This window comes from Ixodes scapularis, unplaced genomic scaffold (assembly GCF_016920785.2).
Source record: "Ixodes scapularis isolate PalLabHiFi unplaced genomic scaffold, ASM1692078v2 PGA_scaffold5__190_contigs__length_132052651, whole genome shotgun sequence".
Taxonomy (NCBI): Eukaryota; Metazoa; Arthropoda; class Arachnida; order Ixodida; family Ixodidae; genus Ixodes; species Ixodes scapularis.
This window is the reverse complement of record NW_024609880.1, coordinates 118,581,178-118,725,356: the sequence shown is the minus strand read 5'-3', so window position 1 is coordinate 118,725,356 and position 144,179 is coordinate 118,581,178. Positions and strand designations below refer to the sequence as shown.

General features: G+C 44.7%; 3 protein-coding genes and 1 long non-coding RNA gene across 5 annotated transcripts; all 4 read left to right on the top strand.

Moving 5' to 3' along the window:
* The first annotated feature begins 10,892 nt into the window (after positions 1–10,892).
* On the top strand, positions 10,893–22,972 carry LOC115315243. The gene is made up of 5 exons (XM_040214795.1): positions 10,893–11,036; positions 13,520–13,692; positions 17,480–17,550; positions 20,130–20,333; positions 22,698–22,972. Exons 1-5 carry the CDS (start codon positions 10,893–10,895, stop codon positions 22,970–22,972), a joined length of 867 nt encoding a protein of 288 aa, XP_040070729.1.
* Positions 22,973–55,640: 32,668 nt separating this feature from the next.
* LOC120843401 lies at positions 55,641–60,117 on the top strand. Of its 2 annotated transcripts, none has more exons than XR_005716167.2 (3): positions 55,641–55,711; positions 56,334–56,451; positions 59,330–60,117. It is a non-coding gene; the product is annotated as an uncharacterized LOC120843401 (long non-coding RNA). The 2 variants fall into 2 exon arrangements; XR_005716168.2 differs by having other exon boundaries at positions 56,334–56,455.
* A 13,775-nt stretch (positions 60,118–73,892) lies between these two features.
* LOC115330405 lies at positions 73,893–114,755 on the top strand (the record flags this gene model as incomplete). Its single annotated transcript, XM_040214776.1, has 6 exons — positions 73,893–74,075; positions 94,007–94,164; positions 105,638–105,717; positions 110,037–110,138; positions 110,229–110,390; positions 114,433–114,755. Coding segments are annotated over exons 1-6 (1,008 nt in total), but the record flags the coding sequence as incomplete, so codon positions are not given.
* Positions 114,756–129,772: 15,017 nt separating this feature from the next.
* LOC120843412 lies at positions 129,773–141,903 on the top strand. The gene is made up of 5 exons (XM_040214794.1): positions 129,773–129,916; positions 132,384–132,556; positions 136,371–136,441; positions 139,042–139,245; positions 141,617–141,903. The coding sequence occupies exons 1-5, from the start codon at positions 129,773–129,775 to the stop codon at positions 141,901–141,903; spliced, it is 879 nt and encodes a 292-aa protein (XP_040070728.1).
* Positions 141,904–144,179: the final 2,276 nt, after the last annotated feature.

Below are 144,179 nucleotides of genomic sequence, written 5' to 3'. Positions count from 1 at the left end.
TGCCCGACGGAACACGGACTTCGTCACGCCGCCCTCCACGACCGGAAGTCGTCCACATCGTGCGACTGAAGCCGTACTACGCTCGATAGGACTGCGGACCTTATGTGTTCCAAATGACTCTTTAGTTTACCGTTATTTTTATTTGTTTTGTTCTTGGATTGCATCGGGACGATGCACTTTTTAAAGGGGGGAGTACTGCCGCGCGCGCAGCTGGCCAAGCAGGCAGCGGGCGCGTGGCCTAACGGTTATCGCGCTTGCTTCCCACGCTGAAAGCCAGGGTTCGATTCCTGGCCGCGGAGGCGCATTTTTGTTGACACTGTAATGCAAGGTTCTGGTGAATTCGAGAACCGTCTTGCTGATTCGAGGTTAGAATGTTCCACGCGGCGAACCTTCTACGCCGAACGATCCAGAAACCCACGAGGGTACATAAGGGATTCCGCAAGGCGAGCGGAGTCAGTTTTCGCCCCAGCGTTCGACTCTGCTGTTACACCCACTTCGACGCCCGCGACGCTCTCTTATTATCTTTTGTACCCTTTCATTTTTGGCACAAGTTCGCCACATTAAACGTTTATTTATTCCTGCTTATTTCTTGTTTATTGGTCACCACCCGTGACAATATGGTGAGGAGTGGTTCCCTACACATCTTGGAAGACTGGCCCGTTCCGAAATTTGCAAGCTGAAATGACGTGCCACGTCACTGCCGCAACTCGGAACTAGCATGGGCCTTAAATCAGCAGCGGCAGTCGTCTACCCACGCACAGTCGTCTACCCACGCACAGAGAGCTGGTCAAATATTGAGTCCGCCGAAACCAGTGGCCGGAATGGTCTAATCCATTAAGCCGTCGCCCGGAATAGGCGAAGGTTGCGGGTTAAATCCCCGCTTTTGGCTCAATTCCCCTTATCTAGAAATATATATATATATATATATAAATAACTTAAACGGCGGAGCCAGGATCCTGGCTCCGCTGTTTATTTTGGCTTTCGGCGGGTCTCTAGAACTTTGATTCTTTGATTCATTGGAGTGGTTTCCTATATATCTATATATATATATATATATATATATATCTATATATATATATATATATATATATATATATATATATATATATATTTATATATATATATATATATATATATATATATATATATATATATATATATATATATATATATATATATTCACACAATATTTGCCCTCATGGAGTTGGTCGGAGAGGTCGCCAAAGAAGGTGAGCTACAGAAACGTTTCGAGCCTGGTGGGCTCTTCGTCAGTCTAAACAAGAACACTTCGTTCTCCTCTTCTTTCAATCAAAAAAAAAACGGCCGGAACAAAAGAAGTTAATTGGAAAAATGCTTACCTTTTAGCGGGTATCTACTCAAATAAATTCTCGCTTAAAAGTTTAACATATTCCGATAAAAAAGCAGCAAATAGTATGGATGTAATTAAATATAATGTTATTAACGCCATTCTTATAAAAAAAAACAGTTTTCGGGACATGTGGTTGGACATAAGCCAACTATACCTGGTGTCATGTGAAGCCCATGAGAGGCCCAATGTTAAGCGTATGCTCGTGTCGCATTGAACGATGAAGCGAGAAGAAAAAAAAAGGCATCAGTGCGGCACAGATTAGAAGATCTCAATTAAATGTCCATGAAAAAAGACGGCAATGACCCTTTCGAACTGTTAAGGCCCTTCGGTTCTAAAGTATTAAATTTATAAATAAACTCAGATTCTTTATTTTTTCGATCTCTGGTAGTTCGAAAGCCCCCCTGGAGTATAATAAAATTAAAATCAGAAACTCCGTTATATCCTGCGGAGTTTAAGTGACGAGAAACTGGTCCGGCAATGCGTTTACGTATGTGACTTTTATGTAGATTCCTGCGTTTTCTTATGCTTGTTTCAGTTTCTCCTATGTATTGAATTTGGAATTTTTTTTTACATTGAATCAAATAAATAACATTTTCCGAATTACAGTCAAATGTACCATTTATTTTCCAGTTAAAGTTATTTGCAGTGATACGAATAGAGTTAGCTGTAATTATGTCCACACATAAGCTGCACTGGTTATGATTGCATGTTATGCAACCAACAGGGACCAGGCTACGTCCGATGGAGTTTCGGGACTGTTTAAAAATATCTAATAAATTACGTGGTCTCTTAAACGCTATACCTGGTAGTCGAGGGATAACCGCCTTTAAAGCAGTGTCCATGTGTAAAATATCCATGTGTCGTCTAAGAATATTGTTTATGTTTGAAAGTTATGACTGGTAAAGTAAGATTAGTCGTAATTCATGGTTATTTCTTTTCGGCCGCTCTACTAAACACGCGTTCCGAGAGATCGCTCTACTTTTTGACATAGAATTATTTATTAGCGGTAAGGGGTATCCACGGTTAATGAAATCCTCTCCTCGCGCTCTAGCTTTTATGTCAAAATCCTTATCTTCTGAACATCAGCGTCTTAAACGTAGCATTTGACTGTATAGTATACTTTTTCTTTGTTTTGTATTGGATGACAAATTTTATAATGTAGAAATTGACGTCCATCTGTAGGTTTTTGATATAAGGTTGTTTTCAAACCATTTTCAGTAAGTCTTACCTTAATACCTAGAAACTCTATTTCTGTATCGGAGTATTTATACGAAAATTTAATATGTGGATTAAAATTGTTTGCAAATTTAATAAATTGAAAGAGCTTATCTTTCCCATTATTCCAAATTATAAATATGTCGTCTAAGAAACGTTTATAAAGAAGGGGTTTATGCGGGAAGGAGTAAAGTAGCCGCTCCTCTAATGACATCATATATATATTTGCATAGGCGGGAGAGAAGCGTGATCCCATTGCTGCGCCATGTATTTGTAAATAGTGCGCATTCATAAATGTGAAGTTATTAAGCTCTAAAGCTAAGTGCATAAAAATATCTAAGACGCTTTTACTGACAGTGAGGTCGTTTTCGTTAACAATGTTCAGAACTGCTTGGATACCTTCATCATGCGGTATATCAGTGTAAAGAGACACTACGTCCATTGAAACAGCAACGTACTATTAGCCCTAAAATCTATATGGATGTCATTAATCAAATTGAGAAAATGAGAGGTGTCTTTTACGTAGGACGGGGCACCGGCTGCAGTACTTTTAATTTGTTTGGCAATGAAGTCGGAAACGTTCTCTGTATTTGTACCTATTCCTGAAATAATTGGTATAACTGGGTGATTTTGCTTATGTACTTTCATTAACATGTAGAACTCTCCTGGAATTGGATTTTCTTGAATGAGATACCTAGAAATGTTTTTTTTTCTATTTTATTATTATTTACTGGGTATTTTAATTGGTTTGTCATTGTCTCTCGAAATCTAAGTGTTGGATCATAATCTAGTTTTTTATAGAACTTAGTGTCGCTCAGTTGTTTAATTGCTTCCGACACATAGTCGGCTGTGTTAACTATGCATATACCTCCCCCTTTGTCAGCCTGGGCTAGTATGATATCTCTGTTATCCGTGAGGTTTTTTAAGCATTGTCTATCCTTATAAGTTAAATTATTATTAAGTGGTCTGTCTTTTTTATACGCCGGTAAAACATCTTTCGGGATTGCCTCTACGTATTTTATGACATTAACATTTTGTTTATTCAAAGGTGGAATCCAATAGGATTTGTGTTTATATAAGGCTCTTGATAAGGAGCTCCTTTGAAAATAATCCCTTCTTGAGAACTATTTCTTCGTGTTTAGAAATTACATAGGAAGAATACTTGAATATTTCGGACTTTTCTCCACCCATATCTGTAGAATGTTCTAAGTTACATGTATTAGCATGCTGTGTTCTATTAATTAGGCGCCAAAAAAAGTTTTTCCATTTTTCTATTAGGGGCGAGAAAAAATCCAAGAGGACATTATCTCTAAGTGCCTTACGTCGTTTAGTATTAATTACTTCTCGCTCCTTTTTATTTATGTAATGCTGCAATTCTTTTAATATTATTAAGGGTAAACCAGGGGAAGTTTTTAAAATAGTATCGATCTGGGACTCTAAAGAACGAATATTTTCCATTGACTGCTGTATGGTAATGTCCAGTAAAGACATTCTAAAATTAAAATAGCACAATCCCATCTTTGTACATTTACATGGGACAACAGTATGGTTGGAGCTGTATATGTATTATAAAAACCTTTCGGAATATTTTTTGTGTGCGGCAGTTTTGCAAAAATAGTTTACGTGATTCAAATCGAATCAATTTATCGAAACAAACACGAAGATTAAAAAAGGGTTGGAAAAAACCCTGTGGGAGTCAATTTGAATCCGACGAACGTCGACGTTTACTTTGTGGAGCGCGTCGAAAACGACCCGCTAATGGATTTTTATTCCGTGCAGAGCCATCACTCACACTTTGCCGTGAAAGTTGCGGGAATGACTCCGGTGACGATAATAGAACAGAATCTGGAGATGTGCCCAAAGAAAGAGGAACACCCCCTGAAACCTGCCCACTATGTACCCTCCTCCATTGGGCAACATCTTCAAATTCAGGGGGCCAAGGTGTAAAGGAACACTTGCAAAGCAAGTGGGTACCTAAAAATTCTTTGAAATGGTTGGCCAATTCAGCTATACCCTCCCTACTTAGGTGTAACCCATCGAAAGACAAAAAACGATGAGGGGTCTCAAAAAAAGAACGGTGATTTAAAAATACTACATTTTCGTAAGTAAAAGAGAACTCCCTCAGAAAAAAAGTTTAATTCAAAGATTTTTTCGTTAATCTATCGTATGTAGCCTGATCCACGGGGCCTAAAACTATCCTCCAACTGGGGAGGAACGCTATAGATAATTACAGTCACGTCCGGTCGTTTTTGCCGAATGTGTAAAATAAGATTATTAAATAAAATGGCGCACTGGAAAGGCGGTAAACGGCAATAATCATTTGACCTTCAGACTTGCCTCGACGCGCGCATTGCTCCCAGGGGTTTACAAAAACAAATTCCACCTAGTATGAGAGACCTCTCCGAAAGCGATTAAAAAAAAAAAATGGCACGCGGTGCTTACAAATGCTTCTCTAGATTTAGTAAAAATAGTTAAAAATCACTGCCAGACAACTTCGACGAATGTTCAAAGGGTTGAAAGTAACTTGCTTCGCGCCAACGAACTTTCACTGCATGAAACCGCAGCACTGAAATCATTTGATAAAAAGGAACGTGGGATCATCAGGGAGGTAAAAAATAGTAATCTAGATAGGGATAATGTTAAATATCCCCCGACGACGATGAGTGGACCTGACATGCAGAATATCTCTCTTGATCGTAGCAACATAGTTAATTTATCCAGTGTAAAACTAACCCACGACGAAGAGTCGCTCCTCTCAAGGGATCTTAACTTCTGCCTGACCACGACAATTTCACGCTCCTCCAGGATCTCGATAATTTCGCACGAAGCCTTTGGCTTCAGGGATTCTTCTTTGAAAAGCCCCACCAAGGGCGCATCTCCTCTGCCTTCGACATCGTCCGGCTGGACTCCCGGTTCCAGCAGAGATAAACATCTAGACCTTGATATTCACGCGGTCCAAAAGGACATTGTGTCAGCTTATGAAAATCAGCAACCGCATCACTATAACCTGTAAACTGTAGGGGAGTAGAAAAACAGCAATGGCCAATGAGAATTCCTACTGAAACATTTTTGTTCGTCGTTTCTTTTAATTAATTCCTTAATTAATACTTTGGTGTCGTGTGTTTTCTCCCTCTATCTTTTTCTGTTTACCTTTCTCTCTCCTATTTTTATGATTTTCGCTTCCGTTCATTTCACAATGTAGCAAACCAGCACCAGGCGCTGGTTGACATCCTTGTTTGATAAATGCCTACCTCTTTCTCCAGTTTTGAATTCCACGGCAAATTTTTCCTTCAAACTAGAGCTACCGCAATTGGCACGAAAATGGCCCTGAACTTTGCAAATATATTTATGGGTGACCTATAATCGACTTTTCTCGCATCCTGTCGGCTCCAACCGACGTTCTACAGAAGGTATATTGATGACGTTTTTTTTATCTGGTCACACGCAGAAAATAAGCTTCTCAAGTTTATCGCAGATTTTAACTCCTCGCACCCTTCCATTTGCTTCACACACTTACTCGAAAGCTGACGTCAATTTCTTAGATGTTAGAGTAATAATTAAAAACACAACTATGGTCACTTAACTGTATCGAAAGCCCACGGACAGCCAGAAATATTTGCACTTCGACAGTTGTCATCCTCGACATTGCCGAACCAGTATTTCATACAGCCAGGGTCACGCGTTTAATTAAAAAATAGCGCAAGGACGACGGAGGGAAGAACAAGAGACAGTAGCCTTATCAGAAAAAAAAAAAAAAGCACAGTTTTACCTCAGCCTTCATCCCTGAAGATCCTTCCTACACATTATGTTGACACTGAATTATTTTTCTTATTTTTTTTCTTGTACTGTTTTTTTTTTCTTGAACTGTTTTCCTTTTTCTTTTCCTTTTTTTAATTCTTGTTTATAATTATTATTTTTTTGCTTCATAATATTTAGTATATAATTACAAAAAGCATCCTTCTGTTCCCTATACGATCTTTTTTATCTTCCTTCTCCTTTTTCTATCTCCTTTTTTGTCTTTGAAGTGCCTCACTTTTTTTCGTCTTCTTTTCTCTTGTAAATAAAACGCCAGTTGTCAGTTACCGCTCTTTCCTGTCTCTTGTTCTTCCCTCCGTCGTCCTTGCGCTATTTTTTAATTATGTTTACCCAACTAGCCCATCAGTTGATTTTATCACGGGTTTAAACATGTATGTTTTAGTAACGATGATTTTGACTCCAACACTAATCAACTACACGAGGTTCTAAAAGAACAGAAGTACCCAGAAAACATCCTAAATGACGCAATTTGTAAGGCGCGCGGCCTCGATCGCGACCTCTTGTTAGGTGACAGCGGTCCCCAGGTGGAAACAAGCCGACAGGCCAGCCTCGCACTGATATTCAGAGATAAGTCTCCGAATGCCACCGCCATATTAGGGACACATTCGAATAATTTACATAAAAGTGAACGCCTCGCAATAGTTATTACTACCGTCCCCCGTTTGGTGTACAGAAGCTCCCGCAATATTAAGGATTCCTTTGTTAGATCCACGACAACTGACACTGAGAGCACGGGAAGTCTGCAATCCGGAAAGTCGGGATGTGGGGTCTGCCCACACGTAACACCGAAAAACTCCATGAAAATTACAAACTCTAACTTCACCAACAAAATTTAGGGCAGCTTGAATTGCGACACCAGTAATTTAGTATACCTTTTACAATGCAGCACTTGCGGCGCACTGTACATGGGCCAGACAAAGAACCCTTTCCGATTGCGGTTTAATAATCGCAGGTCGCATAGAAAATCAAGCCCCACACTCCCCGTTTGAAAACATGAAAACATGTTAGCGATCAAGAACATTCATTCGATAAGCTACAAGTTACATTTTTACAGTTCGGTTTCAAAAGCAACCGAGGTCGCGAAACAAAAAGAACCGGACCTTATTCACAAGTTTAACACTGTTCATTCCGGGATCAATGAACATCCCGGCATTTTGCGTTCCATTCACGCGGTGAACGTATACGCTTCTCCTGTATTTGCGTGAGCGTACACGATTTATTTTATATAGGAGTCGTTCTAATATTTTTAACGGAAACGACAGCTAGTTACGTGTTTTCCCAATTTTTTTTTCTTTATCTTGGCCTTGACGGCGCATTTAGCATCTGCAGTTTTGTGGCTGCATCTCCGTTTTCGTTCAGTAAAGTTTTGCAATGTTGTACATTTTTTCTTTTTTCTGGCCAAGACTATTCCGGGGGCTTATCCTTCGGACTAGGCCACAGATAATCGGTTTTTGTGGCAATAACTGTGTCGAGTCTATCGTGTAGCTCTTGAAGGGGCCAGGTGTATTGATATAGCATAATCCCTTGAAATCAAGGGTCACGTGACGTAACCAAGGTGCGTCAATATTTCGTCAAATGTAACCAGTCTTGAAATAGGTCTGTCTCAGGCCGAAACGACGACGAACTTTACGAAGAATATGTTATAAAACTCCAACAACCGTCTCAAGTCTGTTTTATTGCCCTATATATCTGCACCGGTGGCCAGTCGAACTCTTCTGTAGTGGCCCATAGAGGTCGATACCGACTCGTTTGAAAGGCCTCTCGGAACAAGGCAGGGGCATCAACTGTTCATCTGATGCGTGTCGCGAAGGTCTGTGGTGTTGGCAAGGAACGCACCATTGCACACACTTGTTGGTCGTCCAATACATGTTGGGCAAGAAGTAACGGGACCCAAGGCGGGCGTAGGTCTTGTAAGTGCCCACGTGATCCACTGGAGGATGGTCATGGAAAGCCGCGAGAACGGTGTCTCGTAACTGTTCCGGGATTACAAGCAGGAGTCGGGCGCCGTCAGGGAGGTAACTTCGTTTGTAGAGGAGACCATCGTGGAGGTCAAAGTTGCATATCTTTCGGCAAAACTTAGAGTCTTGAACTGGGCTAGGGAGGCTACGAATTATCTTAGCGCTCCAAGGATTTTCTGTTTGGGCAGAGATGATATTTGTGTGTGTTAGGGAACTGACGCTAGGCAAATCGTCGTCGATGTCGTCGGTACGAGTACTCAGTGGAAGAGGGCAACGAGACAGTCCATCGGCATCCAGGTGTTTCTTGCCACTTTTGTGAACGATAGTGGGTCATAACTTGCAACAAACTTTAAAAAAAAGAACGGAGCATTCTGCGGCGGTGCAAACTACTATATGTTGTTAGCAAGCGTTTGGGAACATACGTAATATTTTATTATGCGCGAAGTTATTTAGTTAAGACTAAGTTGTTTTTTTTCGTTTAAGAGCCGAGGTGTGAATTGGAGAGTTGTGAAAAGCATTGAGGGGAAACACCTAATTGAACTGTTTCCTTCATCATACTCTATGCGCGCTTCTTCTGTTATTGACCTAAACAAGTGCCCGCAAAATATTTAAAAAAACAAAAAAAAAAAAAAACACGTGACAACGCGTTAGTGCCTGGCGGTTGCAGCGCTGTCAGACGAGCTCTGAAGGGGCGAAGTCCGCTGGTGCGCTGTCCGATGCAGGGCTTTGCTGCAGTAGGTTCTCGCGCCCGTGCTCCTCGAGTGGTAACTTTAGCGCACTACTACACTTCTCATGCGCTAAACGTCGTCCTGAAAATCACAAAGTTAGTGTTTTTTGATGAGGTTCAGCAAGTCTCTAATTGAAACCATATATGTCTATTTTCAATCATTAAAAAGTTAATTAGTCATGCTTCTGCTAATTAACAAACTAATAATAAGTATTGTGCCTTTTTTGACGTCCACCACCACAAGTAATGCGGTGCCGAGGGAATTACCTTTTTACCTCGAATACTCTAATCTCGGGAACTTTTTTCAGCCTTCGCTTAAGCATTCTGTATATATATATATACTCATTGTTTTTGCTCTTAAATGCGTTCCTTTAACGAAAATATTAAAACCTGCTGACAGGCTAGTTGGTTATGCATAACGCAAAAAAATACAGTGTAAGAAAGTGCTGTACAAGTTCTTCCAAGACAGGAACGAAAGTTCGTTTCTCGTTCCTTCTCAATCTTGGAACGAGTTCCCGTTACAAGTTACAATGGTTCGAAAGGAATTCGTTCCCGTTACATTTGCAAGATGGAACTTGTCGTGCAATTAATTGCACAACTACGTATTTAACTCAAGTACTGTGTGAGATAATGCGTAAATAAAATAAAGCAAACGAGGGAAAATATATGCACGTCGAACTACGTAACGAATTGTCACAAGCAAAAGTGTTAAGGCGAGTTGGTAAGGAAACATCTCAACGCCAGGTCACATTTCTTCCAGTTTTTTGTATTCGAAAACCATTCGGACACTGCCCAATACCTTGAAATCTGAGATTAAAGTTGACGATAATAATTTAAAAAAAAGGATTATAGTCAGTGACAAGTTAAGAGTGAAATAGAGGCGAGTTTCATTTCTGTCCACTTTACAAGAGCGAATGCTGGAGAAGAAGTAACCACCTCTCAGGCGTTCGCTCTGCTAATGTGGAAAAAGAAGGGAGGAGCTCCCACTTAACTCTCAACTTCTCACCGACAACAAATCTCCACTCTAAGTCCAAATAAATATTCAAATATATATATAAAAATATTCGTTCCTTCTGCAGCTTTTTTTTTTTCGAAATGTAATGAGTTCCCGTTCCACCGATGCAAGATGAAACGGCGGCGTTCCTCCCTTCCTCGCAAAAGGAATGTGCTCCAGGAGTGCCATTCCGTCAACACTGGTGCAGAACAGGAGGGCTCATGGGAGAAGACAGGACAATAAAGCATTCTTTTCTGGAATGAAGAAACTGCACATGGAAAGTTTTTAGCGATTCAAGCTCAACAAATATCAAAATCTCATTAAATTCGCCATTTCGTTGAACACCAATTACTTTATTGTGTGCCGCGATCGTATCGAAAGCCAGCCGTAACAACGGGCAGAAGAAATAGATCAGAGGCACGGAGCAGACGTAGTCGAAGCCTCACGTAGCCAATCGAGCCGAACGAATGGCGAGCAGACGATGAGAGAAGCGTCGGTTCGCAAGGCAATATGGGAATGAGTTATTTTTTAGGCGTTGCTGCTGCGCATGATGTCATGCCGGGTCCTAGGGTATTGAACATCCTTGCAAGCGGCGGATTCATTGCCTGGAAAAATGAAAAGAGGCACACCCACCGAATTCGAAAAAGAAGGTGGGAGAGCAGAGACTTTTTTAAGTGTACATAAGTGAGTCTTTCTTTTAACAACACAAAAAGAAAAGAAATTTCGATTCTTCTAAGAATTACGTAATCGGGGAAGCTATATAAAGCGAACACGTCTGCCCATATTGCCACTTCGTCTGAGAGGTCGTCAACGATGCTGTCCCTGAAACATTTGGTGTTCTGTCTAAGCGTTTCTGCGACATGCGCCGACGTAGAGTTTGAAAGTTGGAAGAAACCGGCAGACAACAATCCTGACCTGAACAAAGAAAACCTTGGCGCAATGCAGGATGCCTGGGAGGTAGGATTTATTTTCACCGGGAATATAAGTTATTGTAACGATATTACAGCCATCTGCCCGCTCATAAAGCGATTGCTGTTTCAGTAGAGATCCTTTCTATATTAGTGAGTAGAGGGCAGGCGGATGACCTTGTGAATACATGTACCCGAATAATGCCTCTGCTGAAACAAACCCAACTGCGTAGTGTAAGAATTGCTGATTGGCTTGAAATGTTATAACCGGAACCGTTAGTTACAATTTATTTTTAATGTTTATTTTTCACTAACGTCTTGTGTTATATTGGGGCGAAGTCTGAACCTTCCATGATGCGTAGATGTTTTTAACCTTTGGAAAGAAAGCATTTTTAGTTTATTGGCAGTGGCTTGAAATATTGGTTTCCCAGGTGGCACAAATTTCAAAGCATGATACAGTAAAATGTGCTGCCTATAATCAAAACCAGCTTAATTAAGGTAATACCAACGCTGCTATTTTTGTTACTTAATATCAATATTGCCTGTTTGTTAGTTTCTTCGAACATTTTTGTTTATTAATCTAATTTTTAAGCCCGAATTTTGTCTTTAGAGGAACACTGACAGGGTATTTATGCTCGCCGAGGTTTTTAGTTGTACGTGACATATGAGAGCGCTACAACCCAGAACGAAATTCGCGGCTCGAAATTCGGTTTCTTTCCACCCGAAAACCGCCGATAGACAACTGGCCGGTTTGAGTCACGCTCACTCTCTTTTCCGTGGTCACGGGCCGTTTTCTAAGGTTTCGACGCGACCACCAAATTTAATCAAAGTCGTGGGTCATTGAAGGCACACAGTCATTGTTAAAATATCAAAAAATATGAAACCCATATATTGTGGCTCCCAAAAAGCTGCAAATACGTTGATTGAAAAAAAAAAGTAGCACAGACAATCGGAAGCATTCTGTTTGTTCGCTACGTAATTATCAACATGGCGTCGTTTCGCGTATCGTGGGACCAGCGGATAGCAGCGGACAACGGGCGTGGGACCTCTACTTCAGAACTGTCGTTCACGGTACCGGCAAATTCCGTCTTCCTTCGAAAGAGAAATTTTGAATAGATCACAAGAACTGATATTCATCCCGTTGCAAGCCGATTGCACGAAGTTGTCGCCGAGCCGTCGTCCCTTCTCGTGGTTGAAGAAATCGCTCGCTCAAACGTCAAGCACGAAGTGCGTACTTCGAGTTGAATACGCACGCGTAGGGTTTCTTTACGATGTGCGAATGTGGCTTATGCGTGGTGCTGCCCGACTTTGAGCGGGGAGCATGTACTGAAAAGAAAACTTCCGACATACAGTCGACTGTCTGCATTATTACGCACGAAAGATCCTTCAGTAGCTCAGGCAATAAAGAAGAAAAAGAACCCTTCAGTAGCTCAGTAGAAAGAGGTCCGCTTCACACGCGGCGGGCCCGGGTTCCATGGTGTGGCTGCACTATTTTTTTTTCCTCAAGCATTTTGCGATGTTTACATTCCTTATATTACAATTATCACTGAAAAAAACAATTTTTGTGGACGATACGTCGCTGAACTAAATGGTATGCGATTCCATTTTTGATACCTGCGAACTCAATGTAGTCACTTTCCTCAAAATGCAAGGAGCATATGAATCGGGTAGCGTCCGCTTTCAGAGCTCCCCGTAACTCTTCTACAGGAATTGCAGCCAGCCATTGAATCCCGACCCGTTGATCTTTCGGAAAGATGTGCACTCTGCCGCACAATGCCACTTTCTGAACCAGGACATGTGATCAGGCAACTCTTCACGCAACATCTTGGGAGTATTCTTCTCGGAGCCGATCACAGGAATTCACCACGGCACGCGGGCACTCATTACTAATCGCCAACACTTAAATGTAGATCTTGAAGTGCAGAAAAGCGAGCGGAAAAAACGTAACTGCAAAAGAATCGCACGGCGAACGAACGCATTTCGTCTGCTACCTGAGGAAAAAAAAAACACGGTCGGGTGTAGGCACGTCACTTCCGCCATTCTATCCTCTCCACTTCTTCGTGCGGTGCGAGAGTTTCGGTTTCGGTTTCAAGCAGTTGCGTTTTTTGGCTTTATTAAACATATACGTGACTCTGTAGCAAAGTATTAATTGGGTGGTGTTCCGACACCATAATGAACCACCTGACAAAAAAGGAAAAAACATATTGGGGGGTGTCAGTGTCCCTTTAAAGCCTTTTAAGTACTTGTTTCTTACGTCAAGTCTACATTTGTCATTTTTATTCTTCTGCAGAATCAATGACGAGATTTTATTCGTAGACTGCATGGATGAGAGTGGAGTGTGCGTTTTCAATCTTCATCACAATTTATTACGAACGAAAAAAAAAAAAACTCGATAGTCCTCCTACGTTTAGCTTAGCTTTGTGTAGAAATGTCTTCACATTTTTGCTTTATCAATGCATACCCAGCTATACCTGAGGACAGCATTTAATTTGTGTAAAAATAATTTCAAGAAACATTAATATATATTTTCAGACAATCAAGTGGATGGAGAGTCAGAGCTATTATCTAGTTTATAGTAGCGGATTGGGGACAGAAGAACATTACGAAGGTATTAGTTGTCTTCACGTGCAAACAAGTGACCTCAATTACACATTGAAGAGCGCCAAATACACATCAAAATGGTACAACACATATTGTAAAACAATGTAAGTATGTTCATTGCTTCACAATGTCCCTACCATAAACGTTTTACTTAAAATATCCAACCAGTCCATTGAAGGGGTTATTTGCCTTTTCAAAAACCGATAAGTATCCAGAAGCTGGGGCTTAAAAATAGGATGCATGCAGAAGTACCGATAGCCCTCTCATAACTAAGATAAGATCCCAATTATAGGAGAATAGTCACATCGTCTGAGCACCGGATGTGCACTGGCGCGCACCATATATAAGTGTGCCATTGAAAGTATACATGGCAAAAAATACATTTCAACAATATTGTACAGGCTGCGAGAACAAGCAAATCTTTATTTTACGTTGAAAGATTAAAAAAACATGTAGCAGACATTGCTTATACAAATTGAAAAAAAAAAATGAGGCTTTCTCGCAACTCCAAAACTGTATGGAAGCTTTGCAAATTGAGCCTACTAAGGCTGACAAGATATGCTTTAACGAAATCTATATCAAATACGATCTTCGAGGCATTTTAAATATCTTGCGTGGTCTCTATTGAAGAAAGAATAAAAAGAATGCTGAAGGATGAATCGTACTAAATCATTTATCAGTAAGTTTATTACATTGGCCTGTTTTCGATTATTTCCTTTTTAGGGACCATGCACAGATATGAAATTGGTTCATGCTATCTTCAAGCGTGGCTTATGAATTACACAAATGTTGATACTGGGTTTCCAAAGCTCTTAAACAATAAATAATTCATGCATGTACACGTGGCGGGACAAACAGTGAGAGAACCTCTGGAGCACCACAAGCGCATGCCACGTACGTCCCAGCAATTTTCTTACCGCGTTCCACACGGTGGCATGTGGTTCCAAAACACCTCCGTTTGCCTTCAATCCCGTTCGGTGCACTCATAGAATTAATAGAAAACGTCGAAAAGACTAGGCGGTGTGGTGGAGTAGCATACCTGAAAGGGTAACTATAAGACTCAAACTTTGAAGCGCGACGCCATAAGAGATCTTGTCTTTTGGGCGGCTACGTAGCGATTGTCTCATCCGCTCAGTACGGTTAATTTTATCTACATATTTTCGAGATGATCTTGGTATGCTCTTCAATAACGCAATACATATACGACAATGGTCACTTTATTGTAACACCACAGTACGCGTGTGTATCGATTCTGTATCGGCGTATACAACGTAGAAGTTCGTCTGTTTCTTGCATACCTCGTACGTTTGCTTACTCCCGAAACGCGCACAAGTGCTTTTGTTTCTCCCCGACCTCAGGCAATGTTGCCTTTTGATTGGCATGCTCCTCCATTGTTCCGATGTGCCAGCGACGGAGTTTGGAACACACTTGCTCGCCGTATTACGTCAATATGCCTGACTTGGCACAAACGAAAGAAAACGCGTCCCCTTCCCCTCAAATATTGCGATTCCGCTGTTTAAACGCAAAAACAAAAACAACAACGCATTATTTGCCGATCTGTAGCCGGGTGTGGCAGATATGGGAGTGACGGTGTCCTGTCATTGGGAGCACACATAAGTCAACTAAACCAGCCCCCATCCGCTGCTAAAAGCGGCATCAGCCCCTTGGTGAACAGGCTCCTGTGTCGATCGCACGCCGCAATCTTCGGCGATACTATACCTTCAACATTGGGCAATGGCAGAGGGTGCGCTGGGTTCCCAACCCAACGGGAGACAAGGTGGTACTACAAGTGACGTCACTTTAAATACGAGGTGAGAGTTGAGGGGTACGGCGACCTTCGATTTGTTTCATTTTTTATTAAATAAAAACCAGCGCGCACAAGGTAAAAGCGTTTTGTGTTCTTCAAAACGCTTTTAGGACCAATTATCGCAGTTAACTGGTCAAATCCCCAATATCGTTGCGCTCCCTCTTTAAGGTGTATAATCCGCACATACTGAAAGTATGAATGTGACCATAATGATCAGGCAGCAGAAAAAAAAAAAGAAGAATTTGTTTCACTAAGGCAAGATTAAAATACGAAAAAAGACACCCACCGTTGTGTGTAAAAACCAAAAACGGCCATTTACTAAAAAGTTAAAAAAGACATAAGTTGCCGGCTCCCACGGGGAGCTGGTAAGAATTTACAAAAACGACCTCGCAAAATAATCATCCATATGTGAACCAGTCTTATTTGTCCTTTCTCAAATATAGCGCTTTCGCACACCTGGCACATTCATAGCACCAAGCATATACAAACCTTTTCGGGCCAAGAATTTTATGTTTGTAGCATAGTTTCCAAAAATAGTTTATTCGCTCAGATTCACGTGTCTGCGTCTAGTTTCTTTTGGGTGGTAATGAAGAAGAAGGACTGGGGTTGTGTGGATATTTGTACCGGGTGTAGTTGGTCAGCCATTTCAAAGTTGCGACGAGTCGCTCGCTGTAGATGAGAAATTTAGCCAGTGCAGTACAACCGCTAGCTTGGGGTCATTTAACGTGCATCACGCAGTAGTGATACACGACCGGACGCCGGTACGATGCTCATCCAGATCGAAATATGGGCCCGGCTGGGTATAGAACCCAGGATACAGGGCTCTGCAGCGCGAGCTTTCGATCCACGTGCTCCTAGCTGGTTTTCGCTGAACCACTTTCTTGTATTTATTACTCAAAAAAAGGGCAGTAGAAACAATCAATACACACTCTAACATAGTAACCCCTTATTTACATTCAATGTGTCTTGTGATGGTGACAGGGAAATACGAACAAAGAGGGCTATGGTAACATATCTCGAAGAGGGTCACATCTCTAAAAGTCGGGAAGATGAGCACATTTGTCAAGAAGGGTATAACATTCTGGGCGTTTCTTAAGGTGGTCGTACACATGACGTACATGCGATACAGTTTCTATGACATTGGACTTTGTGGACCGTGGAGGATCAGCATTTCTATGAATAATCCTTGTTTTCCGAAGGCCATGCAGACTCATCATTGTGAGCAGGTCATAAGGAAAAGTATCATTATGTTTTAAAGGCAAAAAACGTATGGTATATGCACTGATATTCAGATATTTCTTCAATGTCCTTTGTAGGACATCCCGAAACAAAGGCAGCCCCCGATCCCCCTTGGATGGTATTGTTTCGTTAAAAGACAGGGTTCTCTTTTTTTTAAATGAAGAACAATCTCGTGGTCAGGTTTACTTTAATCTCCCTACTGAAAGAGAAAAAAAAAAATTTAACTTGAGAATCCTTTCTTTTTTTCTTGCCGGTATTTGAAACACAGACGGAATTAAGCTTAAGCACTTTCGACAGGTTCAGTTCACATAATTTGAAAATGAGCAAACTGTTAAATAGTTTTTTTTTATTTCAATCTAGGCGTTTGTACCGAGAACGAGTGAAGTCTGTCGCAGATTGGTGAAATAATTTTGGCTAATCTGAAAGTACGGAAGCTGTAAAATGATAAATTGACGTTTACTTTTGGTTACTCTTTATATTTGCGATTTATGAATTTGAGATAGGGTAAATGCACGATGGCCAAAAACTTATGTTACTATGGCCTTAAAAAAAAGCGTGAAAGATAATCCCTAGTTAAAATTTAACAAACATCGTTATTTCCCAGAAAATTCATACCGAGCGTCCTACAAAGGCCGACGTACACTTCGCGCTTTACACTTTCGCACGCCTCCTCCATTCCTATATCCTCTCCACGTTCTACCTTGCTGCAACTTGGTTCCACTCACAGCTTAAGAGAGGGGAGCGCAAAGAGGATTATCTTCTTGCAGAAAATCGGGGTTGTACGTCGGATTTCAAGTTTAAACAAGATTTCTACACATAGTGATTTTTCCCATCTTGTGCCACAGGAAATCAGAAACAGAATTTGTTCAAGCTGTGAAACAAAAAGATTATAGCATTGAAAATAATATGCATCTGGGTACGTACCTTATAATTTTTTGCAGTAATAATTAACGCTAACATCGTCGTCGCACGATTTCTGCCAAGCGTTGTAAGCGAACCATTTGTCGCCGGGAGGCGCACTGTGAAAGCAGCAACTATTTATGAATTTATTAAGCACAGTTTAATTGCCAGGTTGTCAACGGGACATCTGTCGACTAACATTACTGGTCTTGAATTTTTACGTGGTCTCCATTGATTTATTTAACCCCTCACATAGGCTTCATGCTAAAGCTGCGTGCAAATATCTATTTTTTGTTTTATATTTGAGTACCGATTGCGGCTGTGGTTTTGGTGTGGTTTACTACAATGTCATGTTTGTTTGGATAACTTCTGTGGACGCAGGGGGCTAATATTAGCTTCAATATACGCCACCAAGCTATTTTGTATCCAACTTTTCGCGGTACACATAAACAGGTGTAAACCTACCAGGAATACGAGGTCGCTGATAATATGCAAGTGCCTCACATTACTAAAATGTTGACATTCAAACTATAATTCTGGTTTGCTCTGCAACATTTTGGTCCTCATGTGTACGAGCAAGTTGAAATTATTCAACGTATTTTTACCATATATGTTCTTTTTTTATTTTTCAAAATATGCGCATGTTCAGTTGTATACAACCGTTGAAATAGTTACCTTTTTTTCTTTTTTTTTAGATCGTACTTCCATATAATGTGAAATCATTATTCAAGGTTTTATATTAAACAATCAACAAAATGTGCGCTGTCTAATGTACCCTTCAAAGTTATCTCACACTAACTTGAAGCAACTAAATGTTCTCAGATTACCTAAACCATAGCCTCCTGTAAACTCACAAAGCCTGGCACTTCGATGGCGGAGCCATAGAGTGCCCGTTCGCAGATTTGAAGAGCGAGGATCTGGTAGCACACAGCATTTCTCGGGGAGTCTAGTATTCAGCGCACAGCTTTTGCAGCGGCGAGGACCCGGAACATGGTTTTCAAACCCGAAGAGAAAAGAAGCGGCAGCCCGAGGAATGCGAGAAGCACGAGCGGAGATTCCATCGCTCGAGACAAGTGTGTTTCGGCGGCTCGCCGCAGCGGGGCGCCCGGTACACGCCTTTTGTCTGCCGCTCTACTTTTTCACTTTTGGCGGCCGCGTCACGTGACAATTTGCGAGGTTTTGGACAGTATAAAGGAGGCTACGCCTAAACTTACAAGCTTTTTTTTTTTCTAATAACGTCGCAGCGCGGCAATATACAGCAATAATATGGCGGCTGTCAGCTGTTGAAGGGATCCGTGTAACCGTCTAAAATATTTCATTCGCGCGCGCTTGATGTGCGCGCAGCGGTGCTGGCATTGTTTTTAATACCAGTTCCTTTCAATCTTTTCATGTGGTCGCAAAAATTACGTATTGTGCTCGGTTTTTCTCTCCTGCTTTAAGACTCCCCCAATTCAAAGCCAAGGTCTAGTGCATGAGTAACCTTTGACAAACGCGGGCAAGCTGGCGCTCCTCCCTTAATTTGAGACCTGCCATGCTAGGCGTACGTTCAGCGAGAGCATGTTTCGAAACCGCGATCTCGTGTTACCGTGTAAGTTAAAGTGTAAGCGGATTATAGATTACTGCTTATTTCTTAAATACGTCTGGTAAATATTTAAATTCTTACGTAGTTTTTGTGTAACGTATGGGAAACAGAAAGTATATAATACTAAAACCTGGAATATACCATTAGAAATATGTCGGAGACAAAAGAAAAACGAGTGACAGTTCCTCGCAGTGGTATCAACTTCCAATGCCGGGGTATGAAGAAAATGCCCAAAAAAGAAGTTACGCCATTCATGACGGACAGAAGGTTACGCACAAAAGCTATATACAAATCCTTTTCCTTTCGTTTTTATTCGGGGCGTGAACGTGGAAGACTTCCGCCATCAACATCCACGAACCAGAAAGCTCAATGGCGTCTTCACCTGGCTACATTCTGGGCATTCGACGGCCTTAGTCGAAAGGCTTTGTTATACTCCAACGTTGTGCGGAGCGAAAGCAGCGTAGCGCAGGACTCAATATCTGCGACTAATAATTATTTGTGTGTACTGCGCTACGCCGCGCTTGCAACACTCGACATCAAATCATACCAGAGCCTTAAATGATTAGCGCAATACACAATTATCTTAAGTGCACCACAGCAGCACTAGTTGCCACCATTTTTTGGGCACGAAGCGAGGGATTTAATCCGAGTCTTTGCCGACCGCTGATGCAGCACTCGTCTCTAAGATGAGCTCAGTGCACGTGCTCAAACAACGGCGTGCTCAAATAGTTGACCCACCAGCTATTGGTGTGGACACTTTTAAAAGGGTTCTATTATCCGTGGCTACATACTCATTTCCTTTCTTCTTTACTTGTTTTGTCTAATTGCTGACGCCGTTTATTGTTGAATGCAATTATAGCTCTTTGTGGCCTTTTTTATAATTATTTTTCACTGTGTAACTTTGGGCGTTAACGCCACACGCCAATTCCTGACTCAAATCCGATCCGTGCGTATTGTGTCGAGCTCACAACGTACAATCAATTAAAAAAATATCTTCCATCCTTCCTTTCAAGGCCAGCCTAAGCGTAAAGCCACGTCACCAAATGGAAGCTGCAACGATCTCAAGTTCAACTTCCTCTGCGGACACTACGGCTGCAATATATATCATGCGGAATGTGGGCGAAGTCCCTTCACTGAATATTCAGAAAAATACGTGCTATTCAGCAATTCCTTTTGTCATATACTGAGATCACTACAAAGTCCAGCGGACTCTAAATGTGGGTATGATGAAATGATTTCTTTACAGTGGCAACTTATTAAGAACATTTTCTAGGCGAAAAATAAAATTAATTAAATTTGAATATATGCATGATATTCAACAACTTAGTTTAAAACAACGCGGCCAAAAACAAGGAGAAAGTATAGACAAGACAGATAACATCGCTGTCGTCTCTCTCTTTTTTCTTTGTCCTTGTTTTGTCGGGCTGTTTTAAACCAAGATGATCGTCAACCAACCAGCCTAAACATACCTTTTAACAAGATATTCAAAGTCGTTTCGATCTTAGTATCAACTCAAACACGTTTCTATTCACGTGCCGTCCAGAAACCGACAACTAAGCGTTCAAAGATTGCGAAAATCACCCAAAGGTCGAGACAAAATCATTTGAGCAAAGGGCGATATGTGTAAAAAGTTTACTGCGACTTAACACAAACATAGACATCACAAGAAGATAGACACGTGGGTTGTGCTGACGTCACATCGCATACTTTTGACCACCATGTAAGAGGAGGAGAGGTGAGCTGCTTTTGTATGAATTTTCAGTGACGGGTTGATCTATAATCCTCTCGGAGGAGAATAGCGACGTAGGGACAGAACGAGCGGGTTGGTATGGATAGTAAACTTGAGGAAGAAAGAAAGGTTTGTGTTTGTCCGTCCTTTCTCGTTTTCTTCCTCAAGTTTACTAAGAATAGCGACGTTTCTGCAAATCCGGGAGGCACAAAAGAGGATCCTGATAAGAGGGGAGCTCGCTCTTCCCCTCTTCTCAGGTGGTCATCGGAGCGCTCTTTGATTGACGTCACCTGCAACCCATATATACAAGAGGCCTCTGAGCAACTGCGCATGCTCAGAACGTGTTCCCCAGACCAGAAAACAAGAATCGCAGCGCGCAGACGGTGACTGTTTGAGGGATCTATAAACGTTTGCAAGTACGGCCTCTGAGCGGCCGCAATCTTGCTGCATCTGTGGGTATACTCTAATACTCTATGAGAGTCAAGCATTTCTGAGGCGTACGCACGGATTCCAGACTGGCGTAAAAAACAAAGTGTGTTTCATCCACAGTGGCCAGACTAGCTCTTGAAGCGCGGCTACTTACAAACGTCTATATGATGCGTCGTTGTCGGCGTAGCAGGCAGAACGGCACACTACCGTGGCGCTGACCCCATGCGGATACTTATATGGCTCCTTCCAAACTCATGCCAAGGTCTGGAGCGGTCCTTGTGAGATGAATGGTTGGTGAATATACTCAAGAATTCCACCAGGTCAGGTGAAGCGCAAACAAGTGTCGGGAGCTGAAATTGCATAGATGCAAGGACAACGCCCACTCAGCCACAAACCTGGCGAAGAATATCAGTCCTAACGCATGTGTAGCTACCACGTTCGCCCGATGCTAATTTTAAAAGATAATCTACTTATTTTTTTCCCACTAAAGTGGAAATAAAAGACGAAAATCAAGTACGAAATCAGTGTTGCAATCGGCCGGAGAACACTGTAGTTTATTAAATATGCAAATACATCTCCAGGTACGAATTTCACTGGTCATAAAGGTTGGAGATCGGAATTTGGCGCCACCCGACGGCAGCTGATATTCGAAGCTTCAGTCAAAATATAGGATATGAAAAATAAAACAGCCGATTGAAATAATGCAGTGAAAGACCCCTAATACAAGGGTACAAACAGTTTTGCTTGCAGAGACCGGTGGTCGAGTCGTGTGTACTTTCGCGTATTCTGATTTTAGTATATTATTACTACTTAGACAAAAGGCCACGGATGAAAAATTAGACTTTGTTTTTCCTGACGTTACATCTAACTTCTTATCTTCATTCTACTTGTAGAAAACCTATTCTAGTGCCGAAGTTAAAACCCCTTACTGCATGCTAATGGGGGACAGACGGCAGCCATTTTGCTCAATCTTTGTCTTAATTTTCATAGACATGTTAATATTGAAATTGGTCCTTAATAAACTCGTTCGGATTCTAAAAACCCGGAGAGCGGTGATATGGTGCAGCATTACAGATCACAAAAGCTCACAGCGATAGCCACACTGGTGAACATAAAGTTTAAAATCGCAGAAAAAACTATTGAAGTGCTTAGTGTGATATCTTTGAGAGCTTATTAAAACCATTATACTCGGTCTTTGAAACTTGAATCTCATTTTACTTTTGTTTTTCTGCAAAGTTAAAAAAAATACTCCCTCGTGTTCTTTTTTTTTTTCTTTATTCAACTTTTTAGTTTGGACAAGCTTATAATTATATTTTTGGCATGAAACCCCTTGTTTTTTGTTTGTTTTATGATAAGCGAACTGTTAGAAACTGAAATGCGTGTTTTTCCTTTTGCCTCAAAATATCGTTCTTTTTCTTTCCAGCTTGTGAATTCTGGTTGAGGGAAGATTTGTTAAAATATGTGACGATTCCCCAAGTCACTACAAGAGCACGAAGCGAAGAAAGTGAGGAAAAAGAGAAGGAAGTTGACAGTTCGAGCAAAACTACGTATATGTATAATTCCTTATTTAAGAAATTTCCGTCCAGCTGTCGATACGCATTTCTTCTCAACTGTGGATATCCGACATACCGAATTTATGACAAGGCAGATTGCGACAAGATAGATAAAACACAGAACGCCGCATCTGCAAGTCATTAGCACAATAATTTCAGCAAATACACTTCTCGTCTCTGTATCGGACATCGCGCTCAAGCCATCTTTCGAGTGTCTATTGATGTTGTCTTTTGTTGCTCCGTAAATGGGAACCAGTACAGTATCTGAGACAGTCATCTAAACACTGGGGATGACTTCGGACAAGTGACGAAAGCAGCAGGACTTTGTCCCATGTGATATCTCGAGAAGAAATCTTGCAGTCTGCAGTGCGGAAAAAAATACTAGTGGTAAAAAAGTCAACTTTAGCCAGGTGTAACTAAGATATAGTTGGTGTGTGTGGGTATTATATCAATAAAACTGGCCATAAAATCAGCATTTCTTTCAATAAACATTTGTGACTTCAAAATTGTTTCTGTGAATAAAACCGAGGGGCTTGAGTTTCTGCAGTGCTTGGCTACAGACTACGCCGAATTCCAATAGCATTGCATGTCTTCTTTGAAGGCTACATGCCGCTGATTAAAGGGACAATACAACGATTTTTGTAATTTGCGCGAATACCGCTAAGAACGGATACCCGACGTTAAACCCACGAAACACGTGTTTGTTTTACAGCCCCAACTCGCTGCCGGAACAATAGGCCAAGTGATCTGCAACCGACTATACGCCGCTAATGTTGATCATAGCCACGCGCTAGGGTTGGCAAAGCACTGGACACACGCTGAGTTCCAGACATCGATATGGTTCGGCTATTGTCGTCATTGAAGCGATTGGACATGGGCCACTACCCAAATGCTTATCGAGCTATCGATTATCACAAGCCCAAATTGAGTGCTCGCGCAATGCTCGGGTCCAATTTGCAGTCATGGGTAAGTTACTTTTAAAAAGTAATTCGTTACAGTTACAGTTACTTTCACAAAAAAGTAACGAAGTTACCGTTACAGTTACCGCAACAAAAAAGTAACTCGTTACAGTTACAGTTACTTTCAAAAAGTAACGACGTTACTTTTCAGTTACTTTTCTATAACACAAAAATTAAGGAAAAACTAATGTTTGAAAGAAAAAAATATAGACACGAATCAGTCGGGCTTTCACCATAGCGGTAAATTCAAACTTAATAATTTAGCTGGAAAATTAGTCAATATTTTGAAACGAATAAAGACAAAAATTGAACTGGATGTGTTTTCTCAGATTTGAACACGGACTTGTTGTCGGAGTACTCCTTGTTGCAAAGTTTGCATACTGCGGTCAAATAGTTAGCAACCAACTTTACCACAGAAAAATACTCTGTACGCCGGCCATGCTTGTTCTTTGTTCTGTTCTCATCAACATCCCTATCCTTGTAGCACTAGCACATTGCTGGCTCGTTGACGGTTGCGCTGTGTTCGTGGACTCCTTCGATATATTTCACTTCGTACCCGGCAAACCAGAAACAAACCCTGCGCAAACAACAGTAAATTTTGCCTCCACCGATGAAACCACGCCGGAGTAGTGGCGCAAATCAAAATACGAAACATGCGCAGTGCGGAGTAGTGGCGCTAGTCAAAATACGAAACATACGAAGTTCCCTCCGCGTGTATTGTTGTTTCACGGTTGATTCACCCGATTAAAATGCGTGCGCAGAAAAGAAAAAACCGCAACAGAGGTAGTGCTTCAATATACTAAGATGTAAGTGTTCAGTCACAAAGTACAAGCAAGTGCGTAAAGATAACTACATACTTCTTTTTTTTCCTTCATCAAATCTACACGTGGCTATATTCGGATAGTGACTCGCGAGAAAGAACGTATTCTCAAGTTTGTGCAAGGCCAACTGACACTCAAAATGACAGAACAGACACTTTGGAAAGTGCAAGGAATAGCTAGATTATACTCGTTTAATGATATATTATTCACAAAGAACTGAAAAGTAACGACAAAAGTAACTTCGTTACTTTCATCGTTACCTCAGAAAAAAGTAATAGAACTACAGTTACAAGTTACATTCTTAAAAAGTAACTCGTTACAGTTACAAGTTACCGAAAAAGTAACGAAATTACAGTAACGCGTTACTAGTAACGCGTTACTACCCAAGACTGCCAATTTGTGAGCCGCATTCAAATCTTGTCACTGGAGGGGGTACTGCAATCCCCCAATTACGACATCAAGTTTCGCGAAGGACAGATGCAATGAAAGCGCTCGCTTTTGTCCTTGAAATTACATTGCAACAAAGGATTTTCTTAGCTAGTGGCTTTGCGTGCGAGTATCCTTGAGTCCCGCCAGCGCCACTAAGCTCGTGGAAAACATTACAACTGAAATATCGTTGAACCACCCCTTTAAGTTGCGACGAAACTCATGAAGGGTAACCAAGCGTTAAATGGTCCGCCATTTTTATTCCACATAAGTGGTTATACTCATCAGATCCGCACTTCTGTTTACCGATACCCTCGTCAGACCACTTGTTCCTCTTGCATGGCGTTAAGACTCTGGCAATCGAAGGAGCTCCTTGTACAGCGGCCTGCCATGCACGCGATAGGGGGATAAAAGGTAACGTAATAAATATCGCGTCAAAATCTTCCCCTTGGCTCGTGCAATTAATACAAATTGTCGTCCTCTTGCCCGTTGTTTGAACGTAAGGCTCAAAATTCATAGTGTCCTAGGTTTGATTTCACTTGGGGGACACCCAGATTTTTTTTTTCAGTTTATTTATTCCCTGATTAGCTTCTCGTGTGCAAGCGTATTGTGTTGCATATCAAAATGGTTACGATGAAGCAACCCAAATATGGCTATCGCATTAAGTACTAAGAAAGCCAGTACCTATTTACAAAAACAACAACACGTTGTCTTTATGATTAGATGTAATTAAATGCAAAGGTGCAAGCGAGCAGAACAAGAATAACGAAAATAATCCCTGGAGAAGGGGAACAAGAGGGACAAAGGACAAACACAAATCTCCAAATACAGCTAGGTGACTGGTGCGCGCCCAAAGAAATCCGCCTGGTCCCGGGTTCGATACCCGGACCAGGTGGATTTTTTTCGTCACGCACCAGTCACCTAGCTGCGTTTGGAGATTTGTTTTTGTGCTTTGTTCCTCTTGTTCCCCTTCTCCGAGGATTATTTTCGACAGTCTTGTCCAGCTCTCTTGCAGCTTTGCATTTAAATGCATCGAATCATAACCTTAAATTACAAGCTTCACCATTGTTGGTGTTAGGCTGGTGGCAGGCTGGTGGCAGCTGTTAGAACCCGTTTGCTCTACTGACGTCTAACCCCTGTTCAGCTCAGTTGGTAGAGCGTTCCACTGAAAATAGAGATATCCCGGCTTCGATACCCGGAAAAATCATCTCGTACAGAAAAAGTGGTATATTTTAGCTTAAATCCGGCAGCCAAAATGCTTTTTTTTTTCTTTTTTTTTTGTATCTGGCAAACTTGACAATGATAGGCCTGTTTTCCTCTGGCTGATATCTGCCTAGGCGATGCGATCGTTCAAGATTTGACGTGTCTCAATGAATACCCAACTTCTGCGTGCAAAACTACTCGACCTTTACTATGGATTCACCTCAAGTCTTGGTTGAATTATCTGAGCACCCAAAAGAAACGTCGAATTTGATCTCCTAAGCCTATTTTCTTTGTCCTCACACTGCCTCTGAATAGTTGCCAGCTCGACAGAAATATCTGGTAAATATCTGAACTTCAGGGTGGAGTAGATGATTAAAATAAACAATCCTGATCAAGTACAGCAGAATGAACATAATGCGTTTTTCTGCAGCAGCTGCAGCAAAAAACAAAATGACAAAAGTTCCACATTGGACAAGGTGAATGTATTGCTCATGTCACTCAACGCCCACCAAGGAGCCAATCCTGAACAATAATACAGTACATAGACATCGTGCACATTAATGACGATGTATTGGAATTGTTAAATTGTAGCCGAGAGCCGCATAGATCCTGGAGCAATGCACTGGCTTGCTTAGTAGTTGTTAAATTGCTTTCCGCAACAAAAAGGAATTAAATATATTAAACATGGCGGCGCAACGATTTTTTTACTTTCAGCGTACACCGCTTAGATACAAACGTTCACGCTTTTAACCCACGCATCACGCGTTAGTTAAGACTTAGTTACTGAAAGCCACAGGCACCGAGTCTCGGAGCTCTGTTTTTTCTATCCTCTTTTTTTTCTTTTCTAAAGTTGCCATAGGACCCAAAACTTCGAGACCCGAGTACTGGAAGTTGCAAGTGCTGTCAGACGACTAGACACCGGTACTTCAAAACACAACTGCGTGCGAAACACGTAGATAACGTCCGCATAGTATGGCAGCACACCTGGAATCAGCAGTAACAGATAACTCCGAAGTGAATTTCACACACCAAATCGTGATTAAAAAGGGGACATCTTTTTGTCAACAGATATAGTCTAACGAAAAGAGAGTCAATGGGGAGAAGCAGGTGAGCTGGCGTTAGTTAATCATTTTGTGTAACAGCCAAGAATGAGGTGAGAAAAAAAAAAGGCTTTGTAAACAAAGAAAATGTCTCCAAGGAAACTTCTCAATCGAGGAAAAAAGAAACAGGGGGGGTTATTGGTTACACTGCTAACTAAAAGGCGTCTTAGTGATCGGCATTCGTGATTGGGCAAACGCTCACTATGATGTCTTTAGTGACTTTAACGGCGTTGTTTTAAGAACGCGATGATTCCAAGCTTCCATAGTGGTTTTCACACATACTATCGAGCTTAGTTGGCAACCGATAATAAATAGCCATGAATACCACTCGTGACATCACGATGAAGAAAGTTCTGCTCCTCACATCACGAACGAAAATCATTAGAGGGCACAACCGAAACTGCCTTGCGCTAACTGTCTGTCGAAGGAAAAAGAAAGCTTTTGTGTGAGTGCGGCTTTATTCATTTATAATGTTTATGGACTAATAAAATCAATCGATTGCATTACTTTGCCATTCGTGCCTCATCTAAGTTTAGCAGTTCTCTGATTGCTAACTTGGCAAACCTGAGAATAAAAATGTGCTCTTATTTGGAAGGGAAAGCTTGCCTGTCTTGTTTGTGTGCGATATATTACAATTTGTTGGTTTAATACGAGTCCTTCCTTTTGCACACCTATTTTTGCGCAGCGCAACATATGTACTAAAAAATATTTACTGACTAGAAAAGCCCGGGTTTTGCACAAGGATCTGGGCACCATTGACATAAATATGTCTGACAAAGATGCGCCTTGAAAGAACTGTTTCTTTTTTTTTTTTCAAGGGAAAGTGATTAAAGGACGGATAAACCTATATAGTTGTTTTAAAGTTTATTGTGGAGAAAACTCTGGGAAGTTCCATTGAAGAGCCACCAGAGAGTTCATCTTCCGGCTCCCCTTAGAGCGGAGCGTCGTGTTCAGAGGATCATATGAAGGTTATGCAGCTGCAGGCGTCAGCTGTCGCCCTGAATCGAGGTCGTGAAGGCGTTGGCGAAGTTCGAAGCTGTCTGTGCGAAGAGCGTCAACTTCCGCCCATGACGCAAGCAGGTCGTCCCGCCTCGCCGCCGGATTACCGCACTGAGCGGGAAACCAATACCCAGGCGCCGTAACATGCTTGCCTCCCATTTTTTTGTTTTTTTTACATTTTCTTGAAGTTTTGTTGCTGGGCGGGGTGTGAACTCCGAGCGTTGACCGTGCCGCTAAAGTGAGTTATCACAGCAGACATGAAAAAAATGAATAAATCGTCAATTCATTTTTGAAGAGCCACTGAGGTCAAAGCTGGGACCGGTTCGTCCAGGAACTAGCCTTGTGATGCAAGGTTGAGCCGTTTTTTCGCATCTAGCGCCGGTCCCGGGATGTTGAATAAAACAGTTTCTGCACTGGGCCGTTTCTTTAGCGCACTCAGTCATCGGGTCGTCGTGACGTCTTATTCGGAGAGGTTTCTTGTTTCTAGCCGAACTGGTGACATGTGCTAAAGGCCACAAGTTCTGACGGCAGGATGTCTACCAACGTATAAATCCTGGAATTGTCACGGAATTCAAATGCATCCGGAGAAGTGAGGGAATTGTCAGAAGAATCGTCCAAAAGTTGACAAGTTAGGGGAAATGTGCGATGGTGGACGGCACAGTGGCACGCAACGAAGCAGGTGGGTGTGGCGAGAATGAACTTTGTACTAAGTAACAGTTTCCCGACTCATAACGGGGCAGCGCCAGCCAACATCCGATTTGCCCGGTTAAACAAAAACAGTCCGAACAGGCGCTGCAACCCCATCCTCCGCATTTTTTTATTTTGTAATGATCAGGGAATTTAATAAAATTATTAAAGAAAAACCTTGGGAAAATCAGTGAATTTGAAGTATGTTACTTTATAGACGCCCTCTCTTATCATGCAGGCATATTTTGGCTAAAATCTAGAGTTACCTTGGCCTTCAAAGTTTTCAACGGCCCTCCGTCTTTCTACACCGACAAGTACTTTACTCACTATGCCTTGCGTGCAGCACCCTAAGTTAGTTATAAAGGGCTCAGAGATCTTTTTCTTCGTCAATGCCTTATAAAATACCCAGAGTTTGATTATCTGCACGTCTTGATAAGCCTCAAATTCTGAAATTTCATGGTTGCAGATAAGGTATTCATTTCCCCTATAATTCGCAAAATTCAGGGACAAGTGACGGGACCCAAACGTTAGTCGAGACGATGTTCGCGGTAGGTTCAATTCTAATTCGGTAGTTCTGTCAGCGAGATGATTTCCCACTCGGCCATTTGTGGGGCGGTAAATGTTTTTGCGCGTTAAATCTGAAATCTTGAAACGGCCGGCAAGCCTCAGTATCAAAGCGCGGCGCGTTAACGTAGCTGAGTCAGGTAAGATGAACGGCACAATGCTCCGGCGCTTGTGGCTTCTACGAGATACCGCCCAGCCCATCCAACGTGGGCGTGCATGAGATCCGCAGGCCTCACGTCACAGTCAGTGTCGTTGCCTTTGCTTTCCTCATTTAAGGGGTTCAATTGAACGTGGGCATTGTTTCACGTTCGTTTACCCGAGTGAAGGGTGTAGGTGCAGTTTGTTTTTCACTAATCTTCGAACACGATTTGGTCGAGGCGACAACACTGAAGGGGTTACAGACCCCAACAGTCGACTTATCGGCACATCTGAACTGCTGCTCGTTGCCGTAGGTATTAGGCTTCGAGAGGTCTATTTTCTTGGCTTGAAGCGAAGCTCACCGACCGGGTGTCGTTGGGCCGAGACAAAATTTCAAATCCCGAACGTTTTGTCCTGCATGGTCAAATTTGGTGCACCGGTAGACCTCCGTGTTTCGAAAAAGGTAAGAGTAAAGATTTTAACGAGGCGAATGACTGTTTAATGGAAAACAATGACCGAGATAAGAAATGACGACTTCAAAAACAATTTCCGTTCATACTTTTTTTTACAAAACTATTTTACCGCACTTTTTGCGAAACTTGCATTTGTTTCATCAACTGTAAGTCTTGTTTGCGGACGTTCTCTAACCCTAACGGTTGCGCGAAAGTTTCTGCACCATCAACAATACACTATGTACGAGCATAAACTGTATACTCAAACCCCAACCCACGGGCCGATTCCGGCCCGCGGACGTCTTCCGACTGGCGCGTAGCTGGCTGCAGTACTCCCAATGAAACTCTGCCCGCGGGCCGCGTAGAGCGGGCCCGCTGGTACCGGCACAAACATAAGCGCGCGTAAAGGAACTGCGCCCGACCAGGCATTAGCCGCGTAAACGAAATTACAAGAAAAACGAGATGAAACTTCCTACCATAAGGCCACGATGAGGGGAGGAGGAGGGAAGGGTAATGAGAAGAGGGTAGGCTCCTCCTCCCTCTCATTCTCCTCCTCCTCCCCTCATTCTTCGATATCCTTAGAATTGTTCATTTTCGGGTTTTATATTTTTTTTAAATTCGGGGGGTCAAAATCGGGTGCTATTTTTCAAGCTGATAATCGGGGAGAAATCCGGTTTATTGTGAACACATTCCGAAATTCGGGTTTCTTTCGGGTTAAATTTAGAAATGTGATCAATAATACATTCGTTTTTTGTTTTTGTTTTTTTTTCTATCGGGGCGTATTACGAGCTTCTTAACGCTGACGCGTTAAAATTAGGGGTCTGTTTGGTGCCGGTAATAGGGGGGAGATCAGGGTTCTCCAGCTCCGATTGCCGTCGGTCGCTTCAAAGGAAGCACCACCCACGGAATCCTCCTCTCCCTCAGGTGTCAACAAAAACCCCGACCGTTCGAGGGACAGTCGTCTTTGATCAGATATTTCGCTATGGAATAAACCTATTAAGTTTTCACGATCTGTTTACGCGACTGACTGGTTTGGACGTTGTTCGTGAGAAAAGTTGGCCGCCAGCGAGATGCCCATGACCCGAGAAACCCTGCTGGGCGTCGATACCTCAGCGATCGAACGGGGATAGGTAGTGCATTTCACAAGCTAAGTGCAGCAGGGCCGAAGCTACGTTGCGCGCCGCGGCGGTTTCACCTGCGCAGCGGGTGGACGGAAATGTTCCTCCGAGGCCCCAACGCCTCTTGTCGCTTTTCCTCAGCTGGCCTCCACAGTATGTCACGGTGAGGTAGGCGCGCTCGTTGGGCGGTTGGTTCAGAGTCGTGTAGCGTTCACACTGCTGCACGCAGCTTGCCAAATGAACTATAGGTCACTGCTGTCCCGAGGTAGGGTAGCTAGCGTGTGTGCACCGCAAACTCCGTGCGGCGTGAAAATAAATGGGTTGGTTATGTGGTTTTGGAATTCGGGGAGAAATCGGGTTTAACCCGATTCTTCTTAAACGCGTTCGGGGTGTAAAAATCGGCTAAAATCGGGTTGTACCCGAAAACGAACCACCCTAAATATCCTCCGAAAGGGGGGGGGGGGGGGGGGGGGGGGGATCACGTTGGGCGCGGGAACCTGGGGATTCACGTGACCTGAAGGGTCAGGCGACGTGGGGGGGTCACGGGATCTGGGGATCGCGTGACCTCAAGGGGAGGGTCACGTGACCTTGGGGGGTCACTTCACTTTGCGGTTACGCCGACGGCGACGCCGCCCAAGCCGCAAACGGGCCCCTAAGAGCTGCGCTCCAAAACGAGATAAAATTTCCTACCATAAGGCACGTCATCTCGTCATATTTTTAAGGGTGATTGGTACCCCGACATATGACTTCAAGATATTCTGACATTATCTCAACTTCTCCGGTGTAAAAACGGTTCAATCTTTCCAGGCATATTATGTTGTGCTTCTAGTCATACCAAGCAAAAAATGATGTAAAAATAGTGAGGCATCTTTACTTTATAAATATATGAAATTAATAGTTTTTTTACCTTATTTAAGGAACATTTAGAATATAGCTAGTGCTAATAAAGCAATGAAACTTCTCACACCTTCTATACAATATGGCATTTGACTGAACTAAAATAATAAAATTTAAATTTTTGTTCCTGCCTCGCGCAGATCCTCATCGATATATATCTCTTTTTTGTGGATCGCGCGGTGAAGGAGCATCTTGCTCGCTCGGGTAATGAATGTAAGATCTTCCGGTACGTTGACGACTATCTCGTTCTTTATCCTCTCCGAAACTCAGATATTTCCATCCTTCAGACATTCAAAACTAACGCCAGTGGCCTTGCCTTCAAAAGGGAAGACCCTACTTAGGAGGGCCTTCAATTCCTTGATCTTTGACTGACCCATTCATCTCACGGTCTATGCTGGCCTTTTCAACAGCGCTCCCAGAAACCTGAACTCCCCTTCCCTAGCCATTATTCAAAAACCGTTAAGTCCGGAATTGTTCAGTCTCTCCTTTCCTCCTCTTGCAAAAAGTCTTACGATCAAAAGATCAGAGGGAGCCTGTCGCTGCAGGCCACCGGCACCGGAGGGCGGGCTGCCGGTTGACCTCTTAGATAACATCAGCAAGAAACTCATCTTGCAGTCTAGGAGCCGCCCAAAGGAGGCCCCCTCCAGGACCCGGTCGGCCCGCCCTGCGTGCATCTCTTACTCCCACAACACGGCACACCAACTCTGCGCGCTTGCACATCGATTCGGCACCAGAGTTCTTTTCACATGCAAATTTAAATTCGGAGGCATGTGCAAGCAAGTCACAAGCCCAGAATCCGCACGCACATGCACAAAAAAAAACAAAAAAAACACGCGCAGTGCTTTCGGCCTTGCACAAGGGAGAAGGTGTATAGTATTCCTCTTGTGTGCGGAGCCGAGTACATCGGTCAGACGGGGCGCTGCGTGAATGACCATCTCCGGGAGCACGCCAAGATCTCGTCACCCTCTCCGGGCTCCTTCCATCCAGTCGTGGCTCACGCCAAAAACTGCCCCTCGTGCAACCCCGAGTTCTCGAAAGCCAAAATTTTTTGCGGGCACAAATCTAGATTCGGCAGGGAAATCCTTGAGTATCTACATATCAAATCTTCAGTCTCAAACCTGTCTAGCCCATCTCTTTCTCTTTCCGATCAAGAGATTCGCTTCCTGCGGGGCGAGAACGTTCCTCGAAAGACATAAAAAGTCTAAATTCTTGTATCTTCTTCTCCTCCTATTCTCCGCGCCTATTTCCCCCCTCTCCCCTCCCTTCCCCCAGAGGGCATCGCCGGCACATCTCCTCCATTTCTCGGCGCCTTTCTCCCCTCCTCCCTTCCTTCCCCAAGAGGGGAACGTCGGCACTCCGGGCTCCGGGTAACGGCGACGTGTCGATTGACACACAGCAGACAACTCCCCTCTCCCCTTCCACCGTGCACGCTTAGCTGCAGCCAGGGCCACATGGCTCACGCTTCTCTCACCCGCCATCCTCCCTATTTACGTCCCCGACGCCCGCCCTCGAACTTCAGGAGGCGAAGTCGAGCCAGTAAAGGTTTAGTTGAAAGTCGGGAGCCCTGCCTTGTCTGTTTGTCTTCAATGTCCCTCTTTCCTTTTCGTAAAATTAATTGTATATTTGTTGATATTTTCTAATTTTTCGGAATTTGAAAAAAACAAAAACCCAGGAAGGTATAAAAACATTGTGAAAGAACGATCGCTTAGTACACAACTTTAGGTTGGTGTCTAATTACTTAATAATACTCCCTATATTACACTAACATACAAACATTAAAGGAGGACAATTAAGTCCAAATAGGAGCTCCAAAAAGAGGGGACATTACGGTATTACTTATTTTTTATTAATCTTGAAGCTCCGGTATCAGCCACAGCACTTGTGTCCTTTGTTCTCATATAAGTAATAATTAAATTGCACCTGTTAAATTTTCAAAGCCGTCTTTTGTTGCGTTTATCTTAATAACAATATCTTCAGTTTATACAGAAGCGGCCTTATTGAGAGCCAGAAAAAGCAATGTGGGCAGCGGTGCCCGCAACTTTCGAAATAGTCAAAAGTTCAATCCACCTCATATGCTCAACATATATAAGAATTAGAAAAGTAACTTGTGTTGTTAATAGGAAATATATATATATATATATATATATATACATATATATATATATATATATATATATATATACATATATATATATATATATATATATATATATATATATATTTTTTTTTTTTTTTTTTTTTTTTAAGATGAGTTTTATGATGCTGTTAGGCGCTCGCCTCGTGGGCGACACAGGCCCGCGTTCGTCAACGAGGCATCAACGGTGTGAGACGCCTCCGCAAGGTCCTTCAACGGTCTCCTGAAAACAGGCTCAATTCAGTTGAAGTGTACGTTATCCTCACTTCTATGCATTCTATTTGCGTTAGGTAATGATACTGGCGTCTTTATTTTAAAGGGATACTGAACCTAACAATTTAGTGTCAATAATAAGTAGCGCGCGTTCTCTCCAAGAGTAGAAGCCGCCGGTGTGCGCGAGCACAAGCAACAGAATTGACGTCATTGCCCCCATTCGCGCTGAAAACGACAGTGAAATGTATGGGCTTCAGGCCGAAGGAGAATAGGAACCGGCTTTTCATCTCCGCAAGTGAAAGCAACGTGCTCGTTAGACCAATTGATCAATTACTTTTTACACCAGGCCCTACTGTGGAGATGAAAAGCTTCTCATCATTCTCATTTTCCCTGGAGCCCACAAATTTCAGTGTCATCTTAAGCGTGAATGGGGAACTATGATGTCAATTTTGTTGCGTGTGCTCGCGCACACCTGCGGCTGCTGGCTCGTGGAATGATCGTGCGCCAGTTATTATAGATACTGAAATTGCGACGGCGTAGGACCGGATGTGCTGCTGTGAAGCGGGTCCTAAGGCCTCGCAAGAGGCTTAAAAACTGGTCTTGTTTCATCCGGTCCTATTCCGCCGCAACTCTGTCAACGGGTCATCACTCTACTTCTGCCCAGACAACTGTCGACGAACGCAGGCCTGCATTGTCTGCTTCCCGAGTCTGGAAATGAATACAGCGCGTCGGCCTTCTCTGTCGTATGTCGAGATAAAAAAAAAACTATTAAGACTGAATAGGTATTTACCGGTGGAAAACGATAACAGTGACTGGCAACATAAGGCAGTTGCCATCGGGTTCGTTTAAGTTTATAAGCACAAATTTGCCCCCCTTCAAGCTTTAAGTTTTCTCAGTTGTTTATCGTCTGCCATTTTTCATCCGTGACAATATACATTCGCTGTTCTGTACTGCGTTAGAACTTGAGCTGTAAAATTACACGAAATCATGTTTTCACGAATATGATAACAGAGGTGTAAAATCTGTATTTTGTACAAGCGAATATGGCAAATCTAAGCTAAATCAAAACCATTTTATTCAAAATGAATATGCAAAAAGATAGCACTGCATAATTAGGGTTTGTAAACAAAGAAACAACAATATTTGATTCGCTTGAACATGCACAACCACATGAAAGTAAAGAAGAAAGATATTGGATTCTTGAATCTAATTATGTGTTTCTTTCAATCTTCAGGATTGCTTTGAATCGACAGGAAATATCGACCCTACCCGCAGCGATCTTAAAATCTAATCGAAGGTGTACGGTCGTTACGCGTGACCTTGTGAAAGTTTAAGGCATAGCTTCCTTTGTGCAAGATATTTGACAGCGATTTGTGCCTTGAAACGCGGTATTCGAGAAGCAATCGTTTAAATTTTGTAGAACACATCAAACAGTCATTTCGGTGAATGAAGGAGGACCTGTATTTTTATCAATTTCTCCGCCAAATTTAGCGGGTCAAATGAATTGGTGTACAGGTGACGTAACGTCAATTTTCCCGCTAAATTCAGTGGGGAAAATAAAATTATCCGTAGGTCTCGTAACGTTATGGTCACATGGCATCGCATTTCCCACTACATTTCGCGGGGAAACTGAATTAGTGTCTAGGTCACGTTACTGAAGTTTCCCCGCTAAATTTAGCGGGAAATGCCCGGACGAACGGACGGACAGTTAGGAAATTTCAGAATTGGGGATTTCGTTAAAAACCATTTTGTGCTATAAAATGATACTCCAATCTCTTTAATCTCCAACGTTCGGCGACGACTCAAACAATCGAGTGAGTGGGAGTTGTGTCTATAGACGTGTCAATCAGACGACGCCGTCATCCGCATTCCACTGCTGCACCTAAATCACGTCAAACCCAACAATGCTAAAATACCTCAGAAATTTTTATCCCCCCAGAATCAGTTGACGTGTGTGTTTACGCACGGCACTCGCAAACAGCAGAAGCGTTAGCATGTATCAGGCGCAGTGCCTTCGATCTCCAGCTGCCGTGCGCTAGTGAATCTTGAACACGGCTCTCATGGGTTCAATACCCGCTCTTCTAGCGCTTCTAGCCTTTGCTGCGCTGCAGCATAAGGTGAAACGGAGTATAGCACGGGTACCGCACTGGCTAGTCTTTCATCGCCAGCGGGGACACCTGCTGGGCCGATACTGCGTTTCAGCTGAAGTCCAGATGCAGCCGATGAGAAAAACGCGAGCATGTGGTTCTGAACAGCGCTTGCACTGCACGAGCGCGAGTGCTTGGCAGAGACGCCGAAAGCCCGGAGCTCGCTCTTGTAGCATCCGCTGCGCTCACACTGAAAGAGACAGTGAAATAAATAAAAGAAAGAAAAAGGTTTTTCTTTAGAGGGCAAAGATAAAACACTTATACATTCTTCTGTATTTTTTTTTTTTTCACAAAAAAAAAGACGATACTTTGCAATATTTAAGTTGTTAGACGATATTTCGGTGCAGGACAGGACACGACACGTGCGCACAGAACTGTGGCCCCGCCCATTAATGCTTGACAGAGTGTCGAGCCGAAATTTTTATCGGTTCGGTTTCGGTTAGGGGTTCACGGCTTTCGGTTCAGTTCCGGTTCAGTTCCGGGGAGCGAAAATAAGGTTCGAACCGGTTTCAACTGGTTCGTACCGGTTCGAATCGCTAAATTGAGAATATATATTGTGCGTACTTTTGGCAATAGGCACGATTTCTAAAGTGAAACGGTAACTGTATTGCTTTTCATTTTTCGTAGAATCCACTTTTAATTTCAAGGACCAAAAATACATCGCGGTATTTAATGTCAATGAAACGGGGAAATAAAAGCTAGATTACCCTATATGAATCAACAGCTTTTTTTCTTTTCTTTGCCGCAGTCGTATAAATTTTATCCGATCCGAAAAATTATCAGTTTAATAGGTCGCCTAAGATACCCATGATTATTACAACTTTACATCGCACTATTAAAAATCGAATCCTGTTGTGCTCTTGAACATAGGAATTAATTACAGTACATAAGGTCATGAAATGGGCACGTCCGCGCCAGATATAATCTGAAATCTGGTTTACAAAGTACATATCACAATATATATGATGACGACGCAACTGAGCTATAAGCAGTAATATTTTTGAAGTGCTAGGAATGCATTAGAATATACCCTTTCAGTGCATACCTTCTTTATAAACACTGAACGGCAATAACAACGCTTGCTTTCCGTACCAATATTGTTTGCACTCAGCACCGTGATGCAGGCGAATACTTCTGCAGAAAAGAATGACCTTCGTACTCAGATCTGATATGATTTAAAATGGCGCGTATCGAAATGAACATTTCGACATAGCTTGGCGTTTGAGTTTTTTTCTGGACAATATGCCGGTCAGTTCAATTTGCAAATAAGCATCAACCTTGTTTTTTTGTTAAATAAAGCAGTACTCGACATCGCAGCTACTTAACTGCTCACTCTCTGACGGCCGGCGTCCGGAATCGTCGTATTTTTGCCACGCGCCACTGTGTACTTTGTTTTCGTCCAGCCCACAGACACTAAAAGTTGTTTCCCATCACATAAAAGAGGCGACATACTTCTTTATCTTTGGGAAGTTGAATATGCGTTAGGAACTCTCAGATCACTTATAGACGTGCCTATCGAGGATAAAAACGCCGGTAAAGATTTTCAGAGCATATTTCGTATAATTTTGGGGGTGCATTTACTTACGATCTATATCTTTAAGGTGATCGGTCCTTTATTTATGTTGTCAAATCTTCAGGCAGTAATAAAATATTTTTTCTTAACAATAATAAATTTGACTGTACGAAGTTCGGATCCTCCCGTGTCGCTTGAGACCAACACGGGAGGAAGATACTCGAAGATACGCCACCTTTTGCGTCTGCAGAAATGTTTGTTTTTTCCCTGTTTGACAGTGTGAAACACCGTGTCGCTGGGTATGCCTCGAAGGACTGTGTGCTCACGTTATAGATCTGAACGTAAATACACAAAATGTGCAAGACGAGAGAAAATAATTGGTATTCTTCTAAATAATAATAATAATATCTTTATTATCTTTGACAAAATACAGGTGTAAGCGTGGTTGCCCACGAAAGCAAAGATGCTTGTATGTGGGACCAGGCAGCCAACAAAATACCGTGACACATTGAACACTGGAGAAACAAAACAAACAAACAACAATATTGTAGGAATTCGGGCAACGAATTCGCACTAAGCAATTATATAATTATTATTGCGCGAGCGTGAGGCACCATTCTCTTACATTTTTTTTTTACCGCACGAAAGGATGATAAGTTCAGCAAAAACTCTGGCAAACTGTTGAACATCGAAGGGACGTATTGTGATTTTAACATTTTCCATAATTTGTTTGTATCTTAGGAACCTTGAACCTATCCGTACTCCGCAAGTTTCTTTTTATTACCTCTTGTTTAAAAGTTATACTATAATAATTACTTGTTATTATCACATCTTTATGAAACTGATTAAATGACAATATCTAACGCGCGCATTTTTTCTGCAATGACCAGTAAGAAATATTGTTTACATTATATTTTATGATTCTATCAATTCCCTGTTTTTTGAACTCTGAACAAATCCCATATATCGTAATTCCATACCACATAACTGATTCGCCTAGAGATCTGAAAATAGTTCTCCGCAAGTTTACAGAACATGCACTTTTCAGCTTGTAAAGATAAGCCGATACCACCCGCATTCTCTTAATAATATATTCGATTTGTTGGTTCCAAAGGAGATGTTGGTCCAATATTAACCCCAAATATTTAACCGAGGAGTCATAAGGTAATGGTCTACACTTGCAAATGTGTTGACAATGATCATGAAGGTGAAGATATATGTTTGGCACTAGAGTAATTTGTTTATGGGGATTACGAAAACAGACTAATTTAGTTTTATTGACGTTCACAGAAATCAGATTACTTGAGAACCAGTTAACTAATACATCTCTAACGCTTTAAAGCAGCGGAACCACCTGGTTATGGTTGTCATGCGGTAGTATTAGAACAGTATCATCCGCGTACTGAAATATTCTAGATCGTAGTTGTAATAACCCTAGATCATACACATATATATTAAACGATAACGGACCTAGTGTGCTACCCTGTGGCACGCCGCAATCGACTCTGAGTTTTGTACTAGGGCTGCTTCCTATTTTAACCATCTGAAACCTGTTTGTAAAGTATTCAGTGAAGAATTTCTGCCACGGGCCCCTGAAACCATGCGTATTGAGTTTTGATAGGAGGAGTGCGTGATCAATTGTATCAAATGCCTTGGATAAGCCCAAAACAAGACAAGGGCTACTTTATTATTTTCAAGCGTTATATTAACACGGTCCGAGAAAACTTCAAGCAATGAAATTGTGTTCCTTTGTTGCCTAAAACCGTATTGCCCGTCGTTCAATAACGAAAATCTCTCACAGAAGCCATTCATACATATTTGTACCTATTTTTCGAGAATCCCTATTGAAAAAGGCCAATATGAACTCGGCTTATTGGAAATATTGTATTCCAATGAAGTTGATGGAAACCAATAAAAACTTATTGTTATCCGATTAACCCAATACGCACGACGGGAATTCATATCGGAGCACAATATCGCGATATAGTATACAGTTATTGGTATACAACAGGATATTGGAGCACAATATCCCGATAGAACTTGCGGTTATTGGTATACGACACGATATCGAAGCACAATATCCCGACAGAACTTACGGTTATTGGAATAGAATACGACACCGCGTGCATATTGGTGACCGACATGGACATACTGTGCGGCCACACGATATATAAATATCGGTCGTCGATCACAGGCCCAAAGGAGAATACAATATCGCGTGGATAAATGTCAGAACGAATTCGAAGTTACCAACATGAATTACGTCGGCATATACCGAGGAGTAAGAGGATACGTAACACAGTATTGATCGCCCGTGAAGCAACATGTGGATATCGGTACACCCACATATACGACATCGCGTGAATGATATCGTAGAACAGCAGGAGTTACCATACGGCAATACGGGAGAGAACGATATTGGGGGTGGATACACATCGAACAAAAACGTTCCGCGTTGCGATTCGCGAACACATTCACATTGATCGAAAGCGCAAGTGTACGTACGGCACACAGTACACACAGCCTCGAGCGCTTGAAATGCTAGACAACCACCAAACCATTCAGAATAACTAGCTGGGACACCCGCGACCTACCTTTCAATGAGAAATCCCAATAACGACGAGCTCATTGGAGTGATCGTTTTCAAACAAATGTTTATTGCAGTTTTAATGCAACAAAAGTTAGGTTACCGATGTTGGAACCCAAATCGAACGCGATACGTGACAATGTCAGTTTGCACGATAAAATAATGAGGATTAATGGGCTTGACAGGTCACGTGCTTCTTACCCGCACATTTATCGATATTGACCCACCTTTCTGGGTAATCCTACGTCGTACACAAAATCCACAACCACACACGAGCACATTTCACCCACCACTCTTCGTCGCCTGTTTCGCAAGATTCACGCACTGTAAAAAAACGACGGGAAAAATACGTGCATTTGCGCCATCAAACGATACGTTACAGACTCGTTTTATGAGAAGAATTTCTATCGTCAACCCGCGCGCGCGAAAGCTCGAGCGCTCGAGCTTCGGAGGCAGTTCGAACTCCGAAGGAAGGCCAGGAGGCGAGCTGAGCGAGATCGAGCCAGACGGGCGGGTGGCCGAATCCGCCGATCCAGCCAAGCCTAGCCGAGCTTCACGCAATCTCGGCGGGCATGCCGCCGAGATTGCGCGATTGCGCCATTGCGCAGCGACGGCGACCGCGCCAACCAGGGGGGTAAAGGTGGGTGAGGAGGAGTGGCAAATCCCGTGCGCCGACACCCGGCGTCCCGAGTGAACAATCGCAAAAGAGAGCGACAGAACACGAGAGAAAGAAAGCAACGTTGCCATGGTTAGAGCACTATATAGCTCCTACGGAGCAGAGTAGCGCAATCCTTTGAACCCCGTGTTTTGCCGACAACATGGCCGACAGAGCGGCTCGGCCAGAGTGTCGAACCGAAATTTTTATCGGTTCGGTTCCGGTTCGGGTTCACGGCTTTCGGTTCGGTTCCGGTTCAGTTCCGGGGAGGAAAAAATAACGGTTCAAACCGGTTCGAACCGGTTCGAACCGGTTTGAACCGCTAAACGGATAATATATTTTCCGCGTTGTTCTGACACTATACACTATTTACGCCGTGAAACAATCAACTGTATAGTCTCTCTTCTCATCTGTGCAATTAACTTTTTTTTCAAGTACCAAAAGTATGAAATTCCTTTTTTTGTTTAATTTCTTAACATACATAACGGCGTGTTCATACGACATAACATACACATTAGCAGCAACATATATTTACCTGAATCCAAATGTTTCAGTAGAACAGTAAGGAGCTGAGCTTGTTGGTACATACCTGTAAATCGATCAGCTTGGAATTTAGAACTATACTGTCTTTTCCTGTCCTTTCTTTGTGTTTAACTAAAATTCTAAAATTTAAGCAGATTTATTCACACAGTATAAAATGTTGACACCAAGTGTGGCATGGTCACCAAAAATACCCTTGATTGGTACAACTTTGTGTCGCAGTATTAAAAGTTAAATCGTGATTGTGTCCTCGAACTAAGGAATTAATTACTGCACAAAATTATGAAATGGGTGCCTCGTGGCCATATATGTTTCACAATATATATGTGTTTCACAATATGTTTGTTTTTAAAATGTTTCACAATATATATATGTATATGATGACGACACAACTAAGCAAAAAGCAATGAAATTTTCAAAATGTCACGGATGTTCTAGGATAATCCCTTTCAGTCTATTTTTTTAAAAAATTCCGAGCGTCAATCAAAATGCTTGTTGTTTTAACCAAACATTGCTTACACTCAGCACCGCGATGCATGCGACTAATCATGCAGCAAGGAGCAATCAAAATTTTTCAGTCTAATCTAAATGCACATTCGCACTCAGATCGAATCTGGCCCAAAATAGCGCTTGCCCACGTTAGTTAACATTTTCTTATACAGGATAAGCTGGCATAACCTGGCCATTGAGGTTTGCTCTTGACATGAGGCCGGTCAATTTAATTTGCAAATGAGCATCACCCTTGCTAATTGATTATTTTAACGCAATAGCACTGAGAAGCTCATGTCGCAGAAAAGCCGATTTCAGTGGCGTGACTGGAAAATCCTGAATGGTCGATAAGGTCATGACGTCAGAGCTACATGCCCTCGCTCAAGAATTTCAAACAACTCACAATGCTCACGTGAAACGTGACATCACGCATGGAATGAAAGTGATTAAAACATGACATGTAACGTGAATTGCAGGTCGCCGTATGTCTTTAATAATTTCTCTTCGCCTTAAAAAGAAAAAAAAAAGAATTTTAGGAGGGATTCGATCCCACGACCCTTCGGTTGCGAGTCAGACGCTCCTGACTAGGCAACCGAGGCACGCTTGCGCGGCAAGTAAGGACGCGATTTTAAAGCCGAAGCTTAAGCGTCCCCCAAAGTGCCTTCTTTATTAAGTAAAACGAAGTAGTATTTAAAGTTTTTCTCGGCATGGCAGCTACTTAATTGGATATTTTCTGACCGTTTGCGTGCGTAATCGTCATGGTTCAGCCGCGCGCCCCTGTTTACTTTGTTTTCGTCCAGCCCAGAGACACATTAAAGCAATGTTTACCACATAGAAGAGGCAATAACAGGCTTCTATATGTTTAAGAAGTTATATATGTGAGGAACAAATTGTTGTTTAAATTAGCTTCAAAATCAGAAATGTATGTAAAGCTGTCCCAAATAACCTTCAACGTGCTTGTGGAGGATACAAACGCCGGAAAAGATTGGCAGAACACAGTTCAAATAATTTTGGGGGGCATAGCTTTTGGGTGGTCGGCCATTTATTTATGTTGTCAAATATTCAGTTAGCAATGTAATATATTTTTATAATGATCAATAAATATTACCTTAAAAGTTCACATAACCGCTTGAGACCGACACGGAAGGAAGATACTTGAAACTACGCGAGCTGCTGAGTCTGCGTAAAAGTGTTTTTCTGTTTGCTGATTGGCAGTGTGAAACATCCGGTTGCAGGGTACGCCAAAAAGGACTCTGTGTTCACATGACAGATCTGAAAGCCAATACTCAAAATGTTAAAAAAAGAGAAAATAATGGTAGTTTCCTAAATAATCTCTTACAGAACGCCTTACTGCAAAAAGAGATGCGTAAAGGTGCACGCAATGAAATTAATAATTTTACACGAATAGCGCGAAGGACCGATGAAATTCTTAAAATCTTAATATAAATCTCATTTCATCAGCTTGCATGAGCTCGAAACTTCGCAAAATGCTACCTCGCGAGGCCAATGTTACATTCGGTTTTATTTGCACTTGTTTTGGGCCCTCGCTTTACAACACTGTGTTTCAATAATCATGCGCTCTAACATTTTTCTGGGCTGCCATCTATCATCGCGAGACTGCAATAAATACTGGAAAACTTTACAAGTAGGACATCTTTTGCTAGTGTTGCGAATATCATATTTCACCAGAATGCTGAACTGTTTAGCATGGCATGCACGTGACGTCATCATACTATATGCTAGTAGTCATTGTGGCTTCTTGCTAAGAAAATCAAATTCGATGGTGCAAAATGCACGCTGCAGGAGGTTCAAGCTCAGTGAAAGCCAAGTATTTGAAAGGCACGTATTATTATTCGTAGTGCATCTTCGCGAGGAACTGCGCGACCGTCTGGCACGACAGAAACGTGCTTTTTGGCAAGAATGTTTTTGCAAACAAAGTAGTTACCGGGGCCACGCTTTTTGGTCTCCGCCAAAGATGAGGGAAAGAGGAACCTCTTTACAACAGAGTATGTTTTTAAAACTACCCCCCCCCCCCCACACACACATTCACGCACACACACGCGCTTATTTTTACAGCGGAGCTATTAAGGGTCAGTTTCCCATCATGTCAGTCAGCAAACAAATAATGACACAAAACTCTGGACAGCTACCGCCATCTATAATTGACGGCGGCAACCAGACAACCGGCTTCCCGGTTGTATGGTTGCCGCCGTCGCGCATTGATGGCGACAACCTCTCCAGTCTTTGCACTCTGGCATGCCGACTTGCGGCCGGCCCATTCCTTCATTCCCACCATAGTACAGCTTCGCTGGTGTTCCTTCTTCACCAAGGTGGAAAGGCTGAAAGTATTCCTGAGGAATTGCCTCCTCCGTTTGTGTGTGCTAAATCCACAATTGTATTTGTCACTTGTTAACAGCAACCCTCCATTGCTTTTTCTTTATTATTTTGCACCCCGCGAAGTTTAAAGCGGTCATCAAATGATATCGGGTTGGAATGTTCATGAATTTTCAGAGGCGTATTCGTCCTAGTCTGACCCAAGTATACTCGCACAGGCCGCCACTGATTCAGAAGTTCCCTTGTCACGGTGGAATTACGAGAATAAAAGGGAACTATATCTTTTAGTATTGCCTTCGCAAAGCTTGACGACGTAATTGGGGGATCGAAACCACCGCCTGACGACAGTCGAGCGCGGCTCATGGATGAGACACGAGAACTGCGTGAGCACTGTACATCGGCTCGTAACAATCAATGCCTCGGCGGACACTCGGGTAGTGGCTTGTGTCCAACCACTGCGGTGATGAGATTAGCTGAACACTAAAAATGCCTGGAGCTCCAGCAGGCGTTTTCTTCCTTTCCAACCCCACCACGGGGGCATGATTAACGTTGGCGGCCTCAGATAGGTACCAGGCCAGGAGGCCGCTTCTGGCTCCGAGTTGAGGGGATCAACGATGCTCATATTTCTCTAATTTTTTGGTTACTGCCATTGCCTAAAAAAAAAGAGCAAAGCCAAGTTTATTTAGTTAATAACGTTAGGAAGTGATTTTAAGCAGCGTTATGTGAATGTATAGAAATATTTCCATTGTACCTTTAAGCAAAATACAGAGGTGGTAGAAACCTTGAGAACGACGCTCGTGTGAGACTTAGGCCGTGTTCCAAAATTTACATGATCTTACTCCAGAGTAAGGGTTTTGTTTTCTGGCGTTAAAAAACCTAGCCGCGTCCAGCACTTTTCAATCTGTGATGTCACGTGACATGACCCACGGGAGTAACTCGGATCCATTTGGGTAAGATTTGGAACACAGCCTTAAAGCGACTGCCAATGTTCGGTCAATATTTTTTTTCTGTTTTTCTTTCAAGTATTTTTTTCCGTACAGTTCAAAAATTAGGCAGGCGATCGAACTATAGGAGGCGTTCTTACCCGTTTGTTTCCCCACACCTAGGTGTTTACTCAACACAAGGCCTCTGCACGTGCACACAGGCCTTATGCGCATGTCCATGTCATCTTCTACAATAGAGCGCAAGGCACAGTTTAATGTAAAAAATACTAACAATCGACGAAGCGACGTTAAGTGTCGGATCTATCCTCAGAGAATGCGAGCTGGGCCCACTTCGGCTTTTGTGCTGAGCTGGGACCATGCATGCTGCATTGTTCATGGAGGCCGGAGTGGAAACAAAAGAGCCCCCCCCCAAATAGCACAGAGTTGGCCAGTCATCGGCCAGTGGCTGGCTGTGGTCCTTGGCCAAGTGGCCAGACAGTGGCCAAAGACTCAACGGTGACTGGCCTTTATCTGGCCATTGGCCAATGGCCACTGGCCATCAGCCATCGGCCAAGCATTTGCCAATGAATGGCCACTCTCTGGCCACTGGCCAAAAGACCATCGCCAGACATTGGCCATTGCTTGGCCAAAATCCGTGGTGCTTGTCCTCTTCCTCACCGGAGAACACGAACTCCAGCCGAACGCTGACGCTGCGTTCGGTTATGTCGGCCGAGCGCTGAGTCATTGTATTTATTGTCCCCATCCGTGTAGTTCTAAAGTTAACCGCTTGGTGCGTCACGGTCGCTCCTCCTCCCCATAACGAAAACATTTTTGGGTGCTTCAATAATGTAAAATTGGTCGTGCAACATTTGTTTTTGTACTTTCAATAAATACTGTTAAGAAGTAACCCCTGACGTTGATAGCTTGCGAAAAGAAAAAAAAATAGCAGATGCAAAAGAAAATAAAGAAACAAATAGCTGTCGATCCCCTCCTCAGCTCGCAATTTGAACAAGCAGCCACGTGATCTGACGCTAATTATATACCGTCAGTGTTCATCATAGTCATGCGCTAGGGTTTAGAAAGCAAAAGCTTGGGCCGGAGCTTCAGATATTGTTAGAGTTGGGCTATTATCATCTTTAATTGAACACAAGCCGTAGCCCGAATGTTCGGCGATGCTGGTTGGCATGAACTTGAGCACTCGATTCGGGGCTATGAAAATTGTTTACGCCACGGTGTCACGTGACTCGGTGCAAAATCGTGATATCATGTTACGTCACGCTGTCAACAAGGTTAATACATCTAGTGACTTTCTCAAATTAAATCGACTTGACGCTATGAGTCACGTGACGTCACAGGGTCACGTGACATTACTTGACAGCATGTATTGACACCATGACGTCACGTGACAACGTGACACATGGTTAATCATAGTGCCAGTACAAAAGCGCCACGAAAACCCACAGTTTACCATACATTGCAATTCTGTATGTGACAATTCGAACAATAGATAGAAATACAGCCGCCAATTTCATATTCCCCTATGTTCGTTTTGTGATACTAACAAAAACGAAAAAAGAATACCTTGAACCGTTTTGAACCGGTTACCGTTATATTTTTTTTCGGTTCGGTTCCGGTTCAGTTCCAAGATGGCGGCGAAGATTTCGGTTCGGTTCAGTTCCGGTTCCGCTAAAAATAACGGTTCGGTTCCGGTTTTCGGTTCGGTTCGGTTCCGGTTCGACACCCTGGGCTCGGCGCGAGTCACGTGGTGCTCAGGGTTCCAAGAGGCGGCCCGCCCTATGGGAGAATACATGGAGATCGACATAACACGGCTGATTAAAAAAATAACGGCGAGTTCACACTTTTCAAAACTAGCCTGTCGTGAAGTTAGAAAGCGCTAAACACTTTATCAAAGTTTTAATAATATCGGATGCGTGTGCAAGTTTTGAGAAGGCAATTTCCAGGGCAATGGCGTTTGAAGCAGACGATTTTTGCTCGCAGCGGAGATGGGCTTTTCGGGTTGGCCGGAGCTGGTCACGTGAATGGTGTGACGTCGCCGTGTCGTCTGCTGCATGATGCCGCTCAGGCAATTTTTAAAAAAAAAGTTACGTCCTTGCATGGCACAAAACTTATCGCAAATTATTCTAAAATGTTTCATTATTATGTCAAAAATGATTGCCATTCCGTACATCCCCACAAAACTGAAGAAACAACGATTTTCTCACGTTCTCCATGCATTTCTGACCGCAGTTGGAACCTCCGGGCGTTCGCCGCTAGTCGCCGAGAGGCGGCGTTCTAGATTGCGCTACTCTGCTCCGAAGGAGCTATATAGTGCTCTAGCCATGGTTAGAGCACTATATAGCTCCTACGGAGCAGAGTAGCGCAATCCTTTGAACCCCGTGTTTTGCCGACAACATGGCCGACAGAGCGGCTCGGCGCGAGTCACGTGGTACTCAGGGTTCCAAGAGGCGGCCCGCCCTACGGGAGAATACATAGAGATCGACATAACACGGCTGATTAAAAAAAGTAACGGCGAGTTCACACTTTTCAAAACTAGCCTGTCGTGAAGTTAGTAAAGCGCTAAGCACTTTATCAAAGTTTTAATAATATCGGATGCGTGTGCAAGTTTTGAGAAGGCAATTTCCAGGGCAATGGCGTTTGAAGCAGACGATTTTTGCTCGCAGCGGAGATGGGCTTTTCGGGTTGGCCGGAGCGGGTCACGTGAATGGTGTGACGTCGCCGTGTCGTCTGCTGCATGATGCCGCTCAGGCAATTTTTTAAAAAAAGTTACGTTTTTGCATGGCACAAAACTTATCGCAAATTATTCTAAAATGTTTCATTATTATGTCAAAAATGATTGCCATTCCGTACATCCCCACAAAACTGAAGAAACAACGATTTGCTCACGTTCTCCATGCATTTCTGACCGCAGTTGGAACCTCCGGCGTTCGCCGCTAGTCGCCGAGAGACGGCGTTCTAGATTGCGCTACTCTGCTCCGAAGGAGCTATATAGTGCTCTAGCCATGGTAAACGCAACAAACGCAAAGAGTGAAAACTCTCAGCAATATAAACAGTGATAATTTAACGTTGTAAACTAAATTCTGAGCTATTCTAACGCTTATAAAAAGCTATAAAGTCATTAAGCTGCATCAACTTCCCTTCTGTCGAAATCTCGGAAATCTGGTGGTTGCGCAGTTTCGTATTCCTCAACCGCGCTCACCCGCGCCCCACCTGCCCCACCGGCGAAGCCGGGTATATGGTTTAGTTTAGCGTTAACGCGAGGCCGTACATCTGCGCGCTATGCAAAAAGAAAGCTTCGAAAGGAACGCGAATATCTTTCTACCAGTAAGTTCGTGGATTGTTGAAGTTCACGAAACTGCTCTGATGGTGTAACCGTGTTTGGGACCCCGAGGGTCTGCCTGCATGATCCGCCGCTTGCGGCAGCCAGAATGTATGGGAAAATGGCGGACCTTTTCCTCTAGAGTTAGTATGTATAATCTCTATGGCGCCAACCCGGCGAGACGGCGGCGATGGCGGGGCCGATGGATGACAGCTCGTCAAGTTCGTCGCGCACTTTGCTTGTGGGTTCCAAGTGAAACCAACGCACTTTCAATCGCTTCGAAAGGTACGTATAGACGACTTTATTACTTGCAGCATTGAGTGCTTTGGTATACACATATCAAAGTGAACACTGAAGGACAGAAGGGAAACATGATGTTTTGAAATCGCAGCTTATTTGAGCGCATGCGTCCCCTGATGAAAGCGTCTGGCTGTGCTGTGTTGCAGACGTCATTTCGACTGCGTGTACTCTGATGTAACGTCAGTCAGTGTTTACACTCGGCTAGCTTCGCTATCTTGTTATCTCATGTGCGAAATAGACGTAGAAACCAGCGCCTCGTCTCTTTCGGATATTGAACCTCCTGCCCCCTGGCTCCCAGCGTGCTTACCGGCGCAAACCGTTCGACGTGTTGAATTCGTGGGCTCGTTCGAAGAGGCGTTGTTTAACGCTCACGAGTCGCCGAAGTGTTACCGGAGCTTCTCTTTACGAAAGTCGCGATCGACGCTGGGCTCTGAGCTCGTACTTTTTTCTTCCCTGGTAGACTAAGAGTGCCGACCATTCATCTGTGGTGCCGACTGGCGCCGTACGAAGTTGAGAAAAGCTAGCGAGTCTGTCAGATTTTCGTGACGCCGCCCAACTGCTCTGCTACCGGCTGCGCTCAACAAATAATTTAAAAAAAAAGGGTTTTATATTTTTAAATTTTTTTTTTCTGCCATGTTTTATTTCAGTCGCCGCAAAGTAAATCGCGGCCGTACATCGGTTGACTCACGATTACTGTCTCTACATCGTAGATTGTCTCACCACAATGGTGCCCGTTGGTGTGATCTTATTCTGATATCGTTACATCTTGCTTTTTCATCTTGGCACACTTCTAGACGACCTTCTACACGTTGCACTCCTTGTCGACATGTCGCTGGTGTTAGAGACAAATCTGAAGTCGCTGTTTGCTCACTCCTTGGTGCACATATTTCATGTTCAACATCAGGTATCTGAAGGAGGCGCCATGAAACCCTGGAGTTTGTTTAGAGGTACCTCAACATACTGTATTCAAGTGTCGTTTTGTGTGTTATAGTTTCCCACAAAACCAAATTGCACTTTGTTCGTAATATACCCTATAACTGTTCACTACAATTAAAGTTGCTATGAAACATTGGCCATGAGAGGTGACTCGGCCAACGCAGCCTGAAAATTCATCGCATAATTTTCTTCATGGGTCATTTTGGACATTGACAAATTTTCTTGTGAATAATGAGTGTTATGCACATGTGTTCTACTTTTCGTACAGGTACTTCACTTAGATAAACCCCAGCAAAGGCAGCAAGACAGTCTCATGGGGTCACACCAAGGATAACTGCATTCCTGCTCGAGTCCCGAGTCTTGTCACCAAACTTCACTGAACATAATGGTACATTCCCTTTCCTTACCTTTTTCTTCTGAACTGTGTTTTTTTTATTGTTGCTTTTTTCTATTGAAAAAAGGGTAGTACAACGTTTAAGCACCCAATGTTTTTTTTTTCTTTTTGTAAAATATGTAGTACATCATTTAAACACCCAAGCGTTCATAAATGGTCTTTGTACCAGACAATAGGGTGTCTTATACTCTGTTTCATACTTAGCGTGCAACACTGTCAAAGGTACTAATGTGGTGCACATGAAAAAATAGAAAAAGTATTACTCCGCGCGTTTCGTGGACGAGTGGTAGAAGGCGCTGCTCTGGTGATATTGACGTCTCGGTGGCCGTGGTTCAAACCCATTTTAAGCGCAAAGTTTTTTTGTTTTTTTTTTTCTTTTTTAGACATACTTTTTGTGCAAGATTGTGCGCATTGACGAAGTGCGTATTTCAGTTCGTCCTCCTTGATTTTTATTTATAAGTCGCCGAGAGGCCAGATTTCTACCATCTGGTCTGCCGCTTTGCAAGTGTTATTTGCCTCCAGCACCGAGTTATATTTTTCTTTCGTGAAGCGTGGAATGAGGAATCGCCCTGATAGCGGCCTTGTCCCAAAATTTATAATAAGACGTTAATCGACAATAGTTGTGGCCTGTGCAGTTTATTTTGAAATAGCTGTCAAGGGTAGGAATCTCCCTCTCGGAGCACCTGCGATGCACCTTCAGGCGAATGGCGTTCTGTGTGAACTCGTCATGCTTGACGGTCCCCGTGCTTGAAACTTACATGTTGCGAGGTCTTTGCTTCGGGGACGCCACCTTGCCAGATAGGCACTGCGAATTGCACTTCGCGACAGTACAGGGCACACTCCAGTGTCGTTACTGGCCGTCTCCAGGACTTCATGACCGAATTCTCCGGGGAATGTGTTCTTATACTCCCGTACACATTGGCGATCATCTGCTTGCACTCTTTCAAGATTTTCGCACAACGAATCTTTGAAAACATCCGAAGAGGAGAGGTACTTGAGCTTGCTGCGTAAGACGCCATCTTCTCAAAACCAGCCAGTGCCACACAACCTGAAAACCCACAGCGGCTGCCACATGGATGAACACGAAAACAGTTTAAGGTGGTTTACGTTATCTTTTCCTTTTTCTTGAAAAACATTTGTGCTCCGTTGAAATCATAACGCCACTATCAGTTGCTAGCCCCGAGGAGGCACATTTTTCGACTTTTTAAAATTGTTTTGCAGGGGACGCACTATCTTATGGGGCGAACGTAGGCACGGTCAGCAATGCAAGCCGGTGCGCTAGCTTTGACTGCGTTGCACTCTATGTATGAAACAGAGTATAGGATCGCTTCAGACGGGGCAACCTTTTCAGCAATTTTGGGGCTGCTGGTGGGTTGTTTCCTAGTTTCCCTATATCGACATGAATTGCTGATATCGGGTCCGGCTCGAAGCGGACGAGCAACTCTGACTACTCGGAGATGTTTGAAGCGGCAGCAGCCAATCAGGAATGCAATATTTTCACGTGACACCCCTGTGGTCGTGATGATGAGAACTGAGGACTTAGCTCAGGTTTGAAATGGATCATTTTTGAAAATAAACTGTTTCAAAAAGATGAGTTAGTATTCTCAGCATTGCGCTGAGAATACTAACTCATCTTTTTGAAACAGTTTATTTTCAAAAATGATCCATTTCAAACCAGTACTAAGTCCTCAGTTCTCATCATCACGACCACAGGGGTGTCATATAGATATAAAAACATGTTTTTAGGATATAACTGTGCGTCTAAATACTGTAAGAAAAATAAAATTTCATGATGATGATGGCAAGTCGTAGCAATTCGGTTGCTGCATGTGAACGCAGGCGGCCCGTGTTGCTGGTGTTGCGACATGAAGTTGCTGGGCCAAATTGTTCCGTCTGAAGCGGGCTTTAGGGAACTGAATTCAAGGGCCGTGGAGGTTTGGGTGCAAGCCTACCTGGAAACATTTTTTTTTCTTTTTTGTCTTTTTTAGTATTTAAATATATATATATATATATATATATATACATATATACTTTTTTAAGTTTTAACATATAGATGCATAATTTACACACTAATTCATTTTCAGAAGCGCTTTTATTCACACTCTGTGGCTTTCTAGTGCTTGCAATAGCTTCTCGGTGAGCTAATGCCAGCTCTGCAAAGGGAGAGGGATCTTCCCACGCTTTGCAGGCTGTAAAGCTGTGGCTTGCACAGCTCTCGTGTGTCACACCTCGCTCACTGGCTCCATCGCGAAGCATAGGTGCTGCATGAGTCGCGCCACACCGTAAGCCCATATACGGTCAGGTGACAAACCTGGGACCATTTGTCACTGCACTCAGCTATGGTATGGTGGCATGGTCGGGGCATGAAGCAGGGGTACAGCTTGGAAATGCTGATCTTCATGACATTTTAAACACATTTTTCATTACTTCTGTGTCGAGTTGTCAGCATTCTAAAGGTGAGAAAGCAAGCAGCAGCGACAGCAAGAAAAGAAAAATTTAAGAGCGCTTTCACCAAGAATCAATTACGAGCACTAGAAAGGCATGGAGTGTAATTAAAACGCTTCTAAAGGTGAATTAGCATATAAATTAAGTACTTGTGCCTCAAAAATAAAAAAACAATGTAAATATAGTTATAAGGATAAAAATATACACCAGGAGGACTTAAACCAAAACTACAGTCTGTAAGTTTGAAATTTGACACCTTAAATCACTTGGCCACCACCCAATTTTATTTCCAGGTCGTTCATCGAGGTATATGAATTTTGTTTGCAGCTGTCGGCTGCAAGAGAGATTGCCTTATTTTCATTTACTTTACTATTCCCACCAAATATGACAAGTGATGCAGAATAGAACCTCATTTGGTTGGCCGAGGCACTGTGCTTGCATCAAGGCAAACTAGCCTGTCTTGCTGAGTTCATATTTTGTTTCATCACCTGTTTAGGATTCTGTTGTCGCTCATCAAAAGAAGAAAAAAAAAACTGACTAATTCTGACTTATTCTGGTGTGCAGGTACCCTTGGCAGTAAACTCTGCTAAATGGGGCAAAATATAGATACTTTTTTTAGCAAATATGCATCGTTTTAGCAAAATGAGCTACACTATTTGACTAACGTGAAACCGAACGAGCCTCTCCACTTGGGTCTTTTTTCATCTCTCGCAGACACTATTTCCTGCTTTTTGTGGTTTGTTTCAGACTTTTGTATTCTGTCCGGCCAAAGCATCTGTGTTACACTAAGACCGGGTTCTTTAGGATATCTACAGGTATTCTTCGCAGCAAATGGCTTCCAATCAGGAACACGAGTTTGTTCTCGGCCACCGAGAGCAAGTATTTTCAAGGTGAGCTATTGCCCGCCTATATGAGTTTTGTATTTCATTCCTCTTGAATACCATAACCTATGTGTAGTGGTCTTGCATTAGTATTTTGTTGTCTCTCTTCTGCAAAAACACCCAAGTTTGACTAAGACCGGGTTCTTTCTTATACATGCAGGTCTTGGTGGCAAGCACCAGCCAATCAAGGCCAGAAGTTTGCTCTTTGCCGCGCATGGCAAGTGTTTTCAAGGTGAGTGATTGACGCCTATCTGAGTTGTGCGTTTCATTCCTCACAGACACTCTATGTCCTGTCTCTATCGTGGTTTTGTGTCAGGCTTTTGTGTCTCTGTCCGGTCAAAGCATCTGTGTTAGACTAACCCCCGAATTCATAGATGTGACTTCAACTGAAGCCGAACTTCGACTTGCTCAAGTCCGCCTCAACACCAAGTTCGACTTGAAAACGCCCAAGCTGGCTTTTACGTTTCATAGACGCTCCCGCGAACTTCCTTCGTCAAGTCCCGTTCAAGTCGCGAGCGCTCGCGCTGCTCCCCGCCTGGGAGCGAGATTAGGTTGCAATTTTTCTTTTAAAAAGAGTTTCACACGTCAAAAAGAAGTTGCTTCTTAAAATTTTCTTCACAGCATGTCTTTACGAGACGCAAATCGTGAAAGATACTATTTCGCAGGTTTCGAAACTAACGTTGTACGCGTTTTCTAGACAAATGCGCTTTTCCGTCTAGCAACGTTGGCTCAATTTGAGCGATGGCTCCTGGCCTGTTTCTTTTCGTTTCGCTCGTTGGCGTCCCTCGCTTGTGGACATATTTGGCGTCATGTGAGTTTCGACGTCTCCTTCATTACGAAAACTCGGGAGAAGCTTGAACTAGGATTCACTGAAGACAAGAAACGAATGCTTATCTGGGTTCAACAAGAATGAAAAGGTATTCGAGTGAGTGGCCGACTCCGGTGCCGTGTCCACACGCCTCAACGAGAAAGTTTAAAATCCTCATAGGATCTTCCTACGGGACTCTAATAACGAAAAGAGTAAAGCTATACGCACTCCGGAGTGCGCTTCGGACGGAAATGGCTATACGCACTCCGCTTTTCTCGTATAAAAAGAGTGTACACAACGAGTTTCCTAAGCGGTGCCATGGCATAGGGGTTAGGGTGTCCGCCTCATACGCACGTAGACGCGGGTTCAATCCGCGGTGGGCCTACTTTTTTTTTTTTTTTTTTTTTTTTTTTCTCGAACATTTTGTTTTGTCGATACATTTGGCGATATTTACGACATTTCCTTTTTTGCGATGAACAGTAAAGACAAAAAAAAAAAAAAATCGAATGTTGCCGAGAAACTTCGCAGAACTAAATGGTATCGGACTCCCTTTCCGGAGGTGCGATCGGGGACAGCGGGGCTTGGATTGCCGGCTGGACGCCGCGAAGCGGCGTGTACTGGTTACGCTTAGTAATTAGCAGCCGATACTGTCGCCGCGAAGCGGCGTGAACGCAGGCGGGGGGCTGTGTTAACGAGCGCCCCAGTGATTCACGCGCCGTTCGAAAAGGGTGGCCCGAGCGGCATGATCTCTCGGAGGAGTGCGTATAGCCATTTCCGCGCGAAGCGCACTCCGGAGTGCGTATAGCTTTACTCTAACGAAAAAGCGCTTGTAACTCCCGATGCGGAAGGAAAATGACTACGAATGGAAGCGGTGATCAAAGCAGGTAAGTGTTTTTACAACATTTCCTTAATGCAAACTACGCGGCGTAGTACTCGAATATGTAAACTGGAAACTATGCGGCCTGGCCTAAGCGCTCTTTCGGCTGTTTTAAACGTTATTTTGTGTTGCTTACATGTTTCTACAAAGGCTTGTTTTAATGGGCGCCACTACATAAAGCGTTGGGCGCGGTGCCTGTGCTTTCGGTGATCGAAACCAGGAAGTAGCTACCGGGCATCATAGTTTTCGGAGCTATGTTTACCTCGTCGGGCTTTCGCGGGCAAAAACTCAGGCCCGGAACATGTTGTTCATGAGGCGGTGAAACTGTCACTGATGTTTGGTGCGCAGAGGCAGGGTTGTTCACCTTTTGTAATCAAGAAAGCTCTCTTTGAAACTGTAATTTTTCTAATTTCTATTTGACCGTTTCGGTTGTAAATAGTCTCGACGCTGCCACTCTCTCATTTGTGACAGTCATGGATTGAAGTCAAACCATTTTATATGATTTTCAGAAGTCTCCTTCCTAAAGATAATGTCCAGGAGCAGGAGTAGCACCTTAGGAAATATTAGCTTTGTGGTTACATCTTGTATATTTCATATCAGTGCCTTACATAAACTTTTCTTTTTTTTAGGAAGGGGACTGCTTTTTCAGCCAGTGAATGCGGTCTGGGCTGGACATAATTTCCAGGCAAGTAAACGAGCATTGTCATGTTGTGCCCCCTGTCCACAGTGATGTGCCCCCCGTCTACAGTGAGTAAGTGTGCTGCTGCAGCCAATGGTGCACTGGTAGGAAGGGGAACCCTCTGTTGAGCAGGAGGAAGACGAAGTAACGAGGACAGGAGTAAAGCACTCAAGCTGTTGAATGCAGCTGCATGTATTTGGTGTCGTAAAAGGGCACTTTAGGGCTTGGGCGACTTCCTGTTAAATGTCTATTGAGCATTACAGGTCGGTACCCATTGTCTTCTCATAAATGAGTGACCATGATGCCTGGGAGCACCACATCAGTGTTAGCAATGCTGCAAGCGAGTGGACTAACAGCAGAAAGCATCTCTTCCCGCTGACGTGACTGCAGAAATTTGCTTTTATGGCCTACTGTCTGAATGTGGAAGGCCGCTCATCGCTCTTCCACCTGTGTAACCATGTCTCAGAGCTGCAGTTGCTTCACTGATTGAAAAGTTGTGGCTGCCCAAGTCTGCATGCGACAAACTGTTCCAGAGATCGGTATGGCATGTTTCAGTATGGCTAGACATTCTACCTGTTCATAAAAACGTATGCCAGACTGTTTCAAGACAACTGTGACACCCTGATCGTTTGTCGAGTTCAGCGACAACCATCAGTTCGTCACTGTACTCTTCAGTGCCGTGTTTATTTGGCTGCTCGAACATCTTTACCTACGGCAGTAAATGCTCGCACCACTGCAATTGTTAATAGGAAGTCATTTATGACCCGAGCCGTTTTTGTTACGACCATGGCCCTCCTCTCGTGTCCTCGTAACATTGTTTTTCTTCTGCACCACACATCTATGAAGCTTGTGACGCACTAGTTTGCATTCACAAGCTGACGACTCGCACAACGTCTAAACTTGGAAATATATAAGCACCCTGGGAAGGCTGTTTAGTGACTATGAAAATTTGCATAAACTTGAAAACCTGATGACTGAATTAAGGTGGTTGGTTGGGTGAGTTGGTAATGATTGAACATGGTTAAATTTGTGCACAAATAGAAAGGAACAGAGGAGAGAGAAGAGACAAGCACGAACTCACAATTCAATGTATTGAAGGAAGAAAAAAGAACAGCCTGCAGTAACAGCTCGAGCCGAGGCCGGTGTGACTTCGGCTTGAGCTGTTTCTGCAGGCTGTGCTTGTCTCTTCTCTCTCCTCTGTTCCTTTCTACGGTATTTGTGCACAATTTTAAACTGACGACTGAAATGTACTCAATGTGGACCACTGGGAGATAATTTGTTCACCGGCACAGTTGTTTCCTAGATATAAGCACAAGCTTGCGCTCCTTCCATTTTCCTCAACTGCCAAATGTATGTGCAGCATTTGCTGTAGGCTATACGAGGTTGGTGAGAATGATTTTTTTTTTTTTATAATTTAGCATCTCAGCTCTCTGTAAACAAAACTTGGAGTCTTTCAGGGCCTCTAGATGCGCAGTGCCACCTCCAGAAAATTATTTTGTGTTTGCCCGTCAGTGCCGCATGTTAGGATATGTATCTAAATAAGCAGCTCTGGTCTGTATGTTTGTTTGTCAAGAGCTTGAGCCATTCCCTTTTTGCAGGTTTTATGTCGGCAGTGTTTCATGATTACAAGACAAACAAGGAGGCTAATGCACCGGTTGCAGCCACTCAAATTCTTTTATTTCCGAAGTGGGACAGCACTATTGAGGCTCATGCATTTCTGAGGGTGCAGCGAGTAATGAAACGGAAACAGAGGAAGCAATACGTTCCACCATAGTTTTAGCACAGGGTTCACATTAGTTCTAAAGACAATCAAGAAAAGAGAATGGGTATTTTCATTGGGGAAAGAAACACGCAGGGCACAGCATTCACAAGACATGCCACTTAGAAATGCAAGAATCAAAGAGAAAATAACTTGTAAAATAATGAAAAAAAAGCATGATCCCTTAATGATTTAGAAGATCACGAAAATGCAAACAAGACGAGGATGGAGGGGGGTGTACACATGAAATGGATGGTCGCTTTGCATACTCCAGCTTCATCTTTATCTTATTTCCACTGCTTCAGGTTTAGGTCATTATGCCCAAGCAAAGCATAAATCATATCATATTTATTTTCAATTTAGTCATAAACATCAGTTAGACAAAGCATTTCAGTTAGGAATTTTAAAAATGACTGATTGTGATTAATGAACTGTGGCTCACTATGTGCTCAAAAGTTTGAAAATGTGCACTCCGTGCAACATACATATTATCCCCATTTCATTGGTGCCACGAGGAAGGGGGGTCCTATACAGTAGCACTCTGGCTTTAGTCTGCTTGTTTTTCTACCCCTTTCAGGTGGCAGTTGCACTGATCTCAACATTGCCCCCTGGCTCGCATGACTGGCAGAGCAGCAAGGATGGCTCGTTCTCCCTAGGTTATGTGATGCTGTGCACGGAGTGATAATTTCAACTACCCGACGAGTATGGTGCCTGGAGCAAGTCTTCGACTGGTGTGTTTAGCGTCCTTTGCTGCCCGTACATCAAAAGTGGTCCGAAAGTGGCAACAAATGACGTCACGGAAGCCGAAGTGTCACGCTGTTGCATGTTGTGATCCTGGCGGTTGGCCATTGAAACGTTAAAGAGCAGCTGCAAGTACCACGAGGTGAACGCGAGTGTCGCTGTCGTCACGGCGTCCCAACTACTGGATGCTGAAGCTTCAGTGGACTGTCGAACTGTAGAGCGACCTGCAGTAGAACAGGCGTCTGCCACATCAACCACCGCTGCTGGGACACCGCCAGGATTGCGACCGGCAACATCATGACACTTGTATGATGCACCGGGCAGAAATTGAGGGATTACTTCTTTGGACACAGTAGACACACCAGTCGGAGATGCATTCCAGGCACCATACCTATCTATACAGTACCACCCTGCCTTCAGTCTGCTTGTTTTTCTTCCCCTTTCAGCTAGCAGTTGCACTGATCTTCTCAACATTATCCCCTGGCTGGTATGACTGGCAGAGCAGCAAGGATGGCTCGTTTTCCCTAGGTTACGTGATGCTGCGCACGGAGTGATGATTTCAACTACCCAACGAGGCATGGGGATCGTCTTTTTCTTTCAGCAGTGTTGCGAGTCTTTATTTGGGTGGTGTTGTACCTGAATGAGTTAATAAATGTTACGAGTCGCAGAGACAATATATGATGTTTTCAAGAATTTGGCAAATTATCATCCCAACATCTTCATTATGGAGGTTGCATGCACATAATATGTGCATGGGTGTGAAGTTTAGTGTGAGTGAACGATCATAAAAAAGGTCAACTCATTTTGTCTTGCCTTTATTGCACTGGAAGAATTGTAATGTATTTTTTCTTTCACGAGGCAATAATATTTTGATTGTGGAGTGGACACAAAAGTGTTGTGCCCTCGAATCGAGCTTGGTGCAAACCTGTGCATAGTAATAAATCTTTTGGAGCAAAAAAAAATTAAACCGGTGGCTATTGTTTCATTAGATATTGTTTCGGGGAGAGTTGGTAAGCACTCCTCAGCACAGTGCTAAACAATGCTTTCGGCACATCCATTTGTGAAATGTTGCAGAAATCTTAGGAAAAGAAGGTATGCTTTCTTTCAGCAAAGCCCTTCTTCGACAAACTTCATGTAAGATGTAATTCGAGAAGTATGTTTTGTGGTGAACAGCTAGTGCACAAATACAGTAATAAAACACGTCAAAACTTGTTGGAACAAAAAATTGGTGAAGTGTGTGGCATCTAAAATGTAGAATCTGTACATGGGGGAATCAGAGTGAGCTTTCAGCAGCTATATATGACCAATCTTGTTCTAAGCAGCCATTTGACCATTCGGAGATAACTTGAGAACTTGAAATACATGGTAGTACCAAACTAGAAGGCATTCCTGATTTTTCATATTTATTTTACTGACGCAAGGGGCAAGTTCATACTACACGTCATTTTTTAAACAAGTAATCCAGTACAAACAACACAAAAGTGGGAATAGCTACTACAATAAAGTGGAGATTTGGGCCAGTTGGTTCATTGCAAACAAAAAGCGCCGAATAAATGAAGGGACACAGTCGAAGGGAAACAGGACAAGGCGCCTTGTCCTGTTTCCCTTTGTCTGTGTCCCTGTATTTTTTCGGCGATTTTGTTTTTAACAACTGCTAGTATGCATACAGAAAACGTTAGGTCAAGAGCTTGCATCAGTAAACGTGCGTGCACACCGCACATGCTTGCTCAGGTTCTTTGCGCCAGAAGCTCTGGAGGCTTGTTTATTTTCGGTAAACGGGGGAACCTACCTGGGTAGTTTATGCAGGCAACTGCTCTTAAGTTCTCATAAATGTCTGCATAATCGCCACCGGGACCCGGGCTTTTGATACACGCGTGCGTGATCCCGGTTACTCGAAGGAGGCGGAGAATTTCGGGAGCGCCGGGGAAGTGGACGAGTCCGAGCGACAGATGCCTTACGGTGAGACGCGTCACTCTCCCGATTGCACCGCGCGCCGTCCGTTGTGAAATGTTGACAGCTAGAAGCATCCTGCCAGCAAACGTCGCAGCGTGACGAGCAACTGTAGCTTGGGTATCAGCGGCAGCCGCCTGTTGTCGCCGTTCGGATCAGGCGGTCAAGTCGCGGCCGAGCAGCTCCCGCGCCGTTGCCGTTCGTTGTCGCACATCCCGGTGGGGTGCATTCGATCACGGAGGAATGGCCGCTTCTCTCGGCGAAAAATACCCGTGACCGAGGGCAACACCGCAATTACAGGACACAAATATTGAACGCGGCGATCCCATATGCGACATCACATCAGCAAGCCGCCATGTTGAAATGACTACGAAGTCGCGTTCAAGGTAGGTCCAACCCAGTCTTGAAATTTGGGCACTTCAAGTTCGCTTCAAGCTCCGTTCAAGATCGGTTCAAGTTAAGGCGCGTTTATGAAGCGCGCTTGCTCGTCGCAAGACGGACTTGAGCAAGTTGAAGCTCGACTTCAGAGCAAGTCACATCTATGAATTCGGGGGTCAGACTCGGTTCTTTAGGATATCTGCAGGTATTCTTTGCAGCAAATGGCTGCCAATCAGGAACACGTGTTTGTTCTCGGCCACTAAGAGCAAGTATTTTCAAGGTGAGCTATTGCCCACCTATATCAGTTTTGTGTAACATTCCTTTTGGATGTCATTTCCTATGTGTTGTGGTCTTGCACTAGTATTTTGTTGTCTCTCTTCTGCAAAAGCACCCAAGTTTAATTAAGACCGGGTTCTTTCTTATACATGCAGGTCTTGGTGGCAAGAACCAGCCAATCAAGGCCAGAAGTTTGTTTTTTGCCGCGCATGCAAATGTTTTCAAGGTGAGTGATTGATGTCTATCTGAGTTGTTTGTTTCATTCCTCACAGACAGTCTATTTCCTGTCTGTATAGTGGTCTTGTTTCAGGCTTTTGTGTCTCTGTCCGGCCAAAGCATCTGTGTTAGACTAATCTTTAGGATATGTGCAGCAATTCTTGGCAGCAAGTGGCTGCCAATCAGGAACACGAGTTTGTTCTCGGCCACAAAAAGCAAGTATTTTCAAGGCGAGCTATTGCCCGCCTATATGAGTTTCAGCATTCATCAAGGAGCGCAAAATCAAAGCCCGGGGGTTGGCCATTGCAAAAATGTTGACTCGGAAGCGCATAGGGAGGAAGCTTTATAAAAGTATCCACCTGCTTCTACAAGACAAACCAAAACTAAGAATGTGGGTTCCATTTGAAAAGAAAAAAAACATTGTCAGCCCGAATTAACTCGGGGGCGGCACGGAGCAAACAAGCCACGGTACGAGTATGCTTGGTTCAGGCGTTTGTAGGGGTGGTAGATGACTCAATGTTTTCTAAAACAAATATTTTTTTTTCTAAAAATGTGGTGGTCGATTATTCAGGGATGGGCATTGAGTCGGGATGTTAAGGTAAAAATTTCATCCACATGCCGGGATTCATGTGCCTTGTCCCCCTAGTGAGGGGGACAAGGCCTTCAAAATTTTGGGTTTGCAAAAGGGGTGCGTCAGTATCGACGTCTCATTTTACATCATGCGTCTCAATTTAAAACGCACTATAAATGACATGCCTGAGATTCGTTTGGGTGTACTTCCTCTCAGCAAGTATATGGTTCCGTCTCAAAAAGGTCTAATCTGATGTTGACCGCTCCTCAGGTCTCCACCGACGATTCATCAGGACGGGACCCAACCGGGACACTAGGGAGGAACGGCTTAAGCAAGGGAGGCTACATATTCGACAGCTTCTTGCGGACAAGAAACGAAAATAGATAGATGGTGGGTGTTTCATTTGCTGTGCCTCTTGGCGTGCACATTATGTTTGTTATGTTTCAAGATTCCTGCAGAGTTCGTTTCAACTATTGTAAAGTACCGAGCATGCGCCCAGGTCGCAGAAGCGCCTACCCTCTGATTCGGAACGATCCGCAAATAAGCAAAGGGCATACCAGACACCCATCCACCTGTTTTGAGCCGTGCTCAAAATATTGAAAGAGCACATCAAGCGCCAGGTGCTGTGGCGTCTGCCACAATAGCGCCAGTCGCAGAGCTGACAGATCCGTGACTGGCGCAAGCCATGGCATGGCCTTTGGGAACCAGGGAATCGAGATTAAAGAAGTAGCGTAGAAATTGGAGGCGAGTGGTGAAGGTGAGCAGAGTTAACAGAAAAGAAGGACGAAGGGAGCTCCGTCGCATGAGGCATCTGTGTCCCGTGCATGTAATTTTGAGTGTGCTGTAGGTGGCTACCCAAAAAAAAAATTGTTACTTGGACGTAACTAATCGCAAATCTCTCTTGCAGTTTCCATGGCCCACAAGCCAGCCGGCGCCAGTTCGTTGTCGTTCAAAGGTGGGGATTCTAGATTTTCTAGATTGCTCTGAAGCAGCAATACTGAAGCCAGACAAGCGGTACGGCATATTTAATTGACAGAACGACTGGGGACGCTTTCACTGAAGCTTGTTTTGCTGCAATACACGTGTGTACTGCAGCAAAACAAGCTTCAGTGAAAGCGTCCCTACTCGTTCTGAGCTCCGTCAATTAAAGGTGCCGTACCGCTTGTCTGTCTGGTTTCAGTGTTGCTGTAGGCGACAAAACTTGTGCCCAGTTTTGTCACAAGAGGCATATTATGTCACGCACATGTAATTTTGAATTTATTCGGCTTAGTGTGCTGTAGGTGGCTGGTCAAGGAAATTGATACTTGGACGCCGCTAATCGCAAATCTTTCTGGCAGTTTCCACAGCCTAAGAGCCAGCAGGTCCCAGTTTGCTTTTCTTTAAAGGTGAGAATTCCAGATTCCCGAAGCAGGAATACTGAAGCCATACGACCGGTACAGCATTTTTAATTGACGGAGCTTAGAACGACTGGGAGCTCCTGCATTGAAGCTTATTTTTCTGTAATACAAGGGGGCGACATTGACACGTGACCAGTTACGTCGAAAGAGGATATCTATGTCCCGCGCATGTAATTTTGAATCCTTCAGACTTGGTGTACTTTACGTGGCTACTCAAAGTAACTGCTACTTGGACGCAACTAACCGCAAATCTCTCTTCCAGTTTCTACGGCCTACAAGCAAGCAAGCACCAGTTCGTTTTTCCTCAAAGGTGAGCATTCCAGATACTCTAGTTAGGTGCGAAGCAGGAATAGTGAAGCCAGACGAGCGGATACGTATATTTAATTGACCGAGCTCAGAATGACCTGTGGCAGTGGCATTGAAGCTTATTTTTCCACAATCAAACGCAGACTTAATTTTGAATCTATCCGGCTTGGTGAAGGATTGCTACTTGTCGCAAACTAATCACAAATTTTTATTTTGCAGTTTCTATATGGCTACAGCTAGCAGGTGCTGTTTTCATTAAGGTGAGGATTTCACATTCTGTTTTCAAGCACCAAGTTTTTGAATGAGAGTCCTAAACAATTAACTTTCTTTTGCAGTAAATGCCAGATCCTCCAGTTCAGGAATATGTTAAATATATTTGGTATGGATAAGTCCAGTGTTTTGCTTCTTTATTCACAATTTGACAAACGCAACATTTTTTTTAATTTATCACTCAGAAATACACAAAAGAAGAGACTGCGTTGCAGAGAAATGTTGCGATAAACGTGATATTCCAACTCGTATATATTTTTATTGGTAGCCGGTATAATATATTGAATTCCAATATCCATAATACGCTGAGTATATTGGAATCGTAAACCCCTATTGGATCCCCATACGACATATGGGGATCCTATAAGGGTTTATAGGGTATTGGATTCCAATATTTTCAGCGTATTATGGATATTGGAATCCCATAACAAATCCTTATTGTAATACAATACAATAAATGTAATGTTTTCCAATACACTGTCTATATTGTATTGCAATACAATAAAAATATATTGTTTACCAATATCCATAATACGCTGTTCATATTGGGGTTTTCCAATAGGGTTGTAGCAAAACAAGCTTCAGTGAAAGCGTCCTCAGTCGTTCTGAGCTCCGTCAATTAAATATGCCGTATCGCTTGTCTGTCTGGCTTCAGTGTTGCTGTAGGCAACAAAACATGTGCCCAGTTTTGTCACAAGAGGCATATTATGTCACGCACATGGAATTTTGATTTTATCTGGCTTAGTGTGCTGTAGGTGGCTGTTCAAAGAAATTGGTACTTGGAGGCAGCTAATCGCAAATCTTTCTGACAGTTTCCAAGGCTTAAGAGCCAGCAGGTCCCAGTTTGCTTCTCCTCAGAGGTGAGAATTCCAGATTCCCGAAGCAGGAATACTGAAGCCAGACGACCGGTACAGCATTTTTAATTGACGGAGCTCGGAACGACTGGGGGCTCGTGCATTGAAGCTTATTTTTCTGTAATACACGCGAGCGACATTGACGTATGCCCAGTTACGTTGCAAGAGGTTATCTATGTCCTGCGCATGTAATTGTTTTAATCTTTTCGACTTAGTGTACTTTACGGGGCTATTCAATGTAATTGCTACTTGAACGCAACTAATCGCAAATCTCTCTTCCAGTTTCCATGGCCTACAAGCAAGCAAGCACCAGCTTGTGTTTCCTCAAAGGTGAGCATTCCAGATACTTTAGTTAGGTGCAAAGAAGGAACTGTGAAGCCAGACGAGCCGATAGGTTTATTTAAGTGACGGAGCTCAGAATGATCCGTGGCAGTGGAATGGAAGCTTATTTTTCCACAATCAAACCCAGACATAATTCTGAATCTATCCGGCTTAGTGAAGGATTGCTACTTGTTGCGAACTAATCACAAATTTTTATTTTGCAGTTTCTATAAGGCTACAGCTAGCAGGTGCTGCTTTCATTAAAAGGTGAGGATTTCACATTCTGTTTTCAAACAGCAAGTTTTTGAATGAGGGTCCTAAACAATTAACTTTTTTTGGCAGTAAATGTCAGATCCTCCAGTTCAGGAATATGTTAAATATATTTGGTATGGATAAGCCCAGTGTTTTGCTTCTTTATTCATAATTTGACAACAACAACACTTTTTATTTTATCACTCAGAAATACACACAAGAAGAGACTGCGTCGCAAAGAAATGTCGTGCTGAACGCGATATTCCAACTCGCATATAGTTTTATAGGTAGCCGATATAATATATTGGATTCCAATATCCATAATACGCTGAGTATATTGGAATCGTAAACCCTTATTGGATCCCCATACGACACATGGGGATCCAATAAGGGTTTATACGCTATTGGATTCTAATATTTTCAGCGTATTATGGATATTGGAATCCCATAACAAATCCTTATTGTAATACAATACAATAAATGTAATGTTTTCCAATACACTGTCTATATTGTATTGCAATACAATAAAAAGATATTGTTTACCAATATCCATAATACGCTGTTTATATTGGGGTTTTCCAATAGGGCAATCTTCGACGTCGTCTTATCGAATACCCTTGTGAATATTGGACGTAATTATTGAGATTCGTTATTTAACGAACACGCATATTTGGTCGCACAAATAAAAGTCTGCACGATCGATTTATTTTTGGTCAGTATGTAACAGAATACCAGCTTTTTGGGCTAGATAGGTAACAAATTTCACCTCTTACGTTCAAATTATAAACGTAAATCCGGGGTCACGCTGCTTGTACACCAAACAAATTAAAAAAAAAAAAACAGCCTCTAGAGAGATTCGAACGAGAGTCACCACGAGATTCGTGCTTCGAATGTCGAGTGGCACTGAGTTTAGGGGGGAAACTTGGACTCGCGGCATTCGAACCATGGACATTGCAGTGACTCGTGTTTGCAGACTGTCTTCGTATGATGTATGAGCAGTGTGAACCGGCTTTACGGATTTCTTGTAGCCTTCTCTAAACTCGTAGGATGTGACTTAATACAAAAGATCCCAATTATGTTTTATTATTCTGTTATTGACCTAATATCTGTTTTATAAGCTATATATATAGAATGTCCCAAGCCACCAGGCTCGATCTAAAATGGACAGTACAAATCGGCGCCTGCACAAAGCAATCTAAACTTTTCGTTAAAGATGTATTTAAGAGGTCGGATTTTTCTTGGAAAACTACAAAGCGCCGCTCCCATTCTGTTAAGAAAATAGGGCCAAAAGACTTGCCCTGGTCAACCGAGGACGCCGACGCAGACAACCAAATCGAGTTGCGGGGCGCGTTCGGCGCGCGTATACTGATAGATGGAGTCGGAGCAGTGTCCGAAGGTGTAGCCAAAGTTACTAGATTACCTCAGTTGTCGAACTCCCGCGGAAGAGGCTGCCACCCCCCCCCCCCTCACTCACTTTAGTCCGCCTCCCGTCGTTCGAAGCGCCATCTAGATTTTTGTTTACGAACTGTGTGCTCCGTAGTGTACGGTGGAACGCCATCTAGACGCTGCGCTTCGAAACATACGTATCCCATAGAATACACTGCAGTTACCAAAGCACCCGCCCGGCGCGTCGAACGACGGGAGGCGAGTCGTGGTGAGAGTGGGTACTTACTGCTCGTGCATGCCGCCTATGTGAGCAGTTCCGTAGCCAATCTAATCTAATAACGTTGGGTGTAGCCAACGAGGTAGAGGGGCTTAGAGCAATAAACCGGGGTTCCGGTCCGCACTCGAAAGTGACCCCCATAAGGCGGCTGCCATTGTACGCAAATTTGACCACTCGTCACATGACCAAACCAAAGACGTGACGTCACAGGAAAGATGGCAGCGCCCATGCAGCGGCTGGCCCTAGCTGGGCCGAAGCTTGTCGGTTGCTTTGTTGGTTGTCGCTCGTCTCGGTGAGCTGATTTCAGACACGAAAGCCGTCATATGAGGCCGATCGAAAGCGACTTCACAGTTCAGCGTGGTGCCTGACGTAGGTATAACGTGAAAATACGGAGGAACGGTGTGCATTTCGCTAGTGACCGACGGGGATATTGCTACGAAGGAGACAATCGGCCTTACGTTGCTCGGACCTCGGATTGATTCGGACACCGCTAGGATAAATTTTAAGGCGACGTTTCTGTGCTCTCGTTGACCGTCGGAACCCTCGAGATCTACAGTAGAGCGTGTGCAATATATTTGGACACACAGTTTAGCGACAGAAATTGCGTGAGTCGTGCTTGGCAGTGTGCAATCGTGGTGCCGCTTCGTTCAAATGACCGAAGGCTCACTTTGGTTGTGCGGTGCACCGGAGAGCTGCCTTGCCGCTCGTAGTTCCCGTGCCGTGCTAAATGATACTGTGCTGCTTCCCTAACTGTTCCGGCGTAGACGTGCACTTTCACGGAGCACAGGTGTGCGACGTACCGAAGAGCTGCCTTCAAGCTGGTAGTTCCTATGCCATGCTTTAGGTGATGCTGTGCTGCTCCCCAAATTGTTCCGGCGTAAACGTGCACTTTCACGGAGCACAGGTGTTGCAGTTGGTATTAAGTACGCTGGTCTGTCGCACGTTTCGTCGACACCAAAGTTTCAACACTCGTTACGCGAATTGCAAACTGTATGGACATTTCATCGCGCGTGTCCCCTACCCAGTCCACCCGTTCACGCCGCTTTGCGACGGCAGTCTGCAGGGGCTTATTACCAGAAAAGTGGTCCCACATAATTTCAGTTCAGCTCGTCCACGGCAGCCGCCAGACCCCGAAGGAGAGGATTTATTCGGACAAAATGCCACGAAAGCAATGCAGCTTCTTTAGTGGTCAGAATAGACTCTTTCTGTCTGTTTTGTTATATTGTGACGGATGCTTGCTCCAGTCCTATTTTCTATCAATATTTACTATTCTGGAAAGTTCCAGGCCATGCTCAGCTGTCATTGTAGGTTCTGGTGGAGGTGCTGCGCACTTTATTCATAGCCTTTCACTCTTTGTGGACCCTGGCGGCTCCTCAGCCGAGTTGCCCGATAAGAAGACACGTGTGGCACATTATCCCGAGTCTTAAACCCCCGGCAAGCCGTGAACCAAGTCCTATCCCGATCCCGGCAGAAAAACTGCAAGACGAGAGAGTACCACAAGGACGAAACTCGGAAATACACCACGAAGAACTTGAAATCCAAGCCAGTCGCTGCTATCAGCAAGAACCACCGAAATTAGGTCTTTTGCCAGGAAAACCGAAGCGGACTAAGCCAACAATGACAAACCTGTAGCAGCAAACCACGTCCGCTCCCACCATCGTTTGCATGCCCGTTGCATCTCACACTCTGATGCACTTTCACGCAAGGTGCGTAAGACATCGAGCGCTGGATTGAACAATATGTCCGTGTCGCCTGCCACAGTGGGTAGATGGACAACCAGCTCCTGCAGAACCTATACTTCTCGTGGAAGAAACTGCGAGGCAATGGTTTGAGAACCACGAGTCCTCCTTAACGTCGTGGGAAGTTTGCAAGATCCAGCTGAAGTGCACGTTCATCAGTCAACATTGACGAGAGAGAGCTGAATTCCTGATTCTGTCCAGGACACCGCTCCAATGAGAGCGTCACCACCTTCGTGGAGGATGTTTTGCTTCTGATCGAGCACCCACGCCAACCCTGATGCTACAGGAGACAAGAAGCTAAGAATCCCATGTCCCTCATGTGAGGGACAACACCTTCAGCAGCCTTGTCCGCAACCCCACGACAACAGTCGAAGGGTTCATATAAATGAGGCTTCTAACATTGAATGTACACTGCAGGCCCGAGCCTGTCCCTATCAACAACTCCCCAGCGTCTCGACACTCGAGTTGTCCAGCTGCAACTTCGACGCCAGGCATCCATGACATCATCCACAACGGTGTCCGGGAGGAGATAAGGAAGCTAGTTCCTGCCATCAGTTGCCCGGGTTTTATTTTGATTGTCGAGATTGTTTCAGAAGCAGTTCGACAGGCATTTCAACTGGAGACTTCTTTAAGTGAAGCGGCATCCAACGAACTGAGGGCGACTTATGCCACAAAGTCACAACGACCACCACCGGCTACCTGTTACTATTGAATGCCAATTCAACGAGACACCCCAACGCCGAAGCATTCCCGACATCGGGAAGAACCAGTATAGGTCCGCGCTAAACAAAGTACACCGAGGAAAACGGAGGTATTGCGAATGGCCGACCGAAAACCACTCTGCTACCACTGCATGAGGCCGACCATGTCTACTGGAGGTGCCCGTACCAATGAATTGGCCTGCAAAGGTTCGTGCCGAATGGCCTTCGACCACGTCTCGACGAGCGTCCGCGGAAGATTGAGGATTATCTTCGGCGGTCTTTGTCCCTGGTGTCGACATTACCCCGAAGCTCGTGATCTACTTCATCTGGACGGGAGGTAAGCACGACAAAGCAGGTGAGCGGCCATGCAAGGAGAGTTGATCTGGTGTCGGTTGTCGTCCAAGGACAATACCTAATAATTTGCTGACACTAATTGTCTGTGTCCACGCCACGAAGCACACAATTTCCAACCTTGAGGGAAAATGCCACTCAGTGACCTGAAGAAATAGAATGGTTGGTTTCTCTCAAAAGTGGACTACAAGCATCACGAGACTTCACTTTGCCACACAAGACTTGCACAAGTTGCAGTGGTCGTGGGATGCACAATAAATCTCCATTACGAAATAAAAGTGAAATGGCTTGGATAGCAAAGATTGTTGCCAGATATCAAGTCAACGGTACAGCTGAAGGCACAGCCACATAACCAATACATGCCCGAGCTTGCTGCATTGATGCAGAAAAGTACCAGGAACATTTTGCGGATTAGAAGCCAGCCCTGCAGCTTCAGTGCATCAGATGTCAGTGGCCGCACATGACGTATGATTACTAGACGGCATCAGTCGGTCAAAGTTGTTACTCGACCAAACTGAACACCGACGTGCCAGGAGCGTCATCCCACAACAAGGTCCCCAGGTATTACGACTCAACGCCTGACAGGAGACTGTCGCAGAAAGAACTCGTTCTGGAACCATTAACTAAGAATCAATAATTATGTAATCCAGTAGAAATAAACATATTTGACACACTAACCAGATAAACAAATTTCCGCTTGCCTTTACACCTCGAGAGTTTATACACCAAGAATTGTGTTCACCGCACGCGCAGGTCCTTTTGAGGGCACTCGCATCTCTGACCCTTCAATAATAATTAATGGGACATACCAGACTGGTAGACTTGTTGCATTCGGCTGCACTCATTCCACTTCTCCTGAACATGTGGCACATCCGAAAACCAACTCCAGTGATGTGAAAATGTTATTTATTAATTTATTCCCTCCAGGGGCCTTCGTAGGCATTGCAGAGAGGATACTTCAAACTACACACATTATAATAACATTAAAGCACACTGATGTAACTTCTTAATTGCAAAAACAAACACACCTCTGAGCATATACTTTATTAGTATGTGTTGATGCACTGTTATATAGCAGGACACTTTCTATATGTATGACACAATAGACCCTTTGCAGGACCCCATCAAGCAACACAACTGTCACCATTTTTTTCTGCGTAGAGCACACAAATGGGCCCCAGTTCATGTCGAATGCTAATGCAGCATTCGAGTCCAATAGGTGCCGAGCAGAGTTCAGTGATGGCGGACATAACGTTCTTGTCAAACAAATGGCCAAGGTATGAAAGACTGGGGTAATTAGAGTAGTAGCTACTGTAATTCGTTTCATCCCAATTTGGCAAAGGCTACACTCTCGGTGAGCCAATATGCGCATTGGAAAGAGGTACATGACAACATGTCATTCAGAGTGCTCGTCTGCACAGATTTGTCACACACCTTCGCTCTGTCTCTCTGATTGGTTCGAGGGGGCTGTGGTGGTTGCCCTTTTCCAGGTTACAATGATACGAAGTATAGGCAACCAACACTTTTCAAAAAGGTTATTGAAGAGACCGAAAGGGATGGTCAAGATTTTTCAACAAGACTGCTCTTCAGGCAAGGGATGAACACAAATATGAATCATCTTACCAGGTAATTAGAACAAGTAAATAATTGACCGACTAATATAATGCACTCTTGACGAAAAAAAGTATTGCTGCAATAAATCCTAGGAAAGAGAAAAAGCTGCAGTTAGTCTATGCATACACCAAAACAGTTGTTCTTATTGCAAGTCAAATAGCTTTGAAGCAGGTGCCTGCAACGATTTATTCATTCCCTCACTCAATAAAACGTCATCCTCGTAGCTGAAAATAAGTGTGCACTTCGCACTCACCAACAAAGGAAGAAAAGCGATCGAATGTAGAATCGTCGATTAGCACAGAGGGTTAAAGATCGCAGGAGCTTCCTCGCTAATAGTTGCTATGGTTATTCGGTGACGCTGGGCTGAAACAACTTCTCCTAGGCCCTAACGCGACGTATACCTTTCGCATCGATTCTCAGACATTCCAATGTTTAAACAAAGCTAACAGAATGCGAAAATTGTATGCTAAAACCACTCAAAGGTTTATCGATCCTCGAACAGATCCCGAATCCGAGCACCGGTACGGCGATACGGCTGATGCTGTCTCACAGGTGTTAATATCCAGATGATCCAGAGCGATCTTGCGCAAGAACGGTACGATGTTTCTTTCCTTCATATTTTCACATTATACCTGCGTCAGCGAGCACGAAAAAGCACGAAATCGTCGGAAAGCAGCTGCACATCACGGCTGCCGCGCACCGAACAAACTCGCATCCGCCAGCTCTGGGCGCTGCCATCTTACCTGTGACGTCACGGCTCTTGGGAGGTCACGTGACGAGTGGTCACATTTGCGTAAAACATGGCGGCAACCGGGGGGGGGGGGGTGCCACTTCCGAACTTCCGGTTTATCACTCTAAGCCCCTCTACCTCATTGGGTGTAGCCGACGAGAGAAAGAGAGCAGACGACACGCAGGCGAAGTCCGTTGGGAGCAAAAACGCCGTCGTTATGCAACGCGTTTTTATAAACTTTGTTTTGTTTTTATTGTCTGCATTAACCAAAGGTACTTAAAAAAAAAAAAAACTATGTTTATTTTAATAAACAACGCGGGTTGCGAGCAGTCTTGATAAGGAGCTAGCGCCATCTATTAATGCGAGCGCCAAAGGCGTCCCTCAGTCGACTTGGTCGTCTGCGTCGCAGCCCGCCGTTGACCCTGGCAAGTTTCTTGGCCCTATATTTTACAGAAAGAGAGCTACGCGTTCTAATTTACCAAAAAAAAAATCTGACCTGTGTAATACACATTTGACGAAAAGTTTAGATTGCTATATGCAGGCGTTGAGTTTTACTGTCTATTTTAGCTCGAGCCTGGTGACATGGGACATCCGATATATAGTCACTGACGGCTAAAAAAACGCCCGGCGTTTGATTTACTACACTAACTATTCTCATTAATTAAACTTGAGGAAGACAACGAGAAGGGACGGACGTTTGTTCGTGCCTTCTCGTTTTCATTCCTCAAGTTTGTATCCATACCAGCCCGCTCGTTCTGTCCTAACTATTCTCGCTTTGTGATTCCTTCTTGGGCGTTGTTAACAGAAAATCCCGAAGTCTAATCGGTTTCTGAGCGATAATAAGACTATTGGGTCCGGCCACGGATTGTGTTGCCTAGGACGTCAATGTCTATAGTTGGCCACGTCGTATCTCGTTTTCTTGTTTCCTATCATAAACTACCCACACCAGTGCAAGCCGGGGTGCAATAAAAAGTGGGTGATTGTCTTGATCTGGAATACGCCCATCCGCCCACACAGGTACAGTTTTTCTTCTTAATCGCGTCAGTTAAATTTTGGGTTTACTTTCACGACGCGTACAGCGAAATGTGACTTAGTGGCTTATGTCGCTGCAATGCTGTGACATGCGTTAGTGTCTGCCGCAACCACAGACACCAAAGCGACGAGGGCGCCGGTAAAAATGAAATTCATAATTTCTTTTTTTTTTTGTATTCTGTTGTGTACGGCGAACACCTGTTCCATTGATTTTGTGAGGTCGCTCCTGACTCAACCAACGGCGCTCTCTAGAAAATGATTTGCTCTTAACAGAGTCTTGTCAAACACGTCAGCTATGATCCAGTGCAGCTGTATTTTAAAAAGACCAAAAAAAAAAAGCAATACAAACTCCTTATATAACTTCGGCAGTGTTCTCGAGCAGCAGCGAATGTGGATAGCCTCCTCTGCAATGGGCCCGCAGTATGCTGTGTTGTTGGCGTGCGTCGTCGCGACCATGGTGTGGCCTACGGTGCCCAGCTTTCCCTGGACGAGAAATATGACCATAAAAAACCCAGAAAACAGCCCTACATTCAACTACCCAGAGCTTGGGCCTCTGCAAGATGCATGGCAGGTATGTGATTAAGAAATACAGGCCGTTTTTTTCTTTAAGGACTTACAGATATGTTTTAAAAAGAGACATGCAAGCTACACTAATGCGGTCTTTATATGTGAGTTATACGGTCGATGACTCATATCGTATAGTTCGATAATTATCATGATAATTCAGTTATTTAACAAAAATATGTTGATAAACGTTTTAATGATTGAAGAAAAATATATGATTCAAATCAGAGATCCTCTGAATGCCATCGAACGACGAAAACCACTAAATGAGTAAATATTAGATATACATAAAGCGGGTACGAAGTTCGGTAGTGCGCTAAAGTTTCAGTCATTGGGGTCTTCTGTTGGTGACATGACGCCACCAGAGGTGAATCCGGGAGAAACTTCCGGTTCAGAAGGACACGCCCCCAACGTTGACCGAAAGCTAAAGACGCTTTTGGACGGAAAGGAGGACTGATTTGGGACCAGAAGCGGCCTGGTGTGGCTTTGGTCTCGCTTGGGGGCGTTCCACCACCCGCGTCCTCAACTTCCGGCTTCACTTGGTATTATAGCGTTTCAGCAGATCGTTTTTTCGCCCCGATTAGGATACCTGCTCTCCCCTCCGGCGACCTTGGGCATGCATCGCATCGCTATCGGGTGTCATTATCGGGGCGGAAAAACGATCTGCTAAAAGAAAAGGAGGCGACCTCTATGTCGCCTCCTTTTCGTCCTACCTCCATGGTTACAATAGACCGGTCTCACTAATGGCGCAATCACACTGGCGGTTGAGATGCTTTTGCGAAGCGGTTGTGAATACGGTTCAGAGTGACCGCATTCAGACACACCGAGACGCGGTTGGTGGTTTCTCGACGTTCACACGTGATATTTTGAGACTTGCGTTGGACAATTTGGTCTTCCAATCCAAAGTCCAGAGAAAATATAAGAAGGGTGCAGGCGAGCTGTTCATTATCAACCATGTTGAATTGACCTGGGGTAAAGAAGAAACATCAAAACGTAAAAGAGACAGAAAATAGGACGACGTCATTGAGCTGAGTTGGAGACGTCGACCTTTCTCTCTTCTGTCTCTTCTATGTTCTGACGTTTCTTCTCTACCCCAGCCTCAGGTTAATTCAACATGGCCAAAGTCCACTTTAATCCAAGATCCAAAGCCAAACCAGAGCTATTTTGGCACTTTAAAGATTTTTCTTCGGGTTGTCGTTGTTCGCACGCATTACGAGTTTCGGGCAGCGGAAGAAGAGACAGGGACTTCAAAACCCACCGGCGATTTTCCGACTTCGTACACAAGCAAAGCCCAGCCACACGTGGGCGCGCCTCGCTGACTCAGAAGAGAACGGCACGACCCTTTCTTCGAAGTGGCCCTTCCCGCATAAATAGCTGACCTTGTTTTTGAAATAGAGGGCCAGTTTTTTCATCGCATTGTTCGCTCTTATCATTTCCGGAGCTGTTAGCGGCACTGGTGAACCGTGGTGCAGGGGAATGTGTTGGGTGCTAGCCGGTCGTGGCTTCGTTGGTGGCGGACTCTCCTCTCGTCACTGGCACGTCGATCGAGACTACTTGTTTGGCATTAAGCTCGAATAAATGCTGTATAGATTTCCTAATCATTGTCATGCAAGTACATTTTATTTGTTGAGTAGGTCCCCTTATTCCTTTTGGTAGAAGTAAACGCTACAGGTCGAGCTAGCGCAGGTACCTTGCCAAATCCGTGGTAATGCGTTGGCTACGCGAATGGGCTCACGACGTTATCGCAAATGGGCTCACGACACCTTCGTGGTGGTCATGCACTGTGTAGAAATCTTTCTGTAATTCACGCGACTGTCTTAGTGGTTACAAACGCTGCCATTTTGATCGATTGGGGGTGGGTTCTGACCTTCTACGGGCAAAGACAAAAGGCAACCGGCTTTGACATCTCGAATAAAAAAAAATAAGAAAAAAACACTTACCCGATTTTAATCACCGGAGCGAAGACTGTTAAGATTACGAGTCAATTATTTTCGCGGCGGATTCAAGTGACGGACGTGAACATCACGTTTCTTCGTTTCTTTATCTGCTTCGACGCTAGGACTACAGCGCCTTGGACGCCTCCCCAGCGACAGGTGCCATCTTGTTCCGAAAGCCACTGACGTGACGTGAGCGTCGAGTTCAGATTTTTTGCCGCTTCGCAGTTCGCGAAAGCGGGCGGGAGAAATTGGTTCCAAAGCGGTCTGCAAAAACACGCCCCAACCGCTCGATCCCAGCCGCATTGCGGTTGAGAACGCGCGGATCCGCTTTCCGGTTGCGGATCCGCTTCAATTTCCATGAGCCGCCATGACTTTAGTTCATAGGAGGCAGACGCCAGTTCACGAGACAGCTAGTGCCACCTCGTGCCCTGCTCGCACAGAGTTTTAGCGCGGTTGTTGCGGGCGCAGAAAGACTACACTGTTAGCAAAAATCGACACCTCTGGACGAGCAAACGGTTGTAATAGGGCGGGCACGTATTGGCTTGGTGTATTGTTTTCTGCGCGAGGTCTCATGTAAAATAAGCTCCTTTGAACGTGTACTTCCTTCCACGATCCCACATCTGCAATGGCTACTTCTTCCGATGTCCTCGTAAAATGGCGGCCACTTGACGTGAGGCGGGAGCTAGGAGTGAGGCCCAACGCTTTAAACGTCTTTTCGCCAGCGTGAAACCCTAGGTTGCACACGGCTATCCTTAGTCTCCCATGCGCGCTAAACCGCGGCAGGCACCCACCCACGAGCACCGACACCGTATCCAGTACGGATATTGCGCGACAGTGGAAGAGACTGTATCAAGCCACGTCTTTCTCTCTACAAAAATTCCAATCGGCGTAACGGTTCATGCGACCTTCGGGACCTCATGCCAGCTGTATTTTCACCAAGAACAGATAGTTTTCAAATGAAATGTGTTGTCGCCCGGGGGCTTAAATATTTCACTAATCAAAGCCTCTGGTTTCCGGGAGCGACGACAAATCGTTCCGACACCGACCCGGCCGTCATTCCCGCAGTAACTCTCACCTCTTTCACGCAAGAAGCAGCGTTAGGCACGAGAACGCGAGGTTTCGGCGTATCCATCAGCACTTCGTGTGTAGGCAAGCAAAGCGGTTTTTCTCGTAGTAATCGGTCTTTGAAAGAGGCAGCACAACAACTGAGTGGCTGTGTTAGCAGGGTCATTTTTGTACGCGGTTACTTTCCTACTAGTCATAGTGGTTACAGTTTTTTTTACACAGTAAGTGACCCTATAAGATACGCTAAAATGAAATTGGACTACTGCTTGCTCCACCTAGTAAGCATACTAAAAACTACAAAAATGAGGGAGATCTGCGATTTCGGCAACAACATGCACGAGCGGATGGTCGCAACAGAGCTCTGTGGCGCCGATCAGTTTAGACTCGGCACCACCGATTTCTATTGTAGGATGGATCGCGGACCGCGGCCTCGGCAGCAGGGGCCAAGAGTCGCCACCGGCGGCCATTGATTGACACCAGCCAATACATGGGACTCTATGGGAAGAACGGGAAAAAGTGCCGTTTCACACGTTTCTAAGCTTTTGTCGGCACTGAAACATTTTGGCTGCTTTTTGATAAGCCGGTCAAATAGCTTGTGTACAAACACTAAAACTGGCAGCCCCTCGCAGTTTTTATAAATAAATATTTCGTGGTCCAGAGTGACTCCGCTGTAGTGCAGCTCAATGAGGCGAGAGTTACCGCGGAGTCGGTGGCGGTTTCGTTGAGTTGGGTTTAGCAGTCGACAAGCTCAAAGGCTTCGCTCACTCCTGGAAAGCCGATGTCGAGGTGGAACTTCTTTGTCACACAACAACTTCTGTTCTTCCCTGAGGACGGTCTCATTGACGGCAAGTTCCTTTGTTTACTCGACTAGAAGAGCAAACTTGACAGCTCAGCCGTAGGTGGTCCGGCATGTTTGATTTTCCTAGTCGGCGTTCGAACATTTGGCAAATACCAATTTGATCTCCTAACACCCGACATAAGGATCGCAGCGCACCATAAAATACCCGCCTCTGAGCACAGCGTACATACTTCAATATTCATGCTTTTGTGTGTTTCTCCCATAGACTGGCGTGTATTGCCTGGTGTCAAGAAACGGCCGACGGTGGCGACACCGACGGGCTCCCATCCGCGATCCAGCCTAGTACATTATAGATCAGTGCTCGACACCAACAAACACGACAGAGCTACTCATCGGCACGAGCGCCGCGGCACTAGAATGAACGGAATGTTTTCACTTGAAGGCCTGTTCACACATGCAGCGTAGCGCTACAAGCATAGCGCTGACCTCGCGCTAAGCGTGTGCTGAGCGTTCACCAGCTTTGCATACCACCGTCAAAACCGTTGCTCATGGCGGACGATAAGTGGCTGACAACACGTGAGCATCGCTGCATCAGCGCTTCGCTGCCTGTGAGAACCGGCCTTAAAGATGCCCTTAAGAGGTTTCTGAGATCACCTAAATATGGCGACAACTTACCTTTGCGGTCTATGTGCATCCTAGAAATCCATAAATCGTACCGATGTGCGATCATTTTCCTTATTAGAAAAGCAATTAACGATTGAACACAACGAGGTCATCTCCGGCGACGGAAGGAGCATTGTTCCGGCAGCCAGGATCACATGTGACCAACGAAAACACGACGTTTTGATGAGATTGCAAATGCCATTATTGCGAATATGTGTGCTTTTGTAGATGATAAAAGCAAAAAGAGTGCATAAAAAAATTTTCCTTTTTTAGAGGAGAGGGAACATAATACTGCAATAATCACCCCAAAAGCAACGCGTTATGCTTTTTTCTTTCTTTTTTGAGTGGTGTGTCTGCTTGTTAGCGCCCGAGCGGGCGCTTGCTGGGTTCAATCGTAGTCTGGGCTGTAAGGGAGCGAGCGGCGCGCATTCGAGATATCACTCCGCGGTTCCACCGGTCGGAGGCGCGAGGATCCTTTGCTTGCTATTGGCTGACTGTGGTCCTCGTTTCAGAACATGATCCTCCCATCGCCGGAGATGACTTCGGTGTGATGCGATCTTTGATTACTTTTTAACGCGAGAGCGTTTAAAGGAGCGATGCATTAATTTTCGTACTTTGCGCAAATACCGTTTAAAACGGATCCCTAACGTTAATGACCTATGAAACACGCGTTCGTTTTTCACCCCACGCAATAGAAGTCCCAGAAAAAAATTAAAGAAAATCGAGCAAAGTTCACTCCCTCAACTCGCAGCCAGAACAAGCGGCCACGTGATCTGCAACCGACTATACTCCGCTAATGTTGATCATAGCCACGCGCTGGGGTTGGCAAAGCGCAGGACACGCGCTGAGTTCCAGACATTCTTATGGCTCGGCTGTTGCCGTCGTTGCAGTGATTGGACATGGGTCACTACCCGAATGCTTCTCGAGCTAGCAATTATCACGAGCCTAAGTCTAGTGCCCACGCAATGCTCGGGTCCAATCTATGAGCCGCATTCAAATATCGTCACTTGGGTGTACTGCGATCCCCACGTTACGTCATCAAATTTTGCAAAGGAGAGATTGAATGAAAATGATCGCATTTGTCCTTGAAATTACACCGCAACAAAGGAGTTTCTTGGGCAGTGGCATTGCGTGTGAGTATCCTTGAGTCCCAGGTGCGCCAATAAGCTCGTGTCAAGTGAAAAACATTCCAATTAAATATCGTTGCACAGCTCCGTTAAGAACTCGTGTAGCAGAAAATCCGGTGCCGGCGTCGGTGTCGGTGTCGGTGGGACGGAAAAATCCTATGGTCGACAGGGTCATGAGGTCACAGTCACGTGAGACGTTACGTGTGACGTCACACGTGATGTCACAAGACGCCAGACAAGATACCGACTAGGCCACGCAGACGCGCTGCACGGCTTGGGAACGAGCGCGACTTTAGATGTTTAGCTATCGCGTTCCACTTTTAAAGACGAAGCTTAAGCTGCCTCCTTCAATTTCTTTTTTTTTTAAATCGGGAAATCGGACGCGCGTTGTCATGATCTGGGGATTTTGGGGATGCTTCGAGCCAGCAAAGTCAGTTATCACCATATTTAGGCAATCTCAGAGACATCACATTAACTGAAGAGCATGTTGGTAAAATTGACTGACACAGAAAGAATAAAACAAACTAGGGACGAAGGACGACGAGCATTTTTTTTTTCAACTAGAAACGGCATGAACGAGCTTACAAGCACCTTCTGCAATTCAGGGCCGTCATGGAAATAGGAGAGAAAGTGTGTGCGGTGTATTATTTACGTGTTCGCCACGTATAGCCAACACGACTTATTGAAACCTCCTCGGGGCACATTTAAGCGCGCATTCCGTCGCACAACATATCTTCCGTCCTCAACATCGAATACGCTATACTGAGACTAAGAAAGAGATACACTTCAGATGAATGTAATAAATGCTCATATCAGACATACCGCGGATGTCCGGAGTTGTCCATCATCCCCATTGTACAGTATTTTCCGGGCTATAGTCCGCAAACGCAGGGTAAATTTGGGGTCAGAATTAAAAGCTTTTGCTTAGATAGTGCGCACACGGTGCATAGCTCGTACGCCGTGCATAGTCCGCATTCGGTGCTTAGTCGACACGAAAATCTTCTGATAGACGGCACACCTTTAAGGTGAGTAAGCCCTCTTCGAAGACTCCAGAGAATTGACTTATAATAGTTCCGACATCAGTTAGCTTGTTCACAGTCTCGAGTCCCTCGAAGCTCAGGCCCGGAGCGCGAAACCAGTTCCGGCCAAGCAACGTTGGTGAGGGTTCGGTGGTATTGAGCAGTGGAAGAACTTCCTCATGACCTTTGTACTTCACATAAATGTTTGCTTTGCCTTTGACTTGCACAAGGTCTCTAGAAAATCCCCGCAAAAGAACGTTTGAAGGTTCGGGACTCACATTGGGACATGCAGCGTGAAACTTGTCTGCAGACATCGCCGAGACGCTTGCTCCGGTATCTAGTTCCATTGAAAGAGGTTTGCCGAAGGCTTCAATGGTGATCAGAAAAGGTGGTACCGTTGACGATCCACTTAGGTGCCACGTGTTGTAAGTCGTCGCTTGCGAGAATTGACTTCAGCCTCTAGAAGTGTCAACGTCGTTGTGGACTGTGTTCATCTGAGCCGACGGCGTTGATCTTTGCTGAGCTCGACGAGGCGTCCACGAAGCCTTTGATTTTGGGCGGATTCCCGTTCTTCCTTGAGTTGCACACTGCCAACAGGGACCTTTCTTCTGACAGTAATGGCACATCGAATCAATGTGTGTGCATAGAGGTGCCAGGTGGCTTCTGTCTCCGCAGCGATAACAGCTGGTATTTTGGGCTGGGTCTCCAACCTTGTGTATAGACAGAATGCTTGCACCAGCTTGGCAGAGTTCGCCGGCATCCTTCTTCGTAGATTCCATTGCGAGCGCAGTTTGAACAGCAATTTCGAAGGTGAGATCTGGCAACTCGAGCTGCCGGGTGTGAATCGTAGCGTTGTTGATGCCACACATGATTTTGTCTCGCAGCATGTTTTCGAGTTTGGTTCCGTAATCACAATTCTCTGATAAGCATTTCAGCGCTGCAACGAAATCGCTGATCGATTCCGCTTCAGAACGTACCCGGGTGTTGAAGCGAAAACGCTGAACCACGGCTGAAGGCGTAGGAGCGTAATGCTTCCCGAGTACAGCCAGAATCTCGGTGTGTGACTTGTTCTGTGGAGTCAGGGGCTTCACCAGGTTCCGAAGTAAGGTGTACGTCCTTTGGCCGCAGCAGCTCAAGAAAATCAACTTCTTTTTCGCAGCAGCGACGTCGTTGGCGTTGAAAAATTCATGAAATCGTTCCACGTAGGCAGGCCACTCATCGCCTCCCCCGTCGAAGGCTGCAATCCGGCCGAACATTGACATTCTTTTTCTTCGTGTTCCTCGTTGCCAATTGTTACGAGTGCGGAGCGCGAAGAAAATACATCCGAACTGGATGACAGCTCACAACGCACTGGTCTTTAATATCCCACAAAAAATCCATTGCCGTCGTTCCTACACCAGTTTAGAAGGTAGAGCAGATGTCGCTAGTCGGCGGTTAGCAGTATCTTCTTGTAGTTCGTCATCATTCTCCGTGGCCTCTTGCAGTTTCTGAAGTGTCGTTTGACTCAGTGTTGTGGACACTATGTTGACAGCGTGTACTTCAACATCATCCAATTCGATCACTTTCGTTTTCCCCTCTTTCACTGGTGCCCGAAGCATTGTGTCGGGTAGCACCAAGTTATTTTCAGGTAGATAGCGCAGGTCAAACTCGAACATAATCAGACGAATAAAAAATCACTGCAGCCGAGGTGGCATGTTTCCAGTGCTTTTCTTTGCTATTGAGATCAATGGTCAATGGTAGGTTTTCAGTGTGAATTTACGACCATAAATAAAGTCATAGAACTTCTCACAGGCAAACTTGATGGAGGACGTCTCTTTTTCAATTTGTGCATGTCGCACTTCTCAGTCGGTCATCACTCGTGACGCATATGCTGCTGGAGGCCACTCTATATCCTTCAGCTGTAGGAGTGCCGCTCCCAATCCATACTGTGATGCATCACCTGTCACTTTTGTCTTCTTTTCGGGGTCAAAAAATCCTAATACTGGCTTGTTTGCCAGTGTTCTCTTTAGGCTGTTCTATGGCTTCTTGTCGTGCTGTTCCGTGGAGCAACCCCATACAAGTATATCATCAACGCCACTTTAGCCCTTCAAGTCCATCAAAAACCTCGGTCCTGATCTGTTCAACTGAGACTTCCAGTGAAGATGAGATGGCAAATGGTAGTCTCAGAAATGGGTAACGTCCAAATGGCGTACCAAGCGTGCACACCGGAGAGACCTTCTGATCTAGTGGTATTTGGTGGTACCCACTGTATCATTGAAGATAAAGAGGCAGTCGACAAGATCGCGTGCAGAGCAACAAGAACATAGTTTAATAGACGTCGACGGTATTTATAAGATAGCGCCGGGCGCACTGAGCATGACTGGTGCCCTGTCATGCGAGGCGTTGTACATGATAAGGCTGATACACCCACTATTTGCATCCAGCCTTGAGAACAACTTGACATTTGCCAGTTCTGCTTCAATGTCTCCACGTCGTGGCATTTGGTAGTGCTACCGTTTGATGCATTCATTCACTTGCCTTGGATGTAAGATCCATGCAGATTCTAAGAGCACCTACTTTCTTCTTGACTATCACAATTGGGCTTACCCAATCATTACGTACTTTGACACTGGTGATGACTCCAGTCACCTCTATTCTCTGGAGTTCTTTCTTGAGTTGTCCTTTCGGAGTTTGTGGCGCTTTTCTCGTCGGCTGAACCACTGGCTCTGCTCCTTCTTTAAGGACAATCTTACATTCCCGTCCCACGCACCCCAGTCCGTTATACAGTTTAGGAAACATCTGTTCCACTTCTTGGGCCATAGTTTCTTCCACCGTGTGCACTCGCAGGACCAGCCCCAGAAGTTCACTAGCTGCTAATCCAATTATGGCCTGGCGTCCCTTTTTCACGATGAAGTACTCAATGTAAGCGCTGTTTCCTTTAAGATCCACCTCTTTGTTTTCTGAAAGGGCCTTGACCAGCCACTGATCTCTTTTTTGAGTCTTGCATGTGCTGATATGAAGAACGCCGAAGTCGCTGACGTCCTGTTCTTTTATATCATCTACCAACGCCTACGTTTTGCAACACACAGCGAAGTGATTCATCCTGACACTTGTTGAACTTTGTCTTGTATGCCGGACACTTCCGTTGGTCGTGCTTGTGGTCGCACTTAGAACAATTGTTTTCCCGTCGGCTGGACCTTCCGCTCAAGCATGTCCGCTCTCTTCTTTTTGTCTACCGCGTTGACACGTCGGGGACCGCCGAGAGTTTCATTTTGTGCTTGAAAAACTTCATAGGGCTTTCCGAGCTGTATGGCGTTTTCCAACGTCAGATCTTCTTCACGCAACAAACGCTCTCACAGTTTTTGTCCGTTACCCCACATACGATTTGATCTTGTAGGGGCTTGCAGCGACAGCATCGTCTTCCCCGCAACACGCTCCCTCGAGCCGCGGAGGAGGCTGGCACGCACCGGGGATACCCGACACTAGCTCGGGGGCCCGGTTGCGGGCCAGTCGGCCAGACCTCCGGGGGGGTAGACTAAACAACTCAAGTCGCCCCCACGGCAACAGAGGAGAGAGGAGAAGAGGGCAGACGCCTTGCGAGCAGCGCCCGGTTAGGACGCAGGAACATTCCTCGTAGTTTTAATGTCGTTATTCTTGTGTAATCTCTCAGAAAAATAAAACGAGTTTAGTAGAACATTATTTGAATCTACATTGGTGACCCGGACTAACGAGAAACCCGACCTCAAGCGCTGCGATGAATCAAGAAGAAGAAAATGCTTCTGCCAACTCCTCAACCACGGCGCCCCCTGCGGAAGGCGTCTCCGTCGTCGCCCTCAAGCTCCCACCGTACTGGCCTGCGGATCCCGAGCTGTGGTTTTTACAAGTGGAAGCGCAGTTCGCGACTCGGAAGATCACCGCTGATCGCACCAAGTATCATCACATCGTGGCCAGCCTTCCACCAGACATCGCCAGCGAGGTACGCGACCTGCTCCTCCAGCAACCAGCCACGGATGCCTACGCCACCCTCAAGCGGCAGCTGATCCGCCGCATAACAGCTTCTGAGGAAAGACGGTTACAACAACTCCTGACCACCGAGGAACTTGGTGACCGCCGACCTACCCAGTTCTTGCGCCGCATGCAGCAGCTGATGGGTGAGAAGGCATCTACAATCGACGCTTCGTTCCTGCGGAACCTGTTCGTCCAGCGTCTGCCCCACAACGTGCGCATGATCTTGGCGTCCGTTGGAGAACTCGGTATTGAACACCTGGCAGAGCTCGCCGACAAGCTGATGGAGATTTCGACTCCGGTTGTATCGGCCGTCCAAGCTCCTACGGTCGAGATACAACAGCTCCGCGCGGAGATCTCCCGCTTGACGACCGCCGTCGCGACCCTGCAGCAACATCGCGGACGTAGCCAGTCGCGGTCCCAACGACGCCGTCCATCTTCTTCACCAGCACGAACCGACATCTGTTGGTACCACCGCCGCTTCGGCGATAATGTCACTAAGTGCACCACACCCTGCCACTACACGGGAAACGGAACGGCGGAGCACTAGAGGCGGCAAGTGCCTCGGCCAGTCCGGACAGCCGCCAACGCCTCTTTTACGTCCCCGACCGCGACACCGGGCTCCGCTTCCTCGTGGATACCGGTGCCGAGGTCAGCATACTACCGGCAACACCTAAAGACAAGCGGATGTCCAGCACCTCGCAGCTCCAAGCTGTGAACGGGACGCCAATTCCCACCTACGGTGAGCGTTCGCTAACCTTGAATCTCGGTCTCCGACGGACCTTCCGCTGGGTGTTCGTCGTCGCGGACGTGCAACATGCCATCATTGGTGCGGACTTCCTCCGACACTTCGGACTTTTGGTGGACATAGGACGAAGGCGTCTCCTCGACACGATAACTAACCTCTCCGTGTCGGGCGTATCATCCGCAGTGCCTTCTCCAGCTCCGGCGCATGTCATTCCTAACGCCCCAACACAATTCACAACCATCTTGCGCGAGTTCCCGGAGTTGACGCGCACTGGCTGTGACGAACGCCCTGTGCAGCACAGCGTTTCTCACCATATTGAAACCACCGGAGCTCCCGTCCATGCTCGACCGCGTCGTCTCGCCCCAGACAAGCTGCGAATTGCTCAACAGGAATTCCAGCACATGCTTGAATTGGGCATCGTGCGACCGTCGTCGAGCTCATGGGCCTCACCACTACACATGGTACAAAAGAAAACAGCCGGAGACTGGAGACCATGCGGCGACTACCGCGCATTAAACCGCGTCACCGCTCCCGACTGTTATCCGATCCCCCACATCCAAGACATAACATCCAGCCTCGACGGAGCATGCATCTTTTCAAAGATTGATTTGGTGCGCGCTTATCACCAAATCCCCGTCGCCCCGGACGACGTGCCGAAGACCGCGATCATCACGCCATTCGGACTATACGAATTCGTCCGGATGCCGTTCGGTCTTCGGAACGCCGCCCAAACCTTTCAGAGGTTCATTGACGAAGTACTCCGGGGACTAACCTTCTGCCGTGCCTATGTCGACGACCTTCTCATCGCAAGCTCATCACCCGCCGAGCACGAACAACACCTCAAAGCTGTGTTCGAGCGTCTCAGGGGCTACGGCATCATCATTAACACCGCCAAGTGTCAGTTCGGTGTAGGTGAGCTGGAGTTTTTGGGACACCACATTGACCACCAGGGCATCCGTCCACTTCCCGCGAAGGTTGAGGTGATCCGGAACTTTCCTCGACCGTCAACACGACGCCAGCTGCGGGAGTTCCTCGGAATCGTCAATTTTTATCGGCGTTTTGTCCCCCACTGCGCAACAACCCTCCAACCGCTGCAAGAATTCCTCAAAAAGAGCCACGGCGAGGCAGCCGCTTTGACCTGGGATGCAACAGCGGAGCGCATGTTCACCAAAATCAAGGCAGACATCGCCGACGCAACCCTTTTGGTGTACCCCGAGGACAACGCTCCCCTGTGCGTCATGACGGATGCTTCGGAAGTTGCGATTGGAGCGGTCCTTCAGCAATGGCAAAACAACATCTGGAAGCCCATCTCCTTTTTCTCCAAGACACTGTCACCCACCGAGCGCAGATACAGCACCTTCGGACGAGAGCTTCTCGCCGCATATCTGACGCTTCGCCACTTTCGCCATCTCTTGGAGGGAAGAAGCTTCTTCATTCTCACTGACCACAAGCCACTGACCTTCGCAATACGATCGCTGAAGTCGGATAGCCAAACCCACACAACTCGTGAACTTCGTCAAATGTCGTACATCTCGGAGTTCACGACGGACGTGCGACACGTGAGCGGCCGCGACAACCCGGTGGCGGATGCCTTGTCACGCCTCTGCATCGGCGCCGCTGAACGCCCAGTGCTGGACTTCGCCGCCCTTGCTGCTGCTCAGAAAAGAGACACCGAGCTCGGCCAACTGCACACAGCTACGCACTCGATAGAATTGCGAGAGGTACCACTGCCCATGCATGACGCAACTCTGTGGTGCGACATGTCGACGGGAGCGCCTCGTCCATTTCTTCCCGCAGACTTCCGTAAACTGTAGTTCGAGAAACTGCACTCGCTATCGCACCCGGGCATACGGGGAACACAGCATCTCGTTACTTCTCGCTTCGTTTGGCCCGGCATGAATCGCGATGTTCGTCAGTGGGCTCGAGAGTGCATATCCTGTCAGCGAGCTAAGATCCAGCGACATACCATTACGCCCCTCTCCACCTTCGCGACTCCCGATGCAAGGTTCGACCACGTCCACGTTGACATTGTCGGACCGCTACCACCATCACAAGGCCAGCGGTACATCCTCACTTGCATAGATAGATTCACACGCTGGCCGGAAGCTATACCCATCTCGGACATTACTGCCGAAACCGTCGCTCGCGCTTTTGTGTCAATTTGGATTTCACGTTTCGGAGTACCGTCCATTATCACGACCGATCGCGGACGCCAGTTTGAATCGTCACTCTTCACTCAACTGACGCGCCTGCTCGGATCAAAGCATGCGAAAACAACCGCCTATCATCCGATTACCAATGGGATCATCGAGCGGTTCCATCGGCAAATGAAGGCAGCCTTGAAAGCACACCAGCGCACCGACTGGACTGACGTTCTGCCCTTCGTCCTTCTTGGTGTCAGGACAGCGCTCAAGGAAGACCTCTCGTGCACAACAGCAGAGTTGGTCTATGGCACCACACTCCGATTACCTGGCGAATTTTTCACACCAGCGAGCAACAGAGACTTGTCCGACCCAATAAGCTACGTGACCCGCCTAAAAGAGGTCATGGAAGGACTACGCGCGACCCCACCTCGAACGGCTCGTCGAGACCATTACGTCAGCACACATCTCGACACCTGCACGCACGTGTTCGTTCGACACGACGCGGTACGAACTCCCCTCCAACAACCGTACGATGGCCCCTACAAGCTCGTAAAACGGGGACCCAAACAATTCACGGTCACAATCAGGGGAAACAACCAAGTAGTCGCCACCGACCGCCTGAAGCCCGCTTTTGTAAACACCGCTTCCGACGCCGATTTCCCCCTCCCCATCCTTCCACCAGCTACAAATTCTTCGCCTCGTTCTTCACCGGCTTCTCTACCCGCGCAAGACCAGGGAGCTCTCCCTATCTCGAAAAAGCCGGAAAGAACCACACGCTCCGGACGGCAAGTTCACTACCCGGACAGGCTTCAACTCTCCCTGCGTGAACCATAAACTTCAAGTTCTCCTGCTCGTGCCACCTTTCTGCGTTCTGTGCCACTAGGGGGGGAGTGATGTAGAGGCTTGCAGCGACAGCATCGTCTTCCCCGCAACACGCTCCCTCGAGCCGCGGAGGAGGCTGGCACGCACCGGGGATACCCGACACCAGCTCGGGGGCCCGGTTGCGGGCCAGTCGGCCAGACCTCCGTGGGGGTAGACTAAACAACTCAAGTCGCCCCCACGGCAACAGAGGAGAGAGGAGAAGAGGGCAGACGCCTTGCGAGCAGCGCCCGGTTAGGACGCAGGAACATTCCTCGTAGTTTTAATGTCGTTATTCTTGTGTAATCTCTCAGAAAAATAAAACGAGTTTAGTAGAACATTATTTGAATCTACTATGAACTCCGACAAAGTCGAGAAGCTGCACGATTTCACTTTCAGTTGTAGCTCTCGCACGAATTGTTCAAACGGATGACCGCTTTCTTGTTTTCGCGAACGAAAAACGTACCGTTCGTATGTTTTATTTTCCCGGCGCATGCACTTATCTTCAAACTTCTTCAGTTCTGTCTGGTAGTCCTGTTTTTCTTGAAGTGCGAAGGTAAAGGTGTTGTAGACTTTGATGGCATCTGGTCCCGCCACATGAGCAAGATGGCTGCCCTTTGTTCGTTGCTTCGCTTGGTGGTCTCTGTCGCCCTTAGGTGCAGTTCCACTCGTTGTCTGAACCGTTGCCATTCCTCTGGTACATTACCTGTCGAGTTCGGGCCCTCGGGAGGCTTGACCACGTCCATGTTTCGGCTTCCTTCTTAGTTTATCGCTCTTTTCGCGGAACGAGTCACTTCTGACACCATGTATTGAGTTTGTCTTCTAAAGAAACTGGTTTATTGAGGTTGCCAGATTGCTCTTTACATCTGACTGAAACTGTACAATAACATAAGATCTAATACACGTACCACGAATGGTCTAGGTTGCGTCACAGAAACCACAAAAGTTTCCATCGTTCTGCCGTGTTTTATAATTTTAAACCTTAATATACTTTCAGTTTCTTTTTTGTAATGAAGTGTGGACATGTACACCTTTCATATTAAAGAAATAGGTTTAAACGAAGAATTATAAATACGCCAAAACAATAAACTTAGTCCAGACCAGTAAGATATCTCATACCAGTTACAGACGCTACTCAGTACTGCATCCAGCAGCTGTGTTCATAACCAGCAGGCTCACGCTATGAAGCTTCACAGCACTCGGCTAAACTGATTCGGCGGCTAAGTTCAGCAGGAAATAGCAAGGGTGACTAAAACCACTGGACTCAAAGGGGCATTTACATTGGAAAATATTTAGTGGCAGTGTTATTGAAGACCGGCTTTTCGCTCCATTTTCGATATAAAAAGAAACTGTTTTTCTTTGGTACACGTCATTCATTCAAACCACAAACTACTTCATTTTCAAGGGATAAGTAAGCACTTGACAAAAGCGCGTTTGTAATTTTTATGTGCAACATAACCACCCCATCTGGCATATCGCTCCCCATAAGCTTGTTTCCAGTACACTGAGCACACGAAACAACCCATCTGGTGATCTTCCCTGAGACGTAGTGAAGGGATGATGCCAGTGTTGTAGTCTGCTGTATCTAGCCAAACCTGGAATTTATTTCTAAAGCCTTGTACAGCCTTACCGTACCAGTCATGAGTCCTACAAAGAATCACGTCGTCCCGCTTAGTTGAGAGATTGACGGGCAGTTTAGTGCCTTTTATAGAGAAAATTATCCGTTGGGTTTCTCGCGTTTGTCCAGTCTATTAATAGGAGCTATTTACACTGCTTATGATAGGGACAGAAACAATTACATGCTGCGTCCCACTTCATATCGGTCAGTTGAGACCGCTCAAAAAAGGTTTAAAAGTAGCTGTGCAGAACGAACGTGTTCAAAAATTCCGTTGGTGCAATTCTTCATACTTAAACGACAATACTTTCAAACTACGTCAGAAAGGAAGATAAAATTGGACAGCTTGCTAACTTACAAGAGCATTCAATATGTTTTAAAAAAGCTACTTCTTTCTAAGATGGATTCATGACTGAAATTGTCTACCAGAATACATCGTCAGAGGAACTTTAATTTCAGCGTTTTCCACCTTTTTGTTCGATTTCTAACTTCTTCAGGGTTACAATATGTATTCTTATTTGCATCTCGTTTACAACATTTCTTTATGTAAATATACTTTCGAAAAAAAAAAACTGGGTGCTTTCAAAAAATGTTTTTGCCTGCGTGTGAAAAACTGTATTGTATTACGAAACCCCACTAAAACGATGTCCCCTAGCCGATGTAGAAATAAATAAAGTGGCAAAGCTAATACTTGATTTTACGAGAGATTTCAAGTTAAGAAATATGGTGCATCTACGTTCCTGCAAAGCCCTTGGTAAAGAAAGTCAATGCAATATGCGGAAAAAGATTGGCGAATGTCAAAACTTACCAAATCTCTTGATAAAAAAAAAATCTGCATTGAAGCTTCTGTTTTACGGTCTATTCACACAATGCATCTTGTTGGCGAATCATGTGTCGCGAAACTAGGTTCCGGGAAACAGATGAACCGTGTTGACGTGACCGAAAAGTGGTGCGCCTGCGAGATAGGATGCGTGTGCACCTCGTTTCTGGAGCAATATTTTCCTGGAACCTCAACAAGGCCTGTTGATCACGCGTCAAACTCCCCGTGTGAAAAGGCCGATTCCGCGAAATCTCGGTTTTCTCTAAACCATAACGCGTTGAAAAGATGCATCGTGCGATTAAGCCTTTAGTGTCATGGAGCAGACGGTTCTTCTACGCCCAGACATATCTTCCTCATCATTCGCCGAGCGCCTCTCTAGAATGCGGCAATTGACTTTACCAAGTGCTTTGTGGGAAAGTACATGCATTGGATTTTGTGGAGTGTATCACAGGGATAGGGTTAATCAGGCTTGTCTATAATGCGGGAGGGTGAAGTTTTCTCGCACCACTGCAATATTGGCGGCATTCGCGGTAGCTAATATAGTTACGTGGGGCGTCCTGCAAGCGCTATGGGCTAGCTTTGAAAGCCGGGAGCTGCTCGCACGCTCTTTTAAAACGCCAAAAATGTATAGCGATTGAAAGTAAAAATAAAAACAATCATCACGAAAAAGCAAAAGTGAATTACGCCGAAATTGTTGCTGATTTTCGACAACATGATTTAGCAACTTGCGCAAGGGTTTCAATTTAGAGAAGGATGGAATTTCCAACCTCGCGAGAGTCAGGACACGGCTGTGTTCAGAGAGCCAGTCTGTTCTTCCGGGCGTCGGCGGTTTCGGATGCAGCCACCAGAGCTTCTGTCGACCGCCGCCTACGGTTCGCATGATGATGTCGTCCAAGAGCCAATCTTTCCTCCCGGGTGCAGGCAGTTTGGAGCAAACGGCGTCGTCGCTGCCCCTGGCTCTTACGTTGTCGCGTACGTAGTGCCTATCGAGAAAATGAAACTATGTAACGTCCCGGTGCAATAGTACGATGAATGCATGCCAAAAGCGCCGCCTAATTGGAAACCGGCGGGAAGACTCCTTCCATGGAGTCTTCCCGCAGGTTATCATCGCGTATCATCCCGGGGGGGGGGGGGGGGGGGGGGGGGGCAACGCCAGCACCCCCAGTCCTCGGAAAGGGGGTGCAAGGCGTGTGTGTTGCCCCCCCCCCCCTTTTCTGAAACAGCCACTAGTGGGCAGGGCAAACACTGGCCGGCGGCGCCCAAGGGATAGAAAGAGCACAACCCCCCCCCCCCCCGGCCCTGGGGAGGGGAGGGGGGGGTTGGTGTTCCCCCCGCTCAAAACCAAGTTGGTATGCCACTGACTCTTTCCTTCTTACTTATTTATTCATTTATTTATTTTATTTATTTGTACATACTGCTGGCCCGTGGGGCCGTGGCAGGGAGGAACAAACACACACACACACACACAAAAAAGAATATGACTCATACCTCCAACAGAGCTACGAACAATAAAGTAATTACAAGTTTAAATACAAAACGCGCCGAGAGCGCAAAATAGAAAACAAGAGCACTAAATGCACGTAAAAAGTGATAATAAATTTAACAATGACAATATACTGACAAAAATTATCACCAATAACTAATAACTGAGGGCACGTGCCGTGTACAAAAACACTATACACAAAAAAGCAGTACAATATTTAAAGTATCACGTAATATATACATATTTAACCCCAAAAAGAGAGAAAAAAAAAAGACAAAATAACACCAAGGCAATATGCTCACTCTTTAAACAGAGTAAAAAAGTCTAACGGCATCTTCGAACACTGAAACATCGTTGTGACTTACGATATGTTCGGGAAGCTTATTCCAGTCGTTAATTGTATTTGCAAAAAAGGAATACTTGAAAACATCGATTCTGGGCAGATACGACTGCAATGCTTTGGAATGATTTAATCTAGCTGATCTATTGGTTATGTTTCTAAGATAAGTGTCTCGGTTGATCTTTACTTGTTCATGATAAATCAAAAACAAAAACTTTAGGCGTGCAATTTTTCTCCTAACAGCTAAGGGTTCAAGCTCGCAAGCATTCAACATTTCTGTCACAGAGGACGTTGATTTGTAATTTGAAGTTATGAAACGTGCAGCCTTCCTCTGTATTTTCCGTGGGCGTAACGAGCCAAAGAACGAAGCGAAAGAGCACGACGGGAACCGCGCATCGGCCACAAGAGCCAGTCCAGTCCGGTCCAAACCACCCCGTCCAAACCAAAAGACGGCCCGGTGTATAAGGTCGATATATGCTGACGCAATTAAGGAAAAGTGAGACCCAGGATGTGCGGACCAGAGCAAGCGCCACACGTGCGAGCAGTCTCCTGCGTTCGGCAGACCGTTCCATGTTGCACCAGTGTCAAGATTATTTGCTGCAAGTGCCACCAGCTTAGCGGTCAACGGAGGAAGCCGCACGCCCCCCCCCCCCCCCCCCCCCGTTATATGCAAGACCGATAACCATTTCTTGTACACAAGATCGCCCATATAATTGACATGGACACCCGTAATAGACGCAGAAAACAAGAGCACGAAATAAAAACAAAAACTTCCATTATCGCCCGAGCATTTTTTGAACTACCATATTACTTTCTTACCCAAAACAAAGAAACAAACAACAAAGTCTTAGACTAGGCGTATGCATAATCAAAGGAGCGCTAGACACTCATTAACTGTCATCGCCTAGAAACATGGGATGGCCGAACGCAAATTAAATTTTGGGTTATACGTTTTGGTACTACGGAAAAATCGTACCAATTTTTGTGCGTCCTGGAGATGTTTAAGATTCGCTGCGTCCGTGCAGAATTTTTTTATGTCACATTTTTATGTTGTACGGCCACACAAATACGCGCTTGTAAGTAATGCAATGACCCGTCCACATTTACGTTGTAATCATGTTGAAACCAATGTAAGAGATACAGGTGTTCGATTTGCTCCTTACTTCGTCCATGAGCGTTACTTCGCTGTGATATAAAGTGGAGAAACACCTGATTTGTACTGTCAACAGTGTACGAATGCTTAAATCTGAGTGGGTGCCCTTTTTATTTGGCCCTACCATCCTTCTTGTCGTAATAAAGGGAAAAATAATGACATGTTTTGTTTCGATGTTTGCAGGTCCTGGAAGAAACATCAAAGAATACGTACTTCCTGATGTTTCGCACCCAAATTCTTTATTTTAAGAGATGTCTCCACGCAACAGCAAATATCACAGACAAAACAAACAAAACCGCTAATTACAGAATCACAGTCTACAATCGAAACAAAAAAATATAGTAAGTACTTAACTAATCTTATTGATACTATTATAATATTAATAATAATAATAATAGCAATAACAATAATCAAGAATCAAGAATCGGCTTTATTTGGTGCCCGGAAACGATCCTTCAGTTTTAGTACTAGCACACCCAAACACTTTTTATATTGAACACACATGAAGGGGTGAATGCATAACCCAATAAAAAATTGGGACAAGACATAAACACTTTTATAATGAGGTAAAGTTGCACATCGGCAATACAATCAGGAAGAGGCATGTGTCTAAAGAGACAGCGACACCTTCATATTCAGCGGCGGAATTAAGGAACAGCATCAAAGACAAACTTCCACGAAACTATTATTTGGAGTCATTCAACAGACACAAGTATTAAAAAAAATTCTTTACTTCCACAAAAGATATCCAGGTGACTGGCAAGACCCCCATAGTAGGTCTTTCCCACACGAATCACTGGATTGTGTACACAAAATGAAAGATCAGCCTTTTCACGGCGTTGATGTAAGCTAGACAAATGTAGGGCGCGTATTAAACAATCATTGCGTAACAAACATAAGTTATCGCGAAAGTACAATACCTACGTCTATAGATTGACAGGGATTTATTTTGCACTCGCTCTAGCCTGAAGCAATTAGGGCTGGGAGAGATGCTGTTCCAGACCACCGAGGTGTATTCCAGATGGGATCAAGCCAACGCGGAGTGGAGAACAATGAAAGTTTTCGGGTTCGAAAATACTCTATAGACATCCTACCGGCAACACCTAGAGTAGGCAAGTCGGACATTTTCATGTGATCTATGTGTGCGTCAGAGCGGAGAGAAGAAACAAATATCACACCAACGTCTCCCACTTCGCTTACACGACTTAGAACCTCTGAGTGAATACTGTAGGGAAAACATGTGCTGTGCGTTCTTCTCGTGTAGAACATTACTTTAGTTTTAGCCTTATTTAAGATTAGGTTATTAGTCATACAATCAATTATAGAATGAACAGGCATCCTCCTGAAGCATCCAGCAATCACTGGTACTGCGAATTTCACGAAATATTTTAATATCATATGCATATTGCAAAACTAAACAATTAGAGATAATCTTAGACACGTCATTGACAAAAATAGAAAACAATAGAGGCCCCAGCACCGACCTGTAAGGGGCCCCGGAGGTGACACCATATCTCAAAGAGTATTTGCTGTTTATAAATATTATTCTAATTTCTATAATTAGTATTATTACAAACATAAAGTTATAATTATATTATAAAATATAAATATAATAATATGCATTGCAAGGGCTGACGGCTCCGGCAAAATTGGCTTGTGGGATCCCACCCGGGAAGTCACCAAAAAACAGGCCGGCAATAAAATAAAACAAATCAAATGCCACACGTTAAATAAATATCAATAGAAACACGGAGTCCAAGGCTGATTCAAAGACATATTCATCATCAACAAAAACATTGAATTCAAGGCTGATTCAAAACCAGAAATCAAACGAACACTCTGTCCATCATAGAGCAGCAGAGCCAATTTTTAGTTTTGTCCTGGAATCTAAAAGGAAGGCAGACGCTGGGAGCTGATCGAAAATATCCGCAACATAATAAGCTCGAGTTTCTATCCCATACCTCGCGAAACAGCGAGGACGCTTAAAACGGACGGCCTAGTCTTAAAGTGCGAGACGGTCCATACGAAACGAGAGTCCTACGTTCAAAAAACTGGAGTACGACTGCTTTCCAGTATAAGGAATAACAATGTGACATTTCGATATCGCTAAGAATATTCGTGCTGTTAGAGAAAGCTGAATGGACCTTTTCCACATACCGACGCCACCAGGCGGTGGCTGCACGAACTAAAAATTGAGGAAGTGACCTACCTGCTCTACCAATCGATAATGGGAGCTGCGCTACCAGTTTCTTTGCTCTCTGAGCTGCGGCGCGTGCCCAACGTGACTTTCAAGAGGGGCATCCGTGGCGTCCACGGAAACGTCGTGTTTTTCTTTCCGTCCAATTTCTTTTTTGTGTAACACAATTATATATGTGCTGCAATTACGTGTTCTACTCGCTGATCCACAGCCTCCTTCCGAATTTCCTCGATTTTTCGTGCCGACTTCCGCCGCTTGGCATCGGGCGCTTGCGCGTGCACAGAACGCTTCTCGGAAAAGGTCCATCACATGGCACACTTTTTAAAATGCATTGGCGAATATTGGTCACCTCTGCATGCCGCAGCCCTGCACCGTGAATAAACACAGTCACCCCGTACCTGAGTACACTGTATGCCGAATTCACCTTCAAAAGATTACATGCCTAGGCCTATGCTTAACCTTATTGACATTAGTTTCCAAATTATTAAGGGCGCTGTCAATATTTATATGCCAAAAAACCAACAAAGTGTCGTCAGCGTTTGGATAACACAGGCATCCAGAAATGAGAGAAACGAGATCGTCGACATAAATGTTATACTTCGTCTTACCTTATGTGCATACACAGCCGACGTTACGTGCTGAGGGGACCGTCCAGACAGCGTTAGAAAGATAGCATCAAGATGTTCGTCGTGTTTATGTACGTGTTCTCTCATTGCTGAACCAATCACAAACAAAAAAGACTCCTTTTGGTCCCAATAGCTCGTAGCGTCGGGTGCGCCCGAACTAGTGCTGAAAAGAATATAAATAAAAGGGGCAATAGCGCAGAACACTGTGGAACCCCCGCTTACAGAAAACAAAGGTTATTCACTTCCCGACGCACTTGCACACGCGGTGATAGTCCAGATAACATATCTGACAATAGTGAATCAAAGGGTCCCCAAAACTCAAACTTATAATTTACGCAGCTCAATAGAGTGATTGACGGTATGAAAGGCTTTTGACACGCCCAAACACAATAATCTTCGACGTCAACTAAGAACAGCAGCGTACCCTTCGCAGGTACGAAACTATATTGCGATTCGGATATCATGGGGTGGTTGTACAAAAATCTAGCCATTACTGAAAATAGGTTGCTTTTCTAAAAGGTGCCCCAAGACAGGCAATAATGATATGGGGCGGTAATTCTCCATCAATGCCAGTCTACCGCCCTTAAAATATGTCACTTTCAACCCTTTCGTATACTCACGTGCCCTTATAAAGCCGTTAAGCATAAAAAAACATGGTTCAAAGACGCAAGTAAGCTTTCGAGAAAACCAACGGTAATTTCATCGGCTTCATGTGATATAGTTCACTTCATACTAAACAGAGTGGACTGGAAACCTTCATCCCGATCATAAAGATAGCAGAAGGGCAATGTGAACCTTTCAAGGTTCCTTCCTGAATATCGCCACAGCGCAATTCGTCTGGAGAGGTAGTAAAGAAAAAAACTAAAAAACGTTATGCTTTTCTAGTTTTCTTACTATTGTCAGCTAACTTCTTGTATATGACGTCGTCAATTGAGTGCTAACTGTGGTGGCCTGTCAGACCTTTGGCAAATGATAAAGTTTATGAAATAATAAGACGACTTTCTGACAACTTTTTTTTTAAATAGAGCCGTTTAGCGAAGCGTACGAGGGTATTGACCTTGTTCCTCGCAGCAGAAAATTCGCCAAGCTATGTTAAGTTTTTAGCTGCTCGCATACAACGCACCCAAAATCTTTTTTATCAGCGATGGCAGCTAAAATATCTGCAATTGACCAAACGCAAATTCACCCTCGTTTTCATATTTTATTTTTATAAAACGTGGCGGCAGTGCTTTTGCGTTCGAAGAGTCGAGGACTGCAACAAGTGTTGGGTAAACATAAGAGTGGGATACTCTGACGTTGATGAAGGCCTTGAAGAGCGCACTTGACAGCAGTTCGAAAGTTGCTCATTAGCAGTGTTGGCGGTAACTCGTTATTTGTAACGGTGTTACCGGTAATGCGTTACTTTTATCGGTAATTTCGTAACGTACTCTTTAGTTATTCAAAACAGTAACGCGCAACGCACCTACGTTACTTATTCCGAGTAATGGGTAACACTAACCTTACTCGTTAAATATCTTCCCAAGACTTAAGCAAAATTATGCTCTACAATTTTCGTGTTTCTAAGCACCAAAGCGTTTAAATTTGCTTGTTTTTTGGGTTTTTTGGCGTTTCTTTTTTTGAGTATTTGTGTGCAACCGTAAAAAAACACATGGTCATTATATTGAATATGTGTATTGACCTCATGTTTCTTGCGTACGCATATGCATATGCATACCTGTAACGTACAAAGAGTAAGTCGTGTTAATTCATAACTTTTAAAAAAGAAACGCTAAACTAACGTTCATCACGTCTTATAAATAACGGTAACGGTTACGTGCTATTTTTATTTTGACGTAACGTAGGTCGGCAACGCTTTCCTTTTATTGCAAGTAACGTATTTCGTTACTTCTTTTTTCGGTAACGCTTAAAACACTGCTCATAAGCCTGCTCTGTGGCCCCGGTGACTGCATCTGGAGGGCGTCCGCATGGTGGTCCCCAGCGCTCCCGCGCAATAGCTTGAGCTTTCGGAAGCTCCAGTGCGGTGAAGGCAGGCCGGCGACTGATAGAGGGACGGTGTGGAGCGCACTGTGAAGCTCTTCAAACGGGTGTCACACGGCTGCCGATGACTGCAGCGATGCGATCCTTTCGAAAGCCCGCCCTAGCGCTCACAGGCGTCGACCGTCACTGCCTTTGCTCCGTCGTCCGCAATGTCCATAAAAAGACCCTCGCTGAAGGCGCCAACAGGCGGCAACACCCTCGTAGAGTATAGTTGGGGAAGCGGTCCCGTATGGAAATCTTATATCCGGGCCATATGTGGGCATACCAAACATTATATGGTTATGTAATGACTTATCTGGCATATATGCAGACTTATCTGGCATATGTGCAGACTTATCTGTCATATATACAGACTTCTCTGGCATATATTCAGCCTTATTCTGCGTATTTACACCTTTATCTGGCGGCCGGTTTTCTTTATGTTAAAAAGTTAAAAAAAGTAAAAAAAGAAGTCTCTTTAGCAAACTGTGAATGAAGCCAGCTAAATATTGGCACAAATAAATATTAGCACAAATAATCCCAAACTTCAGCATTGGCAAGCTTAAGTTTGGGATTATTTGTGCTAATTTTCAGGAGGAGTTCAATGTAGCATAATTATTTAGAAGTGTTAACATTACGCCCGAATAGACAATTTGCTAAATCCCCCAAGCTCCTCGGCCCGTACTCGAGGAATCATGGGGACGGTGTTCCTTCAGCTGACTAGTGATCGGAAATTAAGACCAATTCTATGGTTACACAGTTTTGAGTGTAATTCGGAGTCACCCTGAACAAGTGTCGTACAGAACCCAAGTACCTCTCATACAACTTTTAAAATGTTCCGCCAATGTCAGTACTGTGCAATCCGTCCAACCTTCAAGCTGGATGAGCTGCAGACATATCTCTTACATTATTAGCATTCTCGTACAGCTTCAAAGACGCTGGTATTAAGTTAGAAACGCTAAAAATGTCATTAACAGTTACGCTGAATCCGAACTAAATCCTGGTTTTGGTTGTTGGGATTTCTCATCGTTTAAGTAATTCCTGCTAAAACAACAATCACGAGAATGATAATATTGTAAGATATTTTGGCGGCTCAGCCTCGTTGAAGGTTCGACAGAATGCACAGTATTATAAGCGCTGCCATTGACGGGAAATTTTAAAAGTGATGTGACAAGTGCTTGAGCCTATGGGACACTTTGTTCAGGGTGACTATGAATTACACTAAAAACTGTGTAACCATAAAATTGGTCGAAGCTAGCGATCACTAAGGTGCTCACCGTTTCCATAATTCCTCGAGTGCGGGCCGGGGCACTTGGGAGAATTGTAGACAATAAAATGATTTAAAGTGCTGATTTCAGGCTTGTGTCTTAAGATATGCCTGGCCAGATCTGGAATTTCCTTACTTAGTCAGATGTGGGATTTTCATATCTCGCCAGGGGTATCAGGCTATATCTGGCATTATGGGGCTATATCTGCAGATATACCATATCAGGTTATATGTGGCCAATTTTTTATATGGCCATATCTGAAATCTTCTGATCTGGCCAGATATAAATTTTTTGTAAGGGGTGCGCGCTGAAAGGCGACGAATCGTATTTGAAACGGCAAAAGCTTTTGGAATGTTTAAGGCTTTTTCTTTATGATCGCTAAAGCGGCTGGTCTCGCGGGCAAATTGTTTTACCGGACACAAAGATTGTTTTGTGCAGTGTGTCGGTGTCAGACCGTTGAAAAGAATCGCAATTAGTAAGGTACAAAAGGCAAAAAGAATAAAACATTACGACCCAATTAAAAGCATGATATTACTGTCATGCAGTCAGAAATATTCCATTCACTCGGCCGAACAATTAGAGCGTGATATAGACGTTTGAAAGCGGCCATGCTTCGAACGCTATTATGGCCATGGTGGATGGAAAACACCTGGTTGATATCCGACATCGCCTAATGAGAGTTACGAAATTGCAGAGGGAAAGCAAATTGCCGAAGGAAAGAAATCATGTTTTTGTTCTTAACTTCTCGGCTAGGTAGCGCAAGCTACCGCCCGATATGAAGGGAAAAGCCGTTAGCATCATTCCATCCATTTTGTTTGGGATCCAGTCTGGAAACCGTGGAAACGCTTCAGCAGTGATTGACCATCAGTCGATCTGCCCACAGCAGCAGCAAGAGGGCGGCGCCCAGAGGCCGTACTTGGAAACGTTTACAGTGAGGTATTTTAGAACGCAGCTCTTAAACGCCCGTTTCCGGCTTAAGAGGCGTCGGCGTAACAGTGAGGTCACGTGATATCGCGTTACCTAACGGGGGCCACGTGACCTAAGGTTGGGTCACGTGATCTCAGGGGGTCACATAACCTCTCGGGGGCCACGTGGCCTCAAGTGGGGTCACCTAACCCCAGCGGGGGCCACGTGACCTCAGGGGGGCCACGTGAGGACACATGTCCCCCGTGGCGGAGTAGCAGGCAGGATGACGAGGTGAGGAGGAGGGAGGAAGGGTATACCCTCTCCTCAGTACCCTTCCATCCTCCTCCTCAAGAGCTGCGCTCCAATTCGGTGTCACAGGCAGTCATGGGCACGTTACCAGTAAAAAGTAACAGTGTTACAGTTACAGTTACCTAGGGGAAAAAAGAAACTCTGTTACAGTTACAGTTACCGGATTCAAAAAGTAACGTGTTACAGTTACAGTTACTGAAAAAACAGTAACGCCATTACTTTCTCGTTACAGTACGAAAATTGGACACGAAGAATCACAAACCAAAACAATATTATTTTATTTGTTACACTATAATGAGAAGAAAAGCAAACTGAGAAATCAGAAAAATTGAACCCGAAGGGTGTTTCTTTTTTGCGTCATTCGCCGTTTCAGCATTTTGATGTGCATAATTTATTTGCAATAATTGTTATAACTTAGAATCAACCGTTTTTTAAAATTGTCATCGGCCCGCGTCAATAATCGTTTTCGTTTAGTTTTCACTCCGAAACGAATGAGGACAGAGATGGTCACATAGTCCCCTTATGGGAGGAATACACTCGGAAGCAGGCCTAAACATAACAGGTCAAACAGTTTAGAATATATAAAAGGGGAAAGGAGACAATTAGGTTCTGGTGCTCTACGAGTCTACGGAAACGCCAACTTTGGAAGTCGTGTTCACTCGAACGGCTCCGACTTTCGAAGAGAATGAATAAGTTAAACAAGCGCCGGCTTCCTGCACATTATAGGGACGGTTTCCTTGAAAACTAATAGGAATGAGGAAACGGCGAACGGCTGGGTGTAAAAACAACAGCAAGGAAATATCCCAGACACAGCCCAGAGGGAATACTCGGAGACATCGCACGACCACCGACACCCGCAGATGGTCCCCACGAGAGAAGAGTGAGCCAAAGCCAGCGAAACAGACATTGTTTGCCGCCCCTACCACCGCGGGCGCCGCTTCCTTTATCTCCCGGTTTCGTGCTGACTCGTCCGTCGTACATTCTAGGTCGTGGGCTAAACCAGGCAATTTTTCGTTTGTTTAGTCCGTAGCCACGTTTCTTCTTTTTTTTTTTTTTCTGAGCGAGGAGTTTGGAGAAAATTACTTCGAGATGGCAATTTCTGTATGTCCGCGACAGTGGGTTCTAATTTATATAGTAAAAAAAAGTAACTGTAACGGCCTAAACAGCTACAGTTACCCAATAAGAAAGTAACAGTGCTACAGTTACAAGTTACCAGCATTAAAGAGTAACGCGTTAAAGGTATAAGTTACCGAAAAAAGTAGCTAGTTACCGGTAACGCGTTACTAGTAACTAGCTACTGCCCAAGACTGGTCCCAGGGAGTTGTAAACGGCTTTGTGTTTCTAATTCACCCACCACTAAATCGCGGCAAACAAATGCAAAGCCGTGAACATGAGCAGGAGAGCGAGGTACACGCGTTGTCCTCCTCTCCTTAACGCCAGTCTTGGGCAGTAACTAGTTCCTAGTAACGCGCTACGTGTAACTAGTTCCTTTTTCTGGTAACCTTCACCTTTAACGCGTCACTCTTTAATACTGGTAACTTGTAACTCTAACACTGTTACTTTTTTTATCGGGTAACTGTAACTGTTTAGGGCGTTACAGTTACCTTTTTTTTTACTATATAAATCAGAACCCACTGCCGCGGACATGGAGAAATTGCCATCTTAAGGCCTGATCACACTAGCGTGAAGGGCGCCACCGGGCGGCGCCGCCGGGCGGCACCGCCGCCCGGCGTCCCAACGCGAGGAGTCCACATTGGCCTCCGTTTTGCAGGCGTCACGTGTCAGCACTGGATCCCGCGATCGCACCTCCCTTCGGATTTCCCGCCCTTTCGTCGTCTGCTCTTCGTTACATTCTTCCGTTCCGCACTCGCTGCCTACACGGTAGGAGTCCATAATGACCTGGTGATCAGCGTGAATGTGATTATCCTAGCCTGCTCGTTGATCTTGCTACGTCGCCGCGCTCTAAGGGCAGGAGGCGCAGGTTTTGGGTCCGGCCGAGTTGGTTCTACCGAAACACCGAAGGACAGGACAGGTCTGGCGCGCCGCCGGGGCTTTGGTGATCCGGCGGAGCGCCAGAGGTGACGGCTACTTTCGAAAGTGTCACCAAATCAACCCGACATCCGTCACAACACAGACGACATGCAACAAGTGCTACGGAGAAACTCATTTGTAATTCCGAATTCCTCTCCTAAAATTTCCCTGCGGTTGTTATTAGCGTCCTTATCTAGGTAGCCTGGCTGCGTCTTGTCATTTAAAGAGGAAAGCAGTCGCACAGTTTTAAGGAACCGCTCCGTTGGGAAAGGCATCGGGGGGAAGGGAGGCACTCACTTGATCGAATGACGTTTTAGCGAACGCCCACGTTTTATCGAATGAAACTTTAGCGAATAGTCGGAGGCCGCGAAGCGGCGTTTTCGGGTGGGCCAAATGAGTTCACATTTTTGTAATGAGCAGCCGCAGACTGTCGCCGCGAAGCGGCGAAAGCGCAGCGCGGCGGATGGGTTAACGGGCGCCCCCGTTATTCGCTAAAACGTCCATTCGCACAAATGTCGCTGTTCGCTAAAATGTCATTCGCTCATGTGATATGGACCCCGGGGGGAAATAGGGAGAGCAGACGACACGAAACACGTCCTTCGGAAAGTGAAAGACGCGCCGAGGACCGGCTTGAGCTTTGCCATGGCATCGCGACGTCACTATCTACGCCACCTCCCATTGGCTCTTCTATTCTGCGGCGAGCGGCGCCCAGCTCTGAACCGGGCACGGAGCTGTTGACTCTACGGCGCCGTACGTCGCGCCGTTGAAGCAGAAAACTGGTTTGGGTCGGCAAACGGCAGCGCCGACAGGCGCGCCGCAGGCCTCCGCGACGCCAATGTGGTCGCCCCCTTGACAGTATTTTTCTCCAAACTCCTGGCTAACAAAAGAAAAAGAAGAAGAAGCGTGGCCACGCAATAAATAAACAAAAAATTGCCTGGTTTAGCTCACGACCTAGAATGTACGACGGACGAGTCAGCACGAAACCGGGAGATAAAGGAAGCGGCGCCCGCGGTGGTAGGGGCTGCAAACAATATCTGTTTCACCGACTCTGGCTCACTCTTCTCTCGTGGGGACCATCTGCGGGTGTCGGTGGTCGTGCGATGTCTCCGAGACCGAGTATTCCGTCTGGGCTGTGTCTGCACCCCCCCCCTCTCTCTCTCTCTCTCCCTTCCCCTTTGTCGGATATGTCCGTGCTGTCGTTTTTACACCCAGCCATTCGCAGTTTCCTCATCGTTATTAGTTTTCAAGGAAGCCGTCCCCATATTGTGCAGAAAGCCGGCGCTTGTTTAACCTCGAGCGGACACGACTTCCACAGTTGACGTTTCGGACATAGACGCCGCGGTGGTCGTCGTACACTCGTAAAGCGCCAAAAGCTAATTGTCTCATTTTCCCCTTTATTCTTTGGAAGCTGTTTGACCTGCTATGTTTACGCTTGCTTCAGTGTATATCCCATATGGTAATTATGTGACCATCTCTGTCCTCATTCGTTTCGGACTGAAAAATAAACCAAAACAATAATTGCAAATAAATTATGCACATCAAAATGCCGAAACGGCAAATGTAGCAAAAAAGGAACAACCTTCGGGTTTACGTTTTTTTTTTTTTTTTTTTCAATTTCTCAGTTTACCTTTCTTCTCACTATAGTCAGTGTAACAAATAAAATAATATTGTTTGTGACCAATTTCTGTACTGTAACGAGAAAGTAACGGCGTAACTGTTTTTGCAGTAACTGTAACTGTAACACGTTACTTTTTGAAACCGGTAACTGTAACTGTAGCAGAGTTACTTTCTTCCCCTGGGTAACTGAAACTGTAACACTGTTACTTTTTACTGGTAACGTGCCCATGACTGCTTAACGCACACATGCGCGGAATGCGGCAGGAGGCACCCACTGAGTGCGCCGCAGTCTTCACAACGCCTTTGAAGAGGAAGGAGCGGGCTGCACAAGGAGGTGATAGCCGAAGAGAAGCGGCGATGCGCTGAGTATATGTATGCGCTTGCTCGACGTGCCGAAAGAGCCACACCGCGTAGAACAAGAAGACAACACCGGCGCACTACGTCATTGTGGATCGCCGAGCCGCCCTAGGTGGCGAATACGTTGACGCTCGACGCGAGTCGCCGCAGGGCGCCAGATGGATCCACCTTAGACCGTCGCCGCGCGCTAGGGTTACGCTGGCTGTGAGATACAGCAAGAGGCGCTGGCGGTGATGCTGACTCGAGGCAAGTGGCACTGCGTGGGGCCACTAGTGATGACGTAAGAGGGGAAAGGTACACGGCTTATCCTCTAGCTCGCATTGCAAAGAAACACTGGCAGAGGAAGAGAGAGGGACGTTAAAACAGGCTGATAACGAAGGTGTCCTCGTCCTGCTACGACCGAAATTCGTGCGCTAAAACGAGGCGCCGGCGATATATACGTTTTAAAATTTAATCTGCTGGTAATTATGTTTTCTTTATATTTCAGCGAGAATACCACAGTACAACTGAGAGCTCTAAGTCAAACTGACTACCCGCTTGAAAACGTTATACGGGCAAGCTTGAAAGGTATGTAACACCCGGAGGAGAGGAGGGATACGGCTCGGGAGGGTCAACTTTTTAACTCTTCGTCCAAATTGGTTCCAATTTCTAGGGCGATTTAAACCCCCTATTAGGAATGATTCAGTCCAAAGCGTCAGCCTTATAGACCAATTCTACAGTATCCTGCATTTCCTAAGTTAAAAAAAGTGACTTCATTTGGAAATGTTTTAAAGAAAAATTATAATTGCCTTCCACAAATGGTGTGTTTTAATGTGAAGTCGAATGCCCATAGGGCAAGTTACGCTAGATATTGAGAAAAGGCAATTCTATAGAAAATAGAATTGCCTTTTAGGGCCCTCGCTGAGGGCTCTAAACACTAAAAGAAAGTCTTCCGGAAGCCTCGAGATGATCTGGGAACACCAGCACTTGAGAGAAGAAACGCCGGTGTACGTGTGTATGTCTGTGTGTGTATGTCTGTGTGTGTGTGGGGGGGGTCTATCGGTGTTGTGTTTTAGTTTGAACGGCAAAAGCGTCGACACCTTGGATCAGACACCGGAGCATGGCAAGAGCGGCTACGGCATGCGTCATCTGTCCCTCGCTGAAAGAACACAGGGCAATTGCATCAGCCGCCCGCGCAATTCGAACACCGCGTGAACACTCGAACTCCGGGGAAAGCTCCTCTCGCTCAGCGGGCCTTCCCGCCCTCGGAGGGCTATATCGCATGGCCTCAGGAAGCCCGCGGAGGCCGATTAAACAGTCGATCATGCTATCTGTATATTGAGTCTGCACATAAAAGTTATACTTCAGAAATCCCACTCCAGGTCCGTTTCTTCGGGGCTATGCGATCAGCGAGCCACAACCCCGACCCCTGGTTCCGAACCTGAGATCCTGACCTCCCAAACGCAACTTCGTCTTGTGTTTCGCTTCTTCTGTGTCTCACCTTTTTCCTGCTACTCTTTTATAATGTCGGTCAACAGCCAACTACCCAAAAACTCACTATTGTTAACCGAATTACAGCGCAGTTATTTACACCCGAAGCGCACTTGTTTTCGAAGCTAGCACGGAGGTGAAATGGAGCCTCCGGTAAGCCTCAGCAGAGCGGCACTCACCGTTTCGCTTGGAGATCCAGTGGAACAACGGCGTCTGGAACACGTCTCAGAACGGTGTGTTTACCGCATCAAAAAAGTGCTCCCTCGATTTCCGCCTGATAACTCCATACAAGTGTCGTGCTGTCGCCGGCCGCGAACCTGGAAATGTCCCAGCAGCGGTGGCAGATGTGGCTGTCGCCTGTTCTACTGCAGATCCTCCGCCATTGTGGCAGTCCATGGAAGCTTCGGTACACAGAATTTGGGACGCCGCGACGACAGCGGCGCTCGCGTTCGCTCGTGTTTTTTGCCAGCATTTCTATGATCAACCGCCAGGATCTCGACGTCATCAGTGACGTCACTGATGACGTCATCAGTGATGATGACATGACGATGGGGATGTCGGTGACGTCATCAGTGACGTCACTGATGACGTCATCAGTGATGATGACATGACGATGCGGATGTCGGTGACGTCATCAGTGACGTCACTGATTACGTCATCTGTGATGATGACGATGGCGATGCGGATGCCCCCCCCCGAAGTCACGTGACACCCCCAGGCCACGTGACCCCCGCCGAGGTCACGTGACCTCCCCGATGACGTCATCGTCACTGATGACGTCACCGGCATTTGCATCGTCATCGTCATCATCACTGATGACGTCATCAGTGACGTCACTGATGACCTCACCGGCATCCGCATCGTCATCGTCATCATCACTGATGACGTCATCAGTGACGTCAACGGCATCCGCATCGTCATCGTCATCATCACTGATGACGTCATCATCAGTGATGATGACGATGACGATGCGGATGCCGGTGACATCGATGACGTCATCGGGGAGGTCACGTGACCTCGGCGGGGGTCACGTGACCCTGGGGGTGGTCACGTGACCTGGGGGTGTCACGTGACTTCCAGGGGGGGTCACGTGGCCTCGGGGGGTCACGTGACTTCAGGGGGGTCACGTGACTTTGGGTGTCACGTGACCTTGGGGGTCACGTGACCTTGGGATGACCTTGGGGGCCACGTGACCTTGGGATGACCTTGGTTACGCCGACGCCGACGGCGACGGCGACGCCGACGCCGCTCAAGCCGGGAACGGGCCCCTAAGAGCTGCGCTCTAAAACACTCGCGGCCTAGCGGTTATCGCGCTTGCCTTCCACGCAAAAAGCCAGAGTTTGATGCCTGGCCGAGGGGACACATTTGTGTTGACACTGTAATGTGGTGTTCTGGTCAATTTGGGAGCTATGTTGATGATTCGAGGTTAGTATGTTTAAGGCGTCGAACCTTCCACGCCGATTGTTTCAGAAGCCCACACGCGTACAAAAGGGGCTCCGCGTGGCGAACCGGAGGCAGTCTCGCCCCATGCGTTCGATCCTGCTGTTACGCCGACTTCGACGACCGCGGCGCTCGGTTGTTATCTTCTGAAAAAAAAAAAAAAACATTTAGGGCGCTGGCGAGCTGGTGTAAGTTTACCATTTTTTGAGACGTCGTCGCGTTTCTTCCAGCCAGTCTCAGGTGGTCTGAAAGATGGTGTTATCTTCTGTTTCATTTATGTTTTGGGCACAAATTTGCAGCATTAAACATTTCAGTTTCCTCAAATATTCTTTGTTTCGTCTCCTCCTCATTCGTGACAATATTGTTCTTGGCTGGCTGCAGCACCGAGTTTGTGTCTTCGGTCATCCATCGTTTGCAGACAAATTCTGACTTACCGAAATACGTCCGAGTAGAGAAACGTAGGGTTCTTTGTCTTATTTTCATGTCTCCCATAACCTAAGGCACTAGCCGGGAAGTTTTGTGGACAGCTGTTTTTAAACCAGATTTTCGGCTCGACCGGCTTGCACCTTTTTGGTCGCAGAAAGCAGGTTCTAACAAAAATCAAGGACCCTACGGTGGGTTACGATCTGCGTGTAATGTCCAATATTCCTGTGAAGTGTGGTTCTTACAACGTGGGTCAGAAGGCTAAGTGTCTTAATCACAACTTAATTCAACACAAACGAACGATGAAAAACAAATCCAATGGTTCAGAATAAGCGAATCATCTTTCTTCGGAAGCAATTGTGTCGTTGTTGTGAAAAATACTGAAGGGACTGTTTAAAACGTTCAGTGAAATAGTCGCTGATGATTGATGGGCACGCTTGTTGTTTATGCGACATGTTCGTTTCTCTAGACAACTGCATGAAAGCGCCTCTTAATTGCCGTTTCATTCTGGTTCCATTAGTGGTTGGTTGACCTCATTCCTTTTCTTGCTTTGTGATCATTGGGTTATTTACTTTGACTATGTCCCCAGTTTCTGTCCGTCGCACGGTGCAATCTATCATCTCTTTGTTGACGAATCTCGCTTGGAGGTTGATGTGTACCCTCTTTGGATAGTGTATTCTTGGTTAGTTACATGTGACGTCATCACTGCATGTCCTTCATATCTTCTTTTGTCTGTTAGGTTTTCTTTCTATTGGTTGTGAATTTAAAGTTGGGTTTCGTAAAATAAGCTTCAGCTGTGTTTGGAGTTTCGTGTTGTCCTGTATTTCTGTTTCCCAACTCTGTAGGGCTAAACATGGCAGCTCTCAAGCAGCTCGCTGGAACCCTTGCGTTAAAACTTGTTCAGATTCTCTATATTTAATATAAATACGCTAAGTCATTTTGTTCTGCACTGGAGAAAAGCTGCAGCGAAGAAGCTTTAGCGGGTTTCGTTCAACATCATCGTACTTGCTGTATTTACTACACTGCGGTTATATGTTAGCCTGTTTCAGACAATCGTCTCATGAGTCAGATTTCTTAAAGTGGTACCCATTTGCTTCAATTCGAAACGTGTTGACCAGGAGGCTCCGCAATAATAATTTACTGTCATTTTCAGTCAAGCCAGGCTTTATATTATTCACTAAAATTAACAAAATTCGAGGGTCATGTAAAATGAACCTAGTAATAAGTCAAGCCATTTCACCAACAGGTACTTCTGCAGATTTAAAGTGTTCGGCGATGATGCTCAAAAGTGAAAATTCGGAAATTAAATATCACTATGCCAAGTTACAAGTTGTAACCAATTTACAGGTATAGTTACAAAGATTTTATTCTAGCTTGTTTAGTTTCGAAAAATGTTACTAATTACAGTAACATACATAGTTGTAATTAGGTACTCTGCGGCTTTGCTTCACTGAAAGGTCATTTATTAGTGTGCAAACTGGGAAGATTTTAGCTGCGTAATCGTCTAAACTATTTTGAAAATCCGATAGAATGTTTTTGTACCCCAAAACCAGAAAGACTCCCAAGTGATACTCCAGTTCCCCCAGGAAGCTACACGTACGCTCAGTATGACAACTCCAGCTGCTATTCCAGAAGTACTCCCTATCCTGATAGAGGTAAGTTAAGGTTTATGCTCAACAAACGTGGAGCATTTCTGTGTTTGTGATATTTACAAGTTTCATTGCCAAAATGATTTCCCCACGCAGGTGTTGCTGCGAGGCCTCAGCCCATCGCACGAGATTCTGATTCAACCGGAAATATCCTAAAGCAACACTTCCCTTTTCCGGAAAATCCTCAGTATATGGACATGTATGTGGTATACAGCGAGCCGCAATGTTACATTCTCAGGAGTCCCGCAGCCCAGGGAGGTAAGGGCTTTAAAACTTCAGCAAGGTTAATGTCACACTGTCTTGATTTCCGCTAATTTAAGTGGTGAGGAAAGCAGTACAGTTTGCATTATAGCGGAAGAAGAAACAGATAAATCAAAGTTGCCTAACGCAGGAATCTAGAATAAAACAAGCTGTACAAAAGGCGTATTTCAACAGATTTAGTTTACGTTGCTTTTATTTATATTTGCGCAGTACAGTTTACGTGTTCAGTTTACTGAGATCGTGCTCTAAACTCGCTGGTAATCGTCGGTTCCTCGAAGGCTTATCAATTGGTACGTCCGTGAAAACTCTTGGCACCAAAGTTTTGTTCCGACTAAAAAGAAGTGTTCCAGACAGTGCCCAATGTCGTGCACAATGAACATTTGTTAAATTCTGGACGAAAAAGGTAACTTCACAGGACTCCAATGAAATGCCTTACGCTGCTAGTATCGTGTGTGATATTTAATACATTAAGAATTTTAGTGCAACGTAATCGAACATAATTTGATGCTAAGTTGGAGACTTGCAAGAAAAAAAGGCCTTTTCGAATGGTCTACATTTGACTGATAATGAAAGGCAGGCACTAGTGCAGAAAAACTTAATAGATGTTTTATGCCTTGCCTCTGCCAATAAACACCTAAAACTGAAAATCCCGCGTAGGCGACAACATGGAGATCTATTCTACGAAGAAACACCAACGGCTATCGTAGCCTCCCGGCGATGGAAAAATCTGCATCTATACACCGTCTCACCATATCTTGGCAAATGGCGAAGGCTACGGTCCGGGTGAACCAATCAGCGCGTAAAAGCTGGACACGTGACTTTACCAGTTGCTAGTCCTAGTTGCGCCCAGTGCTGTCGAAGCCATGAGCAAGAGAGAGGGAAAAGCCGCTTCTGTACAAATTTGGAGTGACGGGCTAATTTCCTAGGGCGACAACAGTAACATATGGGACACAAGAGGGTTCGGCTTAAGAAGGCAGTTCCTCCTTCCCCTCTTCGCCATCTGCTTGGGTTACGCTCTCGCCCCCGTGTTTTTGTTAAAGGCCGACATGCACTTCGCGTTTTCCACTTTTTATCGCTGCCTTCTTTCCCGTATCCAGTCCACCTTTGCAACATGCCCCAACATGGCACCCCTTGCAATTTGTGAAAGTATGACGCTAAGAGGATCAATTTCCCTGCAGGGAACTAAGGCTGTACGTCGGCCTTTAAGGGCTGTCAATCTTCACAGCCGTCACTCTGATTGGTTCCGTAGTTTTCTGTCTGCGACAAGCCAAGTTGAAACAATGTGTACTACAGTTTGTTGCTGGGATCCGCAGATGACAATCACCCACGTTTCGCACCGCCAGCCTTACACCCGTTGCACAGGTGGTGACTTTAGCGAACCCCCGCACTTCAATTGTGTAATACGTCCATCTAAAATTTTATAGTTTAGTAGTTTTCGATGACGCTCTGCAGGTTTCTAATTTGAAACATACTTTCATTATCACCAGCTAAAAAGCTACCTAACAAGTCTTAGTTGATTGTATGACTTGCCGTGACGTTTAGCCCATTATAATATGAGCCCCTTAGTTTTAGAACTCATCCCCACAGACAGCATTAGTGCACTTTTCACGTTTTTTTTTTTGCTTTACATATGACTGTTCGAGTTAAAATCAAACATCATGTATACTGACCGCACTCTCAAAACTGTTAAGCGCACATTTCTAGTTATTTAAAATAAATATTAAATGAATTGCAACACGGTTTTCTTGAGCCTAAAACTTTCAAAACTAAAAGTATTTTCGTTTGTTGCCAACCATGGGCAGGTCGACGCCATTTATTTTGAGTTAAGTAATGCATTTGACCAGGTGCCCCATGACGTTTTAGTGCACAAGCTATCGGAAAGTCACGTTGGCCGGTAGGTTTGTAGTTTCAGTCATATCTTTACGGGTTATCGACATGATATATATCATCTGGCGCTCCTCGGGGTCCTAATCTCGGACCCTTACTTGTTAACATTTCTACCATTAATCACTCCCTTTGTGTAAAACATTCAAAGCTGCTTCAGTTCGCTGATGATATTAATAGATTATAACGTATTCAATCACATGTTGATTGTGAGCTGCTGCAGGTGAACATATCTGCTATCTCTTAATGCTGGGTTTTACAGATATTACGTCTAAACAGTAAAAAAAAAAAACTTTTTATCTTTTAATAGCAAAAGAATCGTGCGCCTATTTATTTATTTATTTTTTATAAACTAGACAGTGAACCACCGCGACGGGAATATTTACTTGACTTAAGGGTTTATATTGATTAATTTCTTAATCATGTCTTAAATTCAGTTAGTTCTTGCCAGCGACCTTTGGGTTTGTTTTCGCGCATATAAGGCTGCCCAAACAGGGCACGTCCAGGACGCGCGAAACGACACTTCTCCGCCATAAGAAATGCGGCAATCTGCATCCGCCTGTTTCCCTGTTTGTTTGTTGTTGTTGTTGTTTTTTTTTTGCCGAGAGGAAAGTTTTTTTTTTTTTGCTACTTTCCGCTTCTCTCCTTGATCGAGGCATAGTGCATGCTCGTCATGTGGGTTCGGGCAGTCACTCACACGCTCTGTTGACTGTCAGTCAATCGCGCAAGGCCTCCGCTGCTGTTAAGCCTTATCCCGAAAACAGGAAAGGGAAGTTTACGAGGGCGAGGTAGAAACAGATGGACAGGCGCCGACGTCACAGGAAAGCGGATGAGGCGAGGACGATAGCCGTGATGTTTGCCTGGTGCATGTACAAACAGAAGACGGTCCAACTTCCACTGGTGTTGTTGCTTCACTAGTTCTGAAATATCCTGTTTGGGCAACCCTTAACCCGTCATTTTAAAGATCTTTCATGTTTCGTCAGGCTTTACACCTCAACTGCGCGTTAGTAACTATAGGTCGCCCCTGCAGTTTGGAATTGTCTGCAGGGGAAACTCCTCCCAACTATTTTAACTTGAGCACAGCGAACGCTGCAGAGGAGGACACCTCCTTGCCATGGCTCAGCTAAAGTGAAAAGAGGTGGGGGGCAGAGAAAGTTGGCGCGTATTGTGTACGATCCTGATAACGACCACCGGTCCTTTTTTTAGCTACGAGTGAATGTTACTTCGGCTAAACTTGCACACACTGGCGCCGGAGTTCTGCAAGATTATGCATTTTTGTAGAAAAATGCATACCAGAACACGTCGCCCTAGACTTGTTTCACTGTTGCTTATATATGTCCCTCGCGCGAATCGTCGTCTCCACAACACGTTCTATACATGCAAGACATGTGTTCATTTCCCCCATGTTACGAATTCAGAGCAATTATAATGCAATGAGTGCGGTGGTTGACATTTTCGGAAGTGAGATGGATTTTAAAAGTGTATTAACCTTCCATATTTACTAACACCAGTGTTCGGATTTTCTGTGTTTTGTTATTTTGTGTGTTTTTTTCATGAAAGTGTATGTGTCTGTAGGGGTGTGTATCACTAGTATATGGCCTAGGTTATGTCTAGAAACAATACAAATAAATCTAAAAAAAAAACGAAAAAATAATGTTTTCAAAAACTATACACATATAATTAAGAAACGCTATGTCAGAATAGTCAGCTGAGCTCTAATTATACAATAAAATCCAATGCCTATTCTTGCCTCCCACCTTCAAAAGAAAATGAATACCCATTCAATAATATATTCATGTTTTCTTTTGTCGTGTGCTGAAACAACAAGATTCTGGGGTTTAAAAACGCAAAAAAATACTTTACTTATCTAAAGCTTGTTCACCTTTGTAACAATTAGAGCTACGACGCGATTAGGGAAAGCAAAAACAACGCGCCAAAAACAGAGCCAAGCAGACGGAGTAGTACACAGCACACGAGTTGACTGACAGATGAAATTTTTATTTTATATTATTTACTTTTACCAGCTCCTCTGTGCTCTCACTGACTTTCGTTTTCATTTGGAGTTACTTGCTTTCGCACGTTTGAGTTCTTTCCCAGTCGCCCAAAACTGTCTGTGCGATCTTCACAATTGATTGTTGTCTCTTCGTTTTCATAGGTTGCGATTTGTGGCTGAGAAAAACCGAGTTGAAAAGTATAGTGGATGGCCTGAAAGATGAGATCATAAAAAAAGAAGAGGCACTAATGAAGAACTATAAGGAATACTATAACATTAAGGGAAACTGTACACTGAGAGATTATCAAAAACGTTTCCTAGACACAGAGGTGGGAGAGGACATTGAAAAATGGTTTCAAGAGGTTCTATTTAAACGGATTTCTCCCGATTGCGCTCTTGCCTTCATGATAACTTGTGGAAAGCCTTTTTATAGAGTTTACAATCCGGTTATGTGTAATACTACACTAACAGGGCAATACGAGCCAATTTCCTATAATTATCATTTGTGATCCTCAACTGCACGTCGGGGGGTGAGGGATCAGCCATATGTATGCAAACTTGAGATTAAAAAAAAAAAAAAAATCTGCCACTGTGTCGTGTTTTGCATTTCTAGAAATATAATGAGCAGAGGAAACCACCGATTTCATTTAGTTCTGACAGGAAACGAAACAAAAAGATACACAGGGTATTTCAGCTAACATGCTTAAAAGAGCATGGTGTGCGCTACGCGTTTCAAATTGACCGAGTATTTTTCAATTGACCAAGTCAAGTTATTTTTATGCAATGAGCCAAATTGGCTAATTAACGCAGATTAACTAACTAACTTTTTAAATTGTGTTTTGTACGCCTCCCTCCAATACAAACGTCGCGTTGAAAAACATCCAATCGTGTCGTTTTCAAGAAGGTAGCCTTTTCATGTCTAATGTTTTAAAACGTTAAAAAAAAAAAAAACCAGGTCTGTCTCCGACATCTTTGCATCCCGACCTGGCCTGCGGCCACCTGCAGGCATCCCGCCTGCAGGTGGCCGCAGTCTTTATACTGACGCCCGGCCCGCAGTCTACTACTATTAACGTAAAAATATGCGAGCGTAAAAAGATATGAAAGAAATGGTGCCGTGACGCGCACTAAACTAGCGCAAGCGAGGATATAAAGAAATGAGAGTAATTGGCATCAAAAGGGGTGTTCGTTCGCCATATCATTTATGGTACATTGTGATCACTAGCAATGCTTCTTGTAGTCCCCTGATTCAAGACTGTGAAACTTTGTCAGAATTACTTTGCATTCTCACGTGTATCCTTCTTAGAGTCCTCTATTGTGTATTGTTATTATCAGATTTACCATTTTCCTTAGGCCTTTACCCAGTGACAATATGCCAAAGTATTTATGCGTTTGCATTTATGCCTGGCGAATTTCTGTTTCATAATTACTTTGAAATGTCATAACTAGCAAACATATCGAGTTTAAAGCTGTGTATGTATATGTACTAGGCGTTATATTTTATTTTTTTTTTGTAGGTTATGTGTTGGTATTTAAATAGTGATTTGTACTTATTTAGTTATTTTTATTGACTTATTTACATCCCCCTTCTCCCCTTTTCTCTCTCCCTCCCTCCACCCCCCCCCCCCCCCGCCCCCCCAGTTCACCCGAGATTGCAATATATTTTAAATCTGACCCCTGAGCCGAAACATTGGGAGACCCTTACAGAGGACCTAGATTTAAGGGAGGGAGCAACTCAAACCACAAGGAGCTTGCTGACATAACGCTAGAGCTCGATCGCAATGGCTGCTAAAACATCATCACTGCACTTAACTGGTTGCTGACGGTTCAATTGTTTAAACTGCTCATGCTCCTTCGAGGATTAAAATGACGCTCCCAATCACGCAACCGAACCTGAACAGTTGTAGACGGAGAACATGTCGGTCCTGGCGCCCAAGAGGCGACAAGGCAACTGTTGCGACCATGGTCAATTACAGGCACGGGACATAAGCCACAAGGCACGGACAAAGACACGCCGCCCGCCGTTCTTGAAAGCAGATATTCACGCTCCAGAGGCGAGCGCGCTCATGTTCCTGTTCGCACATATGGCCGCAAGCCGATTATTACCTTAAAGCCGGATTCACATGTTTATACACATACAGAAAGCAGTCTGCAGAAATCGGTCACCGCCATATCTATGGTTCGAATGCCGCGTGTCACCTCATTGTCATGCTGCATTCGAAGCACTGCTCTCGTGGTGACTTGCTTTGGAATCTGTATATGATGTATAATCTGTGTGACCCCGGCTTAAGAGTCTCGTTAGTAAGTGCCTGAACTGCGTTTCTCCTTACGATGGGCCGTAGCGGACGCTACAGCTATTCCGCCAACATAGCGCTGGGAATGTACCACGTGATACATATAAAAAATTAGCGGAATGGAATGAAGTGGTTCAGCCATTCCAGGAGTGGGAATATGCCCAGCGTACCGTTCCCAGGAACTGAAAGGATTCGAAATAGCGGAAACTAATATTCCGGAATAAAGTTGGAATGGAATGTGAGTGCTCACTGCGCAACACTGCTTCATTGAACCCCCTCTCCTACTCCTACCCAGCAAGACCCGCACCCGAAGGAGTCGCATAGCCTTACTTTATTAAAGACATTTCATGCCACAACATTTGTTGTCCAGATCTGTGCCCTGATTCCATTTTATTTATTGTACCTTTATATCGCCCTCAGGGGGCTTAATATAAGGGGGGAAAAACAGCAATAAATATTAAAACTCGCAAAGAAAACACACACACACAAAAAGAAAAACAGTCGAGGTTAATTACCTGTAAGGAGCGTCAAGTGCGGCTCGAAACGTGCTGGGCCCTTCTATTGTTACAATGTTGAAAAGTAGTGAAAGCGCACAAAAAAGACGAATACGAAGACGGAGAGGCAAACAGCACGAGCGCTGACTATCAACTGAATTATAGGATCGAAGCTCCTTAGGGTCTAGCCTTGTCTGTCCGTTTGTCCGGCCGTCCGTCCGGCCGGCGTCCGTGCTCACATAAAGAGAAAAACATGTTTCCGTAGTCGACAGGATCTGAACCTGTGCGGGGAGACTCCAAGGTATTTCTAGTCCATCGCCTTAACCACTCGACCACGACTGCGGGACAAGTAGGGGGCTCCGAGATGCGGTAGTAACTCAAGAGCTGGGGTTTCTGTCATGGTTGAAACGTTGAATGTAGCCGCTCTACGTCTGTACAAGAGAGGGCGCTGCGGTCAAATGCGTTTATAATCGCGTTAAACTTTGCATGCATTGGCTCAACGTTTATAGACGAGAGGGCGCTACTGTCAAATGCTCAAATGCGTATATAACCACGTTATATACCCTTTCTGATATAGACCGTTGACTTAAGCGATGGAGATGGGTTCCCCCACTGGCTCTGCATTTCACCGACCACAAAGCAGTAATAATGAGGTCGAAACGCAACCCGGAACTCAGCACTACCTATGAGCAATAAGAATAATCAGCACCATCAGCACTACCTATGAACAATAAAATCAGTATCATCAGCACCACCAGAGATTCACCCCAATCAACATCATTCACCACGTGGAGATGCGGTCATTTTTATTGGAAAATAAAAACGGAAAATAGAAACAGCAAAAACCACAGATATTGCACAAATATGACTATTCAGCAATGACTCGGCCACGACACATGCCAAGAAAATCCACTTCTTTTTTGTGAAGGAAAATCGCCTCTCGCCAACTTTTCTTTCCCCTCCCAACGATTGTAGTGCCTTGAAAGTCGGGAATGCAGCGGCAATCTCTGCAATGAATGTGTAAATGTGCTCTCATTGTTAAACGCAGTGATAAATCATGTTCGCGACACCGTTCGTTCAAACACCTTCCGGTCTGGCCTATGTAAACCTTGCCACAGCCCTAGGAAATTTTATATGTCACGTCAATTTTTCGCCAACTCTCTTTCCCTTTCCCTATCCTTAATGCAATAAAAATAAATAATCACTTTTTCTCCTCTTCCTTCGCAATATTACTACGGCTGTACTTGTCAACCTTCACTCATTTCCATTGCATATACGGTGCAGCCTGCCCAAACGGTGAGGAGTGGTTCCCTAGGTATCTTGGAAGATGGGCCCACCCCGGCATTTTCAAGCTGAAATGACGTGCCACGTCACTGCCGCAAGTCGGAACTAGCATGGGCCTTAATTCAGCAGCGGCTGTCGTCTACCCAGTTGAGCGGATTCGAAACTAACAGTGCACAGAGAGCTGGTCAAACATTGAGTCCGCCGAAACCAGTGGCCGGAATGGTCTCATCGATTCAGCCGTCGCCCCGGATAGGGGGCTGCGGGTTAAATCTCCGCTTTTGGCCCAATCCGCTTATCTAGATATAAAAAAATAAAATAAACGGCGGAGCCATGATCATGGCTCCGCTGTTTATATTGGCTTTCGGCGGGTCTCTAAAACTTTGATTCTTTGATTCATTGGAGTGGTTCCTTATATATATATATATATAAAACTGAGAAGAAAAAAAACCCTTAGTGAAAAACAGCAACAACGGACGATTTAATCTTCGACGTTTCGGGCCGGACTCCGGCCCGAAACGTCGAAGATTAAATCGTCCGTTGTTGCTGTTTTTCACTAAGGGTTTTTTTTCTTCTCAGTTTTACTCCCACGCCTTCGGCCTCCCGCCACCATGCCCATATATATATATATATATATATATATATATAAAGAGAGAGAGAGAAAACGTAGCGCAGGATGACGAAAAGTATATACGGAAATAAAACGCGCTTCAGACGGTTGTTGGAGTTTTTAAAACTCCAACAACATTCTCAAAATGTTGACGCACTTTATTCGTAAAGTGCGTCAATGTTTCGGACTGAGGCAGACCTTTTTGAAGACGGGTTACATTTGAGGGAATATTGGCATATCTTTGCTTCATGAAGTGGCCCATGCCGTCAAGGGAATATGTTAATTCAAAACACCTGGCTCCTTCAAGAGCCCCACGATAGACTCAACAATGTTATCACAACAAAAGCTGCTTATTTGGGGCCTAGCGAGAATGATAAACGCCGGCGTAAACCTGGACAGGAAAACAAATTCTACAACACTGTAAAATTTGACTGAACGAACACCGAGAAGCAGCCACAAAACGGCAGGCGCCAATTGCTTAGAAGACGACGCCGGCGGACGCCCTGCCGGACAGAGGAGCCAGATCGCCGAGCCTGCCCCTCAAGCGGGCTACAAACTGCGCAAGCCTCACAGCGCGGCTTTCTGCTTTTCACAGGATTGACGGTCTCCCCCTAGCACATCACAATCTCCGTCTGTTTTGATTGAGATACCTGTTAACTTTTTACCAGATGTTTTTTTTTTAGAAATTAGGAAGTTAGCGGACAAAAGGATACGCCACGAGTCACATGCCGCATACATTCAGACCTTCCTCGACGCGCGCATTGCTCCCAGAAGTTTACAAAAAAGAAAAAAAAATCACATAGTATGACACAGCTCTCCGAGAGCGATTTAAGAAAATGGCACGCGGTGTTTACTAGTGCTTCTCTCGATTTAGTAAAAATAACTAAAAATCACTGCCAGACAAGATCGACGTATGTTCAAAGGGTTGAAAGTAATTTGCTTTGCGCCAACGAACTGTCACCGCATGAAACGGCAGCACTAAAATCATTTGACGAAAAGAGACATGGGATCATCAGGAAGGTAAATAATATTAATCTAGCTAGGGATAATGTTAAATATCCCTCGACGACGGTGAGGGGACCTGACATGCAGAATATCTCTCTTGATAGTAGCAAAATAGTAAATTCTTCCACTGTAGAGCTAACACACGACGAAGAGTCGCTCCTCTCAAGGGGTCTTAACTTCTGCCCGTCCCCGACGATTTCACGCTCCTCCATGATCTCGATAATTTCGAACGAAGCCTTCGGCTTCTGGAATTCATCTTGGAAAAGCCTCACCAAGGCGCATCTCCTCTGCCTTCGACATTGTCCGGCTGGACTCTCGGTCCCAACAGAGATAAGCATCAGGACCCTTATATACACGCGGTTCAAAAGGACATTGTGTCAGCTTATAGAACTCACTAACCGCATCACTATAACCTCTCGCTTGCCGAACGCTTGGCGCTGAAGGATCTAGGTAACAAAAAAGATATTATAATCAAACCAGCTGACAAAGGGGGTTCCGTAGTTATACTAGACATCTCGGATTACATAAAATAAGGCTATAGACAACTAAGTGATGCGAAATCCAACCGTCATCTAAACAACGATACAACTAGTCAGCATGCCGAATTTCTACATCAGCGACTTATCCAGCTAGAGAAACAAGATGAAATTACCGACAAAAGTTTACAGGGGCTAACTGCTAAACACGCCGTGCCCTGGCGCTTCTATATGTTACCTAAAATCCATAAAGAAAGGAATTCCAGCTGCCCCATTATATCGGGCTCAGGAACGCTCAGCGAGCCAATTTCTAGTTTCGTTGATAACCTCATGAGCCACATCCCGCCTACCTTCCCGTCGTACATTCGCAACACGACTCACTTTGTGAAAGAAATTTCTAAAATTAAAATACCCAGAGACGCTTCTGTAGTGACAATGGATGTAACTGCTCTGTACACCGATATTCCTCATAAAGACGGCATAGAGGCGCTTGTAAGGGCATATGAAGCCCACTGGAGGGATGACTTCCAGGAGGGCCACATTCTGGCTGCCCTTTCGAGCCTGGTCCTTGAGGTAAATAGTTTCGAATTTCTAGACATTAACTCCTGCCGTCCGATAGCATTAACAAGTTGCATAGGCAAAGTAATGGAGCGAATGCTGCTTACTCGTATCGAATGGGATCTAGAAAATAGAGATCTATATCCTTCGTCCATGCATGCATTTCGACGCGGAAGAAGCAGATTTGACAACGTTATTGACTTAGTAACTAGCATTGAACAAATGAAGGTACTAAATAAGAAAAGCAGCCGTATTTGTGGGCATAAAATTGATTGTGTAGAACACAACCCTATTCTTTAACATATGAAGGCCATTGGATTTGGAGGACGCGTATACAAATGGATAGCCAGTTACCGAAGAGAAAAACAAGTCTACATACCGACACATGCCGGCAACACCGGTCTTCATCATATTAATAGGGGAGTACCACAGGAAGGTGTCCCTCAGCCCCATGCTTTTTAGCATTTCTCTCATAGGTCTCCTAAGATTCTCCCAAATCCGTTCTCGTGTCAATATACGCGGATTATATCTGCTTCTGGACTTGCAGTAGATCTCAGTACATCAACAAAGCAAGACTGGAGAATGCCATTAACATTACCACACGATACCTACACCTCCGAGGTCTGCACATATCGCCGGACGAGTCAGCGGCGATGGCATTCACAAAAAATACACACTGACAAATACCCAATTGAAATAGACGGAAAGGAAATTCTATATGTCACAAAACATACATTCCTTGGTGCCACTCTCGATAGGCAGCTGACCTGGAGCCCCCATGTAAAACGCCGTAAAAAGAAGCTCTCGTCTTTCATCAATATAATCAGGATGATTACTGGAATCAAATGGGTATGCTCTGTCTCCGCACTCCTTTTCCTTTATAATGCCTTATTTCTCGAACTTCTGCGCTACGTCCTGCCTGCTATGCACAACATCTCATGTACTCTTCTAAAAGAACTTGAGAGTATTCAAGCACAAGCTCTTCGCACATGTTTAGGGCTGTGGAAAGGGACCTCAAATTTGCGATCCCTTGCGGAGGCACGAGCGATTTCACCAGCCGTTTTAAGAACGCAAGAAACGATAAGAGCTCATCTTCGTCACAACTCTTGCACATATAAGCATCAGCTCACAAATATTGTAACAGAGGGATCATCATCTGGCTTTGCAGAAGTTATCACACTCTTAGGGATTGCATCCCCACTTCTTTTGAAGCAGTGGTAATTACAAGCTATTCACCGTGGAGGTACCCTGACTTAGAAATCAGAAGGTGTATTCCGGGAATCGCTTCGAAGAAAACAGTGCCCGCCCCCGTGACTACGCAGACATTATTGGAATAGATAAACCGAACGTATGCCTCATTTAGACACGTCTTCACCGACGAATCTTCAATGTCCGCATCATCAACCCTGGGAGCCTACATTCCGTCTCTGGACGCATGCACACAAGCAAAGCTGAGTCAAGTTCCCAACAATTTCAGCAGCTGTTGCACACGTGGGAGCCGAGAGTTCTAGTTTTTTGGGCTATCTTTGCTCACTCTAAATCTGCTGTACACACCCTCTCTGCGATGGAGAAATGTGGCCCGAACTTGCAACCCGCACAGGAAATTCTGGAAGCAGCTCGCCAAGCTTCATGCAAAGGGCACCACTTTATGATACAGGGTCACTTTGGTATAACCGGAAATGTTATCGTTGACAGAGCTGCTCGAAACGGTTATGTGAGCGCTATTACTGTGTCAATTATTTTATCTAGGTCAAATGCAAATAACTTGATAAGAGATATCGGCCAAGAAATAGCGTCTTCGCTTCGGAGAAATCCTGGATATCATTACTCCTATCTTTAAAATATCAATCCCAAACTTGAATTTCGGGAGCCGAGACGGTCCTACATCACTTGAGACTGAATGTGGCATACACCACAGCTACCTTCATAAAATCGGTAGAGCTGAGTCGTCTGAATGTGCTTCGTGCGGAGTCACACATACGTCGAACATGTATTGTGTGAATGCAAGGACTACAGCTGTGAAAGGGAGCTTATGAAGACAGACCAGAGGCTACAAAATGAATAAGACATAAGCATTCGTACTCTGCTTGGTCCATGGATTTCTGCTGCTGAGGGGTATAGAGCTACAAAAGCTCTGCTGAAATTTCTAACAGCTACTCGCTTACAGAAGAAACTGTAGGGGAGTAGAAAAACAGCAATGGTCAATGAGAATTCCCATTGAAACATTTTTGTTAGTTGTTTCTTTTAATTAATTCCTTAATTAATACTTTGGTGTTGTGTGTTTTCTCCCTCTATCTTTTTCTGTTTACCTTTCTTTCTCTTACTTTTATGATTTTCGCTTCCGTTAAGTTCACAATGTAGCAAACCAGCACCAGGCGCTGGTTGACAACATTGTCTAATAAACGCGTACTTCTCTCTCCAGTTTTAAATTCCACAGCAAATTTTTGCTTCAAACTAGAGGTACAGCAATTGGCACGAAAACAGCCCCGAACTTTGCAAATATATTTATGGGTGACCTAGAATCGACTTTTCCCGCATCCTGTCTGCTCCAACCGATGTTCTACAGAAGGTATATTGATGAAGTATTTTGTATCTGGTCACACGCAGAAATAGGCTTCTCAAGTTTATCGCAGATTTTAACTCCTCGCACCATTCCAGTCGCTCCACACAGTTACTCGAAACCTGGCGTTAATTTCTTAGACGTTAGAATAATAATTAAGGACACAACTATGGTCACTCAACTGTATCGAAAGCCCACGAACAGCCGGACATCTTTGCACTTCGACAGTTTTCATCCTCGACCTTGCCGAACCAGTATTCCGTACAGCCAGGCTCACGGGTTTAGGCGTGCATGTTTTAGTAACGATGATTTTGACTCCAACACTAATCAACTACGCGAGGTTCTAAAAGAACAGAAGTACCCAGAAAATATCCTAAATGACGCAATTAGCATGGCGCGAGCACTCAATGGCGACCTCTTGTTAGGTGACAGAGGTGTCCAAGCGGAAACAAGCCGACAGGCCGGCCTCGTGCTGACCTTCAGCAATAAGTCTCCGAATGTCACCGCCATATTAAGGAAACATTCGAATATTTTACATGAAAGTGAACGTTTCGCAAATGTTATTAATACCGTCCCCCGTGTGGGACGATAGTAATAACTTTTGAATTCCTTAGTTCGGTCCAAGACAACTGCCACTGAGAGCACTAAGTGTCGGCCATGCGGAAAGTCGGGATGTGGAGTTTGCCCACACTCCATAGAAAGTCCAACCTTACCTACAAAGTATATGGCAGCTTAAATTGCGACACCAGTAATTTAGTATACCTTTTACAATGTAGCACTTGCGGCGCTCAGTACATGGGCCAGACAGGGAACCCTTTCCCCGATTGCGGTTTAATAATCACAGATCGCATGCAAAATCAAGGCCCACACTCCCCGTTTGAAAATATGAAAACATGTTAGGGGGGGGGGGGGGGGGGGAGCGGGGGCGATCCAGATCATTCATTCGATAAGCTTCAAGTTATATTTTTACAGTCTGGATTCAAAAGCAACCCAGATCGCGAACAAAAAGATTCGTACCTTATTCACAAGTTTAACACTATCAAAACAGGGATAAATAAACATCCCGGCAATGTGTCTTCCATTCACGCGGTGACCATACATGCTCCTTTTGTATTTGCGTGAGCGTAAGCGATTTATTTTATATAGGGGTCATTCTAATATGTTTAATGGAAAATGCAGCAAGTTACGTGTTTTCAACTTTTTTTTTTGCCGCGCATTTGGCGCCTGAATTTTTGTGGCTGTCTTTCCGTTTTCGTTCAATCAAATTTTGCAATGTTGTACAATTTTCTTTTTCTGGCCAGGTTTACCCCGGGGGCTTATCCTTCAAGCTTGGCCCCAGATAATCGGCTTTTGTTGCGATAGCTCTGTCGAGTCTATCGTGCTGCTGGTGCAGTAGCGAGGTGTATTGAATTAGCATAATCTCTTGAACTCATGGGCCACGCGTGTAACCAAGGTGTGTCAATGTTTCGTCAAATGTAACCAGTCTTGAGAAAGGTCTGTCTAAGGCCGAAACGTCGACGAACTTTTCGAATAATTTGGTTTAAAAACTACAACAACCGTATGAAGGGTGTTTTATTGCCATATATATATATGGACCGGTGGCCAGTCGAACTCTTCTGTAGTGGCCCGTAGAGGTCGATACCGACTCGTTCGAAAGGCGTCTCGGAATAAGGCAGGGGCATCAACAGTTCATTTGATGCGTGTCGCGGAGGTCTGTGGTGTTGGCAAGGAACGCACGATTGCACATACTTCTTGGTCGTCCGATACGTGCCGGGCCAGAAGAAACGGGGCCGGACGCGGGTATACGTCTTGTATGTGCCCAGGTGACCCACTGCGGGATGGTCATGGAAAGTCGCGAGAACGATGTCTCGTAACTCTTTCGGGATCACAAGTAGGTGTCGCGCGCCGTCATGGAGGTTACTTTGTTTGTAGAGGAGACCATCGAGGAGGACGAAGTCGCATATTTTTCGGCAAAACTTAGTGTCTTGAACTGGGCTAGGGAGGCTACGAATTATCTTAGCACTCCAAGGATTTTCTGTTTGGGCAGAGATGATATTTGTGTGTGTTACGGAACTGACGCTAGGCAAATCGTCGCCGATGTCGTCGGTGAGGGTACTCAGTGCCAGAGGGCAACAAGACACTCCATCGGCATCCTGGTGTTTCTTGCAACTTTTGTGAAAGATAGTGACTCATAACTTGCAACAAACTTTGAAAAAAAAAAAAAGAACGGAGCACTTTGCGACGGTGCAAACCACTGTATGTCATTCTGATGTTAGCCTGAGACTGAGGCAGGAAAAGAGGAAGTTTCAAAGTAGAAGAAAAAGGAACAGTCGAGGATACGATAGAGACGTATCCTCGACTGTTCCTTTTTCTTCTTCTTTGAAACTGTTCCTTCTTCTTCTACTTTGAAACTTCCTCTTTTCCTGCCTCAGTCTCAGGCTAACATCAGAATGGTTAATTTCCACCAGCTCGCCTGCGCACTCACTACAATATCACTGTATGTCGTTACCAAACGTTTGGGAACATGCGTAATATTTTTGTTTTATGCGCCAAGTTATTTAGTTAATTAAGACTAATTTGCTTCTTTTTCGTTTAAGAGCCGATGTGTGAATTGGAGAATTGGAGAGCGAATTGAGAAACACCTAATTGGAAAGTTTGCGAATGCGCAAAGCGCATTCGCAGCGTTATGAAAGGCAGTGACAGAGAATGCGTGTCTGCATCTTCCCGACCTAAACCAACCATTCGTTTTGCAGACAGATGCAAGCGATTGTGGCGTCGGAGCTGTTTTACTGCAGGAACATGATGGCATACTTCGCCCGGTTGCTTTCGCAAGTCAGACCCTCAATTCCGCACAGCTTAACTACAGTGTTGCAGAAAGGGAATGCTTAGCCATAGTGTATGCGTTAAAGCGATTTGACATGTATTTGGATGGCGCAACATTCCAAATTCAATGGGATCATTTAGCGTTTTCATGGCTGAAAAGACTTCAGAACCCCGCTGGTCGCCTCGCTCGTTGGGCACTTACGCTGCAACAAATTCTATTACACTATTGTATACAGGCAGGGTGCTACAAACCAAATTGCTGATGCACTTTCCCGCGCCCCCCTTCCTGAGAACCACGTGCGGGAATCCCCAGGGCTGGTTGCAGTCGTTAATACAACACAGGGACCACCTGACTCACGGTGGGGTACATTGGTTTCAAGAGAGGATCTTCTGAAGGCCCAGCACGACGATGGGTTGTGCCAACAAGTGACTGCCTGGCTGGCAGCGTCCGGTCCAGTCGACCGCCCAAGTGACACGGAGTTCGACTCCTACTTGATGAGCGACGACGGCCTCCTGCTGCGCTACATCCCCCAGGCCGACAACGATCTGGATGGTTCAGCATTCCGGACCGTGATACCCCGCAAGCTACGTAAGCTTTTCATCCGATACATGCACAGCTCTGCCCTAGCCGGACACAGCAGTGGGGGCAAGACTTACGATAAGTTGTCCCAGATTGCGACGTGGCCCGGCATGCGGCAAGATGTACAAAGGTATGCGCGTAGTTGCCCGTCATGCGAGAAAGCGAAGCCACGTGGTGGTCAACCCCCGGGTCTCATGCAACAGATCGCAAGCCAGAGCCCTTGGCAGATCTGTTGCTGTGACGTCATGGGTCCATTTCCACGTAGCCCACGCGGAAAGCAGTACTTGTTCGTAGTAACAGACCATTTCACCAAATGGGTGGAGCTGTTCCCTTTACGAAAGTTGGATTCGCAGAAAATATGGGACTGCCTACTTCGAGTTTTCGCGCGTTTTGGATTCCCGGCAAGCCTAATTTCGGATAATGCGTCGTATTTTACGAGCAAAGTTTTTGTCGAGGCATGCGCGGTTCTGGGTATTGAACATAAACGGACTTCGCCGTATCATCCCCAGGCAAATATAACCGAAAGGGTGAATCGAAACCTTAAGATGATGCTTGTTGCACATACGGAGCGCCACAAAGACTGGGATGCGAAGCTCCCAGAAATGGCCTTCGCCACTCGCACCACGGTTAACCGGTCAACCGGGCTCACCCCTGCCCAGCTCAGTTTTGGCAGAGAGCTTGCTTTCCCTCTTACTAACACTCTCCGTTCGACAGAGCCCAGGGCACAGGACCGCAACTACACAAAGTTCGCAGACGACCTGCGAAAGCGTTTCACCATCAACCTCAAGGAAGCCCGGGAGAACCTTGACGTTGCCAGACTGCAGCAATCCGACCAGTACAACCAGGGACGCCGAGACCTGCAGTTCGAGGTGGGAGACTTGGTGCTCAGGCGCACTCACCCCCTGAGTGACGCGGCGAAAGGCTTCACGGCCTCACTGGCCAACAGGTGGGATGGTCCATTTCGTGTAGGCAAAAAGCTTTCCCCGCTTACATACACGCTAATTCACCATTTCAGTGGTGAGTCCACAGGACCAACTCATGTCACCGACCTTAAACAATTCCACATCCCGGAAGATTGTTTTTCGCAGGATCAGACCGATGCCGACGACGGCCCGTTCCCGGAACCCCCCTCGCCGGCACACAGGCGGTACAATCTGCGACGTCCGTGACGGCTGAGAGAAGTTGTAAAGCGGTGGACAAAATTGTTCCTTTTTTTTTTTTTACTTTTTTCGGGTTTCGAGCGTTGTACCTCGATCGTATATCATCCCACGGGTCTGATCGCCTTTCTGAGGGGGAGAGGGGAAAATATCGCGCGATTGTGCCCACCCCAGATCCTTTATCCTTTTTTTTTATGCATCATAGAGCCAGGGCTTACACATGAGAGTAACCCATGGCAATTGCTCGTTTTGATTCACGAAGATGGATCATGGGCGACGCCACTACAAATCCCGGGCATCTGGACACCAGGGTCCCAAGACACGTGGCGGTACCAGTCCCCGAGGGCAGCAACCAGCGAGGCCCACTCCGTGGAACTGCGGCCAGTGGGCAAGAAGGCACCGAAAACTGCAGCTGCCGGCGATTCCGGAAACGGCCACCAAAGGACAAGCGCAACCTGGAGCGCGCCCTAACGCCGATACAGCGCCGCCGTCCACACCCTCGATGACAACCATTCCCAAGGACGACCACGACAACACTGGCATCGACATGCCAGACGCTTAAGGGGGGGGGGGGGGGGGAGTGTGGGAGCAAGTCTCCCACCACGGCCAGAGGCCGCTGCCGAATGCCCAAACTGGACAACGGCCGAGGCGCGCAATAGCGCACGTATAGAAAAGCACAAAAGCCTATAAAAGAAGGCACACGCCCACAGAGAAGGGGAGACGGACCGTGGCCACGGAGGCGTACAGTTCGAACGTTCCGGCAATGTTTTACGTTGAACTTGATACTAACAATCCATTCCTGTTACTTTAATAAATGTAGTTTCTTGTTTTGGAAACCCCGGCTCCGTGTTGTTCCTCCCGGATGGGCATGCAGCAAGGCAACCCTACCACAAGGTCCAAATAAAGTTTCAAATATATATAAAAAATATTCGTTCCTTCGGCAGTTATTTCGAAATGTAATGAGTTCCCGTTCCACCGATGGAAGATGGAACGGCGGCGTTCCTCCCTTCCTCGTAAAAGGAATGCGCTCCAGGAGTGCCGTTTCGTCAACACTGGTGCAGAACAGAAGGGCTCGTGGGAGAAGACAGGACAATAAAGCTTTCGTCTCTGGGATGAATGAACTGCACATGGAAAGTTTTTTCCGATTCAAGCTCAACAAATATCAAAATCTCATTAAATTCGCCATTTCGTTGAACACCAGTTACTGTATTGTGTGCCGCGATCGTATCGAAAGCCAGCCGTCACAACGGGCGGACGAAACAGATCAGAGGCACGGAGCAGACGTAGTCGAAGCCTCACGTAGCCAATCGAGCCGACCGAGCGGCGAGCAGACGATGAGAGCAGCGTCGGTTCGCAAGGCAGTCTGGGACTGAGTTATTTTTTAGGCGTTGCTGCTGCGCATGATGTCATGCCGGGTCCTAGGGTATTGAACATCCTTGCAAGCGGGGGATTCATTGCCTGACAAAATGAAAAGAGGCACACCCAGCGAATTCGAAAAAAAAAGGTGGGAGAGCAGTGACTTTTTTAAGTGTACACAACTGAGTCTTTCCTTTAACAACACAAAAAGAAAAGAAATTTCGATTTTTCCAAGAATTACGTAATCGGGGAAACTATATAAAGCGAACACGTCTGCCCATATTGCCACTGCGTCTGAGAGGTCGTCAACGATGCTGTCCCTGAAACATTTGGTGTTCTGTCTAAGCGTTTCTGCGACATGCGCCGACGTAGAGTTTGAAAGTTGGAAGAAACCGGCAGACAACAATCCTGACCTGAACAGAGAAAACCTTGGCGCGATGCAGGATGCCTGGAAGGTAGGATTTATTTTCACCGGGAATATAAGTTATTGTAACGATATTATAGCCTTCTGCCTGCTAATAAAGCGATTGCTGTTTCAGTCGAGATCCTCTTTATATTATTGAAGAGATGGCAGCCGGATTACTTTGTGAATACATGTACCCGAATAATGCCCCTGCTGAAACCAAAACCCGCTGCGTAGTGCAAGAATCGCTGATTGCCTTGAAATGTTATAACCAGAACCCTTAGTTACAATTTGTTTTTAATTTTTATTTTTCACTAACGTCTTGCGTTATATTTGGGCGAAGTCTGAGCCTTCGAGGATGCGTAGATGTTTTTAACCTTTGGAAAGAAAGCAGTTTTATTTTATCGGCAGCGGCTTAATATACTCGTTTCCCAGGTGGCACACATTTCAAAGGATGACGCCATAAAATGTGATGCCTATAATCAAAATCAGCTTAATGAAGGTACACAAACGCTGCTATTTTTGTTACTTAATATCAATATTGCCTGTCTGTTCGTTTCTTCGAACAGTTTTGTCTATTGATCTTATTTTTAAGCACGAATATTGTCTTTAACGGGGCATTCACAGGGTATTTAAACTAGCCGAGGCTTTTAGTTGTACGTGACAGATATGAGAGCGCTACAACCCAGAACAAAATTCGCGGCTCGAAATTTGGTTTCTTTCCACGCGAAAACCGCCGATCGAGAACTGGCCGGTTTGAGTCGCGCTCACTCTCTTTTCCGTGGTCACGGGCCGTTTTCTAAGGTTTCGACGCCACCACCAAATTTAATCAAAGTCGAGGGTCATTGAAGGCACAGAGTCAATATCAAAAATAGAAAAAAAACATGAAACCCATTTTTTGCTGCTTCCGAGAAACTGCAAATATGTTAATTGAAAAAAAAAGAGTTAGCACAGACAACCGGAAGTCTTCTGTGCGTTAACTGCGTAATTCTCAACAGGGCGTCGTTTTGCGTATCGTGGGACTAGCGGATGGCAGCGGATGACGGGTGTTCGACCTCTACTTCAAAACTGTCGTTCGCGGTACCGGTGAATTCTGTCTTCCTTCGAAAGAGAAATTTTGGACCGATCAAAAGAACTGATATTCATCCCGTACGACACGCGCGACCAGCAAGCCGATTGCACGAAGGCGTCGCCGAGCCGTCGTTCCTTCTCGTGGCTGAAAACATCCCTTGCTCAAACATCAAGCACGATGTGCGTACTTGGAGTTGAATATGCACGCGTACGGTTTCCTTACGAGGTGCGAATGTGGCATATGCGTTCTGCTGCCGGACTTCAAGCCGGGATTGCGTGTACTGAAGGGAAAATGGGCATCAAAGTTTTCACATACAGTCTACCCGTTGCCTTACTACGCATGATTGAGTTCCTTCAGTAGCTCAGTGGAAAGATGTCTCCTTCACACGCGGCGGGCCCGGGTTCAATCCCTGGTGTGGTGTACCGTTTTTTCCCTTTTTTTTTTTGTCAAGCATTTTCCGATGTTTACATTTCTTGTTTTACAATTATCACTGAAAAAACCAATTGTTGTGCACGACATGTTGCTGAACTAAATGGTATGGGATTCCATTTTTGACATTTGCGAACTTAATGTTGTAACTTTCCACAAAATGCAAGGAGCATATAAATCAGGTGCGTCCGCTCTCCGAGCTTCGCGTAACTGTTCTACTAGAATTGCAGCCAGCCATTGAATCTCGACTCGTTCATCTTTCGGAAAATTTTGCAGTCTGCCGCACAATGACACTTTCTGAACCAGGACATGTGAGGCAACTTTTCACGCAACATCTTGGGAGTATTCTTCTCGGAGCCGATCACGCGAATTCACCACGGCACTCGGGCACTCACTACAAATTGTCGACACTTAAATGTACATCTGAAGTGCAGAACAGCGAGCAAAACAAACATGTCTGCAAAGGAATCGCACGGGGAACGACCGCATTTCGTCTGCTACGTGCGGAAAAAAAAAATATCTCACGGTCGGGTGTAGCCACGTGACTTCCGCCACTCACTTTATCCTCTCCACTTCTTAGTGCGGTGCGGGAGTTTTGGTTTGGGTCTCGAGCAATTGCTTTTTTAGCTTTAATAAAAATATACGTGACTCTGTAGCAAAATATTAATTGGGTAGTGTTCCGACAACAATCGCGTGACAAAAAAAAATAAAAAAAATTGGGGTGTGTCAGTGTCCTTTTAAAGCCTTTTAAGTGTTTGTTATTTACGTCCAGTCTACATTTGTCATTTTTATTCTTCTGTAGAATCAATGACGTGTTTTCACACGGAGACTGCATGGATGAGAGTGGAGTCTGCATTTTCAATCCTCATTACAAATTAATATGAATGCAAAAAAACAAAAAAAAAATTCGATAGTCCTCTTACGTTTAGCTTAGCTCTGAGTAGAAATGTCTTCACATTTTTTATTTATTATGTAATTTGTGTCAAAATAATTACAAGAAACATTAATATATTTTCAGATAATCGAAAGGACGGCGAATCAGAGCTATTATCTAGTTTATAGTAGCGGGTTGGGGACAAAAGAACATTACAAAGGTATTAGCTGTCTTCACGTGCAAACAAGTGACCTCAATGACACATTGAAGAGCGCCAACTACACATCAAAATGGTACGACAAAAAATCTAAAACAATGTAAGTATGTCCATTGCTTCACAATGTCCCTACCATAAACGTTTTAATTAAAATATCCAACCAGTCCATTGAAGGGGTTAGTGGCCTGTTCAAAAACCAATAAGTATCCAGGAGTTTCACTGAAGCACGATCACGGGCTTGAATTACTTTAATTTTTAGCCAATAATTTTGTATATATACTATTTCGAACTGTTTATACTAAGGCTTCAAAATAGGATGCATACAGAAGTACCGATAGCCCTCTCATAAATAAGATAGGATCACTATTATAGCAGAATAGTTACATCGTCTGAGCACCGCATGTGCACTGGCGCGCACCATATTTAAATGTGTCATTGAAAGTATACACGGCAAAAAATACATTTCAACAATATTGTATAGGCTGCGAGAACAAGCAAATCTTTATTTTACGCGGAAAGATTAAAGAAACATGCAGAAGACATTGCTTATACAAAAAGATGAGGCTGCTCGCAACTCCAAAACTATATGGAAGCTTCGCAAATTGAGCCAACTAAGGCTGACAAGATATGATTTAACAAAATCTGCATCAAATACGATCTTCGGGAAATTTTCAAAAGCTCGCGTGGTCTCTCAAGAAGAAAGAATAAAAGGTATGCAGAGGAAATTGAATCGTACTAAATCATTTATCAGTAAGTTTATTAAATTGGACTGTTTTCGACTATTTCCTCTTTACGGACCATGCACAGAGATGAAAATGGTCATTGATATCTTCAAGCGTGGCTTTTGAGTCCCGCAAATGTTGATACTGTACTTAGTAAAGCTTCTAAACAAGAAATCATGAATGCATGTAGACGTGGCGGGACAAACAGTGAGAAAACCTCTGGAGCACCACAAGCGCGTGCAAAGTTCCAGCCATTTTCTTACCGCGTTCCACACGATGGCATGTGTTTCCAGAACACCTCTGTTTGCCTACAATTCCGTTCAGTGCACTCATAGAACAAATAGGGAACGTCGAAAAGACAAGGCGGTGTGGTGGATTAGCACAATTGAAAGGGTAATTGTGAGACTCAAACTTTGAAGCACGACGCCGTCAGAGATCTTGTCTTTTGAGCGGCTATGTAGCGCTTCTCTCATCCGCTCAGTACGGTTAATTTTATCTACATATTTTCGAGATGATCTTCGTATGCTCTTCAATAACACAATACGTACATGACACTGGTCACTCTATTGTAACACCGCAGTAAGTATGTATCTCGATTCTGTATCGGCGTATACAACGTGGAAGTTCGTCTGTTTCTTGCATACCTCGTACGTTTGCTTACTCCCGAAACGCGCACAAGTGCTTTTGTTTCTCCCCGACCTCAGGCAATGTTGCCTTTTGATTGGCATGCTCCTCCTTTGTTCCGATGTGCCAGCGACGGATTTTGGAACACAATTGCTCGCCGTATTACGTCGATATGTCTGACTTGGCACAAACGAAAGAAAACGCGTCCCCTTCCCCTCAAATATTGCGATTCCGCTGTTTAAACGCAAAAACAAAAACAACAACGCATTATTTGCCGATCTGTAGCCGGGTGTGGCAGATATGGGAGTGACGGTGTCCCGTCATTGGGAGCACACATCAGTCAACTAAACCAGCCCCCATCCGCTGCTAAAATCGACGCAAGCCCCTTGGTGAACAGTCTCTTGTGTCGATCGCACGCCGCAATCTTCGGCGATGCTATACCTTCAACATTGGGCAATGGCAGAGGGTGCGCTGGGTTCCCAACCCAATGGGAGACAAGGTGGTACTACAAGTGACATCACTCAAAATACGGGTTCGAGAGTTGAGGAATACGGCGACCTTCAATTTTTTTTATTTTTTTATAAAATAAAAATCAGCGCGCACAAGGTAAAAGCGTTTCGTGTTCTTCGAAACGCTTCTACGACTAATTCTCGCAGTTAACTGGCCAAATCCCGAATATCGTTGCGCCCCCTCTTTAAGGTGCATAATCCGCACATACTGAAAGCTTGAATGTGACCATAATGATCAGGCAGCGGAAGAAAAAGAATAATTTATTTCACTAAGGCAAGATTAAGATACGGAAAAACGACACCCACCCTTGTGTGCAAAAACCAAAAAGGGCCATTTACTGAAAAGTTAAAAAAGTCATAAGTTGCCAGCTCCCACTGGCAGCTGGCAAGAATTTAGAAAAACGATCTCACAAAATAATCATCGATATGTGAACCAGCATTATTTGTCCTTTCTCAAAGATAACGCTTTGACATACCTGGCACATCCATAGTAGCAAGCATATGCAAACCTTTTAGGGCTAGGCATTTTATGTTTGTAGCATAGTTTCGAAAATAGTTCATTCGCTCAGATTCTCGTGTCTGTGTCTAGTCTCTTTTGGATGGTATTGAAGAAGAAGAATTGGGGTTGTGTGGATATTTATACCGCGTGTAGTTGGTCAGCCATTTAAAAGTTGCGACGAGTCACTCGCTGTAGATCAGCAATTTAGCCACTGTAGTACAGCCGCTAGCCTGGGATCTTTAACGTTCACCACGCAGTAGTGAATCACGACCGCATGCCGGTACGATGCTCATCCAGATCGAAACTGGCACGGGTGGGGATAGAACCCAGAATACTGGGTTCTGCAGCACGAGCTTTCGATCCACGTTCTCCAAGCTGGTGTGCGCTAGACCACTATTGTTGTATTTATTACTCAGAAAAAGATCGGTAGAAGCAATCAATACACAGTCTAACATAGTTATCCCTTGTTTACATTCAAGACGCCTTGTGATGGTCACAGGGAATTACGAAGAAAGAGGGCCATGGTAACATATTTCGAAGAGGGTCACATCTCTAAAAGTCGGGAAGATGAGCACATTTGTCAAGAAGTGTATACCATTCTGGGCGTTTCTTAAGGCGGTCGTACACATTACGTACGCGTGACATAGTTTGTCTGACATTGGACTTAGTGGACCGTGGAGGATCAGCATTTCTATGAATAATCCTCGTTTTCCGAAGGCAATGCAGACCCATCATGGTGAGCAGGTCATAAGGAAAAGTATCATAATGCTTTAATGGCAAAAAAACGTATGATATATGCACAGATATTCAGATCTTTCTTCAATGTTTTCTGTAGGACATCCCAAAACAAATTCAGCCACCGATCCCCCTTCGATGGTATTGTTTCGTTAAAAGACAGAGTTCTTTTCTTTTTTAATGAAGAACGATTTTGTGGTCAGGTTTAATTCAATTTCCCTAGGGAAAGATAAGAAAAATTATACTTAAGAATCCTTTCTTTTTCCCTTGCCGGTAGTGACACACAGAAGGAATGACGTTTAAGCCTTTTGATAGGTTCAGTTCATATATTTCAAAAATAAGCAAACTGTTAAATATATATATATATTTTTAATTTCAAGCTAGGCGTTTGTAAGAGAACGAGAGAAGTCTCCCGCATATTGGTGAAATAATTTTGACTAGTGTGAAGGTACGAAAGCAGCTAAGTGATAACTTGACGTTTACTTTTGGTTACTATTTATATTTCCGATTTATGAATTTGAGATAGGCTAAATGTACAATGGCTAAAACTTAAGTTACCATGGCCTTAGAAAAAGCGGGAAAGATAATGCCTAGTTAATATATACCAAGCCGGCGTACACTTCGCGCTTTACACTTTTGCATGCCTCCTCCATTCCTATATCCTCTCCACTTTCTAGCTTGCCCGAACTTGGCTCCCCTCGCAGCTTAGGAGAATGGTGCGCTAAGAGGAATATCATTCCTGCAGAAAATCGAGGTTGTACGTCGGGCTTTAAGTGTAAACAAGATGTCTACACATAGTTTTTTTCCCCCCATCTTGTGCTATAGGAAATCAAAAACACAATTTGTTCAAGCTGTAAAACAAAAGGATTATAGTATTGAAAATAATATGCAACTGGGTACGTACCTTACAATCTCTTGCAGTAATAATTAACACTTACATCATCACCGCACGATTTCTGGCAAGCGTTGTGAGCGAACCAGTTGTCGCCGGGAGGCGCACCATGAATGCAGCAACTATTTATGAATTTATTAAGCACAGTTTAATTGCCAGGTTGTCAACGGGACATCTGTCGACTAACAATACTGGTCTAAAATTTTTGGGTGGTCTCCATTGTTTTATTTAACCCCTCACATATGTTTCATGCTAAAGGTGCGTGCAAGTACCATTTTTTTTATATATTTGTGTACCGAGTGCGACAACGGTTTTGGTGTGGTTTACTAGTGTCATGTTTGTTTGAATAACCTCTGTGGACGTACAGGGTTTAATATTAGCTTAAATAGGCTCCACTAGGCTATTTTGTATCCAACATTTGGCAGTGCACATAAACCGGTGTAAACTTACCAGGAATACGAGGTCACTGCAGTTTGGTAATGTTAGGCAAGTGCCTCACATTACCAAAATGTTGACATTCAAACTATAATTCTGGTTTGCTCTGCAACATTTTGTTCCTCATGTGTACGAGTAAATTAAAATTATTGAACGTATTTTTACCATATATGTTCTTGTTTTCTTTTTCAAAATATGCGCACGTTCAGTTCTATTCAACCCTTGAAAGAGTTACCCTTCTTTTTTTTTTTTTTTTTAGATCGTATTTCCATATAATATGCAATTCTTATTCGAGGTTTTATAATACAGAATCGACAAAATAACACTCTCTAATGTACTTTTGACACTTATCTCGCATTAACCTGAAGCAACTAAATGTTCTCAGATTACCTAAACCATAGCCTGCTTTATACTCACAAAGCCTGGCAGTTCGACGGCGGAGCCATAGCGTGCCCGTTCGCAGATTTGAAGCGCGAGGATCTGGTAGCACACAGCATTTCTCGTGGAGTCTGGTATTCAGCGCACAGCTTTTGCAGCGGCGAGAACCCGAAACATGGTTTTAAACCCGAAGAGAAAAGAAGGGCAGCCCGAGGAACGCGAAAAGCACGAGCGGATATGCCATCGCTCGGGACAAATGTGTTTCGGCGTCTCGCCGCAGCGGGGCGCCCGTTAAACGATACTTTTCACTTTCGGCGGCCGCGTCGCGTGACAATCTACCAGGTTTTGTCAGTATAAAGGAGGCTACGCCTAAACCTACAGGCTTTTTTTTTTTTTAATGACGTCGCAGCGCGGCAATTGAGAGCAACAAAATGGCGGCTGTCAGCAATTAGAGCAATCCGTGTAACCGTCTAAAATATTTCGTTCGCGCGTTTTAATCTTTTTATGCGGTCGCAAGACTTACGTATTGTGCCCGGTTTCTCTCTCCTGCTTTAAGAGCCCCAATTCAAAGCCAAAGCCTAGTGCATGAGTAAAATTTGAGAAACGCGGGCAAGCTGGCGCTCCTCCCTTAATTTCAGACGTATTATGCTTGACGTGCGTGCTTGTTCAGCGAGAGCATGTTTCGAAACCGCGATCTCGTGTTTCCCTGTAAGTTGAAGAGTAAGCGGATTATAAACTACTGTTTATTTCTTGAATACTTCTTGTAATTATTTGAATTGTTACGCAGTTTTTGTGTAGGGTATAAGAAGCAGAAAGTATATATTATTAAAACCTACAGTTTTATAATTAGCTATTTCTAATAGCTTATAATATTAAAGCTATAATATTTAACTAATTATAAGCTATTTCTAATAGCTTATAAGCTATTAGAAATACGTGGGAGACAGAGGAAAAACGAGTGGCATTTGCTTGCAATGGTATCAACTTCCAATGCCGGGGTATGAGCAAAACGCCCAAACAAGAAGTTACGCCATTCAAGAAAGACAGAAGGCTGAAGGCTACATAGAAAACGTTTTCCTTTCGCTTTTACTCGGGAATTGAACGTGGAAGACTTCCGCCACCAACTTCCACTAACCAGAAAGCTCAATGGCGTCTTCACCTGGGTACATTCTGGGCATTCGACGGCATTAGTCGAAAGGCTTTGTTATACTCCAACGTTGGGCGGAGCGAAAGCGGCGTAGCGCAGGACTCAATATCTGCGACCAATAAGTATTTGTGTGCGCTGCGCTACGCCGCGGTTGCTAAACTCGACGTCGGATCATACCAGGGCCTTAAAGGATCAGCGCAATACACTATTTTCAAAATTTCACCACAGCAGCACTGGCCGTCGCCATTTTTTGGGCACGAAGCGATGGATTTAATTCGAGTCTTTCCCAACCGCTGATGCAGCACTCGTCTCTAAGATGAGCTCAGTGCACACGCTCAAACAAAGGCGTACTCAGAAAATTTACCCAGCAGCTATTGGTGCGGACACTTTTAAGTGGGTTCTATTATCCGTGGCTAATACTCTTTTTCTGTCTTCTTTACTTGTTTTGTATAATTTCTGACACCGTTTATTGTTGACTGCAATTATAGCTGTTTGCGGCATTTTTTCTAATTGTTTTTCACTGTGTAATTTTGGGCGTTAACGCTACACGCAAATTCCTGACTCAAATCCTATCCGTCCGTATAGTGTCGAGCTCACAACGTACCACTTAATTAAAAAAATTCTCTTCCATTTTTCTTTTCAAGGTCAGCCTAAGCGTAAAGCCACATCACCAAATGGAAGCTGCTACGATCTCAATTTCAACTTCCTCTGCGATAACAGAGGCTGCACCATATATCATCCGGAGTGTTGGCGAACACCCTACAGTATATATTCAGAAAACTACGTGCTATTCAGCAATTCCTTTTGTCATATACTGAGATCACTACAAAATCGACTGGACTCTGCATGTGGGTATAATGAAGTGATTTCTACTACAGTGGCAACTTATTTAGAACGTTTTCTAGGCGCAAAATGAAAGAAACTGAACTGAAATGTATGCAAGATATTCAACATCTTGGTTTAAAACAGCCCGACCAAAAACAAGGTAAACGTATAGACGAGACAGAAAACACCGCTGTCGTCTCTGTCGTTTCTTTTTTTTTTTTGTCCTTGTTTTGTCGGGCTACTTTAAACCAAGATGCTCGTCGACCAACTAGCCCAAACATACCTTTTAGCAAGATACTCAAAGTCGTTTCGATCTTAATACCAACTCAAACACTTTTACAGTCACGTGCCGTCCAGAAACCGACAACTAAGCGTTCAATGACTGCGAAAATCACCCAAAGGGCGAGACAAAATCATTCTAGCAAAGGGCGATATGTGTAAAAAGTTTACTGCGACTTAACACAAACATAGACATAACAAGAAGATAGACACGTGGGCTGCACTGACGTCACATCGCATACTTTAGACCACCATGTAAAAGGAGGAGAGGTGAGCTGCTTTTGTAAGAATTTTTAGTGACGGGTTAATCTATAAGCGTCTCGGAGAAGATTACCGACGTCTCTGCAAATCCGGGAGGCAGAAAAGAGTATCCTGATAAGAGGAGAGCTCGCTCTTCCCCTCTTCTCTGGTGGTCATCGGAGCGCTCTTTGAATGACGTCACGAGCAGCCCATGCATTCGAAATCAACTGACACGAATGAGGCGAGAGTCCACTTCCATGCAAGCTCAATTCAATAATCCTTTCCAGCGCTTATCACCCAGACTAAAAATGCCAAGTCAGTGGGATGTGGACGCGTGCGCACAGCCTGATGTTCGGCATAAAAAGCAACTGTGCAGGCTCAGAACGTGTTCCCCAGAGCAGAAGCCAAGAATGGCAGCGCGCAGCCGGTGACTGTTTGAAGGATCTATAGACGTTTGCAAGCACGGTCTCTGAGCGCCGCCATCTTGCTGCATGTGTGAGCATATCCTATGAGAGTCAAACGTTTCTGAGGCGTACGCACGGATTCCAGACTGGCGCAAAAAGCGAAGTGTGTTCCATCCACGGTGGCCAGACTAGCTCTTGAAGCGCGGCTCCTTACAAACGTATATAGGATGCGTCGTTGTCGGCGTAGCTGGCCGTGTTGCACACTACCGTGGTGCTGACCCCATGCGGAAACTTATATGACTCCTTTTATACTCATGCCAAGGTCTGGAGAGGTCCTTTTTAGATCAGTGGTTGATAAATATACTCAAGTATTCCACCAGGTCAGGTGAAGCGGGAGCTGAAATTGCATAGATGCAAGGACAACGCCCACTCAGCCACGAACCTGGCGAAGAATTGCAGTCCTAACGCGTGTGTAGCTACCACGTTCGCACGATGCTAATTTTAAAAGATAATCTGCGTATTTTGTTCCTCTAAAGTAGCAATAAAACGACGTAAATGAAGCACGAAATTAGTGTAGCAATATGCCGGAGAACACTGTAGTTTATTAAATATGTAAAGACATCTCCAGGTACGAATTTCACGGGTCACAAAGGTTGGAGATCTGAATTTGGTGCCACCCCGACAGCAGCTAATATTCGAAGCTTCAGTCAAAAAGTAGGATAGGAAAAATAAATCACCTGATTGAAATAACGTAGTTAAACACCCCTAATACAAGGGTACAAACAGTTTTGCTAGCAGAGACCGGCGGTCGAGTAGTGTGTGCTATCCCGTATTCTGATTTTAGTATTTTACTTCTAGTTCGACAAAAGGGCCAGGGATGAAAAATTAGACTTCGGTTTTCCTGAAATTTCATCTAACTCCTCATCTTCACTCTACTCGTAGAAAACCTTTTCAAGTGGCGAAGTTAAAATCCCTTATTGCACGTTGATCGGGGAACAGACGGCAGCCATCTTGCTTAATCTCTGTCTTAATTTTCATAGACAAGGCAATATTTAAAGTGCTCCTTTCTAAACTCATTCGGATTCTGAAAACCAGGACAGCGGTGATGTTCTGCAGCATGACAGACCGTAAAAGCTCGCAGCGATAGCCATACTGGTGAACACAAAGTTTAAAATCGCAGAAAAATCTATTGAAGTGCTCAGTGTCATATCTTTGAGAGCATGTTAAAATGATTACACTCTGTCTGTGAACCTTGAACCTTAGTTTAATTTCGTTGTTCTGCAAAAGTAAAAAAAAAAAATTCTCCCTCGTATTTTTTTTTTTATACATCTTTTCAGGTTGGGCAAACTTATATTTATATTTTCTCCATGAAACCACTTGTTTTTCGTTTGTTTTATCTTAAGCGAACTGTTATAAACTGACATGCGCGTTTTTTTCTTTTGCCTCAATATATCGTTCTTTTCCTTTCCAGCTTGTGAATTCTGGTTGAGGGAAGATCTGCTAAAAAATGTGACGATTCCCCAAGTGTCTACAAGAGCAGGAAGCGAAGAAAGTGAGGAAAAGGAGAAGGAAGTTGACAGTTCGAGCAAAACTACGTATATGTATAATTCCTTATTTAAGGAACTTCCGTCCAGCTGTCGATACGCATTTCTTCTCAACTGTGGATATCCGACATACCGAATTTATGACAAGGCAGATTGCGACAAGGTAGATAAAACAGATGACGCCGCATCGGGTGACGTAAACGCAAGTAATTAGCGCAATAACTTCAGCAAATACACTTCCCCTCTCTGTATCGGACATCGCGCTCAAATCATCTTTAACTATCCTTTGACGTTGTCCTTTGTTGCTCCGTAAATGGGAACCAGTACAGTATCTAAGACAGTCATCTAAACACTGGGGATGACTTCGGACAAGTGCAGAAAGCAGCAGTAACTTGTGCGATGTGATATCTCGAGAAGAAATCTTGCAGTCGGCAGTGCGGAAAAAAATACTAGTGGTAAAAAAGTAAACTTTAGCGAGGAGTACCTAAGATATACTTGGTGTGGGTATTATATCGATAAAAATGGCAATAAAATAAGCATTTATTTCAATAAACATTTGTGACTTCAAAATGGTTTCTTTGATTAAAACCATGGGGCCTGCGTTTCTGCAGTGCTCGGCTACAGTTTGCGTCGAATTGTGATAGCATTCCTTGTCTTCTTTGAAGGCAACATGCCGCTGATTGAAGGGACAATGCAACGAGTTTTGTAATCTGCGCGAATACCGCTCGGAACGGATTCCTGACGTTAAACCCACGAAAGACGCGTTTGTTTTACACCCCCCAACTCGCTGCCGGAACAATAGGCCAAACGATCTGCAACCGACTATACGCCGCTAATGTTGATCATAGCCACGCGCTAGGGTTGACAAAGCGTGGGACACACGCTGAGTTCCAGACATCGTTATGGTTCGGCTATTGTCGTCATTGAAGCGATTGGACATGGGCCACTACCCAGATGCTTCTCGAGCTATCGATTATCACGAGCCCAAATCGAGTACTCACGCAATGCTCGGGTCCAATCTGTGAGCGGCATTCAAATCTCGTCATTGGGGTGGGGGGGGGGGGGGGGGGGATCCCCAGTTACGTCACCAGGTTTCGCGAAGGAGAGATTCAATGAAAGCGCTCGCTTTTGTCCTTGAAATTATTGGTACGAGCTGCATTGTTTTTTGTTTTCTTTATTGGCAAAGGAAAATAACATGTACCAACAAACTCAACTGATTCCCATAACAAAAAAAAAAAAAAACAAAAAAACGTTGGATGCATGCATTAGTGAGTGATACCTCGCTCTTCTGGTGCATGGATTTTCTTGGCTAGTGGCGTTGCGTGCAAGTATCCTTGAGTCCCTCCTGCGCCACTAAGCTCGTGGAAAACATTAGAACTGAATATCGTTGAACCGCTCTTTTAAGTTGCGACGAAACTCATGGGTAACCGAGCGTCAAATGGTCGGTCATTATCATTACACATAAGTGGTGTATACTCCGCAGATCCGCACTTCTGTTTACACATGTCCTCGTCAGACCACTTGTTACTCTTGCATGGCGTTGTGAAGACTCTCGTAAACCGAAGGAGCGCCCTGTTCCGCGGCCTGCCATGCACGCCATAGGGCATAAAAGGTAACTTAATAAATATCGCTTCAAAATCGTCCCCTTGGCTTGTGCAATTAATAAATATATTCGCCCTCTTGCCCGGTGTTTGAACGTAAGGCTCACGATTCATGGTGTCCTGTTTCTGATTTCACTCTGGGGAAACCCAGATTTTTTGTTTCAATTTATTTATTCCCTAATTACCTTCGCGTGTGCATGCGTATTGTGTTGCCTATCAAAATAGTTACGATGAAGCAACCCAAATATGGCTATCGCATTAAGATCTAAGAAAACCAGTACCGATTTACGAAAACAACAACACCTTGTCTTTTTAATTAGATTTAATTAAATGCAAAGGTGCAAGCGAGCTGGACAATAATGACAAAAATAATCCCTGGAGAAGGGGAACAAGTGGGACAAAGGACAAACACAAATCTCCAAACACAGCTAGGTTACTGGTGCGCGACCGAAGAAATCCGCCTGGTCCCCGATTGGATACCCAGATCAGGCGGATTTTTCCGGTCGGGCACCTGTCACCTAGCTGTGTTTGGAGATTTGTGTTTGTCTTTTCGCCCCTTCTCCAGGGATTATTTTCGTCATTCTTGTCCAGCTCTCTTGCACCTTTCTATTGAATTGCATCTAATCACAACCTTAAAATGCAAGCTTCGCCCGTGTTGGTGTTAGACTGGCGGCAGATGATAAAATCCCTTTGCTCTACCGACGTCTAACCTCTGGTTAGCTCAGTTGGTAGAGTGCTCCACTGAAAATGGAGAGATCCCGGGTTCGATACCCGAACCAGGTGGATTTTTTTCGGTCGCACACCAGTCACCGAGCTGTGTTTGGAGATTTCTGTTTGTTCTTTGTCCCTCTTATCCCCTTTCTCCAGGGATTATTTTTGTCATTTTTGT

Excerpts from the sequence above, each read along its gene's own strand:
- LOC115315243 (XM_040214795.1), top strand. The coding sequence starts at position 10,893 with ATGCTGTCCCTGAAACATTTGGTGTTCTGTCTAAGCGTTTCTGCGACA. Across the intron at positions 13,693-17,479 it reads AACACATATTGTAAAACAAT|GAAATCAGAAACAGAATTTG; the intron begins GTAAGTATGTTC and ends CTTGTGCCACAG. Across the intron at positions 17,551-20,129 it reads TGAAAATAATATGCATCTGG|GCCAGCCTAAGCGTAAAGCC; the intron begins GTACGTACCTTA and ends CTTCCTTTCAAG.
- LOC120843412 (XM_040214794.1), top strand. The coding sequence starts at position 129,773 with ATGCTGTCCCTGAAACATTTGGTGTTCTGTCTAAGCGTTTCTGCGACA. Across the intron at positions 132,557-136,370 it reads GACAAAAAATCTAAAACAAT|GAAATCAAAAACACAATTTG; the intron begins GTAAGTATGTCC and ends CTTGTGCTATAG. Across the intron at positions 139,246-141,616 it reads AAATCGACTGGACTCTGCAT|CTTGTGAATTCTGGTTGAGG; the intron begins GTGGGTATAATG and ends TTTCCTTTCCAG.